The sequence below is a fragment of the Gopherus flavomarginatus genome, chromosome 1 (assembly GCF_025201925.1).
Source record: "Gopherus flavomarginatus isolate rGopFla2 chromosome 1, rGopFla2.mat.asm, whole genome shotgun sequence".
NCBI classification, from domain to species: domain Eukaryota; kingdom Metazoa; phylum Chordata; order Testudines; family Testudinidae; genus Gopherus; species Gopherus flavomarginatus.
This window is the reverse complement of record NC_066617.1, coordinates 142,896,172-143,015,870: the sequence shown is the minus strand read 5'-3', so window position 1 is coordinate 143,015,870 and position 119,699 is coordinate 142,896,172. Positions and strand designations below refer to the sequence as shown.

General features: G+C 48.0%; 3 protein-coding genes across 8 annotated transcripts; 2 read left to right on the top strand and 1 right to left on the bottom strand.

The window, feature by feature from the left end:
* The first annotated feature begins 17,789 nt into the window (after positions 1-17,789).
* Positions 17,790-49,887, top strand: FKBP4 (FKBP prolyl isomerase 4). The gene is made up of 10 exons (XM_050966074.1): positions 17,790-17,922; positions 23,786-23,930; positions 25,622-25,764; positions 36,264-36,384; positions 36,871-37,027; positions 44,544-44,634; positions 46,302-46,385; positions 47,672-47,857; positions 48,395-48,634; positions 49,194-49,887. The coding sequence occupies exons 1-10, from the start codon at positions 17,839-17,841 to the stop codon at positions 49,302-49,304; spliced, it is 1,362 nt and encodes a 453-aa protein (XP_050822031.1). The 5' UTR covers positions 17,790-17,838; the 3' UTR covers positions 49,305-49,887.
* A 3,125-nt stretch (positions 49,888-53,012) lies between these two features.
* On the top strand, positions 53,013-116,400 carry ITFG2 (integrin alpha FG-GAP repeat containing 2). Of its 5 annotated transcripts, XM_050965455.1 has the most exons (15): positions 53,013-53,190; positions 54,825-54,920; positions 55,418-55,459; positions 56,398-56,575; positions 56,947-57,086; positions 57,727-57,875; positions 59,190-59,284; positions 64,403-64,456; positions 67,755-67,846; positions 69,352-69,469; positions 70,210-70,383; positions 70,542-70,685; positions 94,659-94,888; positions 115,495-115,630; positions 116,156-116,399. In XM_050965455.1, the coding sequence occupies exons 1-15, from the start codon at positions 53,080-53,082 to the stop codon at positions 116,329-116,331; spliced, it is 1,935 nt and encodes a 644-aa protein (XP_050821412.1). In that variant the 5' UTR covers positions 53,013-53,079; the 3' UTR covers positions 116,332-116,399. The 5 variants fall into 5 exon arrangements, with proteins under 5 accessions (XP_050821412.1, XP_050821422.1, XP_050821442.1 ...); XM_050965465.1 differs by having other exon boundaries at positions 55,418-55,487; positions 56,378-56,575; positions 115,495-116,242; XM_050965474.1 differs by lacking the exon at positions 53,013-53,190 and having other exon boundaries at positions 54,032-54,920; positions 55,418-55,487; positions 56,378-56,575; positions 116,156-116,400.
* NRIP2 (nuclear receptor interacting protein 2) lies at positions 77,498-105,971 on the bottom strand. Of its 2 annotated transcripts, XM_050966560.1 has the most exons (7): positions 105,535-105,971; positions 104,915-105,410; positions 91,430-91,603; positions 83,536-83,618; positions 82,991-83,118; positions 81,464-81,516; positions 77,498-79,722 (listed from the first exon to the last, which is right to left on the bottom strand). In XM_050966560.1, exons 2-7 carry the CDS (start codon positions 105,143-105,145, stop codon positions 79,630-79,632), a joined length of 762 nt encoding a protein of 253 aa, XP_050822517.1. In that variant the 5' UTR covers positions 105,146-105,410; positions 105,535-105,971; the 3' UTR covers positions 77,498-79,629. The 2 variants fall into 2 exon arrangements, with proteins under 2 accessions (XP_050822517.1, XP_050822507.1); XM_050966550.1 differs by lacking the exon at positions 105,535-105,971 and having other exon boundaries at positions 104,915-105,524.
* Positions 116,401-119,699: the final 3,299 nt, after the last annotated feature.

Below are 119,699 nucleotides of genomic sequence, written 5' to 3'. Positions count from 1 at the left end.
GGCCACTGAACTACCCAGTAGCTCCTGTATACAGCCCAATAACTTGTAGGACAGAACTTACCTGTTTGGACACTCGCAGTGGCATGGTGCAGAGTTAGAATTTCAATTTAGAGATGTAATCAGGGAGGCAGGGATGAAGAAGCCTTATGCTTTTGATTCAGTGCCAGCAGAAGAACTAGAAACGGATGAGCTCTCTGAGCAGAGACAGACAGAGAACTCATAGCGCAAAGCAGAAACACTACATACATCTGAGGGCTTGGGAGGACAACTTCAGCAGGCAGCAGAGTATGTGGTGGGAAGAAAGCAGCAGAAGGATGCTGTGTATTTGAGTGGAGAGAGGATGGTGGAATAGCAGGAACCCAGGGGTCCTAGCTCCTGGCCTCCTCTGTTATAAATACTAGAGAACTCCCACTGGATGCAGGAATGGAACAAAAGGGTCCTGACTACCAAACCCCTGTTCTAACCACTAGATAATTGTTCCCCACAGCACTCCCCTCAGAACCCAGCAGTCCCTGCTCTATCCCATTTGAGCAAAATCCCTCCAAATAATGGCAGCAGCATCCAATAGTCCTGATACACTTGCTCCAAACACTATATAGCTCTCCATCACTGTGCTTGTAACAGAATCAAGGAATCCTGACTCCTACTTCCCCCAACACCCCAGGCTCTAACTACTAGATCACAAGGCCCAAGGGCTGGCAATAAAACCTAGGATTGGGCCTAGGTAGGTTTGTAAACTCTGTCAAATGAACAGCTGCACCTAAAAGTTTGTAAGCTCTGCTGGCACGTACAAGAGGCCTTGTATGTGAGCAGCCATCCCATGCCAAGGGTTCACTGTACCACTGATGAGCGCTCACTCTCCTCTCAGCCCAGACACACAGACAGATGGTAATTAGTGTCAGCCCTTTCCATAGGGCTGTTCCTCTGTCCTGGTGTAGATGGTGACAAGATAGAGTATCAGAACCAGTGACACAGTAGCTCCGATCTTCAGGAAAGTCAGAAAGAGGATTAAAAATAATCTGACAGTAGCCCATGGTCTTCCCTTTCATCTGTTCACTTGTCCCAACCACATAATAGACATTCTAATACATGGTCACTAACAATAAATGAACTAATAAATTATAATACATCAAAAAAAACAGTAAAGATAATAACTAGTCTAGAATAACAAACAAGATTAAAGTGATGGGAAAGATCAGAATGAACAGTAAATCCCTCACTAATATGAAATTGTTGCTAAGAAGTGTAACTGCTAATGGTGAGCAATAAAAATAATGAGGGTAATTCTCAGAATAATGATAGCTCTTATTTCTACTGGTAATGTCTCCTTAATTCAAAAGTAAAATGTCATTTACAACTACCCTAATAATCCCGATAAATCATTAATGATCACAAAGAGTAAGACAAATCTGGCTAGTTTCCCAGGCAGCGAGGAAGCTCTGAGCCCCGCACGGGGATGAGGCAGATCTGGCAGACCTAGGAAAGTAACAAAGCAAAACACTGACTCAACAGTTCATGGGACTCTGGGGCCGTGGGGTTCATGCACTGAAACCCTGCACTGTAACAGGGACCAGAGAATCTTTATCCCCAGTAACTGTCACACTTGTAGTTACAGCAGCTGATGTGGGATAATGGCCCTTTAACGGGTTGTACTCACCACCCTGGCACCTCCTGCTGATTGCTCGGGGGGGGGGGGGGGGGGGGGAGGGAGAATTAGCTCTGTCCATCAGCAGGGTGCCTCCTCCTGTGGTGTTTCACTCTCAGGGCTGGTCCACACTAGGGGGGGGAAATCGATCTTAGATACGCAACTTCAGCTACGTGAATAACGTAGCTGAAGTCGAATATCTAAGATCGGATTACTCACCCGTCCACACCGCGCGGGATTGATGTTCGCGACTCTCCGTGTCGATTCCGGAACTCCGTTGGGGTTGATGGAGTTCCGGAATCGATATAAGCGCGCTCGGGGATCGATATATCGTGTCTAGATTAGATGCGATATATCGATCCTCGAGCAATCGATTTTAACCCGCCGATATGGCGGGTAGTCTGGACATGGCCTCAGTCACTGCTTCTCCACCATCTCCACTGTCGGTGAGGACCAGCTTTGCTCCCAGACAGCATCCTTTTCAGGGCACGGCTCTCGGGCTGCGCCCCAACTCCATTGTCTCCTCCCCTTCGGGGGAAACCGACAGTCCTTCACTTGGCCTTTCCCTGCGGTGGCGAACTGCAGCCCCTAGTCCATCCCTCGCTCAGGGGAAAACTGCAGTCCTTTGGCTGACCACTTCCTTTGGTGGCCAGTGGGGCAAAGAAGGGGGGCAGGCCTACCCACTACTCTGGATCCCACCCTGGGGACCGTCTAGTTGGCAGCCGCTCACTGCCTCTCCTTCCCTTCTGCCACTACCTGCTTTCACCTTTTTGGTGACAGTAATATTCATCCATTTGGGTACATCCATTTGCAAACAGACCATTAAGGAGTAAGAAAATTAAATTTGGACACAATATATCTTCCCAGACAATCTTAATTGCTTTTTAAAAAGTAGAAGTTCAAAATTAGTGGATGAAATAAACGCAGCAGAGATCATGTATTTAGATTTTTTGAAAGAAAAATTATATTGGATTTCATGAAAACTTAATTAAAATGTCTTAGACAAAAATATTATCCTGTGGTTGGAAGACAAGCTAAAAGACCATAAACAAAAGTAATGATAACCAGTACCTAGTAGGGTACCACAGACATCAGTGTAGAATCTAGTCTTATTTAAAATTTCCATTAATGATCTGGGAAGGGGAGTAAACATCAGGTTAGCAAAACTGGTAGATAAGACTAAATAGAGAATAGCTGCACATGGCAGTGCAGAAAGAGAAAAAACATCAAGGGAGCTAGAAATAAAAACAAGAAGAAAATAACAAAATAAGATTTGGCATATTGTAACATGTATCATGTTATCATTGTTATCATATTGTTATATTTATCTCTTGTAAGCCCTGATTTGGAAAGGTGTTTAAAATTAGGTAGGAGCTTAAGCACCTTGCTGAACCAAGGCCTTAGCCTTTTCTCATAAATCAGTCTCTCCAATCCCTGATATTTTTTCTCTTTTCTGAACTCCCTTCACCTATAATGTAGTTGTCATGGTATAATTCCCCACTCTGAACCTTAGCGTCCAAAAGATGGGGTACCAGCATGAATTCCTCTAAGCTCAATTACCAGCTTAGTACTTGTAGCGCTGCCACCAACCAGGAATTCCAGCACCTGGTAAACTCTGGTCCCCCAAAACCTTGCCTGGGGACCCCCAAGACCCAGACCCTCTGGATCTTAACACAAGGAACGTATACCCTTTCCCTCACCATTGCCTCTCCCAGACTTCCCCTCCCTGGGTTACCCTGGAAGATCACTGTGATTCAAACTCCTTGAATCTTAAGACAGAGAGGAAAATCCACCTTCCTCCCTCCTTCTCTCTTCCCCTCCCAGACTCTCCCTGAGAGAGAAAGTAATCCTAACACAGAGAGAAAATTAAACTTTCTCTCCCCCTTCTCTCCTTTCTCCCCACCAATTCCCTGGTGGATCCAGACCCAGTCCCCTGGGGTCTCATCAGAATAAAAAAACAATCAGGTTCTTAAACAAGAAAAGCTTTTAATTGAAGAAGAGAAAAACAGTAAAAATTATCTTTGTAAATTTAAAATGGAATATGTTACAGGGTCTTTCAGCTATAGTCACTGGGAATACCCTCCCAGTCTAAGTATACAAGTACAAATTAAAATCCTTTCAGCAAAATACAAATTGGAACTCCTTCCAGCCAAATACACATTTGCAAATAAAGAAAATAAACATAAGCCTAACTCACCTTATCTCCCTAGTACTCACTATTCTGGACTTATAAGAGACTGTATCAGAGAGATTGGAGAGAAACCTGGTTGCACGTCTGGTCACTCTCAGAACCCAGAGAGAAAAACAACCAAATTCTAACAGCACACACAAAAACTTCCCTCCCTCAAGATTTGAAAGTATCCTGTCCCCTGATTGGTCCTCTGGTCAGGTGACAGCCAGGCTCACTGATCTTGTTAACCCTTTACAGGCAAAAGAGATATGAAGTACTTCTGTTCTATTAACTCTTAACTATCAGTTTATGACAGTAGTGCTCAAAGCTGGATGCAGTATTTCAGGTGTGCTTGAACGACAGCTGTACAGAGGGGAACTCTCTGCTCCATGCCTTTGTTTATGCTGCTCAAAAGTGGCCTTTTTTACTACTATATCACCTTGCAAAGCCGTGTCTAGATTGTTGCTCCCTCTCACCCTACTTCCCATTATATACACCTCTACCCCGATATAACGCTGTCCTGGAGAGCCAAAAAATCTTACCGTGTTATAGGTGAAACCACGTTATATCGAACTTGCTTTGATCCACCGGAGCGCGCAGCCCCACTCCGGAGCACTGCTTTACCGCGTTATATCAGAATTCATGTTATATTGGGTTGCGTTATATCAGGGTAGAGGTGTATTTGTTTCAGATATTTTTTTCAAATACATTTGTCATAACATTTTTTCCCAGATCTGGACCTTAGCGTCCAAAATATGGGTGTTAGCATGACCCATATTAGTTACCAGTTTGGACCTGGTATCGCTGCCACCAGCTAAGAATTATACAGTGCCTAGCTCACTGTGGTCTCCCCAAAACCTTCCCTGGGGGACCCCCAGATTCAGATGCCTTGAGTCTTACAACAAAGGGAAATAACCCCGTCCCCTAGTTTCCTTGTTACTTCCTCCCAGGCTCCCCTCCCTGGACGACCCTAGGAGATTCCCTGCTTCCAGTCCTGGAAACACAAGTACCAGAGAGATCTAATCTCTCCCCCTCACCCAGAGGGTATGCAAAGTCAGCCTTAGTAAATCTAACACAAAGAGATTTTCCCCTTGACTTTTTCCTCCCACCAATTCCCTGGTGAGCTGCAGACTCAATTCCCTGGAGTCCCCACTAAAGAAAAACTCCAACAGGTCTTAAAAAGAAAGCTTTATATAAAAAAAGAAATAAAAAGACATTAAAAATAGTCTCTGTAATAAGATGACAATATACAGGGTCAATTGCTTAAAGGAAAAAAATGAATAAACAGCCTTATTCAAAAAGAATACAATTTAACACATTCCAGCAACTACACACATGTAAATACAAAAGAAAACAATATAAACCTATTGTCTTACTATCCTTGTATTTACAACTTGGAAACAGAAGATTAGAAAGGCAGGAGATAGAAAGATCACTCTCAGAGCCGAGAGGGTCAGACCCAAGACAAAGAACAAAGAACTCAACACCCAAAACTTCCCTCCACCCAGATTTGAAAAAGTCTTGTTTCCTGATTGGTCCTCTGGTCAGGTGTTTGGTTCCCTGTGTTAACCCTTTACAGGTAAAAGAACATTAACTCTTAGCTATCTGTTTATGACAACATTAGTTTGCATTTTTCCAAGCTGATTCTTATTTGGCTAGTTTATGACCATGATTCCAATCTCTTTAGGTCCCTGTGATAGGTCTTACCCCCCATCACCTGCCAGGCTAGCAAATGCACCCAATTCGTCAGGTTTGCACCTGTCCTGGGGCTCTCCATGGACCATTGTCATAGGTGTAGCTTCACTAAAGTGCTGCAATGGCACCGCTGCAGCTTCTTAAGTGTAGACCTGCCCTCAGTCAGCACCTGTTTAGATCTAAAGTAATTCCATTAACTTTCATGGAGTTATTTTGTATTCACATAAATGTAACTGAGAGCAGAATTTGCCTTTTCTAATGCAAAAAATTATTTTAAAACAGGAAAAATAGTATAGCTATTTCCACCAGTGGTTCTCCACCTATGGAGAGCAGGCTGGGCACATATATATGTGCTAAGTTCTGTGCAGCTCCACATGGAACATTTCTCAACAGTGAGAAAAAGTCACTGATTTCCCCTTAAGGGGTCCCCCAAATAGGGTTACCACCTTTGATATGCAAAAACCCCGGCACCCCTTTGCCCTGGGAAGGCAAGCCAGTCGCAATTCCAAGCCTCAACCATAAAGCAACTCTGCAACCCTCCACATCAAGAACCATTAGAGAGATCTAGAGACAGTATTTAGGGAGATAACACATATAGATAAGATTGATAACATCATTGTCTTAAACTGTGACAGTGGGAACACTGCAGCACCTGTAGCTGAACACAGAAACTTTTAACATTAGATATCCCAGTGTATTGTTATGATAATGCAAATCATTAGACACGTAAAAAACAACAACAGAAACCAAACCAAAACAAAACAAAAAAACTAGCAGCTTAAATGATTTTTCTTGCAAATTTATTAAAAAAACCTGGTCAGGCCGGTCAAATACGGGCCAGGTGGTAATAGGGTGACCAGATGTCCCGATTTTATAGGGACAGTCCCGATTTTGGGGTCTTTTTCTTATATAGGATCCTATTACTCCCCACCCCCTGTCCTGATTTTTCACACTTGCTGTCTGGTCACCCTAGGTGGTAACTTCACCCCCAGACTATGATTGCAGGTGAAGGGGCCCTTTTACTGCATATCTCAGCAGAAAGAGGATGTCGGAGGGACTATGGGGGACTGGGTACATGACAGGAGCCAGGGGGTCCAGGCAGGGAGAAGGAAGCAGTCAGGTGCTGATGGGGTTGGGGTGCTGTGGAAGATGGATTGTTCGGGGGGAGACTGGAGCATCAGTGGGGGTGAGAGGAGCCTGGAGAAGCTGGAGAGGGCTGTTGGAGGCAGTGAGAGCCTGCAGGTTATTAGTGGTGAGGGGAAACCAGACACAGCCTCTCCCACTCTGTCCCTATCCCCATCAGCCTCCTCCAGCCCCAGGGCCAGTGCAACCACTAAACTAACTAGGCAGACCCGTAGGGCAGCAAGTGGTTGGGGGCGCCTAGGGCAGTCCTCAGGCATAGGCAGCTGGATAGGGCACCTGAAAATTTGGGGTACCACTGGGTCTTAGTGTCCATCCTACTGGTTTTCCTATCCTTGTTCTGACCCTTCCAGCAGGCTCTGAGTCTTCCAGGGAAGGGGATCTAGTAGTTAAAAGACAAAAATTCTCCAGCCTGCCAGACCTATTAGCACAACACTGAAACTGTTAAAGAGCCATTCAAGGGGTAATGAAGACATTTAACAGGCATTTGCCAACCCCCAGGTATCTACTGTTAGTTTCTGAATGTACTGACAAAAACAGTTGTGCTTGACTGTAATATTTACTCATAGCATGTCTAAAATTTGCTTTAAAAACATTTCATTAGTGAGCTGGTGAAGATTATAAAATCACATCTCTAAAAAATCCTTGCATAGATTTTTAGATGCACAATCATCTTTAGCCTTAAATGCTTGGATAGTCAGACATATGTTTTTTTAAATAAATGCTTCAAAAGACCACCCTTATCTAAAATGCACATTTTAATTACTAAAGTAAAAAAACTTACTTCCAAAGTCTTCCTGTCCTTTCTGTCCATCCATTTCTCCCTTCACCTCCTCTTCCTCCTCTCCTCCCCCCAAGGAAGCAAAAACAGCCCTTTGCTTCCAGATAGCTGGACAAAGAGTTTCCCTTTATTTACTTCTGACTATCTGATGAACTAGTTTTAAGCAAAATTAGTACCTTAGTAAGATATAAAATCCTTTGTTATGCCTAAAATCTTTGGAAACATATTTTTTAAAGTTAGAGAAATTTCATAAACGTGTATTGTTATGGAGATCACACACAATATCCAAAGAAGTGAGCTGTAGCCCATGAAAGCTTATTCTGAAATAAATTTTGTTAGTCTCTAAGGTGCCACAAGTACTCCTGTTCTTTCTGCAGATACAGACTAACACGGCTGCTACTCTGAAACCAGTAAATTAGTGTTCCCTTTTTCTAGAAGCAATGAACATTGTTATGAACACACCAAACCTCTGTGACTGATTAATTTAAAATAATGTCTGTTTCAGTGAGCTAAATGTGTAGTAATTTGGAATGATCACTTTATGAAGGCTTAAGAGTACATTTAAAATATAAAATCAGCTTAGAAATACTGATTAAGAAAATGTAAAACAGAGAAGCGCTGCATCATGTATTCCATAATATTTAATGTTGTATTCAGCTGACTCACCCTTACTACAAAGTTTTTGCAAATAAATGTCTGACAAACTTCATGACATATCAAAAAACCTGTGACTGACATTTTTTATTCCCAAGTTTAGTGCTTTTAATTAGGTACCTTCTGCATATCCATTCTGCGTGAGGGAGAGAGTACGGGGTCTCTGTGGGGAACAGTGACTCTCCGCCACCGTGAGGCAGGCCGGGCGTCTTGTTATTCTTTCTGCCTTGTCCCTTTGCCCCCGCCCCCACCCCTGCCAGGCTGCAAGTTCAGGCTGCCATCAGGCATAGGGGCACAAGTTTAATAATACTGCATAGGGCCCCATAAATCCTAAGGACGGTCCTGGGGGAGCCAAAATGCGGTGCCCTGGCTCGGCAGGGAGGACCCGCCATCCAGAGGCACCGGAGAGCCAAAGTGTCGGCTTGCTGGGGCAGTGAGCCCCAGGGTACGTCTACACTACGGGATTATTCCGATTTTACATAAACTGGTTTTGTAAAACAGATTGTATAAAGTTGAGTGCATGCGGCCACGCTAAGCACATTAATTCAGCGGTCTGCGTCCATGGTCCCAGGCTAGTGTCGATTTCCGGAGCATTGCACTGTGGGTAGCTATTCCGTAGCTATCCCATAGTTCCCACAGTCTCCCCTGCCCCTTGGAATTCTGGGTTGAGATCCCCGTGCCTGATGGGGCAAAAATCATTGTCGCAGGTGGTTCTGGGTAAATGTTGTCAGTCATTCCTTCCTCCGGGAAAGCAATGGCAGACAATCATTTCGCGCCCTTTTTCCCTGGATTGCCCTGGCAGACGCCATAGCACGGCAACCATGGAACCTGTTCAGCTTTTTTTTTTACTGTCATAGTATGTGTACTGGATGCCGCTAACAGAGACGTTACTGCAGCACTACACAGCAGCATTCGTTTTCTTTTTCATGATAGCAGAGACGGTTATCAGTCGTTCTGTACCGTCTGCTGCCATTGTAAATTGGCAGTAAGATGACAGTTATCTGTCGTTCTGTACTGTCTGCTGCTATCATGGGTGCCCCTGGCTGAGGTCAGCCGGGGGCACAAAGGCAAAAACGGGAATGACTCCCCGAGTCAATCCCTCCTTTATGGTTTCTAAAAATAGAGTCAGTCCTGCCTAGAATAAGGGGTAAGTGTACTAGAGAAGCAGTGTATCAGAGAGCACAGCTGCTCTGTGTCAGATCCCACAGAAATGATGAGCTACATGCCATTCACGGGGGGGTGCCCCTGCAACAACCCCACCCATTGCTTCCCTCCTCCCCCAACCTTCCTGGGCTACTGTGGCAGTGTCCCCCCTATTTGTGTCATGAAGTTATAAAGAAAGCAGGAATAAAAAACAGTGATTTGTTAGTGAGATAAAGTGAGGGGAGGCAGCTTCCCCATGCTATGACAGTCCAGGCAGGACATTAAGCGGTGCGGAAGAGAGGAGCCCAGCATCCGGCTGCTATGATAGTCCAGGCAGTACAGAATCTTTTCTTTACACCAGAAAGGGAGGGGGCTGATGGAGCTCAGCCCCCAGTTGCTATGATGAGGACGGTTACCAGCCGTTTTGTACCATCTTCTGGGAATGACCAGGAATCATTCCTATTTTTACCCAGGTGCCCCGAGCTAGCCTCACCTGAAGCCAGCCAGGAGCGCTCATGGGCTGATGGTGACGACGGATAGCAGTCATATTGTACCATCTGCCACCAGGGAGGGGAAAGAAGCGGATACTGCTCTTCACTGCTGCAGCATCGCATCTACCACCAGCATTCAGTAGACATAGGGTGACACTGAAAGAAGTCAAGGAACGATTTCTTTCCCTTTTCTTTCACGTGGTGGGGGGAGGGAGTAAATTGACGAGCTATACCCTGAACCACGCTGGACAATGTGTTTGAACCTACAGGCACTGGGAGCTCAGCCAAGAATGCAAATAGTTTTCGGAGACTGCTGTGGACTGTGGGATAGCTGGAGTCCTCAGTACCCCCTCCCTCCCTCCCTCCATGAGCGTCCATTTGATTCTTTGGCTTTCCGTTATGCTTGTCACGCAGCACTGTGTAGCCTGGAGATTTTTTTCAAACACTTTGGCATTTCGTCTTCTGTAACGGAGCTGTGATAGAACAGATTTGTCTCCCCATACAGCGATCAGATCCAGTATCTCCTGTACGGTCCATGCTGGAGCTCTTTTTGGATTTGGGACTGCATCGCCACCCGTGCTGATCAGAGCTCCACGCTGGGCAAACAGGAAATGTAATTCAAAAGTTCGCGGGGCTTTTCCTGTTTACCTGGCCACTACATCTGAGTTCAAATTGCTGTCCAGAGCGGTCACAGTGGTGCACTGTGGGATGCTGCCTGGAGGCCAATAGCTTCAATTTGCAGCCACACTAACTCTAATCCGATATGGTAATACCGATTTTAGCGCTACTCCTCTCGTTGGGGAGGAGTACAGAAACCGATTTAAAGAGCCCTTTATAGTGATATAAAGGGCCTCAAGTGTGGATGGGTGCAGGGTTAAATCAGTTTAAAGCTGCTGAAATCGGTTTAAACGCGTAGTGTAGACCAGGCCCCAGCCATGGAGGAGCCGGCGCGGCACAGGGGAGCAGGAGCCCTGCAAAGGCGGCGGTGCTGCTAGAGGGGAGAAGCTGTGCCCCCCTGCCCCTCCTGCCCAGGCTGAGGCCTGGTGCCCCCCGCAACCCCCGAGGCTCCTCCAGCCTGCAGCAGATGCATACAGGCAGAGGCCCCCGTGTGCCCCCCAGCTTCCCTCACCATGCTCAAGCTCTGCAGCTCCCAGGCATGTGAGCTACCACCGGGGCATGGGGCCCTGAGCCTGCTCCGCGAGGGGCAGCGGTGGCAGTGGTGGCTCACGCTCAGCCGCAGAGCCTGAGCACGGCGAGGGGGCACCGGGAGAGGGTGCATGGGGGCCTCTGCCCACATGCATCTGCTGCAGGAGCCCCCAGAAGACAGCTCCGAGCTGCTGAGCTGCTGCAGCGGCCCAAGACCAGCAAAGCCAGTGAGTGGACTCGGGGTGGGGGCTGATGAGATGGGATGGGGAAGGGAGGGCTCACGGGGTGGCTGTGCACCTCCAGGGGAGTTCAGTGGTCAGGGAGGGGGGAACCTGGTCTGGGGAGCAGCCCCTGGGCATGGCTGGCCCCTGGGGTCTATAAAGGCTCGTTGGGATTTGCCTCTCAATGAACCTATGTTACGGGGCGGAGGGACAGGGGGACAAGGTGGAAGTTTCACGTAGGTCGCAAAATATTCTTGTATCAGCCCTGCCCAGCCCATCTGCCTGTTGCTCACCTCTCTTCTCTACCAGCCATCGTCACCCTGCACTTGGCAGTGCGCCAGCATGGGGAGCAGAGAGAAGGCTCTGCTTGAAACTGACAGGGCTGGCTCTAGCAATTTTGCCACCCCAAGCACAGCGGCAAGCCGCGGGGGGCACTCTGCTGCTCTCCGGTCCTGTGGCTCCGATGGACCTCCCACAGGCTCCCTGCGGGGGGTCCAGTGGTCCTGCGGCTCCGGTTAACCTCCCGCAGGTGTGCCTGTGGATGCTCCACTGGAGCCGCCGGACCAGCGGACCCTCCACAGGCACACCTGCGGGAGGTCCACCGGAGCCGCCTGCCACCCTCCCGGCAAACAGCAGAGTACCCCCCGAGGCATGCCGCCCCAAGCACGTGCTTGGCGCACTTTGGCCTGGAGCCGGCCCTGGAAACTGACACCACAGTGTCCTTTGGCAGCCAGGAGGAGAAACTGCCACTGCATCACACATGAGATTGCAGCTGAGGTGTAGGCAAGCATGCTGGGCTGCCACGTGAGAGGCTTGGTTTCATAACCCTAGCAACTTATGGCGGTATACCTATGCCCAGCCCCTGAGCGAAGCAGTTACACTGACCTAACTCCCAGTGTAGACAGCATTATGTCAAATGGAGAACTTCTCCCCCAACAAAGCTACTGCTTTCAGGGAGGTGGAGTACTTACACCGACGGGAGACCCACTCCCATCAGCATGGGTCCATGTCCTGATACAGACAGAGAACCTCTGGCTTACGCTATCTGGGTCAAACGTGTCCATTCCCAAAGCCTGAGCACACAGGCTCCCAGTGACTTGCACAGGCTGCTTAGGAGGGACAGAAAGAATCCTACTCCACTGCCTAGCAGCTGGGTGCACAGCCCCAACGGGGACTCACTGCAGTAAGTGCTCCTCCTCACTGCTCCTCTCATCTTCTGCACTCACTGGCCATGCTTCCAACATTCCCCAACCTTCCCTATGTTCCACTGAATGTGTGATGGAGTCTCCCAGCATAGGTTTTCCACACAGCAGAACCAGGGAGTTTTCACTGTCTTTTGGTCTGTAGAGGGCTGATAATTACTGTCCTACATTGTAAAATGACTTTGCATTACTGGTTGAGACTTGCTGTTGGTCTCACTGAAGTGGACTGATGCTTTGCCATTGACTTCAAAAAGGGCGCAGGACAGGAAAAAGGTGTGCAAAGTGCAATTCAGTATAAAGAAAAATGCTTGAAACAAAAATGATGCATATTTCAAATGTAGTTTCCTTCATGATTACTGGATTTTGTATTGTAATAAGCCAAAATATTTCAAAATATATTTGACCTTTTGAAACACTGTCTTTATTGTCTGCTCCTTCCTCACTTTACCAATGGTTATAGCAGTTCCCCACACCCTAGTCCTCTTCCACTTTAGACATAGAACTGGAAGAATCTTCCTGGGTCAGTGAGTCCAGTCCCCTGTTATCATAGACAATTCCACCATATAATCCCCTTCATAAACTTGTCAGGCTCCTTCTTAAAACTAGTTAGGTTTTCTGCCCCCACAGCTCCTGTTGGGAGGCTATTCCAGAAGCTCACTTCTTGGATGGTTAGAAGCCATCTCATTTCCAACCTCAGTCTAGTCATGTGTGCCACTTTGACTACTGCACACTTGTCCTCTCTGGTATTACCTTGCTCCTTTTCCAGTCTGTCCAAAATCAGCTGCCAAACTCCTCGTTCTCACCCGGAATTCTGTTCAAGTCATCTGCCCTCTTTGAATGCCTCCACTGGCTGCCTTTGCCTTGCATACTTCTTGTCTTTTCTTTTTGAGGACCTATATCAAGCATCTCTGAGCCATATATTTTACAGTGGGCCTGAATCTCTTTTTACAGGAAGGCTCCTTTACAATATTCTGGCAGTATAAACAGGTCTTAAACATGTGTAAATGAGCATCACGGCCTTTGTCTCTATTTGTGTCTCTCTGTGTCATCCCTTTCACTATGCCAATGACACCAGCTTCTTGCAGTCCTGCTTCCATGCTTTTTTCCATGACATTCCCTATGTCTGGAACAGCCAGACAACACTCTTTCACCAAGCTCCTCTCCTCTTCTTCATTTCTACCTTTCCTAAATTCTCACTTCTAGCACGTCAAACTAAGTTAGTTAAATTGGTGCCATTTCTGCGGGTAGCCTGAGCCCCTAATGTTCTCTCCCCCCGGGTACAAAGTTTACAGTCTAAAGTTTAGACCACCCTTAAGTTGTTTTGCAGTATATCTCTACCCCTTTGTAATGCGACCCAAGATAACACGGGTTTGCATATAGCGCGGTAGCAACGGGGCTCCGGCGGTGCTTTAAAGGGTCCTGGGCTCCGGCTGCAGGGAGCCCCGGGCCCTTTAAATCACCACCAGAGCCCTGCCACTGCTACCCAGGGCTGCAGCAGCAGGGCTCCACCAGTGATTTAAAGGGCCTGGGGCTCCCCATAGCCAGAGCCCCGGGCTCTTTAAATCACCGCTGCAGCCCTGCCACCACTACCCCAATATAATGGCGTTTCACGTATAACGCAGTAGGGATTTTTGCCTCCCCACGACCGTGTTATATCAGGGTAGAGGTGTATCAGTTTTTGACAATATTTGAATTGCCCTTTCTGAGCACACACAAATTCAGTAGTACCAACTCTTGTGACTTAATCGCAAGTCACTGGATTTTGGAGCCTGCAGGGGGAGCTCTCACGATAACATGAGAAGCTTCTCCATTCCTACAATGTTGAGGGCTGCTCCAGACAGAGCAGCAGCACAATGTGACTACAGGAGGAGTGGAGGCTTTGCCATCCCTGCTGCAGCTGAGCCTTGGGAGAACTCCCCTAATGCACACTGCTCATGCATAACAACACACTCCACTCCAGGACTTCTCTTGGAATAGCAGCTGCTAGGTTCCAGGCACAGGAGAATCCTTGGAACAGCAGGGAGGGCAGAAAAGGTTGGGGAAGTGTTGCTTCTCGCAAAAGGCTTAACCAGTCCTACCGTGTGTTTCCTGTGACATTATAATTCATATGAATGAGTGATATAAGTTGCAACATAGAAATATTGTCATTATATAGGATCATTTTTGGAACATTACAAATACTTTAAATATAAAGTTTGTGGGGAGGACAACTTTATGATTTATAAAAACGTTTCTAGAGCACAGGAAGTGGAGGGAGGGTGGAGAGAAAACTACTGGGATCGTGCTCATCCCACAATACGTCCATTCCCTTCTAGATGTAAGAGCAGTACTACTTAAGGCCCTGCTGCTGCAATAAGCACCATGTGGGTGCAGTAGTCTCCCAAACAGAGCTCATGGGGAGGGGGGGGATCTAGCCAGATTGTGAATCAAAGGCAAACCTAGCAACTGTCAAAGGATAGCAGTCAAATATCACATAGTGTCAGTGAAAGTTCTTTACAGAAGGAGCATTTGTCTAAGAGTTCAACACAAACATTCATCCTGCTGAATTGCAATTCCCAGATGCAGTCAAACCACAGTGAATGAAAGAAGGAAAGACAGAGTACATCACCAGGGAAATACAGAGTTAAAAGATTCTACGAAGAAAGTAAATACTGATTAGGTACCACCCAGAAGCCACAATCTTACTCCATTTACTCCTTCCCCCCTCAAATAATATCATAGGTGCACGTTTGTTTGGCTAGATGTTCTTTCACAGACTTCAGGTTTGCAATCTCCACCCATAAACTAAGGGAAAAGACACCCTGGGGTTACTCTAAGGTTACCTCCCTCCCCCCCTCCTTTTAGGGCTTAGAATATAGAAGAGGAGATTAGTGAAAACCGGCATGTCAATCTCTTTCGTGAGCTGCCCATCCACCCTGTGTGAGCCAAACAGGATGAAGAAGCAAAAAAGAAAATGTTCCCAAACAGAAGCTGTTTCTCTTTGCATTCCCCGGGATTTCAGGGCTGTGTGACTGTACATGCGTTGTCTTGCCATAACGACTGTTATTTGCAGCAGGTGTCACTTGTGAGGCAGCGCTTTACTGAGAACGAATCACCGCAGGAGAACTGACTCCTGGCGACTGACGAAGCTGGTGTCAGGGCGCTGCGTTGCCATTGGAGCCGGCTGCCACGGGGATCCGGATGCAGAGATTTCACACCACGGCAGTGGGCCTGGCGGGAGGCAGGGCAACATTCTCTGCGTGTCTGCTGCACACCCCAGGAAGTGACAGCAGAGGGCACTGCCTACCGGGGAGGGCGCTGCAGAGCCAACCCCACGCCACGCCCCCACCCACTTAGGGAACGTCTGAAAAGTGTGAGAGAAAATGGGAAGAGAAAGTGCAAGAAAACTCGGGAACATGCTGGCAGCTTCATGCTGTGTGCAACTGAGGGGGCACAACATGTGCAGCGGACAGGAAAAATTGTAAAGTTGCTGGTTAGGACAAGAAAAAGGCAAACAAACGCTACATGAATGTAATTGTAAGAATTAAAAGTGAACATGAAATCAGGTGTTCTGGTTATCCCAAGAATACTGGCCCAAATACTGGTCGCTTGTACATCAGTGCAAATTCAAAGTAACTGCACTGAGGAGGTCAGTTTAATTACTCTTTCCTCATTTGCACCAATGCACGCGAGATCAGAAGTTAACTACGCCATACTGCAGCTATTGTGTATATTTACTTCCAAACAAGGCATTACATTTTGTGGGGGCAAAACTGCAACAAATTGCATGTAAAATTTTACCCCACAATGAATTGCCAGGAAAAGGCAGTCAAAAACAGTAGGCAGAATTCACTGCAGTTGCAAAATTGTGCCTGCAAAAACAGAAATCTGGCTAGCAAAAGGCCTTTTAAGAGGGAGGGTCAATGTTGCTATGAGACTGTTTGCATTTATTATTTTTCTTTGTTTTATTTTAAAGTCACCATTTTCAGAGAGAGCACGAGAAAGGAAAATAAGAGACCTTCATTGCAATCCTGGCCTGCCATTTTCTCACTCTGTGACCCCAATGGCCACATTACATCTTGTCTGTATGCCTGTTTGTCTATCTGTAAAATGATCATAGACTTTAAGGCCAGAAGGGACCATGGTGATCATCTCGTCTGACCTCCTGCACATTGCACGCCACAGAACCTCATCCACCCACTCCTGTAATAGATCCATAACCTCTGGCTGAGTTACTGAAATCGTCAAATCATGAAAATAATGTTAAAGGTAAGACAACTAGATCTGGAAGAAACGTATGGCTTATCTACTACACTTAGGCCTTGGCTACACTGGCGCTTTACAGCGCTGCAACTTTCTCGCTCAGGGGTGTGAAAAAAACACCTTCCTGAGCGCTGCAAGATACAGTGCTGTAAAGCGCCAGTGTAAACAGTGCCGCAGAGCTGAGAGCACGGCTCCCAGCGCTGCAAGCTAATCCCCATGAGGAGGTGGAGTACGTGCAGCACTGGGAGAGCTCTCTCCCAGCACTGGCGCTGCGACCACACTCGGCAGCGCTTTGAAGTTTTGAGTGTAGCTAAGCCCTTAAAATGCTTGGCAACGCATCTTCATATGGCTCCTCCTTTTTAAAGTACTTTGAGATGTATGGATGGAAAGTGTGATATAATATATGATTAATAGTACTTAAAGCAATTTTAAAATGCAATATTCCAGGATACCACATCCTCTTCCCTGCAAAGAAAAAAGGGTGAAAAAAGAATTGAAATAATTTAATTAGCTTCCGCTACCCTAGATCACTTATAATGCTTTTCACTTTCAGGCAGAAGCTTCTTAACTGGACAGAAGCACAGACAGACATGAGTATGAAATTTACGAAGAACTGCCCAGTGGACACTTATTGCAACCCGGAATGACTAGCTTCAATAAGAGAGACAATGTGGGTGAGGTAATATCTGTTATTGGACTAAATTCTGTTGGTGAGAGAGAGCGGCTTTCATGCTTACACAGAGCTCTTCTTCAGGTCTGGGAAATGTACTCCAATGTCACGGCTAACTACTAGGTGGAACAGATTGTTTAGCATAAGCACTTAACACATTTCAAGGGATGTTCAAGGTGAAATGGCCTGTTAAGATGTGTCCAGGGAGGAAGCAGCAGGGGGAGGGTTGTTACTGGGTTACTACCAATGTTGTAATACGCTGTAACTCCAGTGTCACTGTGCAGGCTGTGATTTTTAATAACAGCGAGGACTCTCTCTCAGCTGTGGGATCCTTCAGGCAGTGCACACACCCCTGCCTCCGCTCTTCTCGGCTCACCGACCGCGCCCCCTAGGATTTGTAACAGTCGCTTTTCGTGCGCTTCTGCAGTGCGAACTTTAGACCCGACCCCCGGCCCTCCCCTGCCTTTAACTAGAAGACCCTGCTGTCCCTCTAGAAACTTCTCAGTCCCGCCTCCTGTCGCTGCCGCGCCTCTGCTCCGAGCTCCTGCGCCGCTGCGCTGCGCGCCTTGCAGCCCAGCCCAGCGTCCCGTGCAGCCGCGCCGCGCCCAGCCGAGCGCCCCGTGCAGCCGCGCCGCGCCATGACTGCGGAGGAGATGAAGGCGGAGGGGGCTCCCGTGGAGGGCGCGGACATCACCCCCAAGAGCGACGGGGGGGTGCTCAAGGTAAGGCGGGGCCGGGGTCGGTGCACGGCGGGGAGGCAGCGCTGGGGCAGCCCGGGCGGGTCGCACCTGGCAGCAGCTCGCGCCTTGCCCCCTGCCCGGGCCAGACCTCGGGGCCCGGCCGCCGTGTGAACGCTGCCTCGGCACCGCTTCGCCAGGGGCTGGGCGGTAACCAGGCTACCAGCCCGCCGCGTCCCAGGCTTCCCCAGCTCCCGCCGTTAAATAGTCGCCGCTGTCCTCGCTCAGTCCCCCCCAGCGCGCGGCCACGTGCGCGTCTGCAGCCCGCGGGCTCCGGGGCGCAGCAAGGTGCAGCAGCGGGCTCCGTCTTGCACGGGGCCAGGCACTTGGCGGCCGCTGAGCTCCTCTCCTCCGCACGCTCCGAGTGCAGTGAGTGCAGCAGCCTTGCCTGGACACCGGGAGGCAGCTGGAGTGACATGTTACAAGTGGTAGGGGCCCAGGCGCGCCCGCGAGAGCCAAATGCATCCCGTGGAGACCGCCGGCTACATCTTTAGCCGGTGCAATTGATGTGGTTCCGCAGAAATGCGGGGCGCTCCGCTGATTCTCAGCAGTTGAGACTCTGACCCTAAAGGTCCCAGAAGGGGATGCTCCATCTTGATATGAATGGCCGCCCCCCCAGAGGAAGATGGAACACCGCATGCTTGGACCTATAGTCACCTCCCTGCTTTAAACGAACAAACAAAAAAGGGAGGGGCAGCTGCTATATATCAAATGTGCAGATTAGATGGCCTGCTGGCAAGCTGCAGATGCAGCCCTCAGCTGAGCCAAGTCTCTGTGCCCTTGCATTAAGAGGCATGGCTTATTGCCAAACTGACTGCAGTGATGCCTCTGATCACTCTACCCAGAATGGCAGAAGTCTGACTTCTCTTACTCTCCAAATTTGCAAACCCTTGTAGCTAGCTTTCTTATTTATTCATTTGTTGGGTATTGCTTCTCCACTTTCTCCACCCAGACTGCAGAGTGGAGCCCTGCACAGGACTTTTTTTTTTAATCCCACTCACCTGCTCCTCATTGTTTCTTGCATTTTTATCCCACTCCCACCCACAAGAACATTAGATTCCTCAAGTCTCACAGGAGAGAGATTCCCCCATGCTACTTAACAAAACAAAAAAAAACAACAACCCCAAAAAAGTCTGTTATAAAAAATTGCAGCTAAATTCCATTTATATTGTGGTAAACTGGTGAGAGGTTTAGTGGTTTCCTGCAAATTACTGCATTCTCTCCCCTCCTCCCCAACCTGCCCACAAGAAAGTACTTTTTATCTGCTCCCACTATTATGGCAGTGGGATGGGGGGAGGGATAGCTCAGTGGTTTGAGCATTGGCCTGCTAAACCCAGGGTTGTGAGCTCAATCCTTTGAGGGGGCCATTTAGGGATCAAAAGGGGCAGAAGTCTGCCTGGGAATTGGTCCTGCTTTGAGCAGGGGGTGGGACTAGATGAACTCCTGGGGTCCCTTCCAACCCTGATATTCTGTGATCCCAGTCGCACTGCAGAGTCCCTTTCAAAAGTCTGATCTGATGATCATGGTTAGTCTTGTTGAAATGGGAGCATCCTGGTCAGTCAGGGCACCCAAACACTGCACCAATAAAGACTATATGGAATGAAAGACTTTGTCCACCCTCCTTTTGGGCTGGGTGGATTTCCTTGGGTCTGTCCTGTAACCAGGTGTGTTAACATAAGTTTATTTGCACTAAAGGGCATTGCTCTCTTAGCCCCTGCCTATCTATAGTGAAAACTAGTAGACTTTTAGCCTGCTTTCCTGGACCAGAGCTGACATGGATTTCTTTTCTTAAAAACAAAATCCTGGATTACCTAGGGGATCAAGTCTGTCCTTCAAGAAGTGTTCTAGTCATGAAAACAAGGGCAGAATCAGGCCCGTATACAGGTTTTTTAACGGGGAGGGGGATTCATTCACGTGTCGGGGAAACTGCAGACACTTGAATGGCTTATTTGAAGTTTACATAATGTGTATGGGGATGGCTAAAATGCAGCCGCTTCATAGTTAGCCGCACAGCTCAGATTGCTGTGTCCTTTCACCCCCCCAGTGCATGATGCCTGTTAAGATTTTGAGATGTGATGGATTTGGATGACTGTTATTTCTCAAACCATAAAATCCTACACTGGGGGTGGGGTTAGGGAAAGAAGGAAGGGTAGGAAAATAGGACTTTGACTTTAACGAGACTGTCAAAGTGTTCTCCTGCCAGGAGGGTGTGGGGTGCTGAGCAGAGGAGTGCTGAGGGATGCTGTATCACCACTTACGACGCTGTTGTGAGCAAAGCAGCAAACCACATACTTTCCCTCTCTGTTCCTGTGAAGGATGGTTCAAGGTACAGCTGACCACAGGAGCAGCTCTCAGGTACAGGCTATGGACTCAGGCAGTAGCCTGCTGATCCAACCTTTGTGTCTGAGCTCCCATAACACAAGGCCATGGCTCAAAAACAGTACCTTTTGTCCACACCCCAAGCAGCACGAAGCTTTCCAGGGAGTGAAACAGGACCAGAAGGGAGTGGTGGTGGGGAAAGAACTGAGAGGAAAAGGAGAGATGCAAAGACAGTGAACAGAAGAGTCATGGCATCCATGCCACAACAAGGGGTGAGGGAGACATGAAGTCCATCCAACAGTTTCTCAGGGATATTTAATTTAGAGAGAGAGACAAACACATACAAGGGGCTCTTCTACATCATTAGAATCCATGGAGTTACGGTGGCATGAAACCAGTGTAATGGAGCACCAGGCCCAGGCACTCCTGTAAAGTCACCCCTGACTGTTTCTCCAGGATGCGAGGGAAGTCAGTCCCTACTTGCCCAAATGCAGATACACTCGGTAGGGATCATGGGCTAGCTGGCAAGGTGAACTAGCACAAACAGCACTGTGGTCTGCCTCTGTTCTTGAGCTACTACAGAATTATAGCATTAAGAGGCTCTAATAATGAGTCAAGAGGCTTTTGTGTATTGACTTAGGAGCAGCAGAATTGAGAGAGATGAAACAATAGGATTTTCTCAGTCTTGGAGACCTGTCCAGATTCTGCAGACTGGCAATTTGTATGGCATAACCCCACTGAAATCAGTGAGCTTGATTGACTTGATCTCTCATACTGCAATCTTTCAGTGGTATAGCTCCCTAGATTTCAGTGTGGTTGCTCCTGTTTCTCAGCAGTGTTAGATTACAGTCAGACCCAATGGCTGTACCTTGGTTACTGGAAGCGGCATCTGGGCTTTTCAATAAATAAAATTAATCTAAAAATGAGAGCATAGGAAGCATAATCATACTATGAATGGAAAAATTGAGATTCTCTTGGAAGGGAAGTGTAAACATTTCATTCAGGTTAGGAAATTGAAAACACTGTCAGTATTGCAGGTGAAACTGGCTATCATCCAAACTGAATGAAGCACAAAAGGTAAACCACACATAAGTGGTCCAAGGTCAGGCACGGCTCTTTTTTTTTAGTGCCCAAGCTGAGACATCTTAAAGGAACTTGACTCTTCAGAGTGGGTGCCCAGCACTTTCTGAGAGTGACCTCACTTCAGGGAGGTCTCAGATTGGCACCAATAACCACTCCTGACAATTCAGCTCTGGATTTTTTTAAATTAATTTTCAATAAAATTTTTTTTCTAAAATCTAAAGCAGCAGGTGGCATACAATTGGTGACATCAAGGGCTACTTTGGTAATTTTCCAAGACCCAAAGTCTACGCTTTATTTTCATGTAAAAATACTTATCTAAATCCAAAAATAGAGGCCTACAGTCTTAGCAGTTGGCTTGAATGTCTGTCTTCCTTGACAGATGTCATGAAGTTGTTTGTCTTAGTTCATCAGCAATTTTTTTTTTTAAGTAACCCTCTGATTGGGTGGGATGGATGGCAGCTATTGGCCATCATGTAGTGGCTGATGAGTTATATTTAGCCTTTGGGCTCCTCTCCCTATATAAATCTATACAAGTAGGGGATTTTTTTTTGGTTACAGCTGGCCCTGGTGGCTTTCCATTATTATAACACTCTGTTTCAATTGCTGATAAGTCCGTCACACTCTGAAACTTTCTGTGCTTGTGCTTTACCTTAGGTGCTACAGTTCAGTCCTCAAGAATGAAGCTGGTAGGAGAGTCATGCAGTGTACTTTTAGGGTTTTTAGGGGGGGGGTGAGGGTGTGGTGGTTTTGACAGTTGTAGTTTGAAGAAGGAAGTCCAAAATTTGGGTGGAAGATAGTCCTGTCTCCTGTTCCAATGAAAATCTGTCCTGATTTATAAGCTCTCGGGACAGTCTTCATTAGCACATGGGCAGATGAGTTTGCACAACTGTTGGCATTTTGGGTTTTGCCAGGCTGCACTGCACAGGCACCTGTCTCCTCTGAACCTCCTGTAGCTCTCCAGATACAGCTGGAACACAAGCAAAATTGATTCTTCCATTCTTCCCAAATACCCTTTGGCCAAGTTGATGTGCTGGACTAGTTGTAGTTCTGTCTCCTCTACTTGCAGACCTTCCTGGTTCCTGTTACTGGGTAGAGCCTCGTACCTTAGGAGGAAGGCAAGTAATGTTTTCCATGTTACAGATGGAGTAACTGAGGATCAATGAGGTTGCAGGAGGTTACTGCTTGTCGAGCTGGGAATTGAGCCCAAGTGGCAGTGCTTCTTGGAAGGAATATGCCAAATCTGTGTACTTAGCCCCAGTTTACAGACAACATATCCATTTTCCCCCCACACACGCACAAAGTGCTGTAAGTCCACAGATGAATGAGTACTATGTAACCTAAGAGCTTTAACTCTGTCCCCAACTAGGTAACACTTGGATTTTGGGAATAGAACCCAAGAGTCCTAACTCCCCATCTAATATTAGAACATGTCCTCACACAGGAAGAGGCAGGGCTTCTTTCTCATTCACTGCACGTACGTTTTAGTACAAAGTGCTACCTCTGTGGTTAAGACAGCCATAAAGCATATGCACAAGGAAACGGAATTAAGGTTTTGTGGATTACCTTAATTTTGGCACTTCCTAATTTTGGGTGACGTCCCTTTAAAGTTTGGGGAATGAAAAGTTAGCTGATGGAGTCTCGCTTTTCCAAAGAGGCATTATGCTGTGAAGCAATTATGTAAGCAACTCTTTGCTAACATATTTAACAGTAGTTTGGTCAATGTTGGGATAAAAATATTTCCGTGAGCATGTCAATGATTTCCTCTCAGTAGAGCTGAGAGGAAGTTAAACTCACTCATTCATGAAATTGGGAGAAATTGTGATGACCACCTTTCTCTCCCTGCCAAAATAATCCCAGGTGTTGTGCTAAAACTTTCTCTCCTAAACTTCCCCATTTTGTGATGGGTAAATCCTGTAGTTGGATTTACAGTTTCCATTTTAAAAAAACAAAAACCTCCATGGGAAACCTGATATTTTCACTTGCGTCCTTTCAGACAGTTAGTGCATCTTTAAAGGCTGCAATTTTCAAACCTAGTGCCTGTAGTTAGGCTCCTAAATCTAGATGGCTAATGTATATTTGGATGCCTGACTCTTAGATTAAAAGCTTCAAAAATGTTCTTCCTCTTTCAGAGCAAAAAGTACACCTACCAACCCAGAATGGTTCAAATGCAAGAATAGCTTATTGTAGCCAGGCAGTATTTTAGGGTGAATAGAACACAATAATAGTAGTAATCTCCGCAGTTGGCATTGTCCAGGAAATCTGTATAGATACAAGGAAGCTGAGAGCTGTTTTCCCTAATTTCTAATCTAAAGAACAAAGTGTTACCTCTTAGGATAGTTTAGGTCTGCCTAATGTTACACACATGGCAGAGTTATGTGACTTTGTTATCCAAACTGTATTTTTTTGTATGCAGCTCAATATTACTTATTCAGCATTTCTTTCTCAGGTTATCAAGACAGAAGGAACTGGGACAGAGTCTCCCATGATAGGTGATAAAGTGACTGTCCATTATACAGGATGGCTTCTGGATGGCACGAAGTTTGACTCTAGCCTGGACAGGAAAGACAAGTTCTCATTTGATTTGGGGAAAGGTAATGTCCCATGTTTTGTGTTTAACCATCTGTTTGGCACCATTCAGACTGAAGCCCCATGCATAATGATTGTGGCTCCATTTAATTGTTCCTTAATTGCAAATTTTAAAATTCCTACATAATTGTGCTCCAGGAACGAAATGTTTTTTTAATTATTAGACAATTTTTTGAAGAAAACCTCCGGAATGTGAATGGAGTGTAGTCAATGCAGCAATGCCTGCCTAAGGGGGCTGTCTACATGGGAAGTCATTCCTGATTAATTCTGCCCAATTCGCTCTCTGTAGGAATGTTCTTAGTATGGAATAAGAATGCCTTCTTTCAAATCTTCTTAATGCACTTCCAAAACGGATTAAGCTAATTTGGAATAAGGCATTCTTATTCCAGAATAGGAAGATAATCATGAAAAACGATTCCCCTTTAAATAACATCCTATTGTAATATGGATTAATTTCCTCTTGTAGAGAATCCCTAAGAATGCAGATGGTCAGAAACAATAGCCTAGATAAGTGAACTGTCACATTCATCTCAGTGGGGAATTCACCCTGAACTGTAATGATAACTTAAAATATCCACACTGGCTATTTCATTCCCCTCATCCTGGAAGAAACATCAAGCAAGCCATGCCTATTTTTGATGGTTCGATTTTGAAGCAGATTGCAGTGGGGCAGCTGTCAAACTGTGGAGGTGGAGAATGAAGAAACCAGCTCCTCTGCCCCTACACTTCTAAGTCATCCTTGGTCCAAAGGGAGCAGGAAAGAAAAGCATGCCTCAACTGTCTCCTTGGTGCCAGAAGCCCAGTCACACCTTCCACCATTTCAAAACTTCCAGCTTCTCCCAGACATCTTGTACCTGGCACTTACATTTCGTCAATACAAAAATTTCAGCACAGTTAAAATTAGAGGACAGGGTAAAATTGACTGCCCTAAAATAATTAACACAAGGAATAGTGTACCAACTGGATAAGGGACAGTGAGTAAGAGGGCTTGGTGTGGCCATTTCATCGGCGGTTCAGGCCTCTGTTTGGTCTCTGGCTTCAGAAGAAACCCTTTTTCCTGCTTTATAATTGTGTGTAACTTTATCTTTTGGGGAGTGGGGGGTTTGGTGGTGTGTGGGAAGAAGGCAAGTTCTAGGGATATCTAAAGGAGTTAGTGCCCCAGCCGTCCTCAGCAGTAGCAGAGCTTCTTCACCTAGATGTTTGTTTTCATGTTGAAGGGCATCTGGATAACATTTGTGCTGGCCTCTGCCAATTGATAAAGTACAAAGAGAAAAGACCATCATTGTGGATTGTCTGTTTTCAAAATAAGAAAAATCTCACACCCTAAGACCTTCCTCTTCCAAGAGTTTATTTTTATTATTATTTCACAGCACTTGGGAGTGTGCCAGGAACTTCAGACATAGTCCCTGCTTCAGATGGCTTGCACTCTGTTGCTCCCCACCCCCACAATCTTTTGTCTACAATGTAGGGTTCAGCACTGTAGGCCAGATTTTGATTACTTCCACATTTTGACTTGAGTGGAATTAATCCTGATGTATGCAAGATGAGATGAGAGCAGAATCAAGTCTGTACTTTCTATAAAGTGCCCAATCAGTTTTTGGGTGTGTTGTGTAATAGTAATGACCAGTATCTCCTGGCTATTGACTTCTTTGATATATGCCTAGCAGTTATATGACCTGAGTTCTGATTTGTGCAGGTGAGGTGATCAAAGCTTGGGACATTGCTGTGGCAACTATGAAGATTGGGGAAATCTGTCGGATTACCTGCAAACCAGAATATGCCTATGGTTCTGCTGGGAGCCCCCCTAAGATACCTCCCAATGCCACATTGATTTTTGAGGTAAGTAGGGACTGTCATTGACTACACTCTGTGTAAGAAAGATGGTGCATTCTCAGTAGAATGTAAGGAGTGCATCTTAACTCCACCAAGTGACACTTGCTTACCTGTAAATTCCCTTCATTAGCTTGGAAAACTGGGTAGGTCTGTCAGTGGGAATAGAAAGGGATGGTCCTTGCCCTCAGAATCCAGGACCATCTTGTGAACCTGCAAAAAGATCAAGGGGCTGGAGGAGAGAACTGTATGATCTGTTACTATATTAATCTGATCCACACTGTAGATCTGGTAGCAGGCATAAGGGAGAATGACATAGGGGTGTAGTAAGGCAGTCAGCAGTCCAAAATAATACATTTTAAAAGTGAAATACTCCTTTATATAAAGAGAGAGGAAGGATGGTCTGGAAGGGCAGAGCATGAGCATTCCAGGGTTCTATTCCCAGCTGCCATTGACTTGCTGTGTTACTTAAGGGAACTTAAGTAAAGGGGTTCTGTAAAATGCGAATAAGGGCTAGTGTACACTAGGAACTTACACTGACACATCTACATCTCTCAGGGATGTGGATCTATACCGACCTAATCTCCAGTGTAGACAGTGCTAGGTGGACAGAAGAATTTTTCCATCAACCTGCCTCTCAGGCAGATGGATTACCTATGCCAACAGGAGAAACCCTCCATCAGTATAGGTAATGTCTACACTGAAGTGCTGCAAGTTACCCTGGTACTTCCTTATCTCAGAGGCATAATTAATTTTAGTAAAGCAATTTAAAAAAATTGTATGTCTCGTATCTAAGGATCTTAACAATGAAGGAAGAAAACTGGTTAAGATTTGAAGTAGTTGGAAAAATGAAAGTTAAGAACCTACTTCCATTTTGCAGGGTTCAAACCAAACCTACTTTTCACTTTATTGAAACAACTATAAAATTTTCATTTACCCAAAAAAGCCACTAATGGTAACAACGATAGGATAAATGTCTCTTAGAGATAAGATAGGTGAGGTAATATCTTTTATTGGACCACCTTCTGTTGATAGAAGAGACAAATGTTTGAGCTGCACAGTTGTTTTTGCCACAATTTCACACAACTTGAGAGACAGTTTAGGATTTTTAAGTCTAAACCAACTTTGTTCCAAAATTGTGACCAGCTCTAGTTAAGATGTCCAGAGTTCATCAGTAGCCTTAAAACTACAAATTGTAGTTCTTCTGCAAGAATGGAATATCTTGCTAATCCTTAAAGTAAGGTAAGGGAGCAGTTGCAATGTGGTCCAGAGTACACTGGTGATCTGCAGAGAACTGGCTAGTCACATAGGCCTGGATCCACAAAGGGACTAGTGGTTAGGATATGGGAGACCCTGGGTCCATTCCACCTACCCCAGTGACTATTTAATTACTGGTTTAAAGTGGAACAGCATCAACAGGAGAGAGACTAAGACCTACATCAGACTATCCCATAGTTCAGTGGTTAGAGCACTCAACTGAGAGATGGGAGACCCCTGTTCAAATATCTTCTTTCCATTAGACAGAGGGTAGAATTGAACTGAGATCTCCCACATCCCAGGTGAGGGCTCTAATCGCAGGGCGCAGAACTATAAGGGAGGGACCACCACCGTCTTCTTAGAGTGGGTACTGATCCTGTGAGCATGCTCTGAGCACGCTTAACGCATCAGGACTCAAAAGTGAGATAGGTGTGGGCAACACTAATCTTCCCCTGGTTCAAGGATCACAGGAGGGTTTAGGTGGGAGATGGGCATCCAGACATCTCAAGTGAGGCAGCAGTGTGCATGCCCAGAGGCAGGATCTTGGCACCTAGGGAACTTTTTCAGTGACACTTAGGTGCTGAGTGAGTTTAGGTACCCACAGGGTTAGGTGACAGCTGAGCAGTGGTTTTGTGGATTGTAGAGGTGCCTAAGTCCATTTGTGGCTCTTGGCCTTAATGCTGGCACTTTTCCCTTCCTCCTCCTGCTACAGATGTCTAAGGTCTTCATTGCAAGCAGCCTGGAGGCCTGTAAAAGCAGTTGGAAACAGAAGGAGGCAACTTACCTGCCTCCACGAGGAGCCACTCTTGCATAAGAGGAAGTGGGCGCAGCCTTTAACTATTAGGCACTAATTCCAGGGCTGCTCCACCAGCCACCAAGACCAGAGGAGTGGCTGGGTGAAGAGGGAATGAAGTAGATGGGCAACATATCTACAGTGAGGGTGCAGAGTAGAGGAACAGAATGGATAGGAGAGGAACATTAACTCATGTCAAAAGGAACAAAACTTAAGTCGCTAAATCTTGTTCTTTGTATTGTAATCCTTCCTATCGTAACTTTTTTTCCATGTAAGCAGTTGCTGCAGCTGCCATAAGGGAATTCCGGGTTTGTGACTGGAAGTGTGTGTGTGTACTGGGGATGAGGGGGAGAGGGAGAGAAAGATAGTCACATGGAACAACTTCTTCATGTGTTCTCCATACTTTGGGAAAGCTTTACCCCTGTTGGAAGGCATGTAGCTCCCTGCTTGGTTTGTGGGATGTTCTCAGTTGAACAGGAGAAACGTAGAATTTGAACTGAGATCCTTGCAAGTGTCTAAAAAGAAAAAAAATTACATTTCTGTGGTTCCTTCTGTCAGAGGGAGATGACTTTGTAAAAAGTAGTTAACGTTATCCCATCTTACAGGAGGGAGGTGGAGGAGAAGAATACACACCCAAGGTAACAACTTGCCCACTATCATAGCAGTTCTGTGGCAGAGTGGGACTAGAACACAATCTCCTGCTCCCTGTAGATCAGGAATAGGCAAACTACAGCCCGAGGGCTCCATGCGGCCCTTTTGACTTTTTAATCTGGCCCTTGAGCTCCAGCTGGGAAGCAAGGTTGGGGGCTTGACCCACTCCACACATGCTGGGGCTCCATGCAGCTCCTGGAAGCAGTGGCATGTCCCCCCCTCTACCACCTACATGTGGGGCAGCCAGGGGCTCTGACAGTGCCCCTGCAGCTCCCATTGGCCAGCAACTATGGCCAGTGGGAGCTGCAGGGGCAGCGCCCGTGGACAGGGCAGTGCACAGAGCCACCTGGCTGAGCCTCTGCATAGGAGTCGGAGGGCGGACATGCCACTGCTTCCGGGAGCTGCTTGAGGTAAGCACCACTCGGAGCCTGCACCTCTGACCCCCTCCTGCGCCCCTGCCCCAGCCCTGATTCTCCCCCTTCCTGCCCTTCAAACCCCTCGGTCCCAGCCCAGTGCACCATCCTTCACCCCAACCCCTCAGTCCCAGCCCCACCTCCAGCCAAAACCCTCACCCCTTTCCCCACCTCAGCTCCCAATTTCATGAGCATTCTTGGCCTGCCATATAATTTCCATACCCAAGTGTGGCTCTCCAACCAAAAAGTTTGCCCACCCCTGCTGTAGACAACGCTGCCTCCCTTGTAAAAGCAAATAAATTGCCTTTGTTTTTTCCCCAATTATTACGTTCATTCATTTATTTAACTGATTCATCGTGAAGAGGCAGGAGTATGGGGCAAAAGGTCTCTGATTCTGACTTAGTCACTCATTCTAGTTTTTCTAGGGGCAAGGAGGTTTTACTTGCCTACTTAACAAGGGTGTCTGAGACTGACTAGTTCAAAGCATCATCTACGTTAGTGTTACTGGCATAGCCCGTCTGTTGGGAGATGGGGGAGTGTTGCTGACATAGCTATGCTGGCAAAAAAACAAACAAACCTAGTATATATGCACCTATACTGATACTAAAGTGTCTTGTGCTGGTAAAGCTTATTTTGCTCTGTTGAGCCAGCATAAGCTACATCAGCATAAGCAGGATAACTGGGTCTATGCAAGAGGGGTTTGCTGCTTTAACTATACCAACATAGTTTAATGTCAAGTTTTAAGTGTAGACCAGGCCAAAGTTTGTACAGTGATTTCTAAAATGTGAAACACTATAAAAGGATAGTCGTCAGTGTCTTATTTAATGATCCTGTCAGTTCATCGTTAATGGAAAATGGAGGCTGGTCAACACTGCTGAGAATGTAAATAAAATCTAGTGTGACCCCTCGACATGTCTGTCCTTCATTCTCCTGTTAACTTCTGTGCACTGAAGCACCTGTCTGCATGAAGATATTTCTACTACAGAAGTTTGTAAAACCTTACGGCCAGTGATCAGCATTTGCCCATGTGAGTAGGTCCATTGAAATTAACAGGGGTACGTATGCAATTAACTGTTTTTGTTAATGGGAGTAATGGGTTCACAATCTAGATGTAAAATAAAGACCTTGCAATCATCATTACTCAGGATCTCTCCCTCTAGCTAGTTATGGTTCATTTGTGTTAGGTTATTAGGCTATGCATGTATATGCTGCATTGCACCCTATAATAATACATCCTTGTGTATGTGCATGCGCACACACAAGCAGAATTATAAAGAGAGCCTGAGAAAAGGAAGGGACCATTTTGGTGAGGACAGCTTCAATGCTGGAGGGCCTAAACCTCCACTGTGACAGCCCTCTAATGCAAGGGTGTGAATTTTCCCAGGGTCAAAGGGACAAATAAGTTTGTTTTTTTATTTAACCTTACTGTAACTGTACTTGAACATGAGCAGCTGCCAGCTGACCAGAAATATACATTGGGGCATTAGAATCAAACCCCCAAAACAAAACACTCTACTTGGCTAGTTGAAGAAGCCAGTCCAGTGACTCAGCTAGTAGTGGGTATAGCTCTGCATGTAAGTAGAAAGTGATGGCTAAGTAGAAAGCAACTGTTTCTCTGCTAGATCAAGGAGAGCTCATTCTTTAGCCCAAGGCAGAGTCTCTGCATTTCACAAGAGTTCAGCTCAGTGACCAGGCAACCAGTTTAGTTATACTAGCTGCCAGCTATCATGTGTCGCACATTTAAATATATGTGAGAAGATGCTGCCTCTATTTGAAATGAGCTCTGTGGGGCATACGTCTATTAACCTCTTTTTGATGTTGGAAAATTTAAAATACAGGTTTATTCCAAAAAAGTATAATGGCCATGTTCACTGTCAGTACAGTATGAATGAGTAGCAATAAGCATGGAGCATCTTTGAAAGCATGAACGTGCTCTGAAACACTTCCTCCTTACCTTCATGGCTTGCGAATATGAAAACTCCTCTGGATGCTTTGAAAGAGAACTCCACATGAGATCATCTGTATTTTGTATGTATACATACATACATACATACATACATACATTTTTACAAGCTCAGGTGTTCCACTGCCATTCTGCCAAAGCCCCCAATAACACAAGTATAGCTGAATCTCAGCCTTTCTGTTTTCCTAATTGCCCATGCTTTCTTAAGTGGGGATCTGTGTAACGTGTTATGGTTATATAGTTGTGAATAAACAAAAAAAAACAGTCCTTTGTTTTATAGAAACAGGTGCCTGTTATTGCTTAAAAGAGAAAAGGTCTGTTTCTCCAGAAGGCTGCTCTGCACCCAATGCCCTTTGCTCCTCACTACTTTAAATGATACTTTGAGTCATCCTGCAGCATGAACTAGGTGGCCTTGAATCATCTGTGGTGAAGCTCCTCAAAGGTATTTAGGTGCCTAACTTCCATTGACATCAGTTAGAGTTAGGTGCCTAAATAACTTTGAGGATCTAGGCCAAGGTCTCTGTGATGTCTGTTTCCAAGCCCAGATTACCCTTCCTAGCAAAGAGAGGTCTTCTGTTTCCCCCTCCTACAAACAGCACCCCCCAAAGTGACTACGAAGTAGAAAGGGAGGATGCTATCAGCTGCCTCTGTCAGCACTGGGAAAGTGGTTGTGTGGGGGGCAGGGTCGGAGAGGTGCACATCATCCCTTCCCTTCTTGTGCAGTTTCCTAGCAGAAAATGATTAGTGCCTTGGCCTGAGTTCATTTCTCCAAGCCAGGGATTCCTCCTTCTAAGGCAGGTTCAGGAGCCTGTTTTGTAGTGTGAAAATTCCATCGCATACATCCCTTCCTTCCCAGATGTTCCGGGGGGAGGGGGAGAAAGGAGGGGAACAGGCCACAGGTTTCTTACCTAGAAACCATGCTCATCCCTGCACGTTCATAGGAGCATTAGTCCAGAGGCTCTGATTTGTTCAGATGGGGCGACCAAAAACCTGAGACGTTACTGTGAAGGTTGGAGAAGTCTGTCAGATTTCCTGCAAAACAAAATACTCCCATGACTCTGCTAGGAGCCCCCCTAAACCACCTCTCAATGCACACATGATCTCCCTCCTCACCTTGAGGACTTTCCTAACAAAAAGTGTTAGAGTTTTGGGCTGAGTTCATTCCTCTAGGCCAGGGAGTCCCATTTGAAGGGAGAGCCAGGAGAGTCCTTGGCTGGGTGGCTCCACTGGAATGCACTGCTGTGGAGACCACAGGGCCTCTGTACAGATGTGCCTGTGGATTTGTAGGGATGTGCCTGGCTTGGAGCTGTGGCCTGTTCCCCCTGATGGAATGTCTGTGGAGGAAGTTTATGATGGAATTCTCTCACATTTCCTCCCTCTTTGCCCTGTCATGCGAGTTTCCCCACGAGAGGGAGGTAGTCTGCCTCAGAGCATTTAACCTGGTTTATATCCCCAAGAGGGACTGTGATAAGAATACCAGTTACATCAAGGAGATGAGTTTACATTCCTCCCCTGTCCCACTGAAAAATGCTGCATTGTTCTGATCTAATAGCTCAAAAAATAAGATTGGCCCGCTGCCTTGTTGTATACCTTGAGGCCCAGGAGCCAACGGTACCCTGCATCCTCTCCAGGCACTGTGGGGATACAAGACCTTTCTGACTAAAGTGGGTTTTTTTGCGGTTTATTCATGCAAAAAGAGAAGTAACATTAAAGCTCTGGTGAGAAAATCATTATAATCATTTTAAGTGGCTCAGCTTGATTCTAACCCAGCAAAGACTGCAAATACACTACAGCTTTTATGCCTGGTGAGAAATGTGTTTTGATCTTCCAAATGCTTGTGCTGAGCAGACTGGGAGGAGCTTTTCTGTAAAGAAATAAGTTCCAGTAATATGACGCAAATGACTTTCCTGAGAACCTTAGGAGAAAAATTCCAAAAAGCGAGTGCTTCTCTTCTGAACTGAAGTCTGTTTTTCACTAACCTCAACCTGCTCCTGCCTGTCCTCTGCCTCCTGCTTCCCCCTGCTGCTATTATGCCTCAGACTCTTAACACGAGTGCTCTAGTACTGAGTGTTTAAGCAGTGAGTTGGGGCCTCCAGCCTTTCTTTTCCCAGTAGGAGTTCTTCCACCCATCTGCCTATCCCTTCCCTGCCCTATATCCAGATGAGCAATGAAAGAAGGAACCATCCCCCAGACATAGAGCTTCCTATTCCTTGCCTTCTGCACCTGATCCCGATTTAGCTGAAGTCAGTTAAGGAATCAATAAGGCACTTAACCAAAGTAAGTGTGTCCACGTCACAGGGTTGCACTGATTTACTAAATCAGTTTCTAAACCCATTTAACTAAGCCAGTGTAATTTTTCTTTTTATGAAATAAAGGCCCCAGAATGTAAATTTCCCTTTATTACCACATGCACATTAGCCAGTTAATTGTGGGGTTTGAATGATGTTACAAAGTGAGAATCTGCTAGCCACAAGAAGCCCCATTCTGCAGGAGAGGGGAGCAGGCCCTCAACTGGTTATAACTCTGTGTTTCGTTGACCTGGGCAGGTCCACTGTGCTTCTGGTAGGCTGTTCTAATTTACACCAGCTGGTCACAGTCCTCAAGGGACCATCTGCGGGCTGAGAATTTCTAGAGAACAGCAGTGCTCCAGCCAGGACCCCTTCCTCTCTACACCTGGGACAAGTGTGAGGGAGAGTATAGAACAAGGGCTCTCAGACTTTTGTACTGGTGACCCCTTTCACACAGCAAGTCTCTGAGTGCGACCCTCCCCCCCCCCAACATTAGAAACACTTTTTTATATATTTAACACCATTATTAATGCTGGAGGCCAAGCGGGGTTTGGGGTGGAGGATGACAGCTTGTTGCCCCCATGTAATAACCTCGTGACCCCCTGAGGGGTCCCGACCCCCAGTTTGACAACCCCTGGTATAGAACCAGCTTTATGCCCATTGAGAGCTTCCCTCCCCAAACAAGGAGCTTCTCAGCTGGCCAGATAAAGCTACTAGCCAACCCTGTATTGCCAGTCGAGCAGTGCTATAGTCCTGGATTGTGGGGAGACTGACCCAGGAAATCTTTCCAACAGTTGTTAGACACACCCAAAGGATTAAAGCCAGTTATGGCTTGGGATTAAAGCTAGTTCTGAAAATCCAAACCAAATACGCAGTTATTGTGGAACTATTCCCTTTTCTGTAGGGAGGGGCAAATCCCTTCCTAAAGTGTCTCAGTCAGAAAGTCCTGACTCCCCTGCAGTGATATTATGTGCCATTGAAAAAAGAGGGAGAAGCCTAGTGCATTCTGGAAGAGGGTTAGTGAGAAACAGAAATGAAAGTGCCTTCTCATGACTGGCTTTGTACACAGTAGGCTCAGGAGTGTGCAGTTGGAGATTGAGCAGCTGTCTCCTCACCCTGCCAGCATTTGGCACTGGTCACAGGCTGGACTCTTTTCTCATTTTCCCCTCCTTCTGCCAGATTCAATATGTGTTTAAAAGTAAAACAGAGAGGACTAGGACAGAGTGTGAAAAAGATAGATACATGCTAGCATAGGGTTTCAAATTCTTTATGAACCTGGGACAAAGACTTGACATCAGCAAAGTGTTGTGGAATAAATTGGCTTGTCCTGCTCTGGTCTTTCTCCCACTTTTCTGTGGTCAGAGTGTTAATCTGGGATCAGGAGCCCAAACAAGTTGAGAAAGAATTAACTGGAATCAAAGGCTGATCATAGCTCAAAATTATCCCTTAAAAGAAAGTCCCAAGAGAGAAGTGTCATCAAATTGTGCAAGTAGAATAAGTTGTTTACAAGTGTCAACACCTTTCCAGATCCAGACATTCTGGTCCATTCTGTGAGCCTCCACCGCAATGACCTTGGGCAAATTTGTTTGCCATCTTAAAACAGGGTGCGTTAGTCTAAACAAGGCTGATTATAACAACCGTGTTGCTCATTTATACTCTTTGTTTTTACCATCAGTCTCACTATAGCATGTTTATTGGTCAAAACAACCTCTTGTTACCATTGTTATAACATAAGACTTGCCATAGGTGATCAGCTTGCTGGTCCATCCTGTTTCCAACAGTGACCCAAGCCAGATACCTCAGGGGAAGAAATATCAATTCTTTAAATCTGGAACTAGACTCTCATGCCACACTATCATTGAGAACACAGGATCGTGTTCCAGCCGGCTCAATTTCCAATTGTAATGGGCAGTTTGCGTTTCCCTTTCAGCAGCCTACACACTCAGAGTCAGTTTGGCTTCACCCTCCTCAGTACACCTGAAATGTAGCGTTTCCCAACCTGGCCCCCTTCTCTTCAGGGTGGGCAAGACTAGAGAAGAACATGGATGGAAATAAAACGAGAGCAGCAAGTGTGCTAGGGCCCAAGAGAAGGATACTATGGTGGATGGGGGATCCTCAGTCACCAGTCCATCACAAGGGGAGAAAGAGGGCAAATTAATATAGGTTGGGAATCACTGAGTTCAGCTGAGATAAAACTGGGCTGAGCCTCAGCTCTGTCTAGACCCCCTGAAGAGCTCCTCCTGGGTTTCCTTTGATCCCATGGGACCAGCCCCTTGGAATCTGTCTCGACTGGGGCTCCAGTCCAGTGCCTATTGAAGTCAATAGGAGTTTGTCCATTGATGTCAGTGAGAGCAGGGTCATGCCGCAAGTGAGCAGCTTGCTTCAGCTCACATAGCTGCACTTGATGTTTCTGCGTGTTCCCTCTCACTCCCTCCTCTCTCTGCCCATCTTTTCCATTTCCACCTCTTTTTGGCTCATGTCCAGCCCTGACCCACTTAACATTTCTGTTCCATCCAGATTCCTATCTGAGAGCAGGTCATGGCCATGCCTGCTCATAGTGCACTGAGTTCCAGCTCAGCACCAAAGCGGCAACCATGAGCAAGTCCATCAGGCTTTAAAATGCTGGTCTTTAATGTTACTTCTGCTATGCTGCCTGTGTTCCATGGGGTATTCGGTGTAAATGCTCACCCCGTGCTCCTCCCACACAAACGCACACTGCTTTTAATCAGCCTGTGGAAGGACAAGGACTGGATCTCGCCCAAAGTGTCATCCTGACTTCACCCTGCATCATTGTTGGCAGTTAAACAGTACTTGGAAGGCAGGTCTGTGGAATCACAAAGCTTGTTAATGGTCCAAGCCATTCAGGCTTTTGTGTCCTTTGGGGGCTTCCAGCCACTAGAGGGCTAGATGTAATCACAGACACCTGAGCTGCTCTGTCTCCAACCTGCAGAAGGGCAGTTGCACTCTGCACAGGGAAGTAGCCCCTTGTCTGATGCCTGAAACATACAGTCCTTTATGGCAGCAGGATTTTCAAAGGCCTCTCTGCTGCTGCTGCTTTTCCTCTCATGATGAGGGACTGAACTACACAAGACTGCTGCTTTGACACCACAGGAATTAATGTAAGGCTGTCCTTTTCTCTGCAGATAGAGCTGTTTGAGTTTAAGGGAGAGGATCTCACGGAGGATGAAGATGGCGGAATAATCCGAAGAATCCGTACGAAGGGCGAAGGCTACTCCAAGCCCAATGAGGGAGCCCTTGTAGAGCGTAAGTCTGTTTCGGGGGCAAATGCAGGAATATTAAAGGAAGTTGCCTTGTGAGCGGGTAGCAGGGAGGGATGGCTGGCCACTAGGTAGCAAAGGAGCCATACCAAAACCACCTCTCATTCTACTGCTGCACAGCTTTTATCCTTCTACCAGAAACCTGACTTGGGGACTCAGGAGGCATTGTAGGGCTGCTGAGGTGCCTACCCTCCTTGACAAGAAGAGCCAGACATTTTTCAGGAAGATAGAGAGCAAGGGGAAAGTTCTGACATTTGTTCAGTGTTGCACAAAGAAGACAACCCAGATGTCAAGTGAAAGGGTTTATTGGGTTTAGCACCAGATGTTACATTTGCTGCCCAGACAGTCTTTTTAAGGGAAAGAAGTTGCTTTTTACAAGGAAGCCTGGCATTCCCCTGGCTCCCTCTGCTAGCTTTTCTCTCGCTGCTCTAGATACCCTCTAACCTGCCTGTGGGATTTTTTTATATCTCAGTCCAGCTAGAAGGTCGACATGGAGATCGAGTGTTTGATAAGCGGGAGCTGCGATTTGAGATTGGAGAAGGAGAAAATTATGACCTTCCTCCTGGCCTGGAACAAGCAATTCAGAAAATGGAGAAGTCAGAGGAGTCTGTGGTGTATCTCAAACCAAGGTAAACATCTGCTAAACTCTAATGGTTTCACTAGACTGTGACCCTGGCCCAAGGTGGCCCCAGTCCTTCTGTCTTTTGATTATTCTGGGTGTGTTTGCAGCTCGGAGGAGTGGGTGTGTTTTTTAATTAGTGTAGTTCTGTCCCCTCATCCCCCAAAATACCCTGGTCAAAATGTGGATGGCCCCAGAAACCTGATATCTGGGAAGTATCTAGCCAGCTAAGACTCCAGCTGAAGAAGCAGCCAAACTGGAATGCGTGTGGTCATGAGCTGCATTCCCCACTGTTGGTGTGGAAGAGTAGCACTGACTATAGAGTTCATGTAGGAACATAGGGATTGCTCTACCAGAACGGAGCGATAGTCTAGCTAATGCAGCTTCAGAGGCTAGGGAGAGGTGTAAAAAATGTATGCTGCTCCTAACTATTCAGCACAAAACTGTGGTGGTCAATCCCTTCCTGCCCCCCCAAGAGTGATTATGCTCTGAAGCACTTGGATTCACAGCCATTGTCATTTTCATCCCAGCCCGTGGGACTTCTCATGCTGTTCCTATTTGTATAAATGTGCATGCCCTTTATTGACTCTTAATAAGCTATTTACCTCAGTAATACTCAGTGTACAGTGATGCATGTGAATGAGCTGGGGGTAGAGGATGGACATTCTTGAGATCAGCCTTTTGGCCAGTCTGATGTGAGAAAACAGCCAGCTCACAGATGCTGAGGTTAGGAGAGAGGCTGTTATAAAATCCCTTCGCTGATAGAACAGCTATGAACATTTTGAGAGGTCTTTGGGGAGAAGAAAGAATTTCTCCGCTTTCTCTGAAACAAGACCAGTTTCTGTCCAAACCCTGCATCCACCAGGGGACCTGTTTCAAAGATACATGTTTTTGAGTGAACTGAGAATGGCTCGGCCTGGGGTATGGAGAGCCAGATATGGCAACTTTTTTGATGGTCCTGCATGTAAGTAGCAGTTCTTCTTCGAGTGATTGCTCATATCCATTCCAGTTAGGTGTGTGCGCCGCGCGTGCACATTCGTCGGAAAACTTTTACCCTAGCAACTCAGTGGGCCGGCAGGTCACCCCCTAGAGTGGCGCCATCATGGCGCTTGATATATACCCCTGCCGGCCCACCCGCTCCTCAGTTCCTTCTTACCGCCCGTGTCGGTCGTTGGAACAGTGGAGCGCGGCTTAGCTGACCTCCACTTCCCTAGCTACTCGTAGTTCTCGTATATAGTTATGCAGTTATAATCCTTTTATATATATATTTGTATAGTTATACGTTTTTTTCTTTGCTAACATAGTTAGTTTAGTAATTGTTAGCGGGGTTCAGGAAGTAGCCCCTTCCATGAACCCGGTGCTGGAGCCCATGCACGGCTCACCGGGTTTTAAAATGGGCTCGGCCTGCCAGAAGCCGATGCCGAAGGGAGATCCACACGACTCCTGTTTGAAGTGCCTCAGGGAATCACACTTGACAGCTAAGTGCCCCATTTGCAAGGCTTTTAAGCCGAGAACAAAAAGGAGCGGGACTTTCACTTACCCCTCCACCTTTGGCGCCGAGCGATGATCACGCGGCTGGCAGAAGCGCCTCCTCGGCACCGGACCCCGCCGGTACTGCCAAGGCCTTTCGGCACCGGCCGTCGCCGGCACCGAAGTCGACTCGGCACCGCTCCCTTCCTCCGAGGTCGAGAGAGCCTACAATTCCTGCTGGTGCCTGACAGCTCCCCGGCACGCGCCGTGGTTGAGCCCCCTGCTCCTGCTGCTTCCGTGCCACCTGCATCGCAGCCAGAGAGCTCGTCTAAGTCGGATTGCCCGGCACCGAGACCTGCAGAGGCACCGATGACATCGGCACCGTCGATTCCAGTCCCCCAGGGCCATTGAATCCAGTGCCTGACAGCTCCCCGGCACGCGCCGTGGTAGAGCTTACTGCTCCTGCTGCTTCCGTGCCAACTGCACCGCAGCCAGAGAGCTCGTCTAAGTCGGATCGCCCGGCACCGACACCTGCTGAGGCACCGACGACGTCGGCACCGTCGATCCCGGTCCCACAAGGGCCGTAGAATCCGGTGCCTGACGGCTCCCCGGCACGCGCCGTGGTTGAGCTACTGCCCCTGCTGCTTCCGTGCCAACGGCACCGCAGCCAGAGAGCTCGTCTAAGTCGGATCGCCTGGCACCGACACCTGCTGCGGCACCGACGACGTCGGTACCGTCGATCCCGGTCCCACAAGGGCCGTAGAATCCGGTGCCTGACGGCTCCCCGGCACGCGCCGTGGTTGAGCTACTGCTCCTGCTGCTTCCGTGCCAACGGCACCGCAGCCAGACAGCTCATCTAACTCGGATCGCCCGGCACTGACACCTACCGAAGCTCTGACGACCTCGGTACCGTCCATCCCGGTCCCACGAGGGCCGTCGAATCCGGTGCCTGACAGCTCCCCAGTATGCACTGTGGTTGAGCCTGCTGTTCCCTCCACGCCGGAGACATTACCAACGGCGAGGGATCTCATTGCCATGACAGAGTCGATGCTGCCTGACCCCGGCACCGCCGGTGCGGGTAATACAGTCTCTTCATGTGACCGTCCTCTGTCAGCACAGCAGAGCGGCACCGTTCATGATCACGGTCCCGCAGACACTCCAGATCCTGTCGGCACGCCCGACACCACTTGCAGTCCCGGTGCTGTTTTCCTCATCGGTACTGGTCGCACTCGCTGCACCGGTCGGTATCCCGTTCGCCGACCCGCTATCGGCACCATTCCGACTCCCGGCACCGCGACAGGTACCTTGACTCCTGTAGCCTCTCCCCGAGCCTCGAGATCTCGGTCGACCTCCAGGCACCATTCTGGTTGCGGGTCTGGATCTCGTTCCAGGTACCGGTACGCCTCCCGGTGCCGGTTCCCGGTGCCGAGTTGGGCAAGGTCCGACAGAGTCAGAGACTCTGCCTGTGCCTTCTTTTAGTACCTCCATGGCCATCCGGACACGCATCCGTGTCATCCCACATGCGCAGATCTTATGCTCAGGACCACGATTCTGATATGATGGCCAGCGGGCGCCAGCCCCGAAACCGAAAGAGGCTTGGCGAATGAACCTGTTTGGCCGCCAGGTGTACTCTGCAGAGGCCCTGCAGCTCTGGGTAGCAAAGCAACAAGCCTTGCTTAGCTGCGATAATTATAGCACCTGAGTGAGTTTAGTTTATGGAGTTTCTCCCTCAAGACTCCCGCCAAGAGTTCGCTGCCGTCTTGGAGGACGGGGGAAAAAAAAAAAAAAAGGTACCCAGAGCGTCCCTCCAGGCCTCGTTGGACGCAGCAGACTCTGCAGCCAGGACTCTGGCCTTTGGTGTCGCCATGTGGTGCATCTCATGGCTTCAGGTTTCAAACCTCCGGCCGGAGCTGCAGTATGCCATTCAGGATTTACCCTTTGTTGGTAAAGGCCTTTCGCGGCAAAGACAGCCCCAGGCTTCCAAGCCTGATGGACAATAGGGTCCTAATGCGCTGTCTCAGCATGCATATGCCAGCGACCAAACGCAGGCCTTTCTGTCCCCAGCCGCCATACTCTGTGCCTAGCCAGAGACAGGACTTTGGCAAACGGCGAGGCCAAGGTGGTCGCAGACGAACGTCAGGACCCCTAAAGAGCCAAGGTCAAGGTCCCTCGCAATTACCACTGGGACCAAAGACGAACCTTCCAAGGTGCGCCTGAGGGCGGTGTACCAGTCACAGGCCGCGATCCCAATCCCGCTTTGTCCTGGCGTGGCCCCAGTTAATTTCAGATCGCTGGATCCTGCGCACGGTGGAGCATAGGTACCACCTCTAATTTGTTCCAGCCCTGTCCCCCTTCAGGGACCCCTCTCACGAGCAATTCCTCGTACAAGAGGTGCAGACGCCGATGGACGAAAGGGGCAAGGGGTTTTACTCCCGTTATGCCCTAGTCCCCCACTCGAACGCAGGTCTCAGACCTTCCTAGTCCTGCACGGACTCAACCGGTTTAGGATAAGGTTGAAGTTCCGCACGGTATCCCTGGGAACCATTATTCCATCCTTGCCTCCTGGGGGCTACTATGCCACCCTGGATATGAAGGACGCGTACTTTCGCAACGCCATCTTCCCTCCGCACAGGAGATACCTCCGCTTTCTAGCCAACTGTCAGTACTTCTGGTTTACGGCCATAGTCGCCGCCTACCTTCGCTGATGTCGGATATGCGTTTTTCCGTATCTGGACGATTCGCTTATCCGAGGAGACTCTGAGACACAAACCACTCAGCGCGTGGGCATCGTCACGGTCTTATTCACAGGTCAAGGCCTGATGATTACTATAGAGCAATCCACTCTGGTTCCCACGCAGAGGTTGGACTTCCTAGGGGCTATCCTGGTCTCCTACCTAGCCGGAGCCTGCTTATCACAACTGCGGTTTTAGGCGATGGTAACAATCATCTGAGGTCTGCAGGCTTTCCCAACGACCTCGGCTCGTACTTGTCTCAGTCTCCTGGGTCCATGGTTGCCCGCAAGTTTGTAACCAAACACGCCAAGCTCCGCCTCTGTCCTCTCCAAGTCCAGCTCACCTCGGCGTACCACCCGGACAGGGAGCCAATGGTCATGGTAGTCACCGTTCCCTCGAGCACCTTAGGCTCCCTAGAGTGGTGGCTATCTCCCTCCCTGGTGTGGGCAGGGATGCGGTTTCATCCGCCCCAGCCCTCACTGCCCCTGACGACGGACGCGTCATCTCTCTGCTCAAGTGCTCATGGTCACCTCCGAGCTTAAGGCCTTTGGTCTTCTCGGGAGCTGGCATTCCACATCAATGCCCCAAAAATGAGAGTAGTCCGCCTGGCGTGCCAGGGGTTCCAGCGGCAGCTGCGAGGCCTTTGTATCTCGGTGTTTACAGCCAACACAGCGGCCATGTGCTTCATAAATATCCAGGGAGGGACATGGTCCTCCCCCCTTTTGTCAGGAGGCCATCCATTTCCGGGACTTTTGCATGGCCCACTCGATGGAGCTGGTGACGTCCTTTCTCCCAGGCGTTCGGAACGTCTTGGCGCTTTGACTCAGCAGGTCTTTCCTGTCTTACGAGTGATCACTCTGCCCCATGTGAGGCGTTCCGCTTTCCAGAAGCGGAGATGTTTCCTCACATAGACCTGTTCGCACACCGCGAGAGCAGAAAATGCCAGATGTTCTGCTCCTTCCAAGGTCTCTCCTCGGGATTGATCTTGGACGCATTCCTGATGCCGTGGAAAGGCCAACTCCATTATGCCTTCCCACTGTTCCCACTGGTTCATTAGGTCCTGCTCAAACTCCGCAGGGGCAGAGCGCGCATCATCATGATCACTCCAGAGTGGTCCAGGCAGCACTGATATACCACGTTGCTCGGCCTGTCAATAACAGACCCAATTACCCTGCCACCCCACCCAGACCTCATCACTCAGGGCAACGACAGGCTTCGTCACTCGGACCTGCAGCCTCTTCGCCTCACGGTGTGGCTGCTGCATAACTGAGGCGGGGTGACAGGAAGCCTTCCACCTGGTCAACGTACCAGGCCAGGTGGAAGCGTTTCTTCTACAGCTGCAATACGCTCGATCTTGCTCCTGCTGAGGTCTCGATCCCCTCTATTTGGCCTGCCTCTGGCCTTCAGCGGCAGGACCTGGCGGTATCATCGCTGAGGATACACTCAGCAGCCATCTCTACCTTCCAGCCAGGCTAAGGTGGACGTTCCGTGTTCTCACGCTATATGGGTTCGAGATCCCTCAAGGGCTTGGAGAGCTTGCACCCTCGGGTGCGCCGCCCAGCCCCAACCTGGGACCTCAACCTAGTTTTAACCAGACTTATGTCTCCCCCAGTCGAGCCGTTCACGACTGGCCCTCTGCTATACCTGTCTTGGACGACAACTTTCCTCGTAGCTGTTACATCGACCAGACGGGTCTCCGAGCTCAGAGCTCTTACGGTGGTTCCGCCGTACACTAGGTTTCACAAAGACAAGGTGCAGTTATGACTGCACCCGGCTTTCCTCCCTAAGGTGGTTTCGGCCTTTCATGTTACCCACAGCTCAACGCAATGGGCACAACCATTGCACTCCTTGGACATCTGTGGAGTGCTCGCATTTATATTGCGCTGCCAGAACCATTTCGTAAGGTGCCCCAGCTCTGTCACGGTAGCGGGCCAAAGGGTGGGCTTGCTTGTTTTCCTCTCAGAGGATCTCATCTTGGGTGATGGCGGACTTCCGCACTTGTTATGATTTGGCTCATATTTCCCCAAGCCACATCATCGTACAGTCTACCAGGGCTCAGGCTTCATCTGCCGCCTTGCTGGCTCGTGTTCCTACCCACGAGATCTGTCGCGCAGCTCCATTGGTCCTCGGTCCATACCTTTGCTTCGCAGTATGCCCTGGTTCAACAGTCAAGAGATGCTGTAGCCTCTGGCTCAGCAGTTTTCATTCTGCCACATTTCACTCCGACCCCACCGCCTACGTAAGGCTTGGGATTCACCTAACTGGAATGGATATGAGCAATCACTCGAAGAAGAAAAGACGGTTACTCACCTTTGTAACTGTTGTTCTTCGAGATGTGTTGCTCATATCCATTGCACACTCGCCCTCCTTCCCCACTGTCGGAGTAGCCGGCAAGAAGGAACTGAGGAGCGGGTGGGCCGGCAGGGGTATATATAAAGCGCCATGATGGCGCCACTCTAGAGGGCGACCTGCCGGCCCACTGAGTTGCTAGGGTAAAAGTTTTCCGACGAATGTGCACGCGCGGCGCACACACCTAACTGGAATGGATATGAGCAACACATCTCGAAGAACAACAGTTACAAAGGTGAGTAACCGTCTTTTCCCCTTTCTAAAGAAATAAGGCAGATTCTGTGGAAAGGGGGAGATGCAGGCTCCATAGCAGGGTTGCAAGCAAGAGAAAAGTTTTGTCCTCATAGTTTCCAGCAAACCCTAGCTTGGTTTAGGTTTTGAAATATTTTAAACTGACTCTAGTGGTAGTGAACGATGCAGGTTAAACGCAGTTGGGACCAGAGTCCTCTGTTTATTCTCAGAATGGGTAGAGCACAGGCAGCAGCTAGACATGCTCCCTCACCCCAACATGCTGGCATCTGAGCTTGAGGGACTACCTTCAGGTGGGAGGAGGTAGTTCAGTGTCCAAGCTCATTAAATGCTTGGCCTCACAACAAGGGAGGCATCTAGTGCCAGTTACCAATAATTTTATGGTGTGGTCACATCCACTAGGAACTGAACTGAGACCAGCAAACTCATTTCATATAGGCCACCTAACAGCCATGAGATGTTAATAACTTTGGGTGACTGCTGACCCAAAATCAATACAAACTGGTAACCTAGAGATGAAAAACTTTGCATTCCAATCCCATGCAGTCACCCTGGCCCCACCCCTGCTGTTTTTAGGCAAAAACTGCTCATGCCTTTGTGTCTTTGGTAACACTCAGCAGAATGTGAATTTGATGCATCTATATAGGCATGTTCTCTTCGCTCCTGCTTCCCTAACAGAGAACAGGTCTAGCTGGATTCTTTAGAAGCCACTTATTTCTGTTACAGCTATGGTTTTGGGAGTGCTGGGAAGGAGAAGTTTCAGATCCCTCCAAACGCAGATCTGCAGTATGAAGTGAAACTCAAAAGCTTTGAAAAGGTAGGGATAAAGGGATGAAGTCCTGTTGGGATGGGGAGAGAGGTGTGTGTGGATACAGCCTTTGCCTGAGAGAGCAGGAGGAAGAGGTGAACCTTGATCAGCTGAGGATGGGAAAAACAATAAACCTATGGAAGGTGAAGTAGAATCGGAATCCTTGGCCAAAATCCCCTGTATTCTCAAGTATCAGAGGGGTAACTGTGTTAGTCTGGATCTGTAAAAGCAAAGAGTCCTGTGGCACCTTATAGACTAACAGACATATTGGAGCATGAGCTTTCGTGGGTGAATACCCACTTCATTGGATGCATGTCACCAACGAAAGCTCATGCTCCAATATGTCTGTTAGTCTATAAGGTGTCACAAGACTCTGTGTTGCCTGTATTCTCAGTGGACCCACATCTGCTTTGAGCAGCATCTCTCCTGCTGTAATCCAGTTCCCTCATGCTCAGTGGCAGTACCTCCACCCATTCTTCCATGCCTTCCTTCCTCTCCTTTCTCCATAAAAAGATGCAGCACATACCGATTGATTTCTGTAACGCTGCCTGCAGTGACTCAACAGCCTGAGTACCAACTTCAGGACAGACTGTTAGGAAGCAGGGCATAAACCCCACACTGCTTGTGAGTTTTATGCTTAGATTTCCCCAACCAGTTATCAAGTGTAAGCTCCTAAAGCAGTATAACAGCCTAATCATGGAGTCACAGACAGTCACCTTGGGTACTCCGATCTATTTTGCCACCCTAGTGAGCGTACTTTTGTGATAGATCATCCCTTACATCAAGAATCACAGCAATATTCAGGTCACTCCCAGTCCCAAAGGACCAGCACTTTACCCCAGATCAATTGCACCTTAGATCTCACACCAAAGACAATACCTGTAACCAATTCTATAATAAACTATCTAAAGATTTATTAAGTAGGAAGAGGAAACAGGAGTTATTTACAAGGTTAAAGCAGGTAAACAGATACACAAATGAGTTAAAATCTTAAATTTTGAAAAGTAATAGAAGTTTCTATAATAAGCAAGCTCTACAGACCTTTAGAGCTAACCCAGGTTAAGCACTGGGGATCTCTCACTTATGCCTAGTAAACCTTGCCCCCCACAGATCAAGCAGCATAGATTTCCTTCTGTTTGGTGTGATTCCCCTTATCCCTTGTGCTCTTAGGTGCACGCTCAGCATCTTCACAGGGGAAAGAGGGCGAGGAGGCAAAATAACAAACATCTGTTATCTTCTTTATTATCCCACAATAGTATGTCTGGTGTCAATGGACTTTTCCTGTTGGGTAGGATGCAACGCCTTCCGTTGCAGATCAGACTTTACACGAGTTAATGTCTTTCTCTTGTCTGGTGATTTACACAGTCCCAGAGGCTCTCAATACAAGTGTTCAAATATTATCTTACTGTATGGGATACAGAGGTTTTAAGTGAGATTAACGCCTGCAACAACTCTTTAGCATTCATTCAGTAAAGTGTAAACACTAAACACATTCTTACAACTCTCATACCTGTTTTAACAATACTAACACACAGTTGAGTCAAACTGATTCCAGCTCTGCATCTGTCAGTGTTGAGTTGAGACATGGAACCTTGGCATGAGCTGGCACCTGGTCTGCCAGCGTCACGGTCTCTTCCAAAATTAGATGACTGACTGAACTGTTTCTGTCTGGACAGGCTAAGGAATCTTGGGAGATGAATACAGAAGAGAAGCTGGAACAAAGCTCCATTGTGAAGGAGAGAGGCACTCAGTACTTCAAGGTAAGTTACAGTCCTCCCTGCGTGTGGTCAGCATTGCCCAGTCCCTGCTATAGGCCAGTATTGGTGCTGGAGCAGACCCTGTTGCAGGGCTGTCTCACGCATTGATGGCATGTTGCATGCAATATGCTGCTGAAGATAGAGGTACTTATTTTAGTGTTTTATTTGGTGCTGGAGGATGGACATTGGAGTTTTTTTTTGTCCTGTTAGTGAGTTCTCCGTGGTATCCATTCTGCACTTTCCCTGGCGACAAAGAGCTGGAGGTTGAGTCTTGCAAGTTGTACCCGCTTGGTATTTTCCTCCGTTATATGTCTGGGGTTAGTGACCCTTGGGCTTTTGCAGCTCTATAGGGAGTTCTCCACTGTGCAGGAACAATGTGGCAAAGCTGCAATGCTTGAATTTGCTGCCATGAAACAGTGCTACACATGGGCAAGATTCTGCCCACCGATGGGGGCCTGAAGAGGCCATGTTACAGTTGGGGACCCCCGGAGGAGCTTTAGCTGTTATGGCTGCTTTCTTCCTGAGGGCTTCCATGGCACACATGCCAGAGTGGTAGCTACATTACCCTTCGAGAGTACAGCGTGCTCCCCACTCTGCATCTAACCAGTTATGACAGCTTGTGCAGTGTGAGGACAGTGGTATCCTGCCTTTCCCTGCTCTGTTTGAGACATCAGGCACTCATGGGGGACTGTGCTCCCCAGTGGGATTCGGACCTGTTCCTGGGCTTTTTGCGCAACCACTCAGAAGCCAGGACCGCCCAGAGGGGGCCGCAATTTGCCCTGGACCCCTCAGGGGCCCCCATGAGAGTTTTTTGGGACATACATACATAGTATGGGCCCCCGGAGCTTCTTCCGCTCTGGGTCTTCAGTGGTGGGGGGGATTCTTCCACTCCGGGACCCATCACCGAAGTGCCCCGAAGACCCACGGCGGGGGGTTCTTCCGCTCCGGGACCCGCCACCGAAGTGCCGGGGCTTCGGCGGCGGGGGCCCCCTGCCATGGGTCTTCAGGGCACTTGGGTGACGGGTCCTGGAGTGGAAGGACCCCCTGCCGCCAGATTGCCACCGAAGACCCCAGGCCTCCTGAATCCTCTGGGCGGCCCTGCCAGAAGTGTATTAATAGCTGGCCCTTATATTGATTTTTATCTTCACGTACAGCACTTGTGTGGAGTTTGGGCACAGAAAATGTTCTCTATTCACCTTAAGGTGGCTGTTCCTGGGTTGAAAAATGGAGTAGACAGTGTTGTGAAGAGGCAGGTGGAGCTGGACTAACTCCAACTTTATTGACTACAGGAAGGGAAGTACAAACAGGCAACATTACAATATAAGAAGATTGTGTCCTGGCTGGAACACGAAACAGGCTTCTCTGAAGAGGATGATGCAAAGGCCAAGAGCCTGAGGCTTGCTGCCCTCCTTAACCTGGCCATGTGCCATCTCAAGCTTAAGGAGTACTCCCTGGCCTTGGAAAACTGCAGCAAGGTAACAAGGCATTATACATCCTGGTGAGCAAAGTGGGCAGAGCAGCTGGATCTTGTTGTAACTAGCTAGGCAACACAAATCACTGTGGTGGGTTTGTGCCTCTCTCTTTCCCTGCATCCACCCCTGGGAATGGTCAATATATCAAATTCCTCAGTGGAAATGATTATTCTTTTCCGTCTTCATTCTCTGTGGGAGATTTTTTAATAGCTTTTTGTCTGAGAATCTCTAGGCACTTTAGAAAGGAAAGTGAGCTTCACTTTACAAATAGGGAAACTGAGGCACAGAGCAGTTAGATGACTTGCCCAAGGTCACGCAGGAAGTCAGTGCCCCAATCAGGACTAGACCCCACGTCTCCTGACTCCTTGTCAGATGCCCTAGCTGCCACACCACACTGCCTCCCTTTCTCTTACCAAGGCCAGAATTCCTGGAGCATTTACCCTGTAAAATAAGCAAGCTCATCCCGTAAGTGTCTCCTGCTGATTGTCTGGCTGTGTTTCCTGAAACCAAACTCCAGCCTGCTGCTCCCTTCCTATCCAGGCGCTTGAGTTGGACAGCAGCAACGAGAAAGGCCTTTTCCGGCGTGGCGAGGCCCATCTAGCTGTCAATGACTTTGAATTGGCCCGGGCAGATTTCCAGAAGGTGCTTCAACTTTACCCTAGCAACAAAGCAGCTAAAGTGCAGCTACTAGCCTGTCAGCAAAAGATCCGGGAGCAGCATGAGAGAGAGAAGAAGATGTATGCCAACATGTTTCAGAGGCTTGCAGACAAGGACTCCAAGGTAAGTGGTAGCAAAATCCTGGGAGAACTGAATGGGTACATGTGGGAAAAGAGGCAACAGGGACTGGGGCATTCTGCTTGCCATCTTCAGCATTGCCAGTGGTACAAAGGGAGGACTCCCTAGCATTGCATCTGTGGAGAATGGAAGCAGCCATCTGGTACCAGGTTTGGCCGCATTGTCAGAGCCAAGCAGCACAGAGAGTTGTGTAGATTGGAAATATTCTTTTACAAATCATCATCATTCAGAGCCAAAGTGGAGTCAGAAGCATGAGCATATTGTTGCTCCCTGCATGAACCTGGCCTTATTTAGGAAGAACTGCAAGAAACACCTCTTTGTCTAGGCCTCCCTAACTGCTCCTGGTTTCCTAGCTAACTGATAAAACTTGAGGGAAGCAGGGTGCACAGTCTCCCCTACTGAGATTCTGAGTCTCAGCTGAACCCCTTAGGGAGCCCAGATATCCTGCTGATGAGCACCAAATTAATCTCTGTTATAGTGATAAGATGCTAGAGTGGGGAAGGGGTGAACGTTTCGCTCGGTTTTTTCAATGTCTCCCATGCAGCCAGAAGCTGAAACTCTCCAGACCAGTGGCAGCTGCAAAGATGACACGGACATGAAAGAAGACAAACAGAACGGAGTCGAAGATAAATCACAAGTTGATGCAGAAGCATAAAACCAAACCCAATTCCATTAGTTTTGTAAACTGAAGAATTTCCAGTGAATTAGACCTTTATTTTTCTATCTGGTTGGATGGTGGCTTCAGGGGAGCAGAGGCTGGGGCCATGACACCGCAGCCATTTATAGCTTCGTGTGTATGTCTGTGTAGGAAACTTGGTGGCGGCCCAGATCTGGTGTAATCCTAGGGACTTTATTTATTCATTCTAGCTTTCTGTTGTTGTCGGGAGGTCTGTCAGGATTCCTTCTGCTCAGTTTTATTTCACTCTGCCATTGGTGTGTCTCTTTTTTTGTGGTCCCAGTTCATTCTAATCCCAGTCCTGCTTCCTAAACCTATTTCCTTGATTTTTTCCTTTAAAGCAATCTGCCTTTCCTGAAAGTCCTCACCTGAGAGACTTATGAACAAATCACTGCACCGAATTTTCCACCTCCACCTTGCTCTTTGCTGTTGCCTCTGTTAAAGCAGAGACCCCCTCCCATGAGTAAGTGTTGTAACCTTGCTTGTATGCCTGTTCTTTGCACATTGCTGAAGGTGAAGACTGTGAAGTCAAAGCTTGAGCAATAAAGCAGAAAAACTCCCAGAGGTCGAATTTGTGTTTTTAAGCAGGATATGCACAGCTCTACAAAAGAACTTGATTCTCCCAGCATCCCCGAAGTATGCCAAGCCTTCCCAGTCATGCAGCTGCATCTTAGCCATGGTAGTTCTAATGAATGCCTGTATTATACAATGTTCACTACATTCACTGTTATACAAGATTTGCTCCCTCCATCCACTAACTGCAAGGGGAAAAAATGAATTTCTCACTGCTCCTAGAAAAACTGGGAGTCCGGTTTGAAATCGGTGCCGTCAGCTTCTGCACATGGCATCTCTGTTCATGAGAGCGTTGTCAACAGACTCAGTTTCTGAAGTGCCTAGCTGGGCCTGCAAAAATACCCTTTGCTGATGCATCAGTTTTAAAGGGACAGCAGCGTGGTTAAAGTTAGACCATTAGACATATGCAGGATTTTTAAATCTTAAGCATAAGCTATTGAGAAGAAAGTAGCAAAATGACTCCTGTTAACTGCTCTGCAGGGAAGCCGTTATGTGTTGTACCCCCCCTCCCAACTGTGAAGTGTGCTTCCTGGCTGCAGGCATGGAATGTAGCACTGTTCTAAATTTATCTGTCTTGGTTGTCCTGCTACCTGGATTGAAACCAAGGGGAAGCACTTTTCCTTTTGTAGCTACACAGTAGGCGGAGAGGAGTAGGTGGGTTCACCCTGAGGGCAGAGTTCTTGGATATCTTAAGTGGAATGTCCACTTAGGCAGGACAGAATATTGGAGCAGACATCCTTCATTTAGATACAGGATGGAGATCTTTGTCTTGAGGGGAGAATGTAGGTAGAAATGCCCCTTTGTCCTTCCACTGGAGAAAGGGAGCAGGGGATTGTATAATGAGGTGGAGAAAGAAACAGCCCAGAATGAATTTCGAGGAAAGGAAAAAAATCTCTCACACTCAGCTGAACCAATATGTACATTATGACTTTCATTGAAATGCATGTACAGTGGAACATCAGAGTTACGAACACTTCGGGAATAGAGGATGTTTGTAACTGAAATGTTCGTAACTCTGAACAAAATGTTCTTTCAAAAGTTTACAACTGAATATTGACAGCTTTGAAACTTTACTATGCAGAAGAAGAATGCTGCTTTAACCATCTTAATTTAAATGAAACAAGCACAGAAATAGTTTACCTTGTCAAAAAAAATTTAAAACTTTTCCTTTATTTTTTTAGTAGTTTACATTTAACACAGTACTGTACAGTATTTATTTATTTTGGTCTCTGCTGTTTGATTGCATACTTCCAGTTCCAAATGAGGCGTGTTGTTGATGGGTCAGTTTGTAATTCTGGTGTTCATAACTCTGAGGGTCTACTGTAGCTGCCTTTCCTCCTGAATTGACCCACTTTACAGACATTGGGCCTGATTCTGATCTCACTTATACCCTGTAACACCACTGACTTAAATGTAACTACTCCTAATTTACTCTAGTATAAATCGGAGAAGAATCAGACTGTATGTGCACAAGACCCATTTCCTTCTGTACTGCAGTGCAGCCACCTCTTGAGCGGAACATTAGAAACACTACGAGACAGTTTAGGACAAGCTATGAAGAACAGTCTCCCAACTGAAGTTATGAGGGGGAATTTTGAGGAAGTAGAATATAATTGGAGTTGGAATTTGGCTAAGAAACCAGAACAAACATCCCTGCTCTGATGGAAAAAACAATTGGGTCTTCTAGCATCTGTTCTGGTTAATATTTATTTTGTTTTCCTGAGACAGCCCCAAGATGTCAGGAAGAATAAAACCAGAAAATGAAGCTTTGAATAGGGATTTTAAAAATTTTTATGTTTTTAAGAACAGAGTTTGCATAGTCTATCAGGAGAGCTCCCTCTTTGCTGCCTGGTGCCCACTGGAGATATGTGACCACCACCTCCTCTCACTTACTATTCTGTCATTCCATTGACTTCAGTGACACTAACTCCTCCTTGCTTGCAGTAGTGGGAGTAAGAGGAGAACTGGGCCCATAGTTTCCCGGGAAGAATTGCTCTTTTGGCCTTGTCTGATGCTCCACACACATAAAAAGCTCAGAAGAGAGATCGTATGTCATTAGCCTTCCTCACCAATGACACATGTAGATATTGTCAATTTAAAGGTGGGGAGACAGGTCAAGGCCAGCCAGCCAGCCAATGGTCTTGGGCCTCAGGGTTTGTTTCCCCACCTGTAAAATATGAACACTGCCTGGATTCGACCGAAAGTTTCTGGACCAGCAAGTGCCTCTACGGAGCTGATTACGTAATAAGCTCAGCATGAGATGTTTTACACAGGATCCATAGCCCAAAACTTTTATAATAGTACTTGTATGTTGCTTTTCATTTGTACCACTACACCTGCTCAAAGAAGTCGCTTCTGCCAGGGGACAATGCAGATGGAGATTTCAGTCATCTGCACTGCAGCGACTGCAGCACAATAATTCATAAGCATCTTAGTGGTAGACCTCATCATGCTTTAAAAAGGAATGTAAGCATCATCTTTTCCATTTTATAGTTAGGGAAGAGACCTCTGATTTGTCCATGGTCACATTGGAAATTAGAGAGCTGGGAATTTGAATTTCCTGATTTCTAGTCCAGTGTTCATATAGCCCAGAGAAAGCAGAGGTTCCAGCATACAATGCTTTCAGGGAGTAGCCTCGTGGAGGACTACATGCCAGAAGCTGGACTCACCAGGGTCTCATACTGAAGTGAAGCTGGGCTCCGGCGAGTGACGGGGCTCCATGATTTGTGGGTTTCAGTGACCAGAGCCAGTGTGCTCAATGTACAAGGAAGAAGAGATGTTTTTAACTGCCAGCCTGTCAGACTCAGCCTGGGATCTGAGAGTGGAGCTGGGCTCTTCCCTTCTCACCCCACCTCCCCCTTGCTGCCCTCAGCGAGTCCCTAGTCCAACTCTTCACATTTTATGAGTCGGGCCCCCACAAACTGACGCTGATTTTTTAAAACTACCAGCGGGGGGGGAGGGGGGTTCTCTGCGCCCTGGTTTCTGCACCACCAGCAGCGCGGCTCTGCTGCCCCCGCCTGGCCAGGGGCTGGAGCGGCTCTTTCAGGGACCGGCCCGTCACGTGGTTACTCCTCACTTTCCCCCCCGCCGTGCGCTTTTTGAGCCCGTGGCGCCTCCGTAGCACGCGCGGTGTCATAGGGAGCCGGGGCGCCGGCCCGCCCTTGAGAGCGAGACCAGCTCTATGGTCGCCGGGGAGATGCGGTCGGTCAGTTATGTGCAGCGGGTGGCGTTCGAGTTCAGCGGGAGCCTCTTCCCCCAGGCCATCTGCCTGGGAGACGCCGACAACGATACGGTAACAAGGGGCGGAGGGGCTGGGAGTCTAAAGGGGCGGGGGTGGTGCACAAGGCGCATGCGCGAGGGGGTAGCGCGAGCGCGCGAACAGAGGCTGGAATCCGCCGGGGTCTGGCTCAGTATTTGCATAATGAGTCTGCCCGCTGCCTGGTGCTGCCCTGCCTGCGCTGCGCCCCGCCCCGCCCCCGCACTGCTCTGGGTGCCTGGTGCTGCCTCCCTCCCTGCATTGCCTGGGGCTCCCTTCCCCTGCCACTGCCCCTGGGTGCCTGGTGCTGACTTCCCCCTGACACCTCTCTGCACTGCCCTCCCCCTGGCACCTGCTAACTGTGAGAGATTTACACAAGTCACATTGTGACCATTATTTTCACATCTTTAAAGGCTAGAGACCTTCTCTCTTGCTATGTATTAAACTTTAATCATTAAAGGACCCCATCAATTCTGGAGTGCAAGGTGGCAGCCTCAAATAAAAAAAATTCCTGTGCCTCCCCACTTTGACCCGGGTCATATTGCAGCAGTGCCAACCTTTGGTCTGGTCACAGGAATGCAGTTTAAACACTCCTGTTCCTCCATCTAATGTGGAGCAAACAAACCCCGCCACAGTGGGGTACTTTGGTCAGCTGCCACCATGAATGAAATTTGTGACCACCAGCTTTGGTTATTACAACTCCTATTCAGGAACAAAGCCACTGACCCTGAAAACACTCCACTTCATACAAAATGCAGCCACTTATCCACTTAGCAACACAAGTCATTGTGAACATGTAATTTGTTTTCCCACTTAAGCACAAATTGTCTATCCTAATGAAAACTATAGAAGGCAGCGGCTTCATTTGGCAACTAATAGTCACTGCTCTCTCTAAGGAATAGTTATATTTTGCTCTTGAAAATTATACTGAGCAAATTGCTAGCATAACACAATACACATAACTGGAAGGGGCCAGAAGAGCTTGCAGGAGGTATAGGGAATGGCCAGCCCCAGGAGATATTTTTTAAACCCTGCCACTTAGTGCATTCTAGTCCATTCCAGAAGTATAAATATTATTTGTGTATTACAGTAGTGCTGATAGGTCCCAGCTGAGATAAGGGCTCCTTGGTGGTGAATGTACATGAGAAAGAGACAGTTCCGGTCTCAAAGAGCTTACACTAAACAAAGAGTGGGAGGGGAAACTGAGGCACAAAGCAGCAAAGTGACTTGCACAAGGTCACACAGTACCTCAGTTGTAGAACCCAGCTCTTCTGAGTCCCACTCCAATACACTGAACAAATGTTTTAGAAAACATTTTTAAGAGCCCCCAAGATGTCATCTCTGATGGGGCTGATTTAACAATGTCCAGGGAGAGGCAGGGAAATCACCTCAGTGTTCCCTGATGGTTGAATTTGAATAAGGGATTCCAGGGAGCCCTCTTCACCACCTCACTATCTGGTGGAATAAAATGTTGTCTTTTGTGTCGCTGCTGCTGCTGCTCTTCCCTCCTTCTCCTGTTATCTCTGGTCTCCCCTTTTCTCTCTCTTCTTTTCCATTTACTGCTTCCAGCTTTGCAACTTTACATCTAAATTCTGGTTTCTTTTTCCCTCCTGGGGCTGATGAAGATGGGTGTGAATTTCCCATCATTAACATTCTTCCCTTCTTTCTAGCTGAACGAGTTAGTGGTGGGGGACACCAACGGGAAACTCTGCGTGTACAAGAATGACGATAGCAAGCCCTGGACTGTGCGCTCCTGCCAAGGAATGGTCTGTTGGGGCAGAGTTTGCCACTCCTCTCTGTTCTTTGGAGCCTGTGCTGTTTGTTTGCCAGGAATGCTGTGTGGGGATGGAAAACCTTCAGAGAAGAAGGCATCGAGATTGGTCCTGAGGCCCTGCACAATTGCATCAAAGACCCTGCTCCCTGCCCCAGTCCTGGGCTCTCACTCTCTGGGCAAGCAGTGCTGTCCAAAGTGCTGAACAGCCACTGGAAAGAAAGTTCTTGTTCCCTCCCCCATCCTCTTCCTTCCCCCAGTGTGCTGAGGGTTTTGCCCCAAGCTCTGCATGGGAAGGCAAGGTTCTGCCATTGGGCCTGGCCTCTCACTCCTTTGCCTGAGTGAAGTTAGACAGGCCCTCATCCAGAGGGATGCTGATTTTGAGGAGGATCCTGAAGGCTGGAGTATCACTAGTGCAGGCTTAGCCCAAAGTATTGATGTATGTTTCCTTTCCTACGTCCTGGTATCTGAAGTCCCTCCCTTTTCTTGCAGCTCACCTGCGTTGGTGTTGGGGACGTGTGCAACAGAGGAAAGGTGAGGGAGCCACCAACAGGCCTGATGAGTAAGCAAACAAACAGCTTGCTAGGGAAGTGACCTGCCAATGGCTAGTGCATCTAAACTATACTGGCATGTTTGACCCTGGAGTGCCCCAGCCGATCCTCATGGGTACTACTTGACTGTTCTGGGCCCTGTGGTGCAGCTGTTGCCTGCCTGCTGCTCACTTGCATGCACTTAAATTGGCCCTTGCGAAGACTGAGATGCAGAGCAGCCCAAGCACCATTGCAGATTCCAGTCCGTGTAATATGGCAGTTCTTGCTGGGCCATTATCTGGGAGAATTAAATCCAGGACCTCTGGATCCAATCATCTAAACTCACGTTCCATGGCTTAACTGCTATAGCAGCCTCATTAACCATTATACACTAGAGAGAGAGAGAGTCACACTATGCGAGTGTGATGAATAGGAGGGGACTGTGACATCTGAAGACTTAGGCCTGGTCTACACTAAAAAGTTAGTTTGACCCAGCTATGTTGCTCAGGGGTGTGAAAAATCTAACCCCCGGGCGATATTGTTAAGTTGACCTATGTCTTGGGGAGATAGATTACCTACACCAGTGGGAGAAGCCCTCCTGCCAGCTTAGGTAGCATCAAGGGCAGGCAAGCCCTTGGTCTGGCAAAGGTGACCAAGAAGGTTGAATGCTGTGGCTCTGCAGCAGCCTCTAGGCACAGCCAGAATCTCTGCTGCACTGCTCTGTACTTTCCAGACATCTCTCTGTCAGTGCAAACTGGCTCTGGTGCAGTAGCCCCTGCACTGACCACACCTAGCCAATCCCTGTAACAATTGGCCCTGAAGACAGAGCTCACAGTATAGTTACTGTTCATCTTGATGGCCCTGCCCTTGCCCCCATGGGGGACTGTTGCAGGCAATCTCACCACCTCTTCTGTTGATTCAGGGTCTCCTCTCTCCTCTCAGAATCTGGTTGTTGCCGTGAGTGCCGAGGGCTGGTTTCATCTCTTTGATCTGACTCCTCCACCCTCAAAGCATCCAGATGCCTTTGGCCACCACGAACCCCCACTGGCAGATGAGCAGAAGCTGGTGTTCAAGCAGCACATTCCCGCCAACACCAAAGTCATGCTGATCAACGACATTGGTGAGCATGTGAGGTAGAAGGGGGCAGAGCAGGAGCTCAAGCACATGGCGATGGTAAGAGTAGAACAGGTGCATGGGGCTCAGCGTGGCAGTGCATGTACCAGAACATGAGGGAAGCAGGAACCCAACCCATCTTAGCCCTAGAAGAGAGGAGAAGACTTTGTGGCTTTTGGGGAGCTGCGGTACATGAGCTGTTGGGGAGCTAGGAGGTCTGAGATTTTTCTAAGGTACCCTTCACTGTGGTATCTGAGCACTAAGATCTTTGGGATCATGGTACAGCGGACGCTTGTGTGGCTCTGTGCTAAGCATGCCTGCAGGCAGTGGGACTGTGATGCCTTGATGGAACCCATGGTCTCCCTGTGTCCTCTGCAGATGGAGATGGGAAGTTCGAGCTGGTGGTGGGTTACACGGACCGTGTGGTACGAGCCTTCCGCTGGGAGGACCTGTCTGAGAGCTCCGACCACATCTCTGGCCAGCTGGTGCTGCTGAAGAAGTGGCTGCTGGAGGGGCAGGTAGGAAGCAGAGTGCCCTAGATGGAGGTATGTTGAGTATGGACTTCAGGAGCTAGGTTTCCCAAAGGGCAGGGCCCTCCAAAGGAAGAGGAGCCAAGCCCCAGTTTTCTGAACAAAAGATCAGCGATGGGTGCATCAGGAGTGAATTTCCCCCCATGGTTTGTGTGGTGTGTGCAGGGTAGCTGACAGGTGCAGGTGATTGGGTGTCCAGTCAGCTGCTTTAACCTTGCTCTGCTCTCTATGAATCTAGGGTTGTCAACCCTCCGGGATTGTCCTGGAGTCTTTAATTAAAGATTATGTTGTGATGAAACCTCCAGGAATACAGCCAAGCAAAATTGGCAACCCACTATGTGCTTCCATTCTCTTTTGGGGAAAAAGGATTGTGTCCCCCAACATGGAGCTGGATGTGTCGCTTCCTTTGAACTCAGTTCAGGTCCTGTTGACTTTCTGGCAGAAACCTGGTTCTCCAGAGAGCCTGCTGCTTTGGGGATGATGGGGGCATTCGCTGGATGTTGCCGAAGTATTGGCTGGGGACATGGACACACGTACACACACACTCTCTCTCTCTCTCCCCCTCCCCCTTCCTTTGGGAAATGTACATTCCTTCCACTCACAATCCTGCTTACTGTTCCTGGCGCAGGTGGACAGCCTCTCTGTGAACCCGGGCCCTGATGGTGTCCCCGAGATGATGGTGTCCCAGCCGGGCTGTGGCTATGCTATCCTGCTCTGCACCTGGAAGCCGGACCAGCAGCCCCTGCCAGAGGGAGGAGACAGCTCTGCAACCAGCAGGTGGGCATTAGGATTCAATGGAACAACACAGAGGTGCAGTTTTACAGACTTGCCACAAGGAGGGATGGTTGCACCACATTCTGATTGCTGGTTACACTCCAGCTGCCTCCTTGACTTTGCATCCTCCTTCACTGCCTGAGTCCTGCACTGGCCCCTCCCCCTGTTCTGGGAGCATCCATGTGCTGTAAGCCCACCAATCTTCCCCACAACCCTGGTGCTTGAGTACCCCTTGCTTTGCTCTGCCATAGACTGAACACTCTGGCTTTCCTCCCTGAATTGTGTGTTGGCATGCAGGGCAAGGAGGTGCCACTGGGATGTGGCTTGCAATATCCAGAAGTAGTTGTGGGATCTTGGCTAGTGAGTTGAGGGAAGTGGATGGAAGCCAAGTGAATGCCAAGATGAGGGGAGGGAGGCTCACTGGGAGCCTGATCAATGGGAGGGGGAGCCAGTAGGAGGCCCACCCAGCCCTCTGAATCTACAGCCCCAAGGTGGGACTTTTGTGGTTTTTATTGTTGTTGTCTGTGCTCCCAGAGGTGTCAAAAGGAGGGTTATAAATCGAATCCTGGGAGCCAGACAGAAAAACCCCATTTGTTCATCCAGTTTGTCTCCCTTGGACCAGGGCAGGCTTGTTCCCTCCAGAACCTTCTTGTGTCCCACCTAGCCAATTTCCCAAGTGAATAAAAGGCAGCCTTATAATATAATCATTTCCCTGCTGTTCCAGGTCTAGGCCCTGCCTGTGGCACACAATGTAATACTTTGGCCTCATTTTGGTTGTTAGGTTAATGTGCGGGTGCTGGATGGTGTTGGTGGCCAGATGAGATGAACTGGTGGTCTCTTCTGGCCTGAAACTCTCTGACTCGATAGTCGGGGTGACTCTCAGGATCTTTCTTTCCATGTCTGAAAACTGGTATTCCTTTGGCTTTTCTGCTATCTCTCAGCACCTTCACAGGTGTCTGATTTTTTTTACCACCAATATACCTGGGACTGGTTCAGAAAGGCTCTTAGCTAGTTCCTTCCCTCCCCATGATACGTGTATGCACTCAGATTTGCCACATAGACTCTTCCCAGGTATTTATCAGCAAATAAATACACTCAGGCAGTTGAAAACCCTGTGCTTTCTTAGTGACTGAAACATCCCCAGATGGACTGATCTCCCCTGCCTTTCATCCTGGCTGGGATAGCAGGCAGCTCCCAGAAGTCAGTGTGTAAAAATCCCTTCCCTGGGATTCAAGGGCAGTGACTAGGGAGTCACTCTGGGATTTTCTCTGGCTGGAATCCCTAACACTTTCCCCTCTGTCTCTCCCTTCTCCCTAGGGAAGCCCCCGTTCGGGACGTTATCCTTCACCAGACATCTGGCAGGATTCATAACAAGAACGTTTCCACTCATCTAATTGGCAGCATTGGCCGAGGTAAGAGGCAGAGGCAGAGCCTGCAGAAATATTCAGGGCCGAGATCATAAACTCCTGTCATAATATAATTTCCAATTCTGAACCTTAGCGTCCAAAATATGGGTACTAGAATGAATTCCCCTAAGCTTAATTACCAGCTTAGATCTGATAAGCTGCCACCAATCAGGAATTCCAGTGCCTGATACACTCTGGTCCCCACAAAACCTTCCCTGGGGACCCCCAAGACCCAGACCCCCTGGATCTTAACACAAGGAAAGTAAACCCCTTTCCTCACCGTTGCCTTTCCTAGGATTTCCCTCCCTGGGTTGCCCTGGAAGATTACCGTGATTCAAACTCCTTGAATCTTAAAACAGGGAGGAATGTCCCTTCCCCCCCCCCCCTTTTTCCATCACCCAGAGGCAAAACAGATTCAAGCTCTATGAATCTAAAACGAAGGGATTCCCCCTTCTCCCCTCCCTCCCTGTTAAGTACAGACTCAATTCCCTTGAGCCTCAACAAGGGGGAAAAATCAGACAGATCTTAAAAGCAAAACTTTTAATAAAAAGAAAGGGGAAAAAAAAAGTAAAAGTTTATCTCTGCAATTTAGATGGTAAAAAGTTACAGGGTCTGTCAGCTTATAGAAACTAGAAAGAAGCCTCCCCTCCCCAGCAAGATATAATTTAAAATACTTCCGGCAAACTACACATTTGCAAATACAGAAACAATCAAAAGACTATAACCGCCTTTCTTACTAAATTACTCACTATAAAAGACTGTAGCAGGGAGATTGGCAAGAAAACTGTTTACCTGTCTAGTCCCTTCCAGGACCCAGAGAGAACAAAACAAAACCCAAAAAACACAAACAAAGGCTTCCCTCCACCAAGATTTGAAAGTATCTTGTCTCCTGATTGGTCCCCTGGTCATGTGTTTGGTTCCCTGTTTGTTAACCCTTTATAGATAAAAGAGACATTAACCCTTAACTATCTGTTTATGACAACTCTCAGCTATCGATTCTGTCAGATTCTGTTAGAGCACTGGTCTCCAAAGTGGAGTGTGCAAGAGGATCCTTCAGGGTGTGCGGCAGGAGGAGCGCCGCCAGAGCAGCGACACTTTTCTTTTTTTCCCCCCCTTCGGCAGTTCCTGGGCCAGTTTGGACTCCTGACGTTAGGATAGCTGAACAATTTGCATTAGACCAGGGATGGGCAAACTTATGGCCCGCAGGCTGGATCCGGCCCACCAGCCATTTTAATCCGGCCCTTGAGCTGCCTCTGGGGAGCAGGGTCTGGGGCTTGTCCCACTCCAGCTGGGGAGCAGGGTCGGGAGCCGTTCCACATGGCTCCTGGAAGCAGCGGTGTGGGCAGCCGGGGGGGGCATGTACGGGCAGCCGGGGGGCTCCACTCTGGATGCTGCCCCCACCCCAAGCACCGCCCCTGCAGCTCTCATTGGCCAGGAACCAACCGCAGCCAATGGGAGCTGCATCGGTGTTGCCTGAGGATGGGCCAGTGCTCAGAGCCGCCTGGCCATGCCTCCACATAGGAGGCAGAGAAGGAACATGCCGCTGCTTCCAGGAGCCGCTTGAGGTAAGTGTTGCCTGGAGCCTGCACCCCCTGAGCCTCTCCCCACATCCCAACCCCCTGCCCCAGCCCTGATCCCCCTCCCACTCTCCAAACCCCTCAATCCCAGCCCCACTCCAGAGCCTGCAACCCCAGCCAGAACTGTCATCCCCCTTTACCCAAACCCCGCTTCCTGCACGCTCTGTAGATTGGTCCTTGGCTCTCCCTCCTAGACTCCAGCCTAGCAGAGCTGCCCTAGACTCCCTCCTTCACGGGGGCCATGCTCGAGGAGGCATTAATTGTCAGGGCAAGTCACATTCTCTTTATCTGTACTGCTGTGCTTGCCCTGTGCAGGAGGGAGAGGGTTACCCCCAGCCGTGCTGTCTGTAGAAGGCGTGGGGTGCTTTGTGGAGCAGTGAGGGGTGCCTGGATCCTCAGCACCAGGCCCTCCCTGATCTCAGCACGCAGGGCTCCCATTTGGCCTATCACGTTCTCAGCATCCCAAATGCTGCTCCAAGCACTGGGAGCACCAGGCCATGAAATCAGTTATTTCACTGCATGCAAAGCCCCAGACCTCATACTGATTGGTGGAGCCTGCTGGCAAAGGGAGACGTGCAGAACAAGGGGAGACAAGAATCTCTGCTGTCAGAGCAGTGCCAGCTGTTGAGGGCTAAGGACCTATGTTTTGTAAAGGGAGTTCAGGAAGTGGTTTCTGTCAGTACATGTCTCAGCGTCCATCCCTAGCTGGCTTTCAGTGTCACTTTACAATCCCTGATGTGACTGTACATGAGAATATTGCTTACCTGACACAAGCTGGTACCCAAAAGAGAGTCCTGCCTCCCTGCTGGGGGTGTGTGGGTTGGGGGGGAGGGGGCGTTTAGCTAACATCCCCCTCCCCGCCCCCGAACGCTGGCCAGCAAAGGTGCTGCAGTTCAGTGTCCCAATCTCCCACAGTGAAGCTGTGTTCCTGCATAGGGAGAAGGGACAGGGCTGCTGAGGAAGCTACGTATCAGCACATAATCTGCTCAGCTCACTAGCCAGTCCCCCAGTCAGCTGGACCTGGCTTATAAGAAGGCTGCCTGTGTCCTTCGGGTCCTTGGGTTTCTTCTGTCACTCTCTTTTCAATGGCAGCTTGGTTTTTGGATGCAAGCATCCTCCTACTGCACTAAACACCCAGACAAACCAGCATTGTGCCAGGCTGGGAGAACCAGAAAGCAACGCTGTCTAGAAGGTGAGGGCTGGGTGCTCCACAGTTGCTTCTTGCGTAGGCAGCTGCTCCTCTGTAAAGTGGGCATTAAATCTCAATCACTTGGCAATTGCGCACCTTTCCAGGGTGATTCTCCCCATGCGCACAGTAAGTGGCTTTGCAGTTACACCGGTTGGATCCAGGAGACAAGATGTGAGCTGCAGAAGGGAGGTGGCTGAGTCAAAATGGGCATCATTAGCAAACTGCCCTGTACTTCCTCTCCAGCTGAGTGGCTGGATAAAGATAGTGTAAGTGGCTGGTGTAATCCCAACAGCAGAGCTGGACTCCAAGGGTACATCTAGACAGCAAAAAAAAAACCCATGGCTGCACGTCTTAGACCCCAAGTCAGCTGACTCAGGCTCACGCTATGGGGCTAAAAATAGATGTGTAGACATCCGGGCTCACGCTGGAGCCCAGACTCTTGAGACCTTCTCCCTCACTGGGTTTCAAAGCCCAAACATCTACACATCTGTTTTTAGCCCCGTAGTGCAAACCCTGCAAGCCCGAGTCCATTGATCCAGGCTCTGAAACTTGCTCCTGTGGATATTTTTTCACTGTGTAGGTGTATCCCAAGGGACCCCACTCAGTTACAGTATTTAACAGTGCCGGTCTCCGTGGCTGCCCCTCTGCTGTGGCCCCTGGAGAGACATATGCCCCTTTTCATGCTGTCCTCCTGGCATTGCCTTTTAAAAATAAGGTATTGCTGGCCTGCAGACGATGAAAGTAGTGCTGTGTTTGCCTTTGTGTATCATGGCACTCAGTTACATGGGCACAATATGTGAAAGCCACTGAGCATCTGTGTCCAAACAACTGATCAGCTTGTGAAGTGGGGCTCCCAAGCAGCCAGCCAGTGCTTGTCAGGAGAGGACAAGGTTGTTTTGCAGAGTGTTGCACTAGTGCAGACTTGGGGAGAACGTGGCAGTGGCATGGGACTGAGAGCTTTTCTGGAGGGACAGCTTTCCTCTGCAGATTTGCTCAACGTTTGCCTTCGGGAGTGCTTTGTGCTCACTTTCCCATAATTCCAGCTGATCCTATTTCATCTTGTGGCATTTCCCATGTGCCCCAGCAGCAGCACCAGGCTGAGTTCAAGGGCAAGGACGGAGGGGAGGGGAGGTCTAGTTGCAAGGCCTCTCCTCCTTCCCAGCGGAGCTACTACATGCACTTGTGCATCTCTGGAGAATCAAGGGGGTGTAAAAGAGACAATTAAACCACAGGCACCCATGGGCCTGCAGCTGCAGCTCGCGTTACATGGGGAATCCTAGGATCAGTGAGCAAAACCAGCCAGTCCCACTTACATGTAAACTAGCTGTTTAAAATTCATTGCTTGGTAATAACCAGGGATGCCCTGCCGGGGAAGGAAACTGATGCAGAAATTTTAAGATAGTAATAAGATGGTGGAAGTGGTAAATACCCATTAGGCAAAGTTTCAAGGCTGGGCAAAAATTTCTTCTAACATCCCGGGCTAGATACCTTCAGTCCCTCTTGCAATACCAGTGCTATTCCACCTCCCAGTCTCTATCCAAAGACTGCCACATGTGTGGTTTGGCGATGGTATCGTAGAGCAACATTCAGTAGTCCTGATTTACTCAGCGTCAGTGAGAGCAGAGTCAGACTCAGTGTTGTTAGCTTGATGATCGCCCTTTAACTCGGAGGCAATCTCCAGCTCAAGTTAAGTCAAATCACAATTCTGGGGGAATGTCGGGGGAGAGAGTCAAGGTGGGCTCTTTGGGGCCTGACCACCCTCAGCCTCCCCATCTGTGGGTTTTGGGTAGCAACTCCAGGTGAAGGGGGTGGAGCAAGTTAAAAGGTTCCTCCTGAAACTGCTGCTGTCACAGAGCCCTTCAATGGGAGACAGGCCAGGAGGTAACCTCTCCCTCATTGGGGGGTGGGGAGGAGAAGAGATGCCAATCCAGGCTTCTTCTCTGGGCCTAGTGACCAGTGGCTAGGAGTGAGCAGGACTATGTCTAATAGCAGATCAAAATACTGCCCAAGCACAGGGAGAGGAAGCAGAAAGGAGGCGTGCAGAAACAGCAACAAGGACCCCCAGCTTGGGAGGGTAGATTCATTGAACCCCTTCCTTTCCCCTTCCCCCTTGGTGTTGTTTTCAGCGGGTCCTCTCCCTCCAAAGGTTCAGAGGAGATTGTACCACAATGACCCACCCCTCCAGGAGAGCAGGGGAAGCAGACTCCTCTAGCTTGTCATATACTGCCTGACCACAGCCTTAGTGCTCCATGGAGAGGAGGAGAGAGGGAGATTAGGGAGGCTACAGCCAAATCTCACTGCTGAGATCTGGGCTTGACAGCAGCATGAATGACATGTGCTTCTGTTCTGTGTCTGCAGGCTGCACTAAAGTAGATGCTGGCTCGGGTCTCTTTGCCCTCTGCACTCTGGACGGTAAGTCCCACTGCTGCCCTTGGATCAAGGGAAGAAGAAGGAAGGGATTGGCAGGGTGTAGCTGAGGCCTGTCACCACTCCAGAACAGAAGCATGGGGGTAGTTCTAAGGGCACACTGGAGGCTCAGTGCTACTGGATTTGGGATGAGGTGGAATCAGGCCTCTGAAGTACTCTTAGAGCAGTGATACACAGACTGAGTCTCAAGAGCCACAAATGGCTCATGTGTCTCCTGTATGATTTAATTATTAACCAATCAGGATGCTTTTATGATGATGTTAACCAATTAAGTTATCAACTTGCACTAAGTTATTAACTTATTTGCTGTGAGATTAATATAAACTAAATATTTCCCCGTCATACTGTTTAAATATGGTAAGTCCTATAGTAAGTGATACAATGAATTCACACTACTGTGGCTGGTTTGGGTAATGTTGATCACTAATTTGGCTCCAGAACCACTGAGGTCTGAGTAGCACTGCCTTCAAAACATGCAACAACCTCGACTGCCAAATCCTCCTGCACTGACATTGTTCCTTGTCCTCATCTCAAATACATGCTTCCGTGTTAGTGGGAGAAGGCAAGAGGTCCCCTATCCCTCCCTGCACAGGCCTTTGCTCTTGTGCCCACAGGAGCCGAGAGAAGAGACCTCACCAGAGAGCCAAGCCCTGATTCAGCCAGATGTGTGAGCACAAGGCTGACTCTAAGCACGTGAGCTGTCCCATTGAAGCTAGACGTGCTCCAGTTCCTTGCTGAATCAAGGCCTTGCTCCAGGAGTTGTTCTCAACAGGGAAACAGAAATGTGTTTTCTCAGTGAATTACCCCTAGCAGTCATCTGCACTTTGCTAGTGGACACCTTGCATCCGTGGGTTTCAAAGCACTTTATAAGGAGTAATTGCTGAAGCCACCCAAAGCTGCCAAGGGAGGGAAGTATTAAAGCCACTTCACAAATAGGCAAACTGAGATCTGGAGAGGGTAGGTGACTTGCCTAAAATCAAACAGCAGGTTCTTAGGAGAGGTGGGACTAAGAACTCAGCTATCCCCTGACTCCCAATCCACTGCTCTAACACTCCCAGTGTGAGACTCCAATCATTAACAGAATTTAATGGTCGGGATCACCAGTGTTGTTAGATGTTCAGCTGCATGTGTGTGTTTTCCCTGTGTGCTGTCCCAGCCCTGCCTAGACAGCTGCATGGCAGACTTTGAGCGAACTGCCCAATGGCCACAAGATCCGTTAAGGTACAAAGGCACCCAGCCAGGTTTATTGTCGACGAAGCAGAGTAATAGCACCTGGCAGACTCTACGAAGGTACTAAGACATGTATGCTCGTGACAATGGATGCAGCTCAGTCAGTGGCGGGACTTTCCACCGCCCTTTGGGCTGGCCAAAGACACTCCCTCTGAGACACCATTTATATATCAGTATAAACAAGTTACATATTGCCCCTTTAACGTGGTTAGTTGATACCCTCTGACATAGCTGGTTATCACCCAACACCTTATACATGTCTATTTGTTACACTGTTATCCTGACCTTATATTTAGGAGGGGTCAGTGTGTTCCTGTTATTTTTGGGGAATGTTTCTGTACCATCATTAATATTAGGATGTTCTCGTACCACTTTTTTGGAATGTGTTTGTGTAAGTACTCTGTGCCTAGCACTTCTTAGGAATGTTTTTGCAATATCAGCCCTGTTCTTGCCAGATTTTGTGAACTTGCAAGCAGGCAGTGCCTGACATTTGCTCACAGCCTGACTTTTGCTAACTTTGCTTTATATCAGCAAAGCTTGCCCACTACTTCAGCTCAGGCCTCATACCAGGCCTGTAATACAAGGGCTTATATTTTAGGCTTTCTTTCTACTTCACTGGCATATTCCAAGTCTACTTGCACACTGAGCTGAAATGCCATACAAATAATGCCATGTCTGAAAGCCTCTGGAAAAGAGCAGGGAGGCGTGTTCCTTAAACCCTTTGAGGTGGTTGAGATGCTGCCAAAAGCAGCAAGGTAAATGAAGTCTTGGCAGAGGCAGTGGTGTGAAGTGGATTGAGCATGGGCCTGGGAGCCAGGTTTTCCTGGTCATGTCCCCTGTGATAAAGAGGAGACAGGATTCAGGTGTAATAAATAGAAAGGGAGGGGATTCTGTATTGAAGATTTTGGATACAGACAGGATCCTGTGAGTCTCGCTGTCTCTTTAGCTCCCAGATTGGTGAACTGCCTAAAGTCACCGTGCCGGGTCTCCCTAAATCCTGGCCTAGCTCAGCAGTCATGGAAGAGACATGCTGACTATGGTATGATCCTGAGTTACTACTGACTTGTGTGGCCTTGGGCAACTCCCTTAACCTCCTTCAGACTCAGTGTCCCTCTCTGTAAAATGGGACTAATGATACTTACTGACTCCACAGGGTGTGGTGATTATTAATTAGTGTTTATTCTGTGCTTTGTCTCACACACACACCTCTGCGAGTCACAATCTCCTAGCAACATCCTTGTGCCAGCTACAATTGCTGACATGGGAGAGAAATGTTAGGAAATTATCAAGTGTGTTTTAGCTTCTCCTAATGTAATTTGGCAGCTGGGAACATAAAGGAGAGGCAGCTCCATGTGATCAGCCAGCTCTCTGCAGACCCCAGCTAGAGCTCCCCAGATCCCCAGCGATCCTTGGGTCACAGCTGGGGAACCCCTGGCATAAGCAGTGTCTGATCTGAGATGTTAGGGCTCATTGTGTGCCTGTGTATTATTCTGAGAAAGCATTTCCGTCCATTTCCCGGCTGTCTCAGAGTTCAATCCAATTAGCAGAGCTGCTGCCATTTTTCCTCTGAATCTCCAGCTACTGCTGACAAGCTGATGGGTCATCAGCATTTCCGGAGATGAGAGACAGCGCTATGTGTGTCAACCATAGCCTGCACTACAGGGCTGCCTCTCCCTGGGAGTTCGCAGATGGAAGCCTCTGGATGGGGCCCAGCGCATTGCTGGGGGACACCACAGTCCCCAGTGATATTCTCACAGGGTCAGGCTCTGCTGCATGTCACAGGAATAGGGGATGTTGGCACCTCACTTTGCTTTGCTCTGAATCTGCATGGCTATAAACAGAGTAAGCCTGGAGTTCCTGAGGTGGCCTTGGCATGTTCAAACCTCCTCCTCCTCACCAGGGTCAGAGCATGTTTGAATCAAATACTGAAAAACACCCCTAGCAGCACAGCTGTGGGGGAGGGGCTTATGCCCTCCTTCCCATCCCTCACAGATCCAGGGTGCTGACTACTTTGTGGTAAGATGTTGTCTAAGCGTCTCCTTCTTCCCTTCAGGAACATTGAAGCTCATGGAGGGGGCGGATAAGCTGCTATGGTCCGTGCAGGTTGATCACCAGCTCTTTGCTCTGGAAAAACTGGATGTTACTGTGAGTGTAAATGTGAACAGAGCAAAGACCAGCACTGTGAGAGGGTGACTAGGGGTGGAGACACTGAAATGCCTCTTTGCCACCTCCCCCACAGAAGAGAGAGCAGCGCATCCTGGGATTGTCTCATGTTCGCATAGAAAACCCAAGAAAATAGTCTCTACCACAAACCCCACATGCACTGTAGTCACTCAGCTAAGGAGCTGGGCTCTGACCCAGAGGGCCCAGTATTACACTGTATAGTCTTTCCTCTTCCTTCCTTGCTGCCTGGCTTGTTCTCTGAGTTGAATGATTTTGCTCCCTGTTGTTAGGCAGAATAAGGAACGGGATGGAGAATAATATTATTATGCCAGTGTATCAAGTGGTGCAGTCTGCTGTGGATATTGTGTGCAATACTTTTCATCCCATCTCCAGAAGGAGGGTGCAGAAGTAGAGAGGGTTCAGAGAAAGGTGATGAGATCAATCAAAGGCCTGGGAAAACTCTCCTATAAAGACAGATTTAAAAGATTGGGATTGTTACCTTGACAGATGAGAGGAGATGCTGAAAGTATATAAAATAATGAATAGCCTAGAGAAGGTAGATCTGTTGTGTCCATCTCATAACACACACACACGGGGACAGTCAATTACATTAAAATGTGGGAAATTCCAAACAGAGAAAAGGAAACACTATTTTCACACCATGAGTAATTAGACTGTGGAACTTACGGGCACATGAAGTTGTTCAAGCCAAGAATTTAACCGTATTCCAAAAGCAATTGGACATTTATGTGGCTCTCAAGAGCATCCAGAGTTATAATTAACATTGCCACACATTTGGAAGGAATATTAAACCTTGTGCCTCAGGGCTTAAAGTGTTAGACACCAGAATGAGATCTATATGAGGAAGGTTACCTCCAGTGTTTTTGCACCTTCATGTGCAGCACCTGGCTCTGGCTATGGTAAGAGTCAGGACGCTGGGCAAGATGGGTCTCATCCAGGATGGTAATTCCTAAGATCCATGTCCCTGTTCTCCGGAAACCCTCAAAAGCCTGACTCTCTCGTCCTCCCAAGAGGGAGGGTCCGACTGAGATGCGCTTGTAGGTGAATAAGGCAGCCAGGAAATGTTTGGGGCTCTTGTGGGGGAAGGAGGAGGAAGCAGTCACTAGGAGGGAGTTGGGATGCTTGTCAAGGATTGAGGTGAGAAGAATTAGGGGTTGAGAGCACATGGGACTGGGGAGGAAGTGACTGGCCCAATCTATAGTTTGTATTGTAGGGTAGACTGAACCTAGAGAGGCCACTGGCACAGAGAGAGCCCAGATGCCTTTTCACTGAGAACAGATTATCCATATCTCTTATCAGGAGACTATATTCCAGCTGTGTGCTGGGATGCTGCATTGAACACAGGTTATATCAGAGGGTAGGAATGGATGCTGTGGGCTGCTGGGATTCCTGTGTATCTGTCTGGATGCCTGATGCCTGTACTAATCAAAGCTCTTCCCACTCCCCCACCTGTCCGACTCTGGCAGGGCAATGGGCATGAAGAGGTGATTGCCTGCGCCTGGGATGGCCAGACATACATCATCGACCACAATCGAACTGTGGCCAGATTTCAAGTGGATGAGAACGTCAGCGCATTCTGTGCTGGTGAGTGGCCTGCCTGGCGCCTTCATCTGAGACATGCAGCCCTGGCTGTGAACTGAGCTGCTGACTGCTCCATGAAATATGTCACTGCTGCACCGAGAGAGGCGGAAGCCCCTTAATTCTGTATCCTGCCCTGCTGGGTGGATGACTGTGTGGGAAGCCCAGCTGATCTCTTCATATTGCTGCAGGGAAGAGGCCTGGTGAGAGGGAGGGATGCTAGGAGACCCAGCCCTGGTGAAGCACAGGTTTCCTGCTGCCTTGTGCCACTTTTACCTCCTGATGACCCCCTGTGGGTGCTGTGTCCCCTGCAGTCAGCTGGTGAGACCCTGTCCCGTCAGGTTTTTTTCACTGGTTTTCTCTATTCCCCCCCCCCCCCCCCCAAAGGCACATTTGCCCACAGCTGGATTGCCTCAGGCACACACTGCATAGACAGCCTCCTCCTGCCACCATGTGATTAAGGGTCCATCAGGCAAATTCTGCACACCAAAGTCCATGTCTCTCAGTAAAGTGCAGCTCAGTTCACCAGTGTACTAGCTGGTAGCCAGAGACTTTCTACCCCATCTTAGGTCAGCAGCACAGTTGGGCACAGAGGGGAGAGTTAGGCTACTCCATTTTGTTTGCCTTACCCCACCCTGTGCCTTCTGATCTCCCACAGCCTCCCCCTTACTTGTTTTCCCAAGTTATCTCTTCATTTCCTCTGCTCTTCACTAACTGCTGGTGGCTCCCTCCTTGGCTTTTCCCAGGCCTCTATGCATGCAAAGGAGGCCACAACAGCCCCTGCCTGGTTTACGTCAGTTTCAACCAGAAGATCTACATCTACTGGGATGTGCAGCTGGAGAGAATGGAATCCACCAACCTACTGAAGATACTGGAGACCAATCCAGAATACAGGGACCTTCTGCAGCAGCTGGGCGTGGGTGAGCATTGCGCAGTCTGCAGATATGCTGTGAGAAGGGGGATGGGATAATGGGAGGATCTATACATGGTGGTGATAGCAGGGGCTCCTAGGTACCTTACTGAGGCTAAAACGCTTCTCACTGGTGGTAATACTGCTCCTTCTCTGCCTCGCTCATAGATGGAGATGATGTCTCGGCTGTCAAAGATCTGATTCACAAGACCCTGTACTTCCCAGAAAAGCAGCCACAGAACAGTCCTTGCCAGCATCGGGGCCCTGCTGGAGCAGACTCCTCCAGTCACCCCACCGTTGCCCAAGACTCGTGTACGTAATAGCACCTCTGCTCACAGTAGTGACCTTTCTTTAGATGTTGGCTACAGTCAGGCATTCATGTTGCACCAAGCTCAGCGTGCATCTGGGATCAATAAGATCCTTCCCTCCTTGTCAGTCTAGGCTTCATGCAAGCTAGCAGCCGCAGACAAGGCACTGTGTTAGAATTAGCCTTCAGGTCAGGGGTGAGGTAAGGTGAGCACTCGGGTGCTGGTATTATCACTGAGGGGTGGCGAGTTCATTGCCCCTTTAGTTGAAGCAATGAGGGTCCAGTTCCTTCTGTTCTCTGGGGTGCCACCGTTAGTATTAAACTCTCAGCAGCCATGTTCTCTGCTGGTCAAAGAGTTGTGCTTGTGAAGGGGAAACAGAGAGCAGCAAACTTCAGTCTAGTCTTGGCATGTTATTTGCGCAGTACCTGTGGAGCCGATCCCCTGAGTTCCTAGCAGTTTAGGAATGGGGGATTAGCTTGTGGTAGAGGGGGCTTTTTGGTTGTTCTGGGTTTTTTAGCATATGTCCACATGCATGAATCACTAGACAGCATTACCCTCGCTTCAGTTCTGACACTCCCCTTGATCCTAGGCCTCCTCACAGGAGCAGCATGTTTCTCCTGAGTGTGATCTCACACACAGAGCTGACTTGTTTCCCATGGTACTAAGAACAGGGAGGTGTGTGGCTGATGCCTGAAGAAAATTAGGCAGCTCCAGTAACAGCGCTGGCAAAAGGAACCCAAACTGCTCTTAGTAGGAATGCAATCAGGAGAAAGCTGAACCCTCATTCTGGTCATTCACATAAAGACTGTGGGCCAAGCTCATCCCTGGGATGACTATTTATACAGACTATTTCTACAGAGCAGTCAAGGACTGGACAATAAATTGAATCCATTCTAAACATTGTTCTGTGATGATGACTAGCCTTGCAACCGGCAGTGCCACTGTGCCTCCCAACCTTGCACATCTGTAGCAGCTGCAGTAGTGCTACTCTGCCTTCCACCACTGGACACCCGGAACAGCTAGAAAGAGCACCATTTTGCTTTCCAGCCCTGCACATTTGTAATAGTTAGGAGGAGCAGGCACTCGACTTTTTGCCACTGCAAAGCTTGGGGGCATGCCACTCCAGGTCCAGCACTGCACAGGGGAGAAAGGTGGCACTGCACCTTCTGCAGGTCTGCTCTGCTCTCTCCAGCCCTTGAACATCTCTGACTACTTTGCCCCCTTCAGTCCAGCGCCACTCTCAACTCATTAAGATGAGACCAGCAGGCAAACCTGCTGCTCTGCATCTGTTATCTCTCATCCATGTGATGTTTTATTTAACATGCATAATGGATTGAGCTTTCCTCCCACGCTCCACCACAGAGAGATTTGGATCTGACTCTAAATATAATGAATTCAATGATCGCCCCTTAGCAAATGATAACATGTAAGGATCCTACAAGCTGTTGGGCTCCTGCTGCGCCGTGTTTTGAAAAACACCCTTGAGCAGCTCAGTAGGGAAACTGAATTCCCCACTCATTTCAGGAGAGTGGAAGTGCCTGCCTGCCAGGGGTAGAGGCCTAAGGTTGGAACAGAGATTTGGGTGGGGGCGCGGTGTGGAGCATCTGATTATTAGACAATAAACCTTGGCTCCTGTGAGTATTTTCTGTGCATAGATCTCAAAAGTGTTTTAGAAAGGAAGGTTCTCCCCATTTCTCCGATATAGAAATTGAGGCACAGAGAGGTAAAGTCCCCTGCCCCAGGCCACACCAAGGAGTCGGTGACAGAGCTGGGAACAGAAGTAAGTTTTCCTAATTCTCAAATCCTGTGCCTTCTCTACCACACTCTCCTACATGGCTGCAGAGAAAGGTGGTTTTCTCTCCCCCATGTAACCAGTACAGGGGACGGCATTATGGGCATAATTTTCAAAAGTGCTTAAGGCCCAGAAATCAGTGGGGGTTATGTCCCTGAATACCTTGTAAAGGTCTGGGCCTAAGTGACTTAAGAACTCAAGTCCCATTGATTTTTTTTTTTAAAACATTGCGGTCTGTGGAAAGGGAAGGTTTGGGGTTTTGAGGCACTCTCCTGCACAAACTGAAATCAGGGCTGTAGGACTTAGATCAGTTGATTCTTCCCAAGAGATGATTCTATGGGAAGCATCTGGTAAGGGGGTGAAGCTATGGGGATTGTTAACCAAGGGCTTGTCTTCACTAGAGCATGCCCTAGAACACAGTACTGAGCCAGACTTTGCAGGTGCTGTAAACAGGGCCCGGCCATGCTTCACACTGTGCCAGCTGATGATGCCATAGTGGTAACCACTCCTCAGGGCTGTGTGTTTAACTTTCTCTCAGTTTCTAATGGACACAAGTCCCAACAAGGTTATAAAACATGCCATAGTTTAGCACCCTCATGCTACCTCCAGGTTCCAAGCCAGTTATGGTCTCCAGGCCCAGCACAGTCGGGCCTTGCAGAAGACTCAGTGATCTTTGTTTCAAACACAGCCAAAACTCAGCACTCCCAGCCTGGCTTCTGAGGCTGGGCATTGAACAGTAGTACAATTCCATCTCCATAAAAGTGGTGGAGAAAGCTCCTGCTACAGATGTTGATCTGATCTAGGGTTGACAACTTTCTAATTACACAAATCCAAACACCTTTGCCCTGAACTTACCCTGCCCCTACGAACCCCTGCCCTGCTCACTCCAATCCCCCCTCCCTCCATTACTCACTGTCCCCCATCCACACTCACTTTCACTGGGCTGGGGCTGAGGGGTTTGGCATGTGGGAGGGGGCTCTGGACTGAGTCTGGGGTAGGGGGTTGGAATGCATCACAGTGTCTAGGGACTGCCCTGCTCTTGTGCACATGGCTGTAACACTTCTTTTGTTTGGGTGCTTTCTCTCACACACCAACAGAGCAGTCAAGAAAAGACTGTTCTACACAGATATAGCCCTGTTTCTGCATGGCTGCAACTTGGTGCTTCTTATCAAGTTCTGGTCCCTGCGTGTCCCACTTTAGTTGGCAGGAGTTGCTAGCAGAAACATGTCCCAGCTCTGATTACATCTGGTGCTCCCAATGGACCCCGGGCACCAAAGGGTTCCCACAGCCTGCTACCAGGAAAACTCCATCTGCCAGGTCCAGGGTCAGGCTGGCAGAGCTTCCAACGACTGAGCCCAGGCTGTGGCAGGGCGATCAGTGGGCTCTTGTAAAGCACTCCCAGCAGCCTGACTGCAGAGCAACTGTTTGCAGAACCGGGTCAATAACAACAGAGAATGACTTGGTTCTGGCTGCCCACTTGAAGCAGAAATCTTTATTAACAACACAGGAGACAAGGGAGCACAAATGACTGCATTGATACCATGGATGCAGCATGTTCATACAAAACAAGACACTGCCACACAGGTCAAACTGTTGCCAAGGAAGAGAGCCAAGTGTAGCTGCTGTGGGACAGGAAACTTAGTAAGGCAGAGAGGGGCTCATGCGGAGATATGACCCTTTGATGGGGACCTGCTTCCAACCAGACTGGGCAACATGTACCCAAATGAAATCTGAACAAGGACAAGTGCGAGCCACTCAGCATGATGCTCTGACCTGTAACCCCCTCTCCCACTGATGAGCTTGGTAGAGAGGTCACAAAAGTACAAGCACCTGAGGACCTGCTGCTGAGGAGGTCCAATTGCCCTTTAATACTTCTAGATGCTTCCCAGGTGAACACCATCGAGGCTGCAAGTTTGTGCATACTGCTGAGAGTTCCCTAGCTCCTTGAGCAACAGGGGGTTAAACATCACTCCCTGTGGTACACGTGCATAACCAAACGTCTGGCATTTAGACATGCTGTAGCCTTCTGAGTGATGGCTGGGATCTGTGGCTGGCTTGATTTCCCAGCACTTTCAGAGCCCTGCGGGGCACAACCTATGACCGTGATGAGCAGCATTTAGTCTGGGTGCATGAAAGCACCTGCTAGGAACAGATTTTGGCTCCCATTCAGAATGATACATTTCTGTGTGTAAGAACCGCATCTGCAGTGACACTGACTTGGCTACTTCAGGGCATGATCACTAATGAAGGTCAGAAAAGAAGCTCCCCCAGTGGTATAATAGTGCACAGTTGTGTGCATTGGGGGACATCGTGCCTTATGCTGAAGCATTATTTATGGCCCAGTGTTGGAGGCAGGAGACCACACTAGATGGCCAATGCTCTGGCCAGGTAATCATAGAGTTTAAAGCCAGAAGGGACCACTAGATCATCTAGTCAATAGGTGGACCGTGGGCCAAGTCCAGACTGCAAGGTGCTTTTGAACAGACCCCAAAATCTTTTTATTATTTTCTCTGGAGTCTGGACCTTGACTATGCCTTAACCAAGAAATTTAAACCTAGACAAAGAATAATTGATTACCCCTCAAGTCTAGTCTGACCTGCTCACAGGCCACCAGCACCACCTAGCACCCGCACATTAAACCCATCAACTGAAATTAGACCAAAATATTACAGCCCACAGGAGACTAGACTATAATGTGCCACAGGCAGAGAAGAGAAGGGACCAAGTGCACCAGTGCCCAAGCCCCCTGCAATGGCAGGGAAATGAGTAAGAGATATACCCAGATAATCCTGGCAAGCGCCCTGCACCCACACCCTGCAGAGGAAGGCAAATCGCCCTGTTCCCTCCAAGCTACCTGCCAATCTGACCTGGGGGGGATTGGTTAGATCCTGAACATGTGAACAAGACCCAGCCAGCCAAGCCCCTGAGAGAGAGAGAATACTCAGTGCCACCTCAGAGCCCCTGGCCCACCCTGCCCAGTGTCCCATCTCCAGCTGTGGCCATCCCTGATGTTTCAGAGGAAAGAGAGAAAAAACCTCCCAGAATACATGGGGGGGAATCCCTTCCTGACCCCTTTAAGTGGTTGGCTGAAGCCCTGAAGCCTGAGCTTTAGGAACACAGGACATAAATCAGAAATGAGCCTCAGGACTGCTTAGCTGTGCCTCCACCCCGCCATACAATCACACTCATAAATTCACCCAGCTCTCTTGAAACTAATGCATTTGTTTCCCCCCACTACTCCAATTGGGAGGCTCTTCCAGAACCTCACCCCTCTGATGGGTAGAAACCTTCTTCTCATTTCCAGCCTGAATTTGTTCATGGCCAGTTTATATCCATTTGTTCTTGTGCTAGCATTGTCCTTTAGCTTAAATAGATCTTCACTCTCCCTGGTAGTTACCCCCATAATGTATTTACAGTTCACAATAAAATCCTGCTTCAAATATAATTTCTTGATCTGTTTTCCTGTCCAGTGAAAGAGGCTTTTAGTCTTTGGTACCTTTCAGGAAAACAGGGATGACTAAGCACTGGCAATGGCTCTAGGAGAAAAACATTTGTAAATGTACTTGAGCCTTTTCCAGAGTTAAACTGGTATTAAGCCATCATCAGCATTGCCAGCCCTAAGTGGTCAAACATCATGTGTCAGACCCCTGAAAATCATGGGATTGGCTTGAAAATCATGAGATTTTACAATTACTCTATTTGGACTTCTTTGTCACCTGGTTTTTGAGACTTTCGTTTTTGAGTTACTGCACCATGAAACTGACTTTTTTTTTTTAAAATTCAAGCTGAGGTTCTCATGTCATCAAATGACTCCAGGAGCTGGGGCTTTAAGAAGAACACCAACCGTGCAAACCGTATGATGAAATAGAGAAAGTTGGCAACATTGCCTCATTTGATGCCGTCATGGAAGGGTGGAGCTCGGCAGGGGAGAAAGGCAGAGGTTCCATTTCTGATGCAAAGGAAAGGAGGCATTGAGAGCTTGGTACACACCATGATTCAGTTCCCAATGAAGTGGGGGAGCAAAGGAAGTGGCAGAAGGGATCCCAACCCATTGCATTCAGGCCTGCAGCTCTCACTGCTTGTATTGCTGCCCTTTATGAGTTGGGGCTGGGTCAGGGTTTGGCAGTCCAGACAGTGCTGGGGGAAAATGCTGTAGTAGTTATCTACAAAAGGGTCCACAATGTTCAGGGAGAAGGTAAATGCCAGAGGGCAGAGTACCGAGTAACCTGGAGGAAGTACCAGACATTCGATTGATACAGTAGGGAGGAGAGTGGAAGAGCATGTCTGCTGCCATGGAGCTGATTACTAATTGGGGATTAGAGTACCCCGTGCACTGATGTAGGAATCAAGCAGAAACCACCCTCAACACAATTGACACGGAGATTGCATGCAAGCATGTGAACATGTGTGATTCTGAAGGGAGAAGGAGAGGAGAGAGCAGAAAGGCAAAGGCACAAAATCAGGGAATACTAGCAAAGGAAACAAGAAACCATCATTATAATATTTCTGTGGGAAACAAGAGGCTGACAGAAAAGGGCAGGTCTGCTACTTACCGATGTGAGGGGAGAACAAAAACAAAGGCAGCAGCTGAAATGGTTCATTATGGAGAGGACGAGATTACAGAATAGCCAAATAACCTCAATGTATGCACAGCCATAGGGCCTGGTGAAATTCACCCCACTGAGCAATTGGAATTAGCAGAAGTATCAGAACCTTTGATGACTGTATTTGAGAACTGAAGAAATGTGAAGCCAGTGGAAGGGTAGAGAAGGAGCAAAGGATGCTTTGAAGGAGAGCAAAGGAGGGGGATTCCCAGGACTTACAGATGGGTAAATTTAACTGCAGTACTTGGCATATTGCTCCAACAGCTAATAGAGCAGCCAACTACTGGGCACCTACACAAAAGTAAGTGATAAATAATAGGCAAAGTAAATTTGTCAAAGAAAATCAATGCCAGTTTACCATAGGAACCAATCCTTCTCCCATTAAAATCAGTGCAAATCTTCCCATTGACTTCAGTCTGAGCTAGAGAGGGCTCTTAGGTTTTGTTTGTTTGTTTGATGAAAAAACTTAATGGATAAAGGAAATGCAATGGACGTAATAGCTATTGCTTTCAGCCGGTTATTTGATTCATTTCCACAACCCATCCTTTGAGTGAAACTCGAGAGTTATGGACTAGACGAGTTGCTACAGGATGGGATATAAAAATGAATAACATTCAACAAATTGTACTCATTCAAGAGTCAATGTCAGATCTGAAGGAGGTTCCAATACCAGTCAATATTGTCATTACAGATTCAGATGCACAAACAATACAGATCCAGGAGGGACTGCAGAGGGATAGGACCATAATACAGGACAATCATGACAGATATGAGACAAGGCCTTTAAATTACTGGTATTATTCAGGAAAGATATGTTGAGTGCTTCACATAGGAAGGAATCATCAGATGCACAATTGCAAAACAATGAACTAGGCAGCCATGCCACAGAAAAAGAGCTGCAGGATATAATGGGTGATGAACTGAATAAGAGTCAACAGTCCAACACTGCTATTAAGAGGGGCAGATGCCATTCTGAGCCACATCGACAGGAGTATTATATGTAAAATTAGTAGGGTAATTATTCCACTCTTCTTAGCACTGGTTAAGCCTCGGAGTCCTGCATGCAGTTTAGAGCAACACTTTTACCAAAAAAAAGATAAACCGGAGAGCTCAAATGAGTACAGGAGAAATAATAAAATGTTTGACAAGTGAGACCCACAAAGAGACCCAGTTAGGTCCAGGAAAAAGATTGCAGAGAGGGGATGTCGGAACCATCTACAAGTGGATGAAAGGATGTTATGAAGAGGGCTGGCATCAGTTATTCTCATTAGTCGCTGAGGAGAAAAGATGTAACTGGGCACAAATTGTAGAACAGAAAATTTTAGTCAATGATTAGAAACAAAAATTAACCAATACATCCATTTGGGAATGGCATGAGTGTCTGTCCCTTGAGACTACATACTCATCTATCAGCGATGCTTTTAGAGTAATGAAATCAAGCCTGCCTGTATGAAGAAGAAATGACTAAGTGACCCACCAAAGGTCCTGTCCATCCCAGATGAGTTTGTAACTCTGTGACCTGAGCCGATACCGGGAATGAGTCAGGTTCTTTGCTTTCATGCAGGAGATGTAGTCAGTGGGGTGTGGAAGTCCAATGGTTGAAGTTGATGGTGTCTCTGTGTAGAATCGCCAGGGACCAGGAGGAGAGCTCATGGCAGGTGTAGGCCTGGAATTCACGTGGTATTTAAGTTGAATCCCTGGAGCTCAGAGTGAAGAAGCAGAGTTGATGGGTGTGTAAATCTGGTGATGGGAGCTCATGGCTGGCAGAGGTGTCAGCCCAGTTACTACGGTTAACGGGGAGAGACTAGCACTTGAGTTCATACAATACAGAGTCTAGTAGCTAAGGCTGGCTGGCCAGGCCTGACGCCTGTGTATGCTCAACGCTCCCAGGGTGTTTCAGCTCAGCACTTCCTAGAAGACTTCCTGCTTTGAATGAAAACTCTTAAAATGCAGTGACTGCAATTTAAGCTGCTTCCAGTAAAATCCTTCCAGTCTGCTCTGAGCCAGTGCAGGGTAATGAAATCCAGCTCTCCATAGGACAGGGAGAATTGGCTACAGGGCCCTTCCCATGCAGCAGGGGAAAGAGAGGCCCCTCCTGTCCAGGTAGATCTGCGGCCAAAAGGGAAGGGAAACTTTTAAAACAATCTTCAGAGACTTTAGAAGAAGCCACCATCTCTCTGCAGGCAGAACCCCTGGAGACTGCTTGCAGTGCCACTTCCTGTGTTATCAATACATGGCAGTGTAAAAAGAAGTCACTAAAAGGGCAGAAGCAGAAACCAGACAGAGAATGGGGACATAGAGAGAAATGAGAACGAATATTCACTCAGCACATGGGGACAAGCAGGAGGGTCCATTGCAGGGAGGAAGAACTCTCCATACAAGAGGCCAGCTTGCATCAACAGCGGGACAGCACCTGGCTCCCGTTTACCTCCTCACTCCCCCATGGAAGCCTCAGCGCAGGACTCAGCAAGGTCCAAGTATGTCAGCCCCAGCCGCAGGTTTCCGCGGTAAGTCATAGAGTCTCCTCCCTGTGGACATGGGGAGCCGGCCCATCACTGCCCATGCTCGTCAGAGGCATGTAAGAAAGGCAGCTCTTCACTCAGGGCTTTCAGTCGCAGGACTCCTTCCTCCAAGTCGATGCAGCACTAATGGGGACAGACGAGAACTGGTTACCCATAATACATATCAGTCACAAGGCATCAGCAGGATACGTGGGCTGTATGGTGTCTATTACCACAGAGAAGCGGAAGCCCATCTAATAATCAACACTCCCCTCTTCCCTCCCTCTTGACAAGCCAGATTTTGGAGAGCACCCTCCCATCAAATTCACAGCTGCTCTTCCTAAAGAAGCTCCCTACCCTTGGCCGCCTTTTCCTTCCATCCCCCTAAAACACCTGCACCTCTTCTGAATACACCTACATTGCTCTTTCCCATCCCTCACCCTCACTCCCTCCCTCCCTCTCCCCAGCAAGGCCCTGCTCCAGTGACTGTCTCTCACCTTGTTCAGCACAGCCTCCTTATTCGCACATTGCATACATGGCCCTTCTTAGGGGTGCCAAGGACATAATGCCCCGCTCCAGCACTTTCCATTGGTTTTGAATCCAACTCCAACCTGGCCGCCTAGCTTCCAAATCACCCTCCGCTCTTAGCCCCCTGCCTTCATTCCCTCTACTCCGCCACAGGGTTCCTCTCCCATCCCCCCTTATGGCCACTGGAGTATACTGACAGTTTTACCTCTGCCTACCCCACTCTGTGCACTTGGTTCTGTCTCCCCCTCCCTCCAGTTCACAGAGTCATTCAGCTCTCAGCCCAACACCATCCCACTCATTGAGCTACACTCTGTGCCCTTCCCCATTGCTCCCTGCTTCCATCCTCCACTTTCCCACTCACCTTTTTACACTCCCATTCCTGCCTCTTCTCAGCCCCATCTTCTCCTCACATTGGAATGGTCACCCCCATTTACCTGCCTCCTCTATCTTTGCTGCCTCCTCCTTGCCAATCTACAAGACCTTCTCAGGCCTTCTTAGCATGGTTATTGTTTGGGTTTCTTTCTGCCTGCCCTCACCTCAGGCCTCTCCTTCTGTAGTTCTCTCTGTTCTGCCTGCAGGACAGGGGCTCTCCCAGCCCAGAAAGCATTCCTTCTCCTATGGAGCATTTCTCTGATGTTTTCAATAAGAAAGGCTGTGTATGTAGGTGTTTAATGGTTTGTTCTGGAGAGAGCTCACCAGCAAATCAAGACAGGGGGCTTTCTCTTCAAGCTGTGCTAGAATCTAAATCACAGGCTGTGTTTCTGGGTCATTTAGTGATCAGCACCCACTGGAAGGGAATGGCAGGCATAGATGCTCTCTGCTCCTGGGTTCTGGGCCCTACTCTGGGTGAAGGCAAAACCTCTGAGAGATTTCCCAGCTGAGTCCCACTCCACAGAACAATTCCAAGTCTAAGCACTCCGTGCATGGACAGGTCCATACTCCTGCATGATGGAGACTGGAGGGGACTCTTCAAGCTCCAGCAAAGATGCTCTGAGGAAGGGGTTATTTTTGAAAGATGAAATCTCTTCCCACCATGTCCCCTAGCAGAGCATTTCCCCTGCTCCCAGGAAAGAGACATCAGGAGTGGGAGAAACTGTAGCTCTCCCCCATGGGGCTGCACAGGGCTCTAGTCACTGCCTGATCCAATAAGGTTTTTAAATTACAGGAAAAGGGTTCAATACTCATGCCATCTAAGAGCATGCTGCAGTCAGAGATCAGGAAGCAGGGTGGCCAACACCCTGGCAGGTTTGGCCATCAGCATCGCATGCTTCCTGCAACCCCAGCTTGGGGTCTCATTGAGACGTGCCACCACACCTACATTATGTTCAGATGCGAAGAGAGGAAACCCATTCCTTACCTTGAGAGACAGCAGAGTCTGGAGGCCGAAACAGAACTCCAGCATTTCATCATCTGGGGAAACAGAGAGGAAGTGGGTCAGGCTCAGGCATAGGTGTTTTCTGACAGTCTCCCTTATGCAGCACCTAAGTGACTGCCTTATACCCATGGCTGGAACTTGCTATAAGTTATCAAAACTCTGGCATGGATGGGGTCAGCATGCTAGGCACAGCAGAATGTGACCACTCCATCTTCCCAGACACCTGAACATCATCCTTTCCACAGCTGCAGCCTGTAGGGGTTAAGTGCTACTCTATCTGCCCATGCTCCTATAGACAACCAGCCATCAGAGAGGCCAGAGGAGCAGTCTGACTCTCCCACCCAGAGAGGAGACAGACCCAACGGTGAGGAGAACCAGAGAGGAGAAGGGGATGAGAATAAAGTGAGCTGGGTTCAGGAGAGGGAGAGAAACCAGAAAAGATGGAGGAATAGGTGTGGCAGGGGTACAGTGAGGAGGGCAAGAGACAAAGAGGAGCATGAAGAGGAAGGAGACTGGGAGTAAATCAGCAGGCTGAGGAGAAGGACAGAGATTCATAGATTCATAGACTCTAGGACTGGAAGGGACCTCGAGAGGTCATCGAGTCCAGTCCCCTGCCCTCATGGCAGGACCAACTACTGTCTAGACCATCCCTGATAGACATTTATCTAACCTACTCTTAAATATCTCCAGAGATGGAGATTCCACAACCTCCCTAGGCAATTTATTCCAGTGTTTAACTACCCTGACAGTTAGGAACTTTTTCCTAATGTCCAACCTAAATCTCCCTTGCTGCAGTTTAAGCCCATTGCTTCCTGTTCTAAGAAGAGAGGCAACGGGAGAAATCAGGGATGGATGAGAAGACAAAATGGGGGAGAAGGGACAGAAAGAAGACTCAATCTCTTATTTTTGTTGTATGGAGAGATTCACATGCCTGGAAAAAATGCAACCTCCCTGCCATCCCCTCCAATGCCTATTAAATGGGCTTCATTCTCTACGGCCCCTCCCAACAAGTTCCTGCCTCTGGACACTGGCGGAAGCTCCCAGACTCCTCTACAATACATTTCTGCAGCCAGGGACAATGATACAGAGGCATCCATGGACCCTAGGAGGAACGGTCTCCAGACAAATTCCATCCAGTTGGAGGCAGTAATACACATGCTCTCTTTAAGTCCCCCTTGCCCCCTGGGAATTGTACATGGAACAGGACAAACTAATCAATCTGGGCATTTTTAGGAGACAAAGCGAAATGGCCCACAATGGGGCTGCGGCCTGGCAGCGCATCATCTCCACTGCCCTTCAGCCAGTGTCCCCATTTGCCAGCGTCTCCTTGTGGAGGGGAACACAGCAAGATCAAAGCCTCTGCATTGTACACAGGACTATGCTTTGGCCCAGCCCCATGGGCCATGTGACCTTCCACCCCACCCCTGCTCCTAGATGATCCATTTAGGTGTGCTCGGCAAGGAAGGAAGAAGAGATCTGGGAAGGGAGAGGAAGCTCTGCTGGGCTCACCCACGACCAGCGCCGAGCACACCACCGTCTCCTGGCCAAGCTGCACCTCCACACACTCCACCTGGCCAATGACACTAGGGACAGGAAGGGAGAGATCCCCATTGCCAGCATCGGACACTTCCTCCAGCCTGTGAGACACAAGGGATGTTACTGCCTGATATGAGCATGGATGAAAGAACAATAGGTGCTCCAACTAGTTACGGGCACTTCACAGTCTCTTTGGAATTGGCTTGCAAAAGAGAGGAGATCTCACTCATATAATGGGGATGTCAGGAGCCAGATTCTCCAGGGGTAACACACAGGCACTATGGGGCTGGGTTCTCCTGAGCAGGTGCAAAGCATCAGCGGGTCATCTTGGGATATGCAGTATCTACAGCCAAATTGTTACCCCTCTGCCAATGCCCCTCAGACCTGCCCTGCAGCCCCCCTGCTATTCCAGCCCTGGGCTCCCCACACAGCTTTGCCAGTGCCCCTCAGTCCTCTCCTGCAGCTCCCCCACTATTCCAGTCCTGGGCTCCCCAGTCTCTTCTGCCCCAGGCTCTTACCCCAGCCGTTTCAGACAGCTCATGGAGATGAGGTTGTGCTGGCAGCCAGTGTTAACAGCAGCTCTCAATACTTGACCTTGGCACTAGAAAAAACAAAAAGGCAGATTAATACAGGCTTAAACTAACACAAACCCTACACAGAATCCCTGGCAATAATGTGAAAATCCCTAAAAACTAGTGACAAAAGAACATCAGAAGGTTTGGGGTTCAGATAAGCATCCAAAAGTTGGGGTGCTCTTGGGAATCCATGGAGGCCCCAGCAAGACTCTGTGAATCCCACCCCACCAGCATCTTCCTCTATTTGTCTTTTTACAGGAAGCCCAGTAACCTGCCACCCCTCTCCCCTTCTGGCAAGGATGATGGGTCTGCTTCCATCTCACTATAGCATCATCCCTTGTTTCACTCTCCCTTCTGCCTACCCACTGTGCCTGCAGCCACATTGTCTTGCATTCTCCTGCACAAACTCTACTCTTGTTTGCTATCCCCCTGGAGCAGATTCCCTCTCTTCCCTCCAGCTTTAGTTCCTGTGAGTACCAGGACAGGGTCAAGGGGAAGAGATGGACTGCCCTTCCCCGGAACCACTGCAGCATTCAGGAATTAGAAGGGGACAGACTCCTTTCCTGTTTTACCTGCTCTCCCCTCTGCACTCAGCCAGGGAGCACAGGGGAGCAGTCACCATTTGCCTCCTGCTCACTCCTCCCCACAGCCCTTCGTGGCATTGCTTGCTAACATTGAGGCAGCAGCAGTTCTCAGTACTTGGGAGGGGACTGTAAAACCCTGGGCTGCCAGGAGCTGTGTGGATTGACACTGGAATCAATAGGAAACATGATTAGAGAAAGATGGGACAGAATCACAGAACATGGTGAAGGAAAAGATTAATTAGCTCCATCCTGTCCATCCATCTTGTCCCCAGCCGGTGCAGGCCTGTATCAAGAGCCTACTCTCCAAGGCCTTGTCCAGGACTCATTTTAAATAACCCAAGTGATGAAATTTCCCCCTTTCCCTTAGGAAGACTCTTCTATAGATCAACACATCTTGCTGTCATGAAAATTTCCCATATATTTTGCCTGCATGTTAACTTTCTTCATTTCACTGTGTGAGCTAGTGCTGGAGGCAGGGCCGGCTCTACCTTTTTTGCTGCCCCAACCGGTGAAGCAAAGGGGGAAAAAAAAAAAGCGGCCGCAGCAGTGCTACTGAAAAGGAAAAAATGAAAAAGCTGCCACCGAGCTGTTGCCAAAGAAGAAGAAATGAAAAAGCTGCCACCAAACTGCCACTGAAGAAGAAAGAAAGAAGATGCTCCCGAACTGCTGCTGAAGAAGGAAAAAAAAATCAGATTTGCTGCCCCAGGCACCTGCTTCCTTAGCTGGTGCCTAGAGCCAGCCCTGGCTGTGGGCCAGCTGGAGACAACAGCAATCCTCCCAGAGCTCCCCTTAGGGTGGGGACAGCGCTGTACTACCTCCAGTGCAGGATTGCCCAGTCTAACCCTGAGTACAACACTGGTAGAGATCTACTGTTCATTAGAATCTGTGCCACGGGAGCTAATGGAGAGGAAAGGGTTAATGAAAGGGAGCGTTCATAATTTCCCAATTTCTAAAGATCAGAGTGGTAGCCATGTTAGTCTGTATCCACAAAAACAACGAGGAGTCTGGTGGCACCTTAAAGACTAACAGATTTATTTGGGCGTGAGCTTTCGTGGTAAAAACCCCACTTCTTCAGATGCATAAAAAGTGGGGTTTTTTACCCACAAAAGCTTATGCCCAAATAAATCTGTTAGTCTTTAAGGTACCACCAAACTCCAGATTTCTAAACCAACTCTTTCCAAGCTTGTTATAGGGACTAATCCTCCCAGAGGGCTAACTCCAATATGAGATTTCATTTTGAAAACAAATGGCCGGTGAGTTGTCAGAGAAATTGAGGAGAAAATAGTGAGGCTGTGAGGGAAAAATACAAGCATCTAAAATGGGGTAATAAAATAAACAGCCGTCAGCACCTCCATGACTTAAAAGTATTAGTGATGGACTCAAAACAATGTGTGCACAGAGACCAGAACTGCTGAAACTGGAACCCTCCAACCTATCTTGATGAGTAGCTCCCCTTCTAAACATCCAGGTATGTTTGAAGTAAATCAGTTTCAGTTACAAAGGCTTAAATCTGGCACGTTCTCCACTATAATCCCCAGTTACAATAATAAACATATGCAGTCCTTACATAGCACTTTTCACCTTCAGGATGACTTACAAACATTAGCTAATTAATCATAACACTCAGCACTTCATAAATATTAACTATTCCTCACAACACCCCAGTGAGGCAGATAGATTAAGTGACTGGACCCAGGTCACAGAGGGTGTTAGTGCCAAGATAGATCTCAGGGGCTCCTGATTCCCAGCATGATGCTTATCCCATTTACACATGCCTTGTGCTAAGCAGTCATTTGGCTGCTAGTCAGGAAAACATTGGTGTCCTGTGAGGGACTGGGTTTGGAAGGTGCTGGATGGAGAACATGGAGCTCTATATCCCAAGCCCAGCAGCAACATGCCTGGAATGTAAAACAAGGCAGAGAAACCAGTCCCAGAGTGGCCCAAAGCACTGACTCTAGCAACCAGTGCTTTCAGTACACATTAGCACAGAAGTATCCCTCTTATCCCAGCTCCTGTGGAAATTAGCAGCCCTCTCATGCTGCGGAGCAGCCAGGCCTGTTCTCTCCTTGTAATGAATTTCATGCATGAAAGAAATGAGAGACCCAGCCAAGCTGCTGCCTATTCAGAGCACAAACCCACTCAGCTGTACTCCATTCATGCTCATCTTCTGCCTCTTTGTAGACAATGGATATGGGTACATGCAGTAGGATGTTAAAACCTCACAGAATGAAGCTAAAAGCCCTCCTGCAGGCTGACATGGCTGCTTGCCTAGAAACTACCGCTGACAGTTAGTTCATACAGGTCCCAGACCTTCCAGCCCACTGAGGTTAAGCATCAGAATGGGCTGTAGCTTGTGCCCGGTAGAGGAGCCCACTCTCCAATTTGCTCATTCCATCTCCTACAGCCCCCCTCAGGTAGTGGCAGCATCTGCCTCTGGCAAAAACTACTGCCCCAAACTTAAGGCAGTTGGAAAGAGGACAACACTGAAATGGGAAGAGCCAACCATCTGCCCCTGCTGTGAACACTCACAGAACTGGATTGTACCCGGAAGGCCAAGTTCTGACCCAACCACATCTAAATTTCTTTCCTTTTGCCTTTAGAACACTGAAAAGCTATCTCACCCACAGAATGCTCACTGAATGGGGTGTACATGAAACACTGACACCCCCTCCCCCTCCCCCTCCCCCTCCCAAGATGGGCACGGGAACCTTATGTTAAGGAAGGAAATAGGATAAAGCATGAAGTGAAAAAAGTGTGTTCTAAAGGCATCTGCCTTCACATATATTATACCAAACTGTAGCACAGGGGTGGTGGTGCTGAATCCTGCCTCCTGACTGGCTAATAGGGTGCCCAATGCTATCCTTATAATGTGTCATGTATACTACAATAAAGACCAATGACTGTGAAGGTTGCAACAGGCTGGCAGCATTTGGCTGAACCATTCCATCCCATTAATAGGTGTTGATGCTGCTGGGAAAGGGTTAAATGGGTTCTGCTGATTAAATGAGGCAGGTAGCTCATTTCTCCATCCAGATGAAAGGGAAATGGGAGTGGCTTTCTAGAAACAGAGGATCTAGGGTGTGGGCTGAGCCATCCTGAAAGAGGAACCTTAAGAGCAGCCAAGCCTCTAAAAGAGGCTTGAGCTGCACTTTATGTAATGTTATGATTAATTGCTTTATTAATAAAACCAAACTCCAGGAAGGGGTGAGCTTTTGCCATTACACACGAGCTTTGTTTTTAGAGCATGGTGAAAAGGCAGTTGCTTAAAAAGTTAACTATTCACTAATGTCCACCAGATCAGTGATGTTTCTAAGGATTGGACTGTTTCCTGTCTCATGAACTCATTATAAGCCAGAGGATAATTCCTGCCCTAGAGGAACCCCTAATGATACCACAGTTTGGGTGAAAGAGCAGGTGATGATTACAAGCAGACCTGGGTTTCGAGCCCTTCCTCATGGTTATTTAGAACACCCCGTCAAAAAGAGACTCTGGCGACTCCAGTCAGCACTGTTGACCATTAAAAGACCGGGTGGCACAGGCTGGCAGGCTCCCTACCTGGCTCCATACAGCTCCCAGGAAGCAGCTGGCATGTCCCTACGGCCCCTAGGCGAATGGACAGCCATGGGGGCTCTGTAGGCTGCCCTGCTCCAAGCGCCAGCTCCACAGCTCCACTGACCAGGAACTGCAGCCAATCGAAGCTGCAGGGGTGGCGCCTGCCGGCGGAGGCTATGCACAAAGCCCACTGCCCCTCCACCTAGGAGCCAGAGGCACATGCCAGCCATTTCTGGGAGCCACCTGAGGTAAGTGCCGCCTGGAGCCCGCATCCCAACCCCCTGCCCCAGTCCTGAGCCCCCTCCTGCACCTGCACCCCAAACTCCTCATCCCCAGCCCCACCCCAGAGCTCACACCCCCAACCAGAGCCCTCAGCCCTACCTGCACTCTGAACCCCTCAGTCCCAAACCAGAGCCCCCTCCTGCACCCTGAGCCCCCAGCCCCACCCCAGAGTCCACACCCCCAGCCAGAGCCCTCACCCCCTCCCACACCCCAACCCCCTGCCCAAGCCTGGTGAAAATGAGTGAGTGAGGGTGGGGGAGAGGCAGCGATGGAGGGAAGGGGGATGGAGTGAGTGGGAGTGGGGCCTCAGAGAAGGGGCAGGGAGCAGGGCAACAGTGCTCAGTTTTCTGCTATTACAAAGTTGGCAACCCTATTCAGAATTACTATAAAACTTTAAATCTGCAGCTATCAGATGCCATTATTATTTATTCAGTGTTTATTACCAAATTTCCAGGAAAAAAAGGAGAGGGGGACTTTTTAAGAATCAATCATTTACAAACAGCTATTTTTGCAGAAATCATGTCAGTTTCCAAGCCAGCCAGCTGCTTCCATCAACTGAGCCCTGTCTTGTGGCTGCAGCACAAGCTCAGCACAGAGGAAAAACAGCCTCACACTGTGGGCTCCTTCAGTGTCCGTTTCCAAATGAACAATGCAAAAGCCCCAGTACAAAAATAACATCTTGCTTTTGGTGTGCAGATGTCAGTCACGTGACTGGCTTTCCAAAATGCCTTGCAAAAACTGCAGCTAGCAAACAATGTGATGAAAAGGGGCACTTTGCTATAGAACTGTATGAAGAACTCGCATAAATCAAATAAACAGAAGCCACAATGACTCTGCAGCAGAAACTATGTGGATTGGACACTGTCTGTGATCTCGGGAAGGCCCTAAAAGCAATTCAGCTGTATAGTTGCTTTAGAATGAAAATAATGGTAGACTGAGGATCCTCACATACTAATTACCATTGACTATCTGCAGTCCGCTTTATTTCCAAGTATATGCCAAGTACTGTAGTCAAGTGACATTATGGGGACACACGTCACCACCACATAATATTCTGTTTCCTTGCTCGGGTCTAACCTATAAAGAGCAGCTCTGAGCTGAAGAATGAGTTTCACTCAGACAGAATCTCTTAAGAACAAAATCACAGCTGGCAATAAGTATTTTTCCCAGACCTTACTACTTACACAGACCCTGCAGCCTTCTGGTGATTCCCTCTAAAGCTACAACTGTTTCCATGCACGTTTTTGTCGCTGAAGTGAATTAGAAAAGTTGCAGGCCCAAAGGAAACGTGTACATTTCCTCTTGAGGAGTTCCTATCTGAAGGTGGGAACACCAGAAAGCGCTATGAATAATACTTGACTACCACTAAGCAGAACAAAGCAGGCCTGACTACAACCAGGGCCGGCTCTAGCAATTTCCCCGCCCCAAGCACGGCGGCACGCCACGGGGGGCACTCTGCCGCTCGCTGGTCCCGTGGCTCCGGTGGACGTCCCACAGGCGTGTCTGCAGATGCTCCACCGGAGCCGCGGGACCAGCGGACCCTCCGCAGGCACGCCTGCGGCAGGTCCACCAGAGCCCCCTGCCGCCCTCCCGGCAACTGGCAGAGCGCCCCCCGCGGCATGCCACCTCAAGCACGCACTTGGTGCGCTGTGGCCTGGAGCCAGCCCTGACTACAACTCAGCGCTTCAGAGTCATTGATGTGAAGGGATTCTCTGGGGTTTTCATGGAAATTCAGACTGCCCCTCTCAGGGTGGGCCACTGGCCCTTAAAGGACTCAGCCTTATCTGTGCCTTATCAGATGCCTTTCCCCAGGTGTTGGGCTTTAAGGGAGTTGAGAGGGGAAAGGAGGCCTGCAAGGAAGCGGTGCCCATGTCCAGGGTTAGGGATAGGGTTTTGGGAAAGCACTGTTGAGCCCAACAAGTGGCTGAAGAAACTGGAGTTGGGATAGACTCCATTTAAACCAAAGTGATGTTTGAACTGTGATGCTGTTTTAATAATCCAGCCCCCAAGAAAGGGTGTTACTTAACTTGCATGAGAGCCTGGGTGCAGTTCTTTGGAAGCCCAAGAAGGGAAATTGAGGCAATGGCAAGGTCTGACGCCATGGTTGGTAAAGGACCCCATTAAGTGTTACTATGGCTGGATTTCCCTTTCTGACACCTGTCCAGCATAAGATCAAAAAAATTCCACTATCATTCTCTATGGAAATGCATAGACTCTATGATGTTAAAGAATCAAACCCCTTTATTCGCCAAATTGAGGCCTTGACTACCTTGGGGCTTGAGCAAGCAGTTTTGCTACCCATGTATAGTCCAACAGCTCAAGCCAGGACTTTATACCAGTGCATGTCACAGTTTGTTCTATTGCAGTTATGGCAGCAAAGCTACTCCAGTGGCTACAACCCAGCGTAGATAAGGCTGAGTATCTCTAACAAGAATAGCCTGAAAACAAAACAGACAAATAATTAGTTATGTGGGCCTGAGATACTTGGGTCTAAACTTTCCAGAAGATGGTGTGTACATTTGTATACAACTGTGGTACCTGATTATGCTAACTGGAAGTGCAAAGATATGCACATTTTATTGAAAGTCTTGTCTTTGAATACAAGCATACGAAGGGATTTAAAGCTAGCCACTGAAACTTAAATGTAGCTTTAAAGTAGATTTTCATATACTAGTCACCTAAAACTTACCAAAACCTGGATCTATCATCTGTGTGCTATCCAATACCTTGAATCACACAGTGTTTGACACAATTGAATGGTCATGCAGCTGTGGACACCCTTTGGACTTGCTTCAGATCTTGCAAGGGGATGCTGGGGGGTGATATCTTCAGGATGACCTTCTTATATGGAACAATTTAAGAAGAAAGGCACTACAGAAGCTACAGTAACACCACCTCAGTGGAGCTGGTTAATGTTCGTGGGTTCAACTGAATGAAGAAGTCTTCTGGATCCTTACTAATTGCTCACATACATTAGTCAAAATACAGCAGTAGGTGAGCTCCCTGCTCCATGGGAGAAACCAAAATAAAGTAGATTCAGATTCAAGGAGGGAACACATAGCTGTTCTGACAAGCATAAGAAAGAAAGAAAGCAATCTGGCTACTGTCAGAGAGGAGATCCTGGACTGAATTGACTCTGGGAACCAGAGTCTGATCCAGTCTGGCAGTCGCTATGAGACAGAGCGACACAGAAAGAGGGATGAGAATGGCAGAACAGGAGGGAGAACAGAAAAGTAGCCCCTCCACTACTTGGGTCATTTGAAATGAGACTGGACAAAAGCACTAGAGAACAGCCCTTAGGGCTACCACTCTGGCATTGGGTCCCTGGGAGTGGAGCAGATGGGACCCAGTGAGTATTTTCTGTCACTAATATCAGTGAGTGTATAAAAGTGGCACTGTATACTTGCAGAGGTTCTTACCTTGCAGTGTATGAGCAGGGACACAGTCTCGTTCCTTCTGTCATTCCCTTCTGCCCTGTCATCCTTGTCCTTCACCAGTGGGGATTGAACCCATGTGGTATATTCCCTGCTCTCCCCCCGCAGCTTGTTCAGATTCCCCTCCAGGAGGCGTCGTTGTACCACACTGTGTGGCTGCTGTCTCCACCACAAAGAAAAAGGATACTCTCAGCAAGGTGTTGGGCCAGGATCCAGAAAATCACCACTACTGCCAGCAGCTCCATTGGCCTCGGGAAGCAGTCTGCAAACGCTCTTTGGGCCTGGATGATCCACTTACTCTCAGGGGTGACACAGGCCATGAGCGTCCAAAATGTCCTTGTCAGTCTACACCCCAGCCCCATTGCCTCTTCCACACAGTAGCATCTCCCCGTAGTTTGTCTGCTTCAAGTGCATCTCAGACAGCAGCCCTTGCTTTAAAATTAAATGCAGTTGACTGGTTGCCTGTGCCATGTCCTCGCCAGCGTGGCCTTGTCGCTGGAGAGCTCAGTGCAGTCACGACAGGAGAAGAGCCTCCTGACACACCATCTCCAAATACATATCCAGTCCCACAGTCAGTTGGTCTCACACGTCTCACACCCATTTACCTTCACACGTACCCTACCAGACATGGACATGCAGACACACACAACCCAGCACTATCACACTCTATGATGGGGCATGTACTCATATGGGCAATGCAAGAGTTAACTGGAGACAGTGAGTACACTTAGAGTACCTGGTTGCACCTGGAGGGTGGGCCAGGCCTAACTGAAGATGAAGCCCAGCTGCGGGAAGAACTGGGTGGTACTCATAAAGGAAGAAAGCCCTGAGGAGAAGGGAAGAGCTGGTCAGCTTTTTGCTAGGGTGTGGAGGAAGGGCTGGGAGAGAGGCAGCTATACAGTAAGCCTAGGGATGGGGCAGGCTGTGGGAAAGGGTCTAAAGGAAGAGCAATGTAGGAAGAAGTCCAGGGAGGCATCTGAGGCAGCAGACCTTTGCTGCTTGCTATGGGGTCCCTGGACTAGAACCCAGAGAAGAGGAAGGGCCTGGGCTCCATTCGCTACTTGTCTACTGGAAAAGGTGGTGTGGCAACACCCAGAGGCAAGTGGGAGAAGGACTGGTGAGTTGGATCTGGGAGGCATTGCTCTGTATGTGAGTGGGAGGATAGGCCTGTAGAGGCCAGAAAGAGGTGAAGAGTCTGGCAGAGTACCCCTGGGTAGGGGTGAAGAGTGGTATTTGAGTTCATTGGACTCTTTGCCTGCCCTGTGGGAGGGGTGGGATGAAGCATAACTTGGCCGGAAGGAAGACTACGGCAGAGCCAGAGGGGCTGTTGGCAAGGGTGCTAGAAAAGGAAAGCCTGGTAGGCCCAAACACTCCATAGAGTGACACCCACAGCAAAGCTTGAGGAGGCAGCACAAAGGACACGCTGGGACACAATACATGCTTCAGAGAGACATGGGTGCAGGGCTGTAAGTGGGGCAGCCACTCATGGTATAAATTGCAGGATGGAAAAATGGGGATTGGAAGGTGGTGGTGGTGAGAAAATATGCCTGCTCGCCCCTACTGATGACATAGAACTGTTGGATGGGGGGCATAATTTTAAAGTTTTTTGGGTAGAGTATGTGACTGCCTCACAGAGGTTTTCAAACTCTGGGGTGTGCTCCTAGGGGGTGAGTGCAGAGCAGTGTTCGGAGTGTGTGAGCAGCAATACTGGGGGATGAGCAGTGATGCCAGGTGGGGTTGTGGGAGGGAGTACCACCTGCAGTCTCTGACTCACTTCAGTGGGCCACCCAGCCTGTCTGTGTTGGGCTGTGTGTGCAACAAAAAAAATCTAGGGGGCCATGTAACACTGTGTGCCTCCACATCACCTCTGCTTGTCCTGGGTGCTAGGAATGCCTAGTTACAACTCTGTGTGGGTGTCTTCCTCCACAGGCTTACCATAAACAGAGTTTCTAGGGCATTTTAAGACCTGTCTGGCAAAAGAGACCTATCTCCCTCCCAGCAGTGGCAGGATGCCTCACCTCCTGCAAGGGGCAATGGCAAGAGTGCTGTTGGAAAGCCATATAAGGGGAGCAGCTGCAGCAAAACCAATAGCCATGTACTCTTCCTTATCCCCTTCCCTACAGGACAGTAGCAACTTCTCCTCCTCCTCTTCTGCTCTGCCTGGGCAAAGGATGGGGTGGGGAAGACCTACTTGTCATACTACATTTAATACCTTGGTAGGTGGTGATGACTGCTGCTTCCAAAGGGAGCTCACTTCACCATCAACCAGCTCCTCAAGTCCTCACCCAGTGTTTACGCTGTCCCTATGTAGGGACTGTAAGGAATGAGTAAAATCCAGAAATCAGAGCAACTGATCTGTGGTTCTACATGCTGGGGACTATAATCTTTCAGCCTGGGATTTGATGATTCAGACCTGGTAAGGGAGATCTCAGTCATAGCTGCCTAGAAGAGAGAAGGGCTACTGGATCTGGCCAGGCTGCCTCTCCCTAATGAACGGCTGCTTCCACTTTCCTCTGAAATAGCCAACTCTCTAATGGTGAGTGTTTAGGCTTGTGGGCCTTTTTTTTTTTTTTTACCATCACACAGTGTGAATATCTGAGGAAAAAGGCTTACTGAGTCCATCTACCTACAAGGGCAAGATACACTGTAATAATATCCTTACAGAGAACATAGCCCTCTGCATTCCAATAGTTGTCAATTTGATCTTGACCATAAGGCTATGTAAACCTTTAGATTAAACCTTAAATGGAACCTGCTCTAGCTCTGATTTATTAGCTTCCCCAGTGATTAGAGCAAGAGACTTGCTTTCTATTCTCAGCTCTGCCAATAATGTTCTGTGTGGTCTGGGGCAAGACATTCAACCCCTCTGTGCCTCAGTTTCCCTACCCATAAAATGGGAAGGATAATAGCTTTGTAAAGTGCTTTGGTATGAAAAAAACACCATCTAAGGTCAAAGAATGAAAGTAATTACACCTTTCTACCCATCCACTCTGCATCCCAGTCTACAGGCTAAAAGGGAGATCTGCTATTTCATTTTGTTCTCTAAATGCTCCAAGTTCAGTGTAATTAGGTTTTAGACTATAACCCAATGCCAGTCAGGCTGCCAGCTAAGACTGGGGCCATGGGAAAAGGGCAAGGGGCGCCATATTCCCATCCTCTTTTCCGTGTACTCTCACACAGTCTGGCATCCAACAGGCTTTTCTTTCCCTCACAGGGAACTTTCCCACAGGAAGAGCAAGCCCTCTCCAGTTGCTACTTCTGTCACTCAGGCCAGGAGAGAGTCAAGCATTGATATGGGGAGCTAAGCTTTGGGACAGCAAGGGCATCTGTTCTGAGAGCAGAGAACATGCTCTTCTGTCTCCTCCATCACTGAGGAGAGTTGGGAATGAAGAGGAGACAGGACAAGAAATGCAGCATGAGAGAGAAGAGCGGAGTGGAGAGATGGTGAGTTGAGAGGTGCGAGGAGGGGAGGAAGAAGGCCCTGCCAGGGAAGCGTCCTGCTCCTGGGATGGTTGGGCAGCGTTCCCTGTGGAACCTGTCAGTGCTACTCCTTAGCCAGCAGAAGTTGAAACTAGTTCAGTGAACTCTGGCACACCCATTTCCCCTTGCACCTCCTAAACTGAGTCCAACCTTGACAGAGTCCAATTCCCAGAATCCCGGATGTTGGGATTAGTAGCACTGCCCTGCCCAGCGAACACACCTTAGCTGGGAATTCTGATTGCTAGCAATGATGTAGAACGGTTGCACGTAGCCAAGTGTCCCAGTTTTATCGCTTGTCTCGTTTTTCAGCTGTTGGAGTCACATGATTACTTGAAAACCTCAGCTTTCTTTTCTGTTTTAAAATACGTTTCTAGCCCTCATGGTTGCAGAGAGAAGCTGAAAAACGTGAAGTAAGTGCACCCTAAAGGCTCAGAAACCAGAAGGCAAAGATAAACATTCCAACTTTTATTATTTAAAGAAATCTCAGGATTTTTAAGCCATTATTGATTTTAAGTGCTTGGGATTGGTAATACTGAAACATACGTAAGAATGTCCATTCTGGGTCAGACCAATGGCCCATCTACCTAGTATCCTGTTCTCCAACAATGGCTCGTGCCAGGTGCTTCACATACAGAAAACAGAGCAGGGCAATTATTAAGGGATCCATCCCCTGTCATTCAGCCCCAGCTTCTGGCAGCTAGAGTTTTAGGGACATCCAGTGCATGGGGTTGCTTCCCTAACCATCCTGGCTAATAGCCATTGATGGACCTTTCCTCCAGGAACTTCTCATTCTTTTTTGAACCTTGTTATACTTTTGTCTGTCACTACAACCCCTGGCAATGAGTTCCGCAGGTTGACAATGTGTTGTGTAAAGAACTACTTCCTTTTGTTTGTTTTAAACCTGCTGTTTATTTTATTTCATTGGGTGACCCCTGGTTCATATGTTATGTGAAGGGGGAAATAACACTTTCTATAGGCACTGACTTTTTATTTTTTCCCAGGGGTGCTCCGAGGCCCCATCCCCCAAGACTCCGCCTTCACTCTGCCTCTTCCTACCCCTGCTCTGCCCCCTGAGACCCTACCCTCATTTGACTTCTTCCTGCCCCCACTCCACTTGCTCCCCCGAGGCCCCACCCTCGCTCCCCCAAGGCCCCTTCCCACTCACCGCTTACTGCTCTCCACCCTCCCCCAGCTGTCAAACAGCTGTGGCTGGTGGGTGCTGTGCACTCACTATTTTTTTTTTACCATGAGTGCTTGAGCCTCAGAGCACCTGTCGAGTCACCACCTCTGACACTTATTCACTTGCTCCACATCCTTCACAATTTTATAGACCTCTAGCATATCCCTCCTTAATCATCTTTTTTTTTTCCCCAGGTTGAATAGTCCCAATCTCTTTAATCTCTCAGTTGGAAACTGTTCCATACCCTTAATCATTTTTGTTGCCTCTCTCTGTACTTTTTTCCAATTCTAATATACCTTTTTTGAGACAGGCTGATCAGAACTGCATGCAGTATTCAAGAGGTGGGTGAACCATGAATTTATATAGAGGCAATATGATATTTTCTGTCTTATTACCTATCCCTTTCCTAATGGTTCCTAACATTGTTAGCTTTCATGACTACTACTGCACACTGAGCAGAAGTTTTCAGAGAACTATCCACAATGACTCCAAGATCTTTCTTAAGTGGTAAGAGCTAATTTAGACCCCATTATTTTATATGTATAGTTGGGATGATTTCCAATGTGCATTAGTTTGCATTTATCAACACTGAATTTCATCTTCCATTTTCTTGTCCAGTCACCCAGTTGTGTGAGATCCCTTTTGTAATTCTTTGCAGTCTGCTTTGGACTTAACTATCTTGAGTAATTTTGTATCATCTGCAAACTTTACCAGCTCAATCTTTACCTCTTTTCCAGATCAGTTATGAATATATTGAGCAGCACTGGTCTCAGTATAGATCCTTGGGGGACCCCATTATTAACTTTTCTCCACTGTGAAAACTGACCATTTACTCCTACCATTTGTTTCCTGTCTTTTAACCAGTTACTGATCCATGAGAGGATCTTCCCTCTTATTCCATGACTCCCTATTTTGCTTAAGAGCCTTTGGTGAGGGACTCTGTCAAAGGCTTTCTGAAAATCAAAGTACGCTATATCCACTGGATCATGACCTTGTCCACATATTTGTTGACCCCCTCAAAGAATTCTAATATAGCTTGGTGAGGCATGAGTTCCCTTTACGAAAGCTGTGCTGACTCTTCCCCAATATATCCTGTTTCATCTATGTTTCTGATAATTCTGTTCTTTACTATAGTTTCAAACAATTTGCCTGGTACTGAAGTGAGGCTTACCAGCCTGAAATTGCTGGGATCGCCTCTGGAGCCTTTTTTAAAAAAGTCACATTAGCAATCCTCCAGTTATCTGGTACAGAGACTGATTTAAGCAATAGGTTACATACCACAGTTATGCAATTTCATATCTGAGTTCCTTCAGAACTCATGGATGAATTCCATCTAGTCATGGTGACCTGTTACTGCTTAATTTATCAGTTTGTTCTAAAACCTCTACTAACACCTCAATCTGGGACAGTTCCTCAGAATTTTCACTTAAAAAGCTGGTTCAGGTGTGGCTCAAATCCTCTGCAGTGAAGTCCAATGCAAAGAATTCACTTAGCTTCCTTGCAACGGCCTTGTCTTCCTTGAGTGTTCCTTTAGCACCTCTGTCATCCAGTGGGTCCCACTGATTGTTTGGCAAGCTTCCTGCTTCTGATGTACTTTTAAAAGTTTTTGCTGTTAGTTTTTGTCTTTTGCCAGCTGCTCTTAATTCTTTTTGGCCTGCCTAATTATACTTGACTTGCCAGAGTTTGTTTCTATTTTCCTCAGTAGGATTTGACTTCCAATTTTTAAAGGATGCTCTTTTGTCTCTAATCACCTGTTTGTTTAGGCAGGATGGTTTATATCATTTGAGTCCCTATTATGGTGGTTTTAAAGCATTTCCATGCAGGTTGCAGGCATTTCACTCTTTTGACTGTTCCTTTTAATTTCCATTTAAACTAGATTCCTCTTAACTTTTTGAAGTTAAATGCTCCTGTGGGGGGCTTCTTTGGTATTTTGCCCCCTACAAGGATATTAAATTTAGTTACATTATGGTTGCTATTACTGAGTGGTTCAGCTATAGTCACCTCTTGGACTAGATCCTGTGAACCTGTTAGCACTAATCAAGAATTGCCTCTCCCCTTGTTGTTCCAGGACTAGCTGCTCCAAGAAGCAGTCATTAGTGGTGTCTAGAAGTTTTATCTCTGCATCCCCCCTGAGGTAACATGTACCCACTCAATATGTGGATAGTTGAAATCCCCCATTACTACTGGGTTTTCTGTTTTTGTTGCCTCTTTAGTCTCCCTGAGCTTTTCACAAGCACCGTCACCATCCTGGTCAGTAGTATATTCCTACTGCTATACTCTTACTATTCAAGCATGGATTCTATGGTATTGTTTGATTCACTTAGGATACACTGATCCTTGGTACTTGAGGTGTCTGTGGGGATGTGTATTATGGGGTGCTGGCAAAGTAACACCCCATGTGAACTTCTCTATGACATCAAGATCTCTCAAACTCTGCAGGGGAGAATCAGCCCCATGGCACTTATTCACCGCCCATGATCCAGGAGAGAGTCAGAAAAGAGATCAGGAATGAGACAGAAGTGCATCTATAACCGACACACCACCTGGGTTTGGTGTTCTGTCCCATCTAGTCGCATCAAGACCACGTAGGCCATGTCTACATCTAAAATTTTGCAGCGCTGGTTGTTACAGCTGTATTAGTACAGCTGTATAGGGCCAGCGCTGCAGAGTGGCCACACTTACAGCAACCAGCGCTGCAAGTGGTGTTAGATGTGGCCACACTGCAGCGCTGTTGGGCGGCTTCAAGGGGGGGTTCGGGGAACGCGAGAGCAAACCGGGAAAGGAGACCAGCTTCGCCGCGGTTTGCTCTCGCGTTCCCCGAACCACCCTGCAAACCGCAGGGAAGGAGACCTGCTTGCTCGGGGGTTCGGGGAACGCGAGAGCAAACCGGGAAAGGAGACCAGCTTCGCCGGGGTTTGCTCTCGCGTTCCCCGAACCACCCTGCAAACCGCAAGGAAGGAGACCTGCTTGCTCGGGGGTTCGGGGAACGCGAGAGCAAACCGGGAAAGGAGACCAGCTTCGCCGCGGTTTGCTCTCGCGTTCCCCGAACCACCCTGCAAACCGCAGGGAAGGAGACCTGCTTGCTCGGGGGTTCGGGGAACGAGAGAGCAAACCGGGGAAGGAGACCAGCTTCGCCGCGGTTTGCTCTCGCGTTCCCCGAACCACCCTGCAAACCGCAGGGAAGGAGACCTGCTTGCTCGGGGAACGCGAGAGCAAACCGCGGCGAAGCTGGTCTCCTTTCCCGGTTTGCTCTCGCGTTCCCCGAACCACCCTGCAAACCGCAGGGAAGGAGACCTGCTTGCTCGGGGTTTGGGGAACGCGAGAGCAAGCCGGGGAAGGAGACCAGCTTGATTACCAGAGGCTTCCTCAGGTATGCTGGGATACCTGCTTATTCCACGGAGGTCAAGAAAAGCGCTGGTAAGTGTCTATACTTGATTACCAGCGCTGGATCACCAGCGCTGGATCCTCTACACCCGAGACAAAACGGGAGTACGGCCAGCGCTGCAAACAGGGAGTTGCAGCGCTGGTGGTGCCCTGCAGATGTGTACACCTCCTAAGTTGCAGCGCTGTAACTCCCTCACCAGCGCTGCAACTTTCTGATGTAGACAAGCCCTTAGAGAGAGATTGAGTCTGGTCTACAGCCTTAGGTAAGGGCCATATGGCTTTTAGCTCATATAGTAGAGGCTCATGCACTGAGCTCCAGAGGCCCCAGTTTTGATCCCACCCACCAATGACCAGGGTTCCTCAGTGTTGCACATGAGGCTAGGACATGACTGAATGGAGATTCTACCTTCAAGCTGGAATGCACAGAAAGCTGCATGGCTCTACCAGCAGTGAGACAACATGGCCAAGTGGATAGACCTCCAGACTTATAACCCAGGTCTCCTGACTCCATTCCCAGGTTGACTATTGGCTGGCTGTATGCCCTCAGACAACTTGCTTCACAGCTGTGTGCCTCAGTTTCCCCATCTGTAAAATGGGGCTGATGATGCTGACCTCCTTTGTAAAGTACTTTGAGATTAAAAACGCTATATAGGAGGTAGATATATTATCATTTCCTTCTCTGTGGTACCATGATGCCCTATAGAGTTCACAGTTGGTGATCATTTTCAGCCAAAAATACATCTTCCCACAGGCATGTGAAGTACCTGGGGCTGCTGTACATTTCACATCACTCCAGGAGATCTAAGGTTTCCTTTTCCTCTCACCTGGTGTAGTGGATCGAGCACTCGCTGCCACAGTGCCTCCTGCTGGTCGTCCAGGAATTAGCTCATTCCAGCACTCAAAGTGCCTCCTGCTGACAGTGTCCTTCCCAGACCCTGGTGCCCCTTACCTTGGGGTGCTGCCCCACAGCAGTGCCCTAAACTCTGGGTCTCCCTTCCTGGGGAACCTCCTTCCCCTAAGCCCACCTTGCCTCAGTGGCTAGGGCCAGTGGTCATCTAGCCCCCTTTCTCTGGGGCAAACTGTAATCTGTAATAGCCACTCATCATTGGCAAGGGGGTTGGACTGGCTACCTCTGCCTATTCCCAGGCTGCACCTCGGCAGCCCCAGTGTCTCCTTAGGCCTTAAACAAGGCCTCAGCCTGCAAGGTAGCTAGGCTGGAGCTCCCCAGCTCCTCTTGCCCTTCCCCAACTCTGCCCAAGGTACCCTGTGCTTCCAGGCAGCCAGGTCCTTCCTACTCCAAGCCTGGAGTGAGACATTTTCCAAAGCTGGAGAGAGACACTGCCTGCCTTCTGGCCTTGCAGCTCTTTTATAGGGCCCAGCCAGGCCCTGATTGGCTGCCCTCCTGCCTTCTCTTATTGGCTCTCAGCCCCAGCCCTCTCCAAGGGCTGGCTTTTAACCCTTTGAGGGCCGGAGTGAGGTGACTGCCCTAGTATAAATCAGGCATGCCTCTATTGAACTTAGTACAGTCTCACCAGTGTAAAACCAGAGTGAGTGGAGAATCCAGCACTAGAGCTGGCTAACTAATACAAGAAGAGATTAACAAATATTTTCACATAAATAGTGAGGTCACCATTGCAGTTACTGATGGGGTCATAGTGTTTGTTGTTCAAGTATTCATACATCTGTTTTTGTTTGCGAGAATGGTCACGTATCATAAGTTTCATGATTTTATCACAAATCCCAACCTTCATGTCTGAAAGTTTGTCATAATTTACTCCCTATTCACCTGTTTAAAAAATGGTGGATCAGATACAAAACATGTGACTTAAGTGACCAATCAGGGTCAGTTCATGAACAATTTTCAAGCAGAAAAAAGGCCTTCATTTGTCTGAACTGTTCATGAAAAGGAGTTAATGTACAAACACAGAATTGGTCCCCTAGCTAGGCAGTGCTACAAATTCCTAGACATGAAACTATAGCTCAAGTCTTACATTTGGCTGTAGGTTCTTCAGAGCAGAGACTGTATCTTCCTATGTGTTTGTACATCACACAGCACAATGCAGCCTCTATCTCCCTCTGGATGCTACTACAATAATCAATCTTGTCTGGGATATAGTCTGATGGATGGTGTAGGGGGAAGGTGTGAGACATGTTTCCCTATAGTTTCTAACTTCTGCTGACTCAGTCAGTAGCTGCCCTGAGTAGGCCAAGAGTGAACTCTCCCCATCCTCAGCAGTGAGAGGTTGCAGAGATATAGGAACGATAAGGAAAAAGGTAGGGTAGGTGATAACTAGATACTGCTCCCTGAGCTTAGGCTGTCAGCTGATCCCCTGTATCACATGGAGAGTGAGTGTTTGTACATTTACACAGTGGGGTGAGCGTGACAGATGTCTTTGGGGACCATTGTATTGAATGAATGTTTTCTGAATGATTGTGTTCTGCTCCATGGGAGGGGGTTGCCACAGCTCCCTTAGGAACTAAAAAACGGTGGGGTGGGGTGGGGTGGATTACCCCAGGATTGTAAATGGCTCCAGAGAAGCACCACTCCCTAAGGCAGAGATTGGCAATCTTTGGCATGTGGCTCGCCAGGGTAAGCCCCCTGGTGGGCCAGGCTGGTTTGTTTACCTGCCACATCTGCAGGTTTGGCCAATCACAGCTCCCACTGGCCACGGTGGTTTGCCACTCCAGACCAATGGGGGTCATGGGAAGCGGCAGCCAGCACATCCCTTGGCCCACGCCACTTCCCACAGCCCCTATTGGCCTGGAGCAGCGAACTGCGGCCAGTGGGAGCCGCGATCGGCCAAACCTGCAGACGTGGCAGGTAAACAAACCGTCCCGGTCCACCAGGGGGTTTACCCTGGCGGGCTGCCTGCCAAAGGTTGTCAGTCCCTGCCCTAAGGTGTCAGTGTGTACTGGTTCAAAGTGGGTTTTCCAGAGACTCAGACAAAGGCTTTTGATGTAAAAAGCTGAGCTTCTGCAAGTGCTGGCTCTCACTTTGGACAGAGGGTCCTGTCCATTTGCTGAAGAATTGGAAGGGGATGTTGGGTCCCATAAGGCCAGGAGTCACTCATCTTCATGTTTGTTAGTAAGCAGATAGAGAAAACATAAAGACAATAAGGTTCCTGTGATACTTTTGTCCTTAAAGTGTAGTCTGCTGAGGAGAGCTGGGTGATAACTTGTAATGGCTGGCACTGCATTGTTCATAGCCCTCTGGGAGAAAGCAGAGCTCAGGGGCTGGCCTGTCAGTAGATTGGTTTGCTGGGGATATCACAATGTAAGGCAGGGGGCTGTGCAGCCTTAATACCCCCAGACAGAAGGGAGTGGGACAAGGGTTCCTGTCAGAGACAGGTGATGGCTGGAGACCTAACTGGGCACTCCTAGAGCAGACCACGGAAAGGAAATACAGGTGCATGTGGGATAGTTCAGTGGTTTGAGCATTGGCCTGCTCAACCCAGGGTTATGAGCTCAGCCCTTGAGTGGGCCATTTAGGGATTTGGCCCTGCTTTGAGCAGGGGCTTGGACTAGATGACCTCCTGAGGTCCCTTCCAACCCTGATATTCTATGTTTGAGATTGTGATTTGGAGACACTTCCTCAAAGGACTGTTATGTGGGAATTTGGAGATGTGCCCTGGAGGGGGAGTGGTGGGTATTGGGAACCCAAGACTCTGTGCAGCCGTTCACTAGAGAGACACTGTGGTGTGTTTTTATTAAAGTTTTATTCCTTTCTCATTCATTGGTTTATTATTTAGTGAACCCCAAGATTGTTACAGTGCAGTTCCCTGAAACACTGGCAGAGATCTTTAGGTTTAAAGGAGAGTCAGTGATGGTCCTTCTAGCCTGCTCCCTTGGGGGCTGGAGCTGTCAGATGTCCCTGTTGAAGGGTCATCGACTCTCTGCTGTAACTCCCTCCATCCCAGTGACAGATCATTAGTCCAGTAGTGCCTGTGCAGCAGGCTCTGAGAGCTACCGGCCGGGGCTGGGAGAGCACAAATCCAGGGCCTAGAGTGCTGTCGATACCCAGCAATGGAATTTCATGTGTTCATAAATCAAATTGTAGGGCTGCGATGGCTTGCTTAAATACATCGGGGATGACCATACTTTGGGAGCAGGGAGGGGTTTCCCATACTAGAGCCAGTAGCAGAGTGGACACCGAGGCTGATATGGTCTGAATGCGTGCTCTAGGAAGAGCTGCACAACTGACTCCACCTGCATGAAAAGGTGGTGAGAGATGATCCCAAAGCAGAGACACAGTTGAGTCTGACATGCTGCTGATCCCCAGGCAGCCTATGGTGGGACAGTTGAGTCCAAGAGAATCAGAAATCAATATAAACCTGAGATTGATTTCCATGCAGCCTGGAATGGCCAGGAATCAGATTGCCTGGGAGCTGGGGCACTAGGGGGAATCACAGTACCATCACTAGTAACAGTGAGGCCTGGAAAGAGAGCAGTAAACTTAAGAGGAAAATACCCCACAGCAGAGAGAGTTGACATAGTGCCCCATGTTTGCCAGGCCTAGGGACTGCCCCATCTCATCAGCAATTAGATCACCTCAGAGCCCTTGAGTTCTTTAGGTCTGGTCAGTGACTCCAGGCAACTCAACCTACTTTTTGCAGGAGCCCTTATCAGTTTGGCAAAGCAATCTGGAGCTTGCAGGGGAAAGGAGCTGGAAGGAAAGCCATGCATTCCACTGGGAAACAGGATTTCAACCCAAATCGTGGGTCAATTGTGGTATATAAGAGCATTGAGTAGTGGGGAAAGTGAAAGTGTGCAATGGGAAGGCGAAGATGCCCTTAATTAATCAGTGGGGTATCCCAAAGGAAACCATTCCCTGTCCTTGTTATACATACCCAGAGGAAATCATGCCTGGTCTCCTACTTTCTCCCAAAACTGCTGGGGCACATCCCCTGCTCTTGTCCCACACTCACCCCCTGGGGATATGTCAAAGCAAATCCAAAACTGGGGAATTTCACAGAAAAGTGAAAAGTTTCAACACAAGACCTCAAAGTTTCAGGTATTGGTGGGTGTGTTCACTGCAGAATGAGGGACCACTTCTGTATTAGATCATGTAGGTTCATGTCAGTCCAGCTTGTAAACACACATGTAAAACATATACAGAATTCCCATACAAGTTAGACACATTGTGTATTGTGGGCTGGGAGATGGATCTGAGAGCTAGGGAGAATCCCATAACAACTTCTTCCTCCTGGCTATGGAGTGGGTTAGACCTAATGAAGATGGCTGGGGAGAAAGATGCAGAGAGCAGAGGACATCTCCTTTCCCTTCACCCACCCCAGCCCTATAATGACTCTGTTGGACTGTTTCTCTTGTGCCTGGACTTGTGATTCTTTTCTCAAATTAGGGGGATGCCCTGGTATCATTAGGAAGAGAGGAGCATCCAGTTCCAAACTGGGTCCCACTTGACTCACCAGATCCTTGGAGGTGCCCAGCCTCTTCAAGCCATCCAGGGGCAGCAGGTCAGCAGAATCCTTGTGCACAAACTGGGTAGCCTGTTTCAGGCGCCTCTTCTGTTGTAGGATGGCTTTATCCCGCAGCTCCACCTCGTGCTGCCTCCTGTCCGAATTGTGGGTGCCTTCACTCCGCTTTTCCTCCCCATCCCCTGGCCCCACTTCCTGGGTGCAGGTCTCCCTCATGCTCATGGTGAAGAGTCCAGCTGGGCAGGTCTTTCTTGAGATGGCAGAGCTCTCTCTGGACTCCCTCTCTGTGCCTGTCTGCCCTCCTGTGACTCACTCAGAATCTCTGCTCTCCCTTGCACCTTCTCTCATCTGTGTCAGTTATAACTGCCCCATCACTGTAGTACCTCGGTGCCTTTCTCTCTTTCTGGCTTTCCCCCGTGCCAAGCTCCTTTCCTACCTCTTCTCCTGCCCTGACTGCAGTTCTGTCTCCTTCAGCCGGTGGTCCCTGCTGTAGCAGAAAAAGCCCCACGTCAGAAATCAATTACCATAAAAGGCAGCAGAGACAGTAAGATGCTTCAGCTGGAAAAATCTAGCAGCAGAAGGATGGCCCTGCTGCTGGAGGTTGGACTCACCTTCCTCCTCCTTTGTCTGTGTGCACACACACTGTCCTGTTCCCCACTGATACGCCACAGAGATTGTAAATCTTTCTGAGGCAGGCAGGCTGTGCTGCTCAGTGTTTCTGCTGGGGGTTTTGACGCATCTCAGTAAGTCTATTAATACTGGAGAGAACATGCATCATCTCCTAGAGTAAAGTATTGCCTCTGTAAATGAAGGAGAGCTTTAGCCTCCAGGGTTCGGGCAGGCTTGCCTAGTCTCTCTCATTTGGGTGGAAAGTCACACAATTAGGACAGTTTTGAAACTCAGTGCTGGAGGATTTTACTGTGTTTCCAATGAGACACAGAAGGCCTGCTTTTTCACTCTCACTGATGTGACTGCAGTGGGCCTGATTCTGATCTCACTGGAGTAACTCCACTGAAGTCAGTGCAGTTGTAAACATGTAAAATCAGAGTAAGATAAGTGTAGCTACTCCTGATTTACACCAGGATGAGAGCTGAATCTTTTTTAATTTCACCTGCTGAAATTGTTGCCATTTGAGAGCCTTGCTCCAGGCCCTGGTACAAGGGGCAGTGGACACTGCAAGTTTTACCCCTTCCTCTGTCCTTCCATCTCTGCTTTGAATTGTCAGCTGAAGTCTGGGCTGTTTTGGTTCCACTGTATTGGCAAATGAAATGCACTGAGAGTCACTGAGTGCATGATTCTAATTTCACATGTGAGCAAATCAGGAGTATTTCTATTGAAGTGGACAGCATTACATCAGTGTAAAACTCATGTGAATGAGAGTAGAATTGGGCTCTAGACATTTAATTCTAAGGTGTGACAAAGTTCCTCCTCTACCTTGGTCGGTCCTGTGCTTAGTGGCAGATTTGCTCACCTCAGTGATCTTACCTTCTGGTGGAACCCACAGTCTGGGTCAACTCCTCCTGTGTCTGATCAGGAGTTGGGAGGTCTGGGGGGAACCCGGGCCTGCCCTCTACTCCAGGTTGCAGCCCAGGGCCCTGTGGATTGCAGCTGTCTATAGTGCCTCCTGTAACAGCTGCATGACAACTACAACTCCCTGGGCAACTTCTCCAGGGCCTCCTCCAAACACCTTCTTTATCCTCACCAGAGCACCTTCCTCCTGGTGTCTGATAATGCTTGTACTCTTCAATCCTCCAGCAGCACACCCTCTTGCTCTCAGCTCCTTGCACCTCTTGCTCCCAGCTCCTCTCACATGCATGACACTGACTAACTGGGAGGCTTTTAACTAGATCCAGCCAGCCCTTGACTGGCTTCAGGTGTCCCAATCAATGTAGCTATCTCCACTGCCTTCTAGAAGGATCTTAACTGGCCCCAGGTGTCTTGATTATCCTGGAGCAACTGCCATTTGGTTACCATGGTACCAGGGATTTGTTTAGCCTGGGGCTAACATACCTGTTCCTCACTATTTTACTGCAGCCATCTGGCCTTGCCCTATCACAAAGGTCAAATTCTGAAGTCCTTATTCAGGCAAACTCCCATTGATTACAATGGAGTGACTCTTCATTTACACTGCTGTAGATATTCCTACCCAACTCTGAGGAGGCATTGGAGTGAGATGCCTACAGAAGATAAAAGCTCTACTGCCAACAGCTAAAGAAGATTCTCCTTTAGCTCAGGTGTCAGAAGCCTGTTTTTTTGAGCTAAAGTTCTGGCTTCATACCCAGAAGCCACAGTTCTACCTCTGTGTACACAGCTAAGGACTTATGCCATCCTCAGCACCTGAAAGGCACTGAAGAGTTCTTAACCAATTCTTTCGTTTGTGAGGAAAAGCCATGGGAAGCTGCCACATGGGAATTCAACTCACCAACCCATCTAGCCAAGCAACAAGAGCTGGAAAATATTGGAGCTATCCCATACAACAGCATCAGGTGAGGAAGAGGCAAGTGGCAGCAACCAGGATAGCTGAGGAGTGAAATTTCCTCACTGGCGGTGAGGAGTTCCCCTCTCCCAGAAGATGAAGGAGCGAGAGACAAAATGAATGGGATTTTCCCTCCACTCCCCTCTGGGATATGAAGCCAGAGAGAATAAGGCAGCTGAACTTTGAGGTATTGGAAGAAAAAAGCTGAGAAATCCAGTGCTGGAGAGTCCCTTTGCATCATGCCTTGCAGTGGGAACTTCCCACAAATATTGTGACTGATAGTCATAGATATTGGCGATGAGAGACCTATTTAATCACTCTGCCCATCTCCCGGGGGTCAATGCAGCACTGTTCCCTATAGAACATAGTCTAATGCTTTGTCCAGGCTATTTTAGAAGTCACAAGCCATGAGGTTTCCACCACTTACTGCCTTAGTGAGATGCTGTAGAATAGTCTCCCAGCCTGGAAGGGTTTATCTAGCCTAAGCTGCTTTTTCTTAATTCCACCCCCAATTCTTTTACCACCTTAAAAAATTCCTCTCCATCTTTGTTTGTTTTTTTTTTTATCCAATTCAAATAGCTGTAGACTATTAATTTGTCTTCTCTTAGGACCAGCACAGTCCAGGGGAAGTTGGGTCAAAGGTAGCTTAAAAACGTATTTGCACGATTCCACCTCTGAGTTGCTACAGGGGTCAAAGCCCCACTCAGCATAATTTAGGCAATCCAGAGGCCATCTCTACATTACACCAGACCAGCCTCCCACAAGGCACAATGGTCACAGCAATATGTGCTATAGCCCCATTCCCAGCATGCCCCCCATTCCCAGGGTGTCATGTAAGGTGAAGCGTTGCCCAACACAGTGTGACAGACCTGGCCACCACAAGCAATATATTTGAGGACCATATTGTATTAAGTGTATGAATGGTTTATGTACCATTGTGGGCCAGGGATTGTATGCAGCTCTGGTGGGGGGAGGGTTTCTTTTAGCTCTGCCAGGAACTAAGAACAATAGGAGTGATTAAGATGAATTGCTCAGGTTGTAAACACCTCCCGAGAGGTACCATCTCCTGCAGAGGTGACATATACTGGGTCTCTGGAAAATCCAGTTTGAACAACATACAAAGAAAGGACTTTTGGCATACACAGGTAGTGTTTAAACTGACTCAGGGCCTTTTATCTGACCAGCAAATAGACAGGACAGGGCCCCAGAAGACTGATGGGTGACTTCTGATGAACTGTTAGCATGTCTATAGGAACACTTATTGGGTTTTTTTTCCCCCTCTGTGGTGGTTTTACCTTGAGAATAAAGGTGCTTGCTTAGAAAGAGCAGGATGGTAACTTGTAACTGCTGGCAATACCCTGCTTGTAACCCTCAGAGAGGAAGCAAAGCACAAAGACCAGCTTGTTGGGCATATCACAGCAAAGGCTGGGGACTGTGCAGCCTTAACACCCTTGATCAGAAGGGAGTGGAACTAGGATCCCTGACCAGAGAAAGATGATGGCTTGAGATCTGAGGCCTGACTGGGAACTCCTGGAGTGGACCATGAGGGCAACAATACTGTTCCAGTTACCCTGAAACTGTGACACACAGTGTCTGTGCCAAGGGCATTCTCCCCTAACCCCTTAGGTGCTGTTAGCCCTCCCCTGGAGGTATACAGGTGCTGTTAAGGTGAGAAGAGAGAATCTTACTTAGACAAGCTACACTCATTTCTCTCTCTTAATCTCTTCAGCCCTCTGCTCTTCTTCCACACTCCTCCTCATTGCTTTGAATTCCCGTCAATTTGATAATAAAATACCTTCTTTCCCACTGCTCTGCAAGTGATGAGCAGGCTACTGTATTTATATCCATGGTCATGTTTGTCATGTTTCCTTGAAATAAATATCTTCCCAGAGGTACATAACAATTTAACTTAGCTATTAGACTTATGGTTTTCAACTTCTTTTTCATTTGTGGGCCCCCCCTAAAAAATTTTGAATGGAGGTGCGGACCACTTTGGAAGTTCAGCCTGTGGTCTATGGACCCATACTATAAAAATCTTAAACTGAAAACTGACTGGACAGAATTCAACTATACATGTTGCACATACTCGGCATGATGTTTGATGCAGCATAAGAAAGGGCACTAAACTGTGAGTGTCTATGGTAATGCCAACACTTCCAGGTTTTGACTCATACATGGGGAGATTCAGATGCCTTTAGTGGGATCCAAAACTTTATTTTCATAGTCACCTTTTGCGGACGCCTTAGACATAGTTCGAGGACCTCCAGGATCTGTGGACAACAGGTTGAACCACTGTATTTAGACAGTAAATGATTAGACAATAAAATGGACAGAAAGATGCTCACACTGCTGCTGAGAAGATATGGAGTATCTGAGGATTGATGGTGAATGCACAGTATAGATTACCTAAAACAGCAACCCTAATATGTTTTGAAGTGACAAGTCCCGTTGAAATCAAAGTCGAACTGCACCAGGGGTTGGCCCCAAGTCCACTGTTGTTTATCGTGTTGATGGACTATGTCAGCAGAGAGATCTTAATGGGAAAAGGTGAGAAGCTGCTATATGTAGATGACATAGCACTAAGGACATCCTCAAAAGAAGACCTAGAGGAAATAATGGTATGACCAGCTAAATGAACATAGTATGAAAATGAGCATAACTGAGGGCAGTTCTACACTACAGCCGGGAACGATGCTCTGAGATCTATCCACCGGTGGTCGATTTAGCAGGTCTAGTGAAGACCTGCCAAATCAACAGCAGATCACTCTCCAATCGCCCCCTGTATTCTACCCCTGATGAGACGAGTAAGGTAAGTTGATGGGAGATTTTCTCACATTTGCCCCCCCCCCATGGTGCAGACCCCACAGTAACTTGACCTAAGGTACATCGACTCCACCTACATGAATAATGTAGCTGGAGTTGTGTAGTGTGGGTCGACTTACCGTGTATAGACATAGCCTAAGACTGAGGTCAGATGGGTTGGTAGAGGTGCCACAGGGAAACTGAATATAGAGATTAATGGAGTGCAGCAAAAGCAGACTGACCAATTGAGTACGTTGGTGGCTGGGTGACGGAAGACATCCGGCTTGAACATGAGATACAGTCCAGACTGAGGAGTGCTGGAAGAGTGTGCAATAAAATTTCAGGAGTTGTATATGACGAGCATACGCCATGGAGACTGAAAACCCAATTACATAAAATAATGATGCACACCGCAATGTTGTACAGAGCAAAAGCCTGGGCGATAAAGAGCTGGCAGGTTCAACACATACAGGTGTTTGAGATGAGATCCACCACAAGAGGATCTACACAAAGAGACGGATTTTGAAATGAAAGTATTAGGATGGAAGTCAAAGTCTGTGCTGTGGCTGACAAAATCCAGGAAGCACAACTTTGCTAGTTTGGACACATGCAGTGGGTGGCCTAGTGAAGACAGTATGTCAGGAGAGGGTGCTAGGAAAGAGGCCCTGAGAAGATGATGGATGGATTGCACCAAAGCTGGTAAACAGGTGAACTTTAGTGCTGGCCTTGGACAGAAAAAGGTGGCAGATGCTTGCATGGCAACCCAGCCCCAATTGATGAGATAAGGGGAAGAGGAAGATCAGATGGTGAAGCCTATCTTGTCAATCAGAGTGTGGAACAATTTGCCTAATTAGGTAGCTAAGGTACAGTCTTAAACTAGGAGATAGGACTATGGAAACAATGTGGCAGACAGTGTCCAGCCTGTCTGATATGAATTCTACCTGCTGTATAAATATTGATTATTTTAATGATGAGTTCTGTATGTATTGATTTCACTATCTTGAGCTCAGCTGCATACAAATGAGCTATCTCTAGTTGCATGGTGATGAAGTACTATTAACGGTGGTTTTAGAATCATTAGCCCTGCTACAGAACATTCAGAGATGTAACAGAAAACAGAGTGAAGACAACTCCCTTCAACTACAGAGCTTCGTGCACTATATCTGGTCCTTTTGGCCTTGTCTTCACCGGGGGAAAACGGTCTATTTTTACCTCAGCCTGCTAATAAGCGAAAACTACAACTGCCTTATCCATACTAGGATTGTACCCTGTGTTAATGACCACTAATTTACATGGTAAAAAAACCACAACTTTTTCCCTAGTGTGGTGCATCTTAAATGAATCTAAAGAGTGTGTTAGGGTATGAGAAGAAGGGTGTCCTTGTAGTGAAGGCACTGGTTTGGTACTGAGATATTTGGGTTCACTCTCCATTCTGCCATAGGCTTCCTGTGTGACCTGGGGGGTGACCCAGTCCTGAAGAAGAGCTCTGTGTAAGCATGAAAACTTGTCTCTCTCACCAACAGAAGTTGGTCCAATAAAAAATATTACTTTCCCCACCTTGTCTCTCTAATGACCTTGGGCAAGTCATTTAGTTTCTTTGTGCCTCAGATCCACATCTGCAAAATGGAGATCCTAATACTTACTTTCTCCCATCTTTTGCCTGCCTTGTCTGGTTAGCCTATAAGGTGTTTGGAGCAGATACAGTCACTGTGGTCAATGCCTACCACTTTGGGGCCCAGATCTTCTTTGGGGGCTTTCAATGTTACCATGGTATAAAAAATAATTCCATAAAAAAACAACATTAAAAGATTGGAAATAACATTATTAAGGTTGCAAAGTCAAGCACTCAAAAGTTAGGAAATGCCAGAATGCAGACTGCCTCTGCAACCTTAATTTGCCCCCCTTGTGCATGTGTATTGTGATGCAGTCTAACCATACTATCTGAATGGTTCACGGGCAACCTTGTATATGGCAATTCCTAACTTCTAAGTGCTTGACTTTGCAACCTTAACCTTCTTTTAACAGTTTTTTAATGTAGTTTCTTAATTAAAAAAAGAAAAAATCCTAAAAAATAGAAATTCTATCCTGTGGAACCAGACAGCCCCCCAGTTTGGGTCATCAGCAGGGTTCAGGCCTTTAGACCCACAGCACAGTGGAATAATTAGTAGAGCTAGTAGGCTAATATCCTCTACTTCAGTGGTTCTCAAAATTTAGCAACCTGAGGACCCCCATTTTGCTTTTTAAAAATTTGTGGACCCCCAAACCTCCCACTCAGCCCCAGGCCCTGTCCCTATTCCACCCCTTCCCATCAGCCCTGCCCCTCCTCTTCCTCACCTCTTTCCATCCCCTCCGCTGAGCATGCCCAGTACCCACTCCTCCCCCTCTCTCCCAGTGCCTCCTGCATGCTGCTGAACAGCTGTTCCCTGGTGTGCAGGAGGCGCTGGGAATGAGCGAGAGGAGTTGATCAGCAGGGTCCGCAGATCCCCTGGAATACCCTTAGGGGTCTGTGGACCCCAGTTTGAGAAATGCTGCTCTATGTGGACCAACCACAAGAAGACAATGAGACATGCTTTACCAGTGTGTTTCACAACTATTTGCTGACCATAAGTGAATGTTATGACTCAGGACTCCTGGGTTCAGTTCCAGGTGTTGGAGGGTTGTGTATGTGTAGGGTTATAGATCCTTGTGCTACTGTGCCCTCATTCTGCCCCACTCCTATCCACCTCCCATTGCCCTGGCTCTTCCCTCCTTCCCACTCTGCTCTTAGCCACACCCACCCATCTCCTGGATCCTCCACCCTCCGGCTCCTTCTCCTCCCCCCACCACCTGCATTCCACTCAAGTTGCTTCCTCCCTCTAACTCCAGTGGTCTCCAACCTTTTTGTGGCCAGTAGCACATTCATATTTTCAGAAGAGCATGGCGGGCGCCAACAATTTTCCAAGGCTTATTTTGTATTTGTACATTAAATAATATTAAAAAAACATATTTAATATTACATAATATATGAATCAAGAGAGAAGCTGGAGAGAAGCAGCAAGGACAGAGAGCACCGGTGCCCACCACCTTGGAGTACTCTGTCCCCAGCAGGGGCCTGGCCCCAGATTCTCTTCTTTGCTGGGCACTAGGTGGGCCCCACACCTGCCGGGGGCTGAGAACACCAGTGCCTGCAGCCCGAGTTCTCTGTCCCCGGCAGACAAGGGGCCGCAGCTTCTCTCCGGCTTAAGCCGTGGCCCCACACTTGCCAGGGACCGAGAACACTAGTGCCTGTAGCCTGCAGCCTTAGAGTTCTCTGTCCCTGGCAGGCGTGGGGCTGCAGCTTCTCTCCCCTGCAGGCCCCACACCTGCCGGGAACAGAGAACACCGCGCCCGCAGCCTGAGTTCTCTGTCCCTAGCAGGTCCCCTGCTGGGCACTAGGCGGGCGCACATAAATGCCCCAGCGGGCGCCATGGTGGGGACTACTGCTCTACTCCATGCTGCCTGAATCCCAGCAACTGAAGCACTGAGAGCACAGGAGAGAGAGTCCCCTTGCTCTCAATTCCTGTATCCAGTGCCACAGCTGGAAGGAGCAGCTGCATGGAAAATTCTGCCTAACCCCCACCCCGTAGTCCTGTGATGGAGCATTCTCAGTATTGAAAGATGTCTGAGAATTTAACTGCCAGACTTGAAGAAGTCTCTACTACTAAGCATAGGGGGAGGGATAGCTCAGTGGTTTGAGCATTGGCCCGCTAAACTTAAAGTTCTGAGCTCAATCCTTGAGGGGACCACTTAGGAATCTGAGGCAAAAAAATCTGGGGATTGGTCCTGCTTTGAGGAATGGGTTGGACTAGATGACTCCTGAAGTCCCTGATAGCCTATGTGGAAGCTGAAATTTTTTTTAGGCAGCTTATAATTTGGACAAATTTTCACAGGAATGACAAAAGGCACATACTGGATATTAGCACCCACCCCACCCCCCACAATGTTGAGTGCCTGCTCCAAAGCCTGGAGGCAACAGAGCTTTTCAGCAAAAGTCATAAGAATTTTTTAATCATATTTTTTCCTAATCTCATTCTCATCAATGGTGGAACCATTTTAGCTAAAACTTTCCAGAAACATCCAGCCTGCGGTGCACGCGCAGCATGAAAAACTTCAGCTCGAAAGGTGAAAGCAACCGAACACAAGCTCTTGTAATGGAATTGTCAGGCAACTTTAACATCAGGGGCACTACCAACTCCACTTGGGATAATACTGCCCTTGTTTGTATTCAGTGGTGAACAGATTGGGTCACCGGCCAGGGGGCAATGACCATTGTGTTGCCAGTCTTGCCCGTGCAAAAATCGTGAGTCAGGCTCCAAAAAAGAAAGAAAAGAAAAAGCAGCTTAAAATAATTTTATTTTAAATAATAAATTGGGGGTTATTTTTCTTTGTCTTCTGGTTTCTGAGGCTCTAGGTCCCCCTTGGTTCACTTTTTTCAGCTTTTCTTTGCAACCATGAGGCCAGAAATTGACTTTGAAAAAAATGAAAGCTGAAGAGTCTCATGTAATCACTTGCCTACCAGAGCTGGGACTTTAATAAACACACCAAATATTGTGAGACTTGTGATAAGATCATAAAAGTTGGCAATATTGGATCAAAACCAAGGCACAGTAGAGACCCCTCCCAGCACAACAAAGGCAGACAGACATCTTAAGTCAGCGGTCCCCAACGTGGTGCCCATGGGCGCCGTGGCGCCCGCAGGGGCATCTAAATGCGCCTGCGTCCTGGCTGGCGGTTGAGCATCCACCGAAATTCAGCTGCATTTTGGCGGCGAGGCTGCTCAATGATGCCGCTTGCTGCTGACAAGCAACATCATCGAGAGGTGTCGCTGCCGAAATTCGGCAGCATTTCGGCGGATGCTCAACCACCGCCACAGTCTTTTGTCTGGCACCCACCAGAGAAAAAGGTTGGGGACCGCTGTCTTAAGTGCTGATCTCCCACAGAACTGGGGGCAGAGTGGTAATAGATTGTAACTCCTGGATGCTGCCAACTAGTGGCAGGGTGGTGCTTCTGGGAGCAAACCATCTGTCTGATCACTGGTCTGGGGTGAGTTCTTAGAAAAGTATAATGATCCTGAAAGCATTTGCAGTGGTCTCACCAGTCACCAGACACTGGCCCTTAAGGCACTGGTACCACCTCATTGGAAGAAGTTATTTTGTTCACCTTTGTTGCTGAATGCTAAATACATAAAACTGTGTTAGTTTTCCAAAACTTTAAAGACACAGTTACTGTCTGAAGGCATGAGGACTGTCAAAGGTTTGTTCTGTAACTTTATCAGCTAGATGAGCCCAGGTGGAGGACAGACTGCCAAGCAATGACATTTACAGACTGTCAGGAAAGAGCTGCTGAGCCGGAGGGGACCCACGATGCCTTTGAAGCAGGAGGAAGAGAAGAGCGACTAATAAGGGCACAAAGTAAGAACTGGGGCTAGGGAAGGGGTAGGGGGGAGCTACAAAGAGAGCAGCCTTACAAATACCAACATGTCAAACAGGAAAGAGAGGGAGTGGGATTCATCCCAATCCAGGGGTGAGGAGTTGGGACCAAGGAAGGCAGGCACCAAAGAAATACCTGCTCCACTGTGAGATTGTCCTAGATAGAAGGTAAAAGGCCAAGGTGAGGACAATGAGGAAAAGCCCAAGTCAAAAGGCAGGTGGGAGTGTAACCGACACACCTCCTATGTGTGGTGTTCTGTCCCATCTAATGGCACCGAGACCACTTACAGAGAGTTAAATAAGTTTGCTCTATAGCCTTAGCTAACAGGCAGTTGGCTTTTAGGTCATGCGGTAGAGGCTCATGCACTAAGCTCCAGAGGTCCCTGGTTCAGTCCCACCCTCCAACAGCCAGGGTCTGTCGGTGTTACAGAACTGAGGGTGAGAAACAGGCAGCACCACACCTGCTCCTAGCAGCCCAGTGTAAGTCTTCAATATGTCCCACTACAGGAGAGGCCACTTCCTTGGCAGGGACTCCAGAGAGTAATGGAGAGCCAGTTGGAGGAACCTGTGAACAAAGCTATAAGAGAGTGGCTAAGGGGAGAGATGGAATGAGCAGAGAGAGACAGCAACTAAGACAAGGTGGAGAATGGAGCAAAGAGGAAAATGCCCAGGAGAGGAATTAGAAAGGAGAACATAGCTGGAGAGAAGCATTGTCTGGGGTGTCTATCATGTTTGCTTTCAACAAACAGATGACAATACTAAGAAGATAGATTCCTGCTCCAGCAAAGCATTAGTATTAAAGTACCAGACCTCAGGAAGGGAACTGCCAAATGCTCCCAGCCACAAACAATTCTCTCTCTAATTATTTTGTTCTGCATGTGGAATGATAATAGAATCACAGAACTGGAAGGGACTTTGAGAAGTCATCTAGTCCAGTCCCCTGCACTACATGATAGGCTGACTGAGCATAAATTTAGTATGCCCAGATAAAACCATGTTAAAATGGCGTTAAGGTTGAAAGTACATGTCAGTAATTGAGGGTATAATTAGGGTGACCAGATAGCAACTGTGAAAAAACAGGACAGTGTGGGGGGGAGGGGGGTAATAGGCACCTATATAAAAAAAAGTCCCAAAAAATGAGACTGTCCCTTTAAAAATGGGACATCTGGTCACCATAGGTATAATACACTACAGGGATTTTGTAATTATCCCTAAAGCAAGTGTTTTAGGGCTTGTCTATAAGGGGAAATTAACTGGACTATGCTATTCCGGAATAGCTATTGCACTTCAAAATTCACACTTTACCTTAATCTGAAAGAACTTTCAAGTGCAGAAAAGCCCCAAAAGCCAAGAAATTCAGAGTTAAAGAAATCTAAACATGTTAAGCTATGGAAAAGCACATTGAAGCCCCTGAAGATCCTTAACTCTCATCTGTAGTGACCCTATTTAAGAGTCATGTTTATTAATTTAGATTTATACAAAAATTAAAAAAAGGCCTTATGATTAAAGTATTTTAGTGTTTGTGGTCCTAGATTAGATTAAACTAATTTTTAACAATGTTAGATTTTTTTCTCCCTCGTGGTGGCATTACCTATTATTCTCTTCAGGTTCTTTTACCACATCCATCACTGTGGTAACCAATAGCCTGCTGTTAAAGTGTGGCGTACGTAGCAACATACAATGTAAGGCTGCTTTGTATGTACTGCATCTTTACTTGCACAGTGTGTCTCTGTGTGAGACAATTCAGGCCAGCAGCTGTTGCAGAGAATCTCACTCTCTGAGGTACACATGGAGACTTAATATTGGTTCTTTCTCTCTTTGTTTGCTTTTATGCCAGATCAGTCAGCAAGACTGAACATATATTTGCTCTTTGCAGAAGGTTGCATATAGAGCAGGTCAAAAATTCCAAGTATGATTCACAACAACCTTTCCAAAGATTTTTGTCTTTTAAAGTGTCCTCTTTTTTTTTAACCGAGCCCCCTTCCCCACAAACGACCAAAAAAACAAATTAGCTCTGAAAGAAAACTCTCCCTTGCCCCCAGTTTTGGCATCCTCCATCCCATTTGCCTTTTTCCTTTTTGCAAGTGGAAAAAAGGAGACAAAAGGGACAGGAAAGAGCTTCAAAAGAAATTTTCTTCCAGTTCTAATTGTGACTTTTAAAAAAAAAATTACTATTTTTTTAGGAAGTATTAATGGGATCACAAATCCTTGCTTTGTAAATAGCAGAAACAAATCAATAATTACAATAGTGAGCTTTTGTTTATGGAAACTATAGAGCAACCTTTTTAACAGGGTTTTCATAGAATATCAGGGTTGGAAGGGGCCTCAGGAGGTCATCTAGTCCCAGCCCCTGCTCAAAGCAGGACCAATCCCCAGTCAGATTTTTGCCCCAGATCCCTAAATGGCCCCCTTAAGGACTGAATTCACAATCTTGGGTTTAGAAGGCCAATGCCCAAACCACTGAGCTATCCCCATCCTGTTACTGGATTACAGAATAAGCATCATTACAACATCCCTGACATGTCATTTTTTTAGTGATTTTTATTAAACAGAGTGACCTCTCTGATTACACATTTCGCAAACCAGGCATGTCTATCAAATGTTAATATTTAAAAAAATGGATAGGTGTGGGGTTTTTTTGTGTGCGCGCGCGCGCAGGTGAATGTACTTTTGAGTACTGTGTAAAAGGTAGCCAAATATACAAGTGTCATATGTGGGCTTTATTGTTCTTGTTGTGTTGTTAGGAAAGTTATCTGCAAAGATTGATACACATTCATTATAATTTTTTGTTTCCTAATTGATCAGATGCCATCACTTCTATTAAAGTGAACTTTCTGTATAAAACAGGCTCTCTAGAAAGTTGAGAGAGATAATTAATGCCTGACTTGAAAGTGTTGCCACCATGGAAGAGTGGGACAGTTAAAGTTAGCTTTGATCTCCAAATAAGTTGGAAAAGTTTATTTTCTGAATAGCTGGCCAGTCATGTGTATTCCATGGGTCTCCCAATCTTTGAAGCTCTCCAGTTTGCGATTTGGGTTAAAATCTGGATTATTTGCAATGGGTATCGTTGGCTAGGGAAAAAATTGTTCTGTCTCCAGGTCTTACGCAGACATATAGAGTAGTCTTTGCTAAAGGAGCAGTATACATTTTTTAATTAATTAATCAATGGTGGTCTAGCAATGTTTCCAATGTCACAACTTTCTTGTTCACCAAAGACCTAGTATTTGGCTGAGTTTACAGCATCCCCAGATCACTATTGCTTTGAGCTGACTGATTTGATAATACCATAGAATATTTGGAACAGATAGTTTAATAGGTCTGTACAAAGTATCTGTACCCGTTCTTGGTCTTTTCTTATTCCATATAAATTATAAGAACGTCCTCTGTATTCCTGCTAGGGTTTCATCTGGGGTGATTATCGGAAGATTTTGAAACAAGAAAGACAGTCCAGACCTTTTTTCATTTACTGAAGTACTGATTTGACATTTAAGTCATAAAGCTCTTCTAGGCTGTTTGAGATTTGAATTTCCAGGTGTCTTATAGAGTTTGTTGCCCATTTGTACCCACGTGTTTTCTTGAGGAATGACTTTTCAGAATCTAACTAATTTATAGCTAGCACTTCAGATTTGGCATAATTTACTTTAACTGCAGCTGCTTTCCCAAAGTCCCGGATTTCTCTAGAAACTAATTTTAGGGCAATATTTGGTTTAGATAAAAATAATACTACATCAGATGCATATATAAAGCTATTTTCTGATGTGTTCTTGCAAGTTTTATACCTCTGAAAAAATTCATTGTTCCTTATCCTCTGTGCAAAAAGCTCCATGACCAGTGCAAAAAGGAGACATGGGACATCCCTGCGTGCTCTCTCTGTGTAATTCAAACAGGAGCTGTAACCCCATTAACTCACACAGCTGCTTTGGGGCTGGTGTAAAGAGCAGATATCCATTTAAGGAAAGTGCATTTGCACAGGACTTGAAACAGGCAGTTCCTATCAAAGGCTTTCTCTGCGTCAAGAGATAACAAGAGAAATGGATCTTTTTTAGATCTG

Coding starts and splice junctions, on each gene's coding strand:
- FKBP4 (XM_050966074.1), top strand. CDS start 17,839: ATGACTGCGGAGGAGATGAAGGCGGAGGGGGCTCCCGTGGAGGGCGCG. Junction 17,923..23,785: donor GCGACGGGGGGGTGCTCAAG/GTAAGGCGGGGC, acceptor TTTCTTTCTCAG/GTTATCAAGACAGAAGGAAC. Junction 37,028..44,543: donor GTGGTGTATCTCAAACCAAG/GTAAACATCTGC, acceptor TTTCTGTTACAG/CTATGGTTTTGGGAGTGCTG.
- ITFG2 (XM_050965455.1), top strand. CDS start 53,080: ATGGTCGCCGGGGAGATGCGGTCGGTCAGTTATGTGCAGCGGGTGGCG. Junction 70,384..70,541: donor TCTGCAGCAGCTGGGCGTGG/GTGAGCATTGCG, acceptor CCTCGCTCATAG/ATGGAGATGATGTCTCGGCT. Junction 115,631..116,155: donor GCGACTAATAAGGGCACAAA/GTAAGAACTGGG, acceptor GTCCCACTACAG/GAGAGGCCACTTCCTTGGCA.
- NRIP2 (XM_050966560.1), bottom strand. CDS start 105,145: ATGAGCATGAGGGAGACCTGCACCCAGGAAGTGGGGCCAGGGGATGGG. Junction 83,619..91,429: donor CCCTGCTCATACACTGCAAG/GTAAGAACCTCT, acceptor TGTTTTTTCTAG/TGCCAAGGTCAAGTATTGAG. Junction 83,119..83,535: donor AGCTGTCTGAAACGGCTGGG/GTAAGAGCCTGG, acceptor TGTGTCTCACAG/GCTGGAGGAAGTGTCCGATG.